The 144,179-nt window shown below is 38.1% G+C and overlaps 7 protein-coding genes and 2 long non-coding RNA genes across 21 annotated transcripts in view; 6 read left to right on the top strand and 3 right to left on the bottom strand.

The window, feature by feature from the left end:
• Nucleotides 1–1,140: 1,140 nt before the first annotated feature.
• Nucleotides 1,141–74,370, top strand: LOC122518033 (transcription factor collier). 5 transcript variants are annotated; one of them, XM_043636681.1, is made up of 14 exons: nt 1,141–2,525; nt 9,746–9,899; nt 14,228–14,291; nt 19,078–19,133; nt 25,956–26,029; nt 26,688–26,756; nt 66,106–66,187; nt 67,729–67,861; nt 70,966–71,120; nt 71,228–71,354; nt 71,434–71,736; nt 72,070–72,324; nt 72,706–72,942; nt 73,764–73,849. In XM_043636681.1, exons 1-13 carry the CDS (start codon nt 2,455–2,457, stop codon nt 72,834–72,836), a joined length of 1,674 nt encoding a protein of 557 aa, XP_043492616.1. In that variant the 5' UTR covers nt 1,141–2,454; the 3' UTR covers nt 72,837–72,942; nt 73,764–73,849. The 5 variants fall into 5 exon arrangements, with proteins under 5 accessions (XP_043492616.1, XP_043492618.1, XP_043492619.1 ...); XM_043636683.1 differs by having other exon boundaries at nt 73,750–73,793; XM_043636684.1 differs by lacking the exon at nt 72,706–72,942 and having other exon boundaries at nt 73,764–74,370.
• Nucleotides 74,371–77,416: 3,046 nt separating this feature from the next.
• Nucleotides 77,417–79,592, top strand: LOC122518034 (WD repeat-containing protein 61). Of its 2 annotated transcripts, none has more exons than XM_043636687.1 (8): nt 77,417–77,627; nt 77,731–77,840; nt 77,917–78,086; nt 78,190–78,428; nt 78,523–78,616; nt 78,779–78,872; nt 79,077–79,248; nt 79,444–79,592. In XM_043636687.1, exons 1-8 carry the CDS (start codon nt 77,625–77,627, stop codon nt 79,537–79,539), a joined length of 978 nt encoding a protein of 325 aa, XP_043492622.1. In that variant the 5' UTR covers nt 77,417–77,624; the 3' UTR covers nt 79,540–79,592. The 2 variants fall into 2 exon arrangements, with proteins under 2 accessions (XP_043492622.1, XP_043492623.1); XM_043636688.1 differs by having other exon boundaries at nt 79,447–79,592.
• A 1,271-nt stretch (nt 79,593–80,863) lies between these two features.
• Nucleotides 80,864–109,365, bottom strand: LOC122518035. Of its 5 annotated transcripts, XM_043636689.1 has the most exons (10): nt 108,995–109,365; nt 101,108–101,394; nt 98,611–98,695; nt 97,899–98,022; nt 90,530–91,234; nt 89,535–89,732; nt 86,657–89,447; nt 86,350–86,530; nt 85,948–86,224; nt 80,864–85,871 (listed from the first exon to the last, which is right to left on the bottom strand). In XM_043636689.1, exons 2-10 carry the CDS (start codon nt 101,292–101,294, stop codon nt 81,537–81,539), a joined length of 8,883 nt encoding a protein of 2,960 aa, XP_043492624.1. In that variant the 5' UTR covers nt 101,295–101,394; nt 108,995–109,365; the 3' UTR covers nt 80,864–81,536. The 5 variants fall into 5 exon arrangements, with proteins under 5 accessions (XP_043492624.1, XP_043492628.1, XP_043492626.1 ...); XM_043636693.1 differs by lacking the exons at nt 101,108–101,394; nt 108,995–109,365 and adding an exon at nt 99,425–99,594; XM_043636691.1 differs by lacking the exons at nt 97,899–98,022; nt 98,611–98,695; nt 101,108–101,394; nt 108,995–109,365 and adding exons at nt 93,370–94,443; nt 95,055–95,377.
• LOC122518038 lies at nt 91,799–92,735 on the top strand. The gene is made up of 2 exons (XR_006303966.1): nt 91,799–92,596; nt 92,689–92,735. It is a non-coding gene; the product is annotated as an uncharacterized LOC122518038 (long non-coding RNA).
• LOC122518037 lies at nt 97,900–98,242 on the top strand. Its single transcript, XR_006303965.1, has 2 exons — nt 97,900–98,025; nt 98,154–98,242. It is a non-coding gene; the product is annotated as an uncharacterized LOC122518037 (long non-coding RNA).
• A 2,112-nt stretch (nt 109,366–111,477) lies between the features above and the next one.
• Nucleotides 111,478–113,147, bottom strand: LOC122518036 (transmembrane emp24 domain-containing protein 7). Its single transcript, XM_043636695.1, has 3 exons — nt 112,760–113,147; nt 112,313–112,558; nt 111,478–112,232 (listed from the first exon to the last, which is right to left on the bottom strand). Exons 1-3 carry the CDS (start codon nt 112,928–112,930, stop codon nt 112,005–112,007), a joined length of 645 nt encoding a protein of 214 aa, XP_043492630.1. The 5' UTR covers nt 112,931–113,147; the 3' UTR covers nt 111,478–112,004.
• A 1,066-nt stretch (nt 113,148–114,213) lies between these two features.
• Nucleotides 114,214–115,793, top strand: LOC122517996. 4 transcript variants are annotated; one of them, XM_043636637.1, is made up of 6 exons: nt 114,214–114,341; nt 114,575–114,634; nt 114,831–115,026; nt 115,135–115,172; nt 115,262–115,338; nt 115,427–115,793. In XM_043636637.1, the coding sequence occupies exons 2-6, from the start codon at nt 114,580–114,582 to the stop codon at nt 115,589–115,591; spliced, it is 531 nt and encodes a 176-aa protein (XP_043492572.1). In that variant the 5' UTR covers nt 114,214–114,341; nt 114,575–114,579; the 3' UTR covers nt 115,592–115,793. The 4 variants fall into 4 exon arrangements, with proteins under 4 accessions (XP_043492572.1, XP_043492574.1, XP_043492573.1 ...); XM_043636639.1 differs by lacking the exon at nt 114,214–114,341 and having other exon boundaries at nt 114,386–114,634; nt 115,427–115,435; nt 115,527–115,793; XM_043636638.1 differs by lacking the exon at nt 114,214–114,341 and having other exon boundaries at nt 114,388–114,634; nt 114,936–115,026.
• Nucleotides 115,794–116,582: 789 nt separating this feature from the next.
• Nucleotides 116,583–119,540, top strand: LOC122517997 (probable glutamate--tRNA ligase, mitochondrial). Its single transcript, XM_043636640.1, has 9 exons — nt 116,583–116,878; nt 117,138–117,372; nt 117,458–117,653; nt 117,729–117,943; nt 118,023–118,245; nt 118,341–118,501; nt 118,603–118,763; nt 118,844–119,001; nt 119,084–119,540. Exons 1-9 carry the CDS (start codon nt 116,761–116,763, stop codon nt 119,162–119,164), a joined length of 1,548 nt encoding a protein of 515 aa, XP_043492575.1. The 5' UTR covers nt 116,583–116,760; the 3' UTR covers nt 119,165–119,540.
• An 18,148-nt stretch (nt 119,541–137,688) lies between these two features.
• Nucleotides 137,689–144,179, bottom strand: part of LOC122517973 (myb-like protein P) — a 35,993-nt gene continuing 29,502 nt past the window's right edge. Inside the window, exons 10-13 of the mRNA XM_043636607.1 lie at nt 142,162–142,291; nt 138,932–139,096; nt 138,469–138,726; nt 137,689–138,367 (exon numbers count right to left, since the gene is read on the bottom strand). Of these exons, the coding sequence (XP_043492542.1) occupies nt 138,179–138,367; nt 138,469–138,726; nt 138,932–139,096; nt 142,162–142,291 (742 nt within the window). The 3' untranslated portion in view covers nt 137,689–138,178. The remainder of the gene's footprint in view (nt 138,368–138,468; nt 138,727–138,931; nt 139,097–142,161; nt 142,292–144,179) is intronic.

Genomic DNA, 144,179 nt, shown 5'->3' on the forward strand with positions numbered 1-144,179 from the left:
CGGTACTTGATTGCCGAGTTCGATAAAAACTGGAGCGAGTTAGGTAGGTGCGACTCGCGAGGCGTAGCCGTCATTAAACACGTCTCGTGTGCTCCGACATGCTCACCATTGAAAAGGACACTGACACCCAGCTACCGATCCAGCCAAGTTAGTTGCGCACGTGCGTGCTCGCTTGCTTGCTTGCTTGCTTGCTTGCGAAGTAGCAGCTCGTCGTTGTGTTGTTGTTGTTGTGTTGTTGGCACCTTTAGGAATGCCGCAAATATAGTCGGTTCTTGTCGATTCGCGTAGATTCACGTCGTCCATCTTCGAATCCCTCGCGGCGATTTTCGAATCTCTTCTTGCTCGGATCCACCTCGAATACTTTCCCCTTATACTAGCAAGACTCAACAACACAAACGGCTAAACTATCCGAATGAGTTCTTTAAACGGTAGGATCGTAGATCGAATCACAAGAATTGCCGATGTCGTACTTTGCATACAGACTATAAGCTATTTTCGATCGTGTTTTCGCGGTAAACGGCAATCGTCTATCTCGTAAATACTAGTAAATGGAATTTAATCGTTTAAGGGATCCAAAGCTAAATACGTCTTAAATCGTGCATTACATTTTCTCTCCTACATGTCGGATTTCGACTAGTTGTGTTTCAAAAGGGGCCAAAAGAGAATGTCTACATTTTTCCCCCCTTTTATTATTTTAAAAGAATTAGACGAATAGATAATACGGACATGCGCTTCGATCTTGTTTTTTTTTTGGAGAATAACTCCGAGTAAAAAGAAAGAAAAGAAACCCTCAAAAATATCATGTGTGAAAAAAAAATGGTGCGATAGATCGAAGAAACGTCGAGAAATGAGAGCAAGTTGTAGAGAGAACCGACACAGCGAGGTCGCTCGGTTTGCGGCGCGTACCGCAATGAGAAACCTCAAGGAACTACCACAGCGGCGCCAGTGTCGCAATTGTCGGCGATGGGCGTTTCGAACGGTCGGCGCAGCGCCAGTTGATTGGTCGTCGGATGATGTCATCATTGGATGCCGACAAAGAATGGGCGGGCCGAACGGAGTCTCTCGCAATGCGCGCGGCGCTGCTCATAAGGCCTCGTACGGCCTCGCCCACCAACGGGAGAGCTTTCCCGTGGGCCGAGCCCGTTGGGACTCGCTGGCACGCCGCTCGTGCCGGCCCTGACACATTCGACAAGCGGCGCCGTAACGGGAAGCAACGCGCGGCTGGGGACCTCGCTTGGAAACGCACTCGAACTGTTCTGCAGCGTGCGACGACGACGACGACGACGACAACGACGACGACGACGTGCTCTCCTCTTCGACAACGATATTACACAGAAGAGAAAGAGAGAGAGAGAGAGAGTGAGAGATATAAAGGGAAGAGAACACAAAACCTACGCTCTACTTGGAAGATAGTTTACACTTATTATTCGACGCACACTTATACATATCTTATATTTATGTGTATATGTATACGCGTGAACACGGAACCCAAGATGACTCTATCATCGACTTGACTTCTCAGAACGATCATACGAGTTCTTCCTCCTCAGTCGTTCTCATACGTTCCGGAAACGACGAGGAAGACGACGAGGACGAGTAAGAAGAGTCTTGGGGAGCATTCAAGAAGATCGGAAGAAATTAATAAGACAAGGGACGACATATCGAGTGACAAGTAGTAGAAATAACAATAGTGGTGTTTTTAATAGAGACGAAAAAAGGACCGGAAGAAGAAGAAGAAGAATATCGAAGAGATAGAGAGATAGAGAGAGTGAGTTTTCGCGGTAATCGAGAGTGATTTTTTTTGGTGAAAGACACGTGAGGGAGTGCGCGATCGATCGTACTCGTGGGAGGTAGAGGAGAACGGGGGTGGTACGGAGGAGGAAGGTGCTAAGCGAATGATCGCGCGCAGCCACGCGGTTTTCGAACTCTTATATTTTCTTTTATCAAACGCAACGTGGAAAATTCCTACGATTAAATAACGTGTTATATCTAAGCAAGATAAAAAAGAAAAAGAAAAAAAGAGATAGTTAGATCTTCAGGTGGGGAAGAAATCGGTGAATTCAAAGAAAAGATCGATAAGAGAAATCGATTGGAATTGGGAATCGAATGCGAGGAGGAGTAGATATATCCTAAGTAGTTTTTGATTGTTATTTATCGGTGAAAGAGTGAGAATCGAAGGAAGGAAGGCTGTTGCCGCAGGAGAGTCCTTACGGCTTCACAACGCGGTCCGACGAGTGGAGCGGTCTCCTGCCCAGCTCCACGATCGTGGGTGCTGGGGGGTCGCCATGGCTCGGCTTAGGTGCCGCCGGTGGCACCGGGGCCACCACCGGTGGTGGAAGTCCCGTCGAACTCGATGGACACTGGGGACGAAAGCTTTACGGTGCGAGCGTGGCCCCTCCACCCCCGCCACCTCATCATCACCCACGCGCTCCTATCGTTTTCGCGCCTCAGGACATGAGACAGATACTCAAGGAAGAACCTGTACCACGTGCCTGGCCCCAACCCGCCATTGCCGATAACGGAACGTGAGTATTCTCTTTTTCAAACTTGTCTTCATCTTTTGTTTTGTTTCATTTTCCTAACGTATTCACTCACATCAGAGCATTTAAATTCGTTTGTTTCCCGTGCGACGGCAAACGAATAAAAATATTTGTTCTATTTCGTCGGTATATCGTTTAATTTGATCTTGTCGTTGTATAATATTTTCATCTGTATATCCGTAACGGGGATATTGATTAGTAGATTTTTTCTTGACATTCGAAATTCAAATAATTGATGTATAACGAGAATCGTAATTATTAAAAACATTTATAAAATTGTGTTATTTTGTTGTAAGTTATTATAGTTCGTGCCTTTTTGAGAAATCTCGCGTGCCGTCGGACGGTAGTAGACGCACTCCAACGAATTTATCTTTGTTTAAAGGAAAAAGGTTATTAGAGGAATATATTAAATTATCGGTTTAAATATATTTACATACAATTATAATTAAGATAGATTTATTGTTAATTCGCAGAGTCTAAAGAAAAAACATGTTTGCATATACATTAGTGTAACGTTACGTTGTTTATGAGTCTCAAGAACTCGAGAGTTTTCAAATTGAACGCTCTCGAATATTTTTGAATATTTTGAAACATTCGATACCTCGGACAAAGATACTCATCAAAAACTAATAGGAATAAAAAGAAATACGATGATTACTTTTGAAATACATAGTATTGTAACAGGTCGAAGTCTAACCGTCCAATTAAAGTTAATTTAATGATAAGACAAAAACAAAACAAATAGCAAAAGCTTAAATCCTCAAAATGAGAAAGAAAAGAATTTAATATAAAGATGTATACGGACGAATATTCTATCTCTCTTTCAAAGATTACATTAAATAAGATTACATATAAATAATTAGAAGAAAAAAAAAGAAAAAAGAACTAAATCATAAATTCAAATTATCAACCTGTTCATTATTTACCTGTTTATTATATACACGCGACACAAAAAGTTAACTGGTAAATTCATTTATAAAATGAATACTTGACTTATTTCATTAGTCATTTTTCTTATCAAAAAGACGGAGGAATAAGAAGAAGAAAAAATAACAAAATAAAAGAAGAATAAAAGAAAGAAAGAAAGAATGTGTGTTGGTAGCAGGTAGCTATATCTAGGTCGATCGTTTTCGTTTCGTTCGTCTTTATCTTCGACGTGTCGGTAGAAGCGAAGAGGAGTTTTCGCGTTTGGTACAGCACGTAGCTGCGTTTGGTGAACGATAAACCGCGCTTTATTGCGAGTTCGCTTAAGGGATTTGTACGACGTGCAAACGACGAAGGCACAGATACGAGGACTCGAGAAGGTAAACCGGCTGGGTTGGCGGCTTCGCTAATCCAATAGCGGTTCTCTCTTAACTAACTCCCCTCCTAGCATGCCGTGACACGGGGACCGACCGGAATCGAGTTAATGTAATTGAGAATTTTAGCGCCTTTCTCTCACTCTTTCCTTCTCTCTTTCTCTTTTACTCCTCCTCCTCCTCCTCCTCCTTCTTTTTCTTCTATTACCTTCTCTCTTTCCATCATCCCGCTTTAACACACTTTGCACTTCTCTCTCTCTCTTTCTCTTTTTATTTCTCTCTGTTTTATTTTCTATTTATTTCGCATTCTATTTCACTCGGCCCCCTTTTTTTCCAACCACTCTTTTCTCAAAGCCCACCAAATTAAAGCCACCCTTTTTACGAGTTTCTAAATTCTTGCGGTTAACTTCCTTCCTCTCTTTTCTTTCCTTTATTTCTTTCTTTCTTTATTTCAAGATTCTAAATTATAATTTCTGTAATATTTTGTCTCATCGTATGAAAGAATAAAGAAAGAATAACTCTGGCAAGTCTCGAGAAGGACTTCGACGACAACCACGACGACGACGACGACGACGACGACGACAACGACAAACAAGATTATTCTTTTTCGTTCTCATTGGATTTAAGAAAAGTGCCTCCTCTTCCACGAGATATTTCTATGCGCGAAACAACGGAAAGACCGGTTCTTCTCGAGACGCTCTTCTAAGTTGACTTTCCTGTCGTTGAGAGCCTCAGAGAAGCTCGTTCTCATTTCTAACGAAGGTATTCATGAAAAATCGTGGGATGTAAGAGAAAAAAATCAAATTATCTAGGTAGGCAGGTTGATATATAAATAGTATAACACCAATCTTATTAAGAACAAAAGAATAAACCGACGATAAAATCATGGAAAATATAATAGAAAGAAAATTCGTATATCATCGATGATTCATCTTCATTCGGAAAGTTAATTGGAACGATGTTGTTCAGCTAGTTTTCGTCAAGTGCTTTAGGAAAGTTTAGAAAAGGGTGGGAAAACGTTAAACGTCAGGCTCGTCTCGTAGAGGTATCTTCGTAATACAAAGTCGACGCGCTTTGGAAGAAAGTTTTCGCCTTGGTTCCTTGGTAACGTCGTTCCATTCTGCGGGGAAAGAGAGTCACCCTGTGTAGCAGAGAGGGTTCCAAAGGACGAGGATGAACAAAAAGAGAAAGAGAGAAAGAAAAAGAGAGGACTCGCGAAGCTGTTTTAAAACTCCCGGCAAACAGGCATAAACTCTCGCGCTTTTTAAAAAGCCCTAAAAAAGTTACCTGCCTAATGAAGCAGTAAACCACCGCGAACTCGACGAGGAAGGGGACCGGGGTGAGGTGTTGTCGTGTGTGCGATGGAGAAACTTACGTGGGAATGAAGGTGTACAAAAATATCTCGAAACGGACTCATAGAAGAAGAAGAAGAAGAAGAAGAAACTTTCTCCCTCCTTTTACTTCTTCTTCTTATTATTATTTTTTTTTCATATCCTCGGAGTTAATGATTTTAAGGTAGCCCCGAACGAGAGAGATTTATTTGTCATCCCCCCCCCCCAAAGTGTAGTTGATAAGAAACGATGAACAGAGAGATAGAGAGAGAGAGAGAAAAAGAGGGGGTTGTTGGTGGATTGGTCGTGGGTGAGACGCATTTTTGTAGTTGGTAGAAATATAGTCGAGGCCAAAACGCGATAATAAATTAAAGTAGGTGAGAGAAGGAGTAACGGTGCCTGGGCAGCGCTACCGGCGAATTACATTCGGATATATTACAAATTGCTCATTATCTCGGCGCGCATTATGAATCACGGTGGCGGTGGGCGCGTGAGCGTAAATAGACTGCGCTTCGGCTAACTCGTAATAACTAACGCCCCGGCGGTGTGTGCATTAACTGCGGATTTATTGTAATTCTCCGCGATTGCTTTATCCACGAATTCGTATCCATAACCGCGGGCTTGTATTATCCGCGTATTTCGTCCATAATGCACGCTCGTGCAAATAGCATAGGTCGCATTTCGCGATTCCCAGATACAACAATGCCATCGACTACAATGTATCGATCAATATCCGATTTCGTATGATGATCGTGTCTATTCGTGTATTTTTAAATATATATAACAAAATTCAATATAATTATAATAATTTTATCTCTTAGATTTAATTAATCGTATCTTATGTCTCTATTCTTTCTTTTCTTCTTTTTTTTTTATTTTATATTTTATTTCTTCCCTTTCATTATTTCTTTTTTTTTTGGTCAGGGAATCTCTTCTTTCGGAAAAAAGCGAGTCTCGAGTTTTAACCCAAATACTAACTATCCATGCGGTTGGTAAATGCTAGACATTTTAAAAGGTGATGGATGGCATCGCACCCCTGAGACTTAACCGAATAATAATTGTACGTTCAGGTGCAGGCGCGATAGAACTGCCAAGCTCGTTTCCACCCTTCCCTTCCTCTCCGATTGGTTATCCTTTGTTATGCTCTCCCATCGCATCTGCGTTTGTATATTGGCCTGTTGTAAAGCAACCAAGAGCAACGCATTTTCTGCTATCCTTTGTAAGAACGTTTTCACGGAATCGTGACACACAAACCCTGATTTTCTATTTTACCTACAAGAAAATGATACCTCGGATCATAAATCACTCGAAAAATTTGTCTAATCACGCTCATCAAATTGTTACCCATTTATTCGAAACACTTTTACAGGCTCGAATTTGCTGTAAACAATTTTAAAATTTTTCATTAGAAGATATTCAAATACTTTTTGCGAATAATAAACGAATAAGAAAATGAAAGGAAAAGAAAACAATAGAAACAAATTGTCCGTGTAAAAATAGTAATATGTAACTCGTGATAGGAATGTAGGAGGAAGAACGAAAACAGTGCCGTGGGGTAGGAAAGGCATCACAGGTGTGTATGGGGTGAAAGCGGCAACGAGACGCCCGTTATCTGGTTGTGCCGGAAAATGGGAAACGCGCGAGGCAAATTGTACGCGCGAATCGAGCCTGTAATTATCACCTTGGCGTCGATCGGCACACAAAACGGGACGCACAATATAAATGCACGCACGTATGCACGCAGACGCACGTGCTATTCGCACCACAGCCACGCGCGTAAAGCATAACCGACCATAAACGTGGCCACGCAGAATACCACCCCCTACGCGAGGAACGAAATGACGCGAAAAATAGCCGCTTAATAGAGGAATATTGGCGGAAAGTGCTCTCCCGCCGCGTGATTATAATTATTTCGGCCCGGCAAATTGCCTCTTGACCGCACGAATTTTCGGCCGCGCGAAATTTCGGCGATAGAATACCTATACGAATTTTCCTCGATTATCCATTTTCTCTTTTTAGTCGGAGAGAGAATCTTTGCGACTCTTTTCCTTCTTAGAAATATTTTGAACGAGTAATAATACGACGATCGATTAAAATTTCATAGATTTTCGATTAGTACGATTCGTATTTTCTTTTTTCGTATGACTTGAAACAACTGGTAAGGTTAAAAAAGTCGTTGTAATCGTGGTTTAGATTTTCATATAAGGTAGTAGTAGCCGTGAAAAAGTGTATTCGACGCAAGTAGATGATAAGGTCTATCGTGCGGAAGAGTCATCATTCGCTACGCAAAGTAGGGAAGGAAAGCCCCGGGTCGTGCACGGCCACGCATATTTGCGCACCCGGCTTATCGATGGTATGTCCCTGGTCATCCGACTACGAAACAACCACGCGAATCTTTGTTAGATAACCACGAGAAACAATGTAGTAAGTGATAAATTTGTTAAAATAGAAAGGACGACAAATAAAACAAAACAAACATAAAAATAAACCTGACAATGAAATATAAAATATTCGTGAAAAAGTAGCTGACACGAATAGAACGAGAGGTAATCCATTTAAAATAAACGTTGTCGAAACTCTTAACAGATTTAAAAAGTGACCAATTTTTTATCTACATAAATTTTCTTATCTCTACATAAATAATATAGAATGAAATCAGTATAATTAAGAATCTATTCTTTCGAACGTCTCTACCTATGGGAAGAGTTTAAGCGCGCACGATAGGTGATAATGCAACGGTGTGGCAGAGGACGTGGCCACACGTTATATAGGAATTGGTGCATGGCGAACGGGGCAAAATAATCGGACGTCGAGAGTTATGGGGCGCGAACCGGCGGCCGGTTAATCAGCCACCGATAATTATCGACACGGGCAGTACATCACTCCCCTACCCAGCCCTCCTCGCAACCCTACCGTCCTACTACGTAGCGTTGGTTGCAGCACAGTTCCACCCTTCCCGTGGCCCTCCTCTTCCTCCCGTTGTGCCAGCCCTCCCGAACCGTTCGCAAAACCCCTTGCAATTTTCCCGCTCCTACCTCCCAAACCTCCTCCCCCTCGTTCTCGCACTCTCGCGGCGCCGTGACAAACGCATCGCCGATACCATCATTTATTTCGCAAATGTGCTGCAAAACTGCCGCTATTCATTTTCGGTCCAGTCGATTCAGTTTTCCGCTCGGAGAGTCCGGTGCGGTACCGCGCGACCGCCTCTCCCTCCCTCCCTCCCTCCCTCCTACCAACCCCCCCGTCGATCGGTCTCTCGACGGTTTTATCGTTGAGCGATTTCTCCGTGGTGCATTTTCAACCTGAATACGTCTATCGTGTTACAGATCCAGGATCTTGTTCGATAGATAAGGAATCAAAGAGTTAAACAACATCTAACATTTTTGTTTCGAACAAAGCTTCGAATTTAAAACCTTTTAAAACCTTTCGTATGTTATAAACGCAAATATACGTTCAGCGAAAGCTATCCGTATGAACTAAGAACGCGTGTATGCGTTTGTTTGGTTTCTACTTTTTCATAGCTCGTTAGTTGCGATTAATCGATATAGTTCGTATTAGAAAATAAAAAGTATTCCGTCCCCAACAATCGCAACTGTTAGGCAGGCGCGTGCCGGTCCACGCGAATTGCTTCTACTTGGAGTATTCGGCCCTCGTAGGGTTCAAAAATGTTTCACATTTTCTTTCCTTTTTTTTTTTATTACGATCCGCAGTTTAATATTTACGTACAATGATTGAAAATGCATCGAGATTATAATTATCCCGAGATAATCTGATTGTTCTTGAGACGCGTTAAAGACCACGCGACACGTGAAAACCGAGCAAATGAGCGGGCATGAAAGAATAGAAAAGAGAAGAGAGGAGAGAAGAGAGGAGAAGGAAAGCGCATTAAATTGGAGAACGAGCCGCTTGTTAGCAGAGGTTTAAATATGCAAGTGGTTGACTTAATTGCGAGAGAAGGTGCTACGATCGAGCTTCGCTTCGTTCTCGTGAAAAAGAAATCGACCGAGCTCGGTTTTGTTTAGACACCGTTAAACGAGACACGAAAAGACGAAAGGGAGGGATCTCTCGTAAGAATTTTATACGTCAGATTTAATCGTCGGAAAGGAATGCAAATTTTATAAAACCTTTTCGCACCAAGATAAATGGATACGTTTCTTTTTCTTTTTCTTTTTCTTTTTCTTTTTCTGAACAATACATACTCAAAGTGTTTTTGAAGTTTCTCGATCAAAGGATGCACGATTAATCGATCGTTCGAAAATTGAAATTCTTTTTGGGTAAAAGTTCGTTTCCCTTTACCTGAGACGAAGGAACTCGGGAAAAGGGAAATTCTCGTGCCATTACTCAAAGATGGCATTGGAGTCCGGTGGTCTAATCTCGGCACATGAGACCTTAATGGGATTTTAAGGCGTCATAGCCACCTGCGTCGCAACCTTCAGTCTCGTTTGTCTTTCCTCTGCAACGTTTCGGCTGGCCATTTTCTTATTACGCGAAAACATTCGACGCGACGTTTAATCGTGTGCACTCATTCCTATAGAAATTTAATCACCGTTACATAATTGTTTTCGTTTTGTTACAGGGTATGCGTCGCTAAGGCGAATTTCGAGAAACAACCGCCGAGTAATTTGAGGAAGAGTAATTTCTTTCATTTCGTCATAGCCCTTTTCGATCGTCACGAACAACCAATCGAAATCGAGAGGACATCGTTCATGGGATTCGTCGAGAAGGATCAGGTAAAATTGTATTACGCTCGTTAGAGATTATTAAGCATTATTAAGTAGATATACGAGTCTCTCTCTCTCTCTTACGATAATAATCTAAACTAATGAACTTGTTCTTTACCGAGATAACTTTCTCTAGTTTCTCTTTCGCAAAGATTCAATGAATATTTCGAAAGAGAGATAGATTCGTATATTGAACGGACATATAGGTATATATGTCCGGTTATAATACAAGATATTATGAAACGAAGAGAAATAAGGAAAGAAAGAAAGAAAGAAAGGAGGAAAGTTCGCGAAAGCGAGAAAGTAGAGAATTCGAAGGACGACGAACGCTGGCGAAGGGGGTGGTTTTCCCGAAGGACAAGAGGAAAAAGGAGACGAGGCCCTTTATGACATCGGGGAATATCGTGCAAGCGTACGCTTATCTCGATAATTGCCGTTTCCATTGGACGGGGGTATAAGGGGAAAGGGTGACGTCAAATATTAAACGGATCCTCTTCTATGTGTATACATATCGATAGTCCGCACGCCGGCGGAAGCACACCTACCAGCTTTTCCAGCAATTAGTCGGACAGGCGAAAATCCATTGGCCGTTTGAGAAATGGCTGTGGAAGAACACGTTTCTCTACGCGTTCCTGGTCACGCGAGAGAGCACCGAACGAACGAACGAACGAACGAACGAACGACCGACGGAATAATAAAGAGTCCACGACGCCACCTTTTACTCTCTCCCCTTCCTTTTCCTTCCTTCCTTCGATCAAAGATTAGAAAACGCGTCGCGCGAGACCGATAGGGCTCGGAGGATTATATGCGTTCGTTATTAAGCGTCTCTCTCTCTCTCTCTCTCTCTCGTGCATTAAATGTCCGCAATCTACAAATTACTTCGAAGCTTCTCGCCTGCGTTCGTTTTTTCCTTTTTTTTTCTTTCTTTTACATTTTTTTTTTCCGTTACCCCCCGAGCGTTATAAAATTCGTCACACGTTTATACATCGTAGGAGTTTAAATCTATCCATCTTCTTCCTTTATTTGCTATATTATTATTCGTTCGTATATTTCCTATTAGTTTCGATAATAAATATAAAGTCGAACAAAATACTCTCTCGGTAATAATAGGTTATTTAGTTCGTTGAAAAAGATTGAACTAGTAGCGTATATATATGCCTATGTAGGTTGCGATAGAAGTGATCATCTTAGCTACTTCATTTCTTTGAAATAAATACTCGTAGATGTTAGAAAACGTATATCTCGTTATTACTAGCCTCGATCAGCGACATTTTTAATGGTCTCCCATTGAATCGCTTCTTTCTATTATTTCTACGCAGAGACATCCGGTCGACATGGAGTATATAAATAATGGCTATTTGATTGAGGACTGGTTTTATTCTCGCGATTTATCTCGCGGTGATCTCCGGTTCCCGAAAGAATCTCTCTTTCTCCGTTACACGCTGCCAACGCGTACGATTGTCAATCGCGATCGGTCATCGTTACGGGTCCACTTTCCGTTGATCAATTAGTATGGCTGTTTAAGGAAAATTCAATCGGTGGCGGCGTTGATTCCGATTGCGTAAAAGAAATCGTTACATGGCGGAATATAACGGCCGGACAAACGACTTTTCGGATTTGCCAGGGAGTATTTCGTTTGAGATTTTCCTCTCCTCGTCTGGTCAAAATGGAGAAGACACGGTCTATGCGCGTTGCTACATACGTGACTATCGAACGATAGAAGAAGAAGAAAGAAATGGATAGATAGATAGGTATACTATATACCCATACGTATGGATGTCGATACGTTTACCAGAACTCTCCTGTTTTTCTCCCTTTTCCAGTTTTTTCTCTTCTCTTGCACGATCGCCACGCCTGTCACGTTTGTGTAAGCTATCGGCGAATGTTGATTCTCGGATATGTTTATCCGTCATTTATCATAGACGCGGTAGGTGGCTCGAAAGAACGGGCATCGTTAACATTTTTACGAATAAACGTCAAGAGCTTGGATACACGTGTACGTTTAAGATGATATGTCGTAAGCGACCACGAGAAAGATATCAATCTTAGATACATACATACATACATACGTACGTACATATATGCGGTATCTGAAAGGAAATAGATAGAGAAAGATAAAACAAACAAACAAACGCAAAAAAGAAAGAGACGGACAAATATTCGCATTCGTTCCCGCATTTGACGTGTTAATCTTTCATGATCGCGGAATGCTTTCATTTCCAACGTCTTCCTTCTTCTCCCAGGATTTTATAAACGTTTTATACTTCACGAATTTTCGTGATCAAATTCGGAGACAATCTAATACAGAACTACGAGAAGAGTCGATATAAATTATCGATACGTATATGTAATCTCGATATATGACCTCCCAAATTTGAAGTCAGCCCTCCGGGGTATATCGTCGAGGTTACACTGTCTCTTTTTCTTTCCTTTAAACTCTCTTTCTCTCTCTCTTTTCGTCTGCTTCTATGCCTCGGGGTAACGAGGTGCACCCCCTAATAAATCTATCCACCATAAATCGTCGACTAATTCGACAGGACGGCGCGTGGAGAGTACTCGCTTTCGCTCGACTATGGAAGATCGTTGATTTAAGAAGATCGAAAATTGTTGGTCTCGTCTAACGCATATTAGCGATCGACGAATCTTTTACTTTATTTTTCTTTTTATTTTTATATATATGTAAGTGTAACAACGCGCGCGTTACCACCCACCCTACTACCAACGCGAGTCTCTCACACACGTGTATAATTCACGCGACAGGAATGCTCGTATCGCGTGGCCTCCCTATTAATTAGGGTCGTGAACCGTGACCATACATCAACCCCTCGTGGCCCGGTACACCTTGGCCTCCCTTCGACCACCCTATCTATCCTCCCCCTCGATGATAGAAACATTTGCATATTTTCAAAAGCCTCGCTCGCGTTAGAAATTTTTCCTCTTACCGGAATCATTTTGAACGTCATTAAATTAAATCACGCGGTTGGATAATGAATGAAATTAATTTATATATACGCGAATGTTGTTCCGTAGAATAATGGATGTTAAAGTCATTTGTTTAACGATCATTTTTCGTTTGATTCTCGAAGAATTGTGGTGAAACCTCGTATAAAGTACGCGTGCCGATTCCCGGAAACGGGCGGCCTAGGTAAATACAGTGGGTCTCGCGTTCAATCCACCTCCGATCCGCTTTTTCTTCGTGTTTAATTAAAAAGTAGTCGTCGAGGTAGAGTAGCAGAGAGAGAGTCGATCGGATAAACCGTGCGTATATACCTGATTAACGTCGCCAGCGAATTTCGAGATTAATGGTCACGAGACGACGTTGAGTTGTGACGTGAAACAAGCCTTAATACGTACTCGATCTTTACAAAGCAAAAACAAAAGAAATCAAGAAAAAGAGAATGGTTAAGTTTCATTATTATACGTCGAGTCTCTAATTTGTTAAACAATCTTTTTTCTTCCTTGTAATATTATCTCAAGAGTTTAGTTAAGTAATTATCGTTGAAAAGTATCGATCTTTATTATAAACGTAATCTCAAATTCTAAATATCTATTAATATTTTCATCGTAACTATGGACAAACGACGACGACGACGACGACGACGATGACTGATCGTCATTAATAAAATGAAGCTTTTAGAAGCACGATACCAACGTCGAAGGTCGTGGTAATTACGTTAATTCGACGTAAAATCGATCTCGACTCGATTATTCCAGCTCTCGGCGTCGTTTCTGTCCACGAGAAGTCATGGTTGTTTCTCAAAAAGTCATGCTCGTGCGCGTAGGCAAGGAACGAGATAGACAGAGAGAGAGAGAGAGCGAGATACAAGAGTGGGTGGATGATAAAATAATAGTAGTATTAGTAGTAACAGTAGTGGTGGTTGTTGTTGTTGTTGAAAATGCATTACCGCGAGCTCTCATGGCATATGGCAGGGTGCACGCATGACTCGTCAACGAAGCAGCACGATAATTATGCATCGCACGCCACGCGATACGTAATGGCACGGCTCTTACCGGCGCATCAAGAAATTAATAATTAGCGTGAGGCGGTAGACGGGGAGCCATCGTCACGGCGTTCCTCGTTCTAGTATCGTTACGTCACAATGCACTTAATTAAAAAAAGAGGCACGATGGAGAAGGGCTCTTCGAATCGAAGGATCGGACACCCTTTCTACCGTCTTATCTATTTTCTATTCCTTCTATTTCTTTTCGAATCATAATCTCTCCTACCAATGCATATATAATTTAATCACATTATCGAATATATTTTAATCACGAAATTGTTAAGGTACATAGTTAATTGTTTATTTATTGAAATGCATGTTATTTCTCTGTTCCAGGAATCTGAGGGCCAGAAGACGAACAATGGGATACAATACAGTCTACATCTGCTCTATTCGAACGGTTAGTTCCTTTCTTTCTCATCTTAGATTACTTATCTAACATTCTATATCGAGTTCTAATAATATAATTGTGGGTCGAGCGCCTCCATGGCAAATACTTAAATAGGCATTCGTGAAGAGATTGGACGGTGGGCCCTGGATAGCTCAATGGATAAAGAGCAGCAGTCGCCCGGAAAGTGAAAGATCCCTGGTTCGAGTCCCGGTGGTCCAGTCAGTTCAACGGCCCAATTTTTTCACGAATCCTATATAATATAACTAAATCAACCGTCAATCTGTAAATAATAAAATTGAGATCATTCGCAAAAGGAAAAGTATAATAACATAAGAGTAGGACAAAATTTGGCTATCTCGAGACGTCAGATCGATTCGTAAACCGTCAGCAACGTTATTGCCGATGTGATGAAACGGAAGAGGGAGGATTAAAGGAAGTAGGGGCAAATAGTAACAGCAGTAGGAGTAAAGGGGAGAGAGAATGAGGTTGAGGAGGAGAGAGGGTGGGTTTGGTTCGGTAGGAAAGGAGTAGTAGTACGTAATAGCCCCATTCGAAGCGACGATGACGGGCCATCAACATTCCACGCGGACACCCGGTCTCTTAGGGCCGCTAAAAAGCACAGGAACTTTGGTGGCTGCGGTCCGCAACAGAGACATATTTTACGTCACTGCCTCGGCCACCAGGGCAAAAAGGTTTCAGCTTCCGTTCTGAAGAAGTTGGATGCGTGCGTACACCGGAGTGGCTCTGCGCGCACGAACTTCGTAGGGCCGAAAATGGGAGGAAGGGAAAAAAGAGAGAGAGAGAGGGATAGGTCGAAGGAAGAGAAGAGAGAGCTAACAAAACGATGGGAAAAAAGAAAGAAACGGAGTGGATTGAAGAAGTGAGGAGAATGATTTGGAGGTGGTCCTGTTGAAGTAAGTATCTGGACAAAACAGTAAGACTGGGGATAGTAGCAGACCCTTAAAAACGAGCTCGCATTATGAACATATTAAAAAGGGGTCTGTAAGGCGCTATCCACGGGACTCCGTCAAGAGAGTTTTTCATCCCATATACGCCATCTCCGATCTACTCCAAGAGACTCCAACAGTAGATATCCGTTGGCCAACTTCACCGAAGCTCACTTTATCCTTCTTCCTGTAGTTTCGTTTCTTTCTGGTTTCTTCTCCTTCTTTTTCTTCTTCTTCTTCTTCTTCTTTCTCTTACTCTTTCTCTCTTTCTTTCCCTCTTTATTTTCTTCTTGCTCATCGAATGTCCTTTCTTTTCCTTCCCTCCATACCACGATTCCTTCTTGTCTCTCGACTTCGGGATCCGATCAATCAATGCGAGATTTTTGCGTTGGCAGGCCTGACTGAGGGGCCGCCCTGCCATCTATGGGCACTAAAACGTGTTGCCAACATCGCGAACAAGAAACAACTAACTGTTGCAAAGTAAGGAATATCAACGCTTGCCCCTTAAAGATCTCGCGGTTCATCCTCCGCCTCCTCCGCCTTCTTTCTTTTCCCTATTTGTTTTTTCCTTTCTTTTTTTGTCAAGTACAACGGTCTTTCCGTGAGATTTTGAGAAAGATCAAGAACAAAGTCGGCAATCAAAGGTTCCCCGGCATTCAACTGGATTGACAACTTTCGTATAGTTTTGAAAATGAATTGGAAGTATATCAAAGAAACGTAAGAGATTAGAAAATGTTAAATTTTAAGACAGACGAATGATGAATGGCCCCTTGGAATCCATTCTCGTTGATACGAATTTATATATGTGATTTATAGTATTCTCACGCATACGACAACACACAGAGAGACGTAGATAGACACAGATGAGAAAGAGAAATACATCGGACTCGTTTGTGATCCAACGTGCTGGTTTATAAAAGTTTCATGCACGAAATGCTTTCGACGTGCTTGCTTGCTTCCTCTCTTGGATGAAGAGGAAAAGAAGAAGGAGGAGGAGGAGGAGAAGGAAGAGGACAAATTGACTCGCGTCTTCGCGGCTGCCGACGATGAACGTTCGTCAGAAGTCAACAGACACCAGGAGGAGGTGTCTGCGTGTCATCACCGATTTCTCTCTGTCTCTCTTTGACTCTTCTCATCCGACCAATAAATCTATAATTAAATATTAAATAAGGAGCGCAAGCTGCCGTCACTCGTTGACGACAGATCCGCTCCATATCGGGCCCTTGCCCTTTTTGTCATCTCGATTCCCTTCTTCTTTCCACTCCTCCTCCTCTTCCCCATGCACCGTTCTTCTCGGTTCTGTTCGATCTAAGAGCAGGGGAAAGAGAGAGAGAGAAAAATAAAAACGGAAAGAGAGAAACAAGGATAGCTTTCGTCGGCGAGACACGGAGGAACGATCGGAACGAGATATCCACAGAGACTATGGTGTGTGTGTGTGTTTGTGTGTGTGAGAGAGAGAGAGAAGAGAAGGCTGCCCGTTTCGCGTTCTCCTCTGAACGTACCGAGGAATATGAACTCCGAGTAATAAGACAACGAAGGACTATTAAGGATATAGGATCGATCGAGAAGATATATAAAATTGCATGATACAACTTTGATGAGAAGGATGGAAAGAGATAGAAATAGTTGAACAAGCGCGCATTTTTTTTTCTCCTTGTTCATTCCCATTTTTACATCCTTCAAACTTGGTCGCCTAGTTATGCTAATGCATCCTGACGAAGACTTATCTGCCTCTGAGACAGCACAGCGGGATACGACACTCGATTCCTCTTCTTATCCAACTTCTTCGTCGTGCTACTTCACTTGCCGTGTAAGAGTGGTAACGCTCAGCTACGCACGATCGCGATTTGTACCTCGGTATGCCGAGAATGCAGAACTTAATACTATCCGAGATAACTCGTTAATTCTATTATATTCGATTATAGGACGTTGATAATGGTTTTGCATTCGTGGAATATCGAATCATTTCTGTTCAGCCAAATAAGATTTCATTTGCATTTCATTCGAAGAATCTTTACATTAATAGCAGGTTAGAGAAATGAAATTGAAATAAATTATAATTTAGAGAGTTCGTCTAACTGTTTTCGGAAAATAATAGAATTGTTCTTTTCGGAATTGCATCACGAAGGATTACAACTGCAAAGGATCGATCACTTTAGTTTCCTTTCGGCATTGGTAAATCCTGAGACGAAGCATAGTTTGGTATCTGTGCCCGTAAACCGGAGCACAGCTAGGAAGGTAACTTCCGGTAAAGCCGCGACGCTTTCTCGAGGTAATTTGTGAGCTAGTTTCGAACGGAGTATCGTAATCCGTAGTAACGTTATGCGGCGCGGATTCTCTAGTCCGTATCTCCCGGCGGGTCCTAGGAGTCTTATGTTGGGATTACTTGGCTTACCGGACACGCGAGGCCGGAAGCCACGCAGGGTGTCTGTCCGAAATACTCTCTGGGATTACTCCCTTGCTAGAGGAGGAGGAGGAGAAGGTAAGATAAAGCGAGAAAACGAGAGAAAGAGAGAGAGAATATAACGAAGGAAACGTTCCTCGAAGTTAGAAGAAAAGTATTCAATTGGATATGGTGTTTTTAACGATAAAATCGAAGAAAGAAAGAAAAAATAAATCAAGTCGAAAAGAAGAAATGTATAAGATCGGCACTTGGTCGAAAATATGTCTCTCATACTGTTAGAAATGGACAAACATCGGTAATCGTTAGAATCGTGCGGGAATCCCGCTAGCCTCGGCATCGTTTTGCCGTTTCAGGTACATCTTGATGGCATCGATACATCTAGTCAAACATGATACTCTCGCCGTTGTCATCTTCGTACGTTGCACAATCGCGAATAGATCATCGTATCGATAATTATTATATGGGAATGATTCTAGATATTGGATGATAAAAAAAGGGTACGAGAATAAAAATGACGAAAAGAAAAAAAGATATCGTATTTATACTTGATAAATTCAGAGAAGAGAATTTCCATGGGATATCGTAACGAATCGAGAAGAATTTAAACATCAGATTTCAAGTTGGAAGACAAGAAGATTCGTTTCGGTAAGCGGTCTCTCGTTAGAGGGAAGACAAGAAAATTCCGAGAAGCACGGCCGCAAAGGGAAACCCACCCAACTCGGACGAATTAACGCTTTACACGTGCACGAATTTTTCCTTCCTTTAGCCTACGGCCGCATGCATGGCGATCGTCGTCTACCTCTCTTCTTCCTCTCTTCTTCCTCTCTTCGCCGTTCTCTCGTTGCAGTTTGTTACTTTCGAAGGCTCGAAGTTGCGCGGGCAGGCAGGGTCGCGGGCAAAAAAGGTACGGGGAGATTGTGCATACTGCGCGGTGGTCCCATGGGGCGGCAACCGAGTCCTCCTTCGTTCCCTTGTCGTCGTTGTCCTCCTCCTCCTCCTCCTCCTCCTCCTTCTCCTCCTTCTCCTCCTCCTCTCATCTTTGTCGTCGCCGGCCTTAAATGCTCCTTAATATGCACTTTTTTCCCGGCACGCGCGGAAGGCCCTTTCGGCGGCGCCAAACTTGTCAGAATTTGAACACGTTTCCGTATTCGTCGCATTCGCCGCGTCGTATTCAACGCAAATTCCTGCACGCGGCCGATCTTAAGGTAATGGGGCCTTTCTTGCGCGTTCCCCAACTACGAAAAAAGCTTCCCTTGCAAGCCCGCGTTGGAATAAGCAATCGAGATACGCGAGCCTTTCGTTATTCATATGCCCGGCCCGAGCGGTCTTAAGATTCTTTTGTATCTTTTCAAATAGAACTTGTATATATATATATGTGTTTGTGTGTGTGTTGTGTGTGTCTACATATACGTATCTATATCTTTTGTTAATTTTATCATTTCAGGCGTGAGGCAGGTACAAAACATCTTCGTCAGGCTTATCGATTCTGCAACGAAACAGGTGAGCTTCAAATTTATCGCAATTTTGATAGATTTATCTCTATTCTAAAATATCAGGATAAAAGAAAAGGAAAAGAATATAAGGATATAAACGACAACATCGTCGTGTTTTTATCAGTAACGAACGTTCGGTCTTTGCAACAAGTCTCGGAAAGAGTAAGAAAGAAGAAAGTGTAGTGGGAAAAAAAAATAAAGAGAGAGAGAGTAGGTAAAAAAGAGTAGGATGATGGTAGTACCAGTTTGCTCGAGAAGGTTTCAGAGAAGCTCGTCGCGTTTCGTTAGGCAAACGCGTTGGCCTGCGGTGCGGTGCGGCGAGGTGCGGTGCTGCTCGAAGGGCGAGAAAACTTTCGGTTAGAAATCGTCGGGTGCCGTTATCATCTCGGCTACAAGCACTTAATTTTCCGGGGGGTTGGCTTCGCCACCCTCCAAGAAAGGAGGTACCCAGGCAGCAGCCAACAGCCACTGTCCCATCCCGTTATCTGCGCCACGTGGCCAAACCCTGCGCGCACGAGCCACGAACCACGTGTTGTGAGCGAGACAGAGAGAATCTACTCTACTCTACTCTACTCAACTATATACAGGGCCGTACCTAGATCCCTACATCGAAGATAACATCATACCCATCACGAGCGAACGCAAATACGCGTACGGATTTTCTATAGGAGGCGAGAAGGGTTCCTTTATGTTATTTTTCTTTCTATTTCGACCCTATAAGCCTTCGCCAACCTAGATTACAATTTGATACTTTGTGTATGTATCTTCTCAACGTTGTTTTCTAATACGATGTATAACACAACGGGTGAATTGCCGCTGTTCATTTTAGTTTCTATTATGCCTATTATTTTCTTTTCTTTTTTTTTATAAAACTCGGCGAGGAAAAGAAAAAGAGAGAGAAAAGATTTAGGAACCAGCGAATGATATTATTTCGTGCAGTATGATACTACCTAAGTACCCATAGACGAGAGTTCAACGTTTTAGTAGATTAAATCATTTCGGGGTCGGTCGGTTACGAAGTTAAGGAGAATAAGAAGGAGAAGGCACAGGACGAAAAGAGAAGTAGAAGGAAGAAAAGAAGGTGGGGGGAGGGAGAGTGGGAGGAAGGGTCGGGGAAACAGAGAGCCGATGTTAGTTTTAGCTGATTAAATTACTAAGCCACGGTGGCCTTGCGCCGGCAGAGACCGACCGAGTCCTCGATTCGCGATCCATTCCTTTTATTAATCGGATCCGAGCGGTCCCGGACCGCTGGTATCGGTCGTACAGAACGAGAATACGGAAGGAAGGAAAGGGTATAAGAAAGATAGGGAAGGGAAGAATAAAATATAAAGATAGTTAAGTACATATCGCGGCATGGTCGATTCGTTTTTCGAAGAACTGACACCGCGCTAATTATTAAATAGATTTACCTTGGCCGTAAAAAAAAAAAAGAAAAAAGAGAAAAGTAATTGAAATAATAAAATAGACAAATTATTCGTCCGGTTCATTTCGGCTCGTCGCGCAATCGAATTATCGATGTTTCGATAATGTATGATAAAACGAAAAGAAAAGGAGAAAGAAAGAAATAAAGAAAGTCGTTGGAAGAGAGAAACGGGTCCTTGGAGGAGGAGGAAGTAGAGGAAAAGGGAAAAGTGTTGCTCGTCGAAGGATATAAATGAAGAAAGAAAGAACAAAACTACGTATATATGTATATAGGATCGAAAAGGAGTAAAAGGTGCAATTTATACATCAAAGCTCCCCGATTGAACGCGTCTCTCCGTCCGGTCTCTGCGTCAAAGCAAGATGAAAACGTGTTGTATGCGCGAAAATCGATACGTAAACGTGTAGGTGAAAAGAAGAATAGGTAGGTGGTATACTCGTAGCATTCGTCGAGGGTCGGTCCATGGCGCAACAACTCGCGCGAAGTGTTTGGCAAATCCAGATCAACGTATATTTTTATTATTCCTCGTTCTATACTACTCTCGCGGATCTACTCTCTTTTCTTTTCTTTTCTTTTTCGTTATTTTTTCTTCCTTCCTTCCTTCCTTTTTTTTCCTCGTTTATCGAGCTTTACAATAGAATCTACAAGCTCCCCTTGACTCATACCAGATTAAAAAACAACGTTGAGATGAGGCAGACATTTCTAGTGTTTCCCGTGGATGATGATGATGATGATGATCATCATCATCGTGTTGTTTAGAGAATGTTTGCTCAACGATACTCGTATAGGAAAACTGGGAGGAAATAGAAACCGCACTTCAATGATCCCGCGACGAACGTTAAATTATTATTTATTCGTATTCGTGATTTTTATTCCTTCTTTTGCGAAGAGGAAAAAAAGAAGAAAGAAAAAAGACGTTCTCTCGTTCGACTTGGGAAAATTTGCGTTTCACAAATCACGTTTAGAAGGAGCGAACGAGAGAAAGAGAGAGAGAGAGAGGGAATTTCTTCTGCTTCAAGAAATCAAGTTTGCTCGGTTATAAATCCGCAATAATTGACTCTCCTTAAAAAGTTTCGGTTTCTCAACTTGAGAATATTTTAGTTGATTTTATTATAGAAAACTCCCATTTTCATGATTTCCACCATCTCTCCAATTCTCGTTGAAATTTCGTGGAAAAATACGAGCCGTTTTCGTGGCGAAAGACGAGAGCTTCGCGTCGGCCAAATAGCGCGCTAACAACGTACGTTTTTAAGCATTCGTGAACGCACTTCCGGGCACTCGAGGGTAAGAGTGTGAGAGAGAGAGAGGGAGGGAGGGAAAAAAGGGAGATAGAAAAAAAGGGAGAAAGAAAGAAAGAGCAAGAGAACGAAGCGAATGCGCTTTTTTCGCGGGATTAAAAATGCTAAATGGTAATTAGTTCCGGAGATAAAAAAGCATTTACAGGACGCGGCTATGGTGGAAGCAGAGTACCGTACGCATAGCCGTTACTTTAAATGAATGAACAACAGGAAATTGTAGCTAACCCCTTTAAGCTCCAACTTCCAGTAGAGCTGCTGCTACACGACGAGAGCTAGTAGCGCATCACTTTTCTTCTTTTCTTTCACCCTCTCCGTTATTCTTCTTCGATATTTTGTTTTTATTTTTCTTTTTCTTGATTTTCTCTACTTAATACAACAACGGTACGCACGGAGATTGGCAAAAATCGATTTCAATGATTCGTAGAAAAATCCAATAAGGCGAGTAGTCTTATTTCGAAAGAAAGAAAAACGAACGGAACGCGAATCTAGCCGGAGGATTGGTAAATTTTCTATGAGATCAATGCTCGTAGACGTAGATTTGGAGTATCGATAAATCGAGTACCATAAGATATAGAATCAGAGTGGAGGAAAAGTAGCCATAGAGGCTAATACTGAAATATGAGTATTTAAGCGTAGATTAAAGAAATAATAAGTTAGAGATAAGTTAATCCCGGTTAGATAAGGAAAGAAAGAAGAGAGGAGACTCCCGTCCATCGCGTACCACCGAAGGGTGGAGAGAAAGACGAGGGTGCGAGGGTAATATTGTATGCATGTTGTTCGTTGCCGTGTATAGTAGGGGGACTCGGGGCCAAGGGGGTCGCGTTCGTACGCTACGTCGATAGAGAAAGGGATTCCCAGGGGACTTTTGGAATCGATTCGGGATGGAAATCATTACGGCAGATTTGAATGACTATCTTCGAATTTATCTGCACGCTTCCACGTTGCTCTTCTTCTTACTACTATCTCTCCCTCCCACCCTCTCTTCCTTTTTCTTTTTCTCTTCCTCTTCGCCATCTCGTACTCGTCGTTTCGCATTCGAGAACTCTGTCAAAACGACATTTACGATTTTATTGCTACAGTGTCGGTTTCTTTCATTCTTTTTTCCTTCGTAAGACGTTATTTCGCTTAAAGTTTCCTCGCAAGAAGTAAGTAAATATATATATATATAAAAATTGGAATTAAAGAAAATATATATATTCTTTATATTTATCTAACACACGCGTATCATCGAAAATTATAATCTTTCATCTCTCGTGTTTGTTCAATTTACACGGCATTTCTAATTGACAATTATGAACTTTCTAATTTTATTTGTAAGATAATAATTATCAGTTATGGACTCGTTTAGTTTGATATTTAAATTGACCTTTTAAGAATTCGTCTGGCAAGAACACGTTCAGTTTGTAATAACTCGAGAACATTGACCTTTACTAGCAAATCACCTATAACTAGCTACATATATAATATTATATATATATATCTATATATTCTATAGAGAAGACATCCAATTTGAGCTGGCTTCGTAGCAAGATAGGATAACGATAATTACAACGTACAATGCGCGAACTTAGATGCACCCGTTTGCCAATAATCAGCTAGCTAGCTAGCTAGCTAGTTAGTTAGCTAGCAAGCTAGCTTAGATTCGTGAGAATAAGTTAAACGTTAAGCAAAGTTGTTGGATAAGTCAAATGTAAAAGTGCTCGAGACTTTGTTCTCGAGCACGATCGCTATTAGTCCTTGGCAAGTAATTCCCACGGGAATTGAATGGAAAGAGGGAGAGGACCCAGTCAGCAATGGGACCAGCAAAGTCTCGTAGGAAGAAAGGCCCCCGTGGGACTGACGCTGACTGGTCGCACCCCCAGGACGCGTCCTCGGCGATGTTGCAGACGACGAGGACGAGGACGAGGACAACTATGTTGCCTACGACGAGCTCTTATTCCTCTTTCGCCTACTTTACCCCTCGAGACTCTCGCAGACATAACCGCTGTGCCACGATATTCTACGCGAAAGAGAGGGAAAGAGAAATAGAGAAAGAAAGAGAGAGAGAGATAGCAAGTTTTCTTTCCTTCCGGGACCAACAAGTATAACCAACGTCGAGGAACGCTCTTTCGGGACCGATTTGCCGACACTTACAGCGTTACTCTTTTGATACAAAGAGAACAACAAAAAATGCCTAATAATAATTTTAAACGTCTCGATACATCGCTACCTGGAAAAGGTAAAAAAGGGATAAACGATTTTTCGATGAAGCTGTTAGTTACTTGGCAAGGTAATTCGAACGGTTTCGTGACTTTGCGATGATCGATCTTTTGATAAATATCTGTACGACCGGAGGATAAAATAAATAAGGAATTGGCGAGAGAAAGGGATAGGGAGAGGGAGAGGGTAAGAAAGAAATAGAGATAACTAGTAAGCGGTAAAAGTAATTGCTCGAAATTGTTGGCAAGTACGAGCAAGGGGGCACACGGAGTATACTAAATAAAACAGTTATAGCAGCTTGGTAATAGGTGTTAAGCAAATAATATCGCATGTCACCTGCGTGTGTTCGCGCGCACGAGCTTGCACGACCTGGCATAACGAATAATAACGTTACGTGTTTAACCGACGATTATTCGACGCGTTATTGCACTAACTCTTCTACGTATATGCGTACGAATAAAGAGAGAGAAAGAAATAGAAAGTATCGTGTAAAAAAAAAAAACTGGATGATCATAGCGAGCCACGCGATTTGCCTAGAATTTCTTCGAGAAAAGTGGGAGGGCAAAAAAGAAAATTCAAGACGAAAGAAAATAGAAGAAGAAACATTTTATCGTTAACGCATATGTATTCGTCGTTTGGAACGTTTTTCTATTAAATGCGATGACTTTTTTATTTGTCAAAATAAAAACATTACTCATACATATATATATATATATATATATATATATATATATATATAATTAATCCAACGCGAATAGGGTTAAAGAAATGGTAAGAAAAAAGTAAAATACAAATTAGCCGAACGCATTAGGTATCGTAAAAGAAGAGACTAGGAAAAAAAGCGAACGCGGCGAATCATCGGTATAGACCTGCAAGCGCGACTCTTATCTCCTAACAGGGGTTAATACGTATAAGGCGAACACTTATGTTAATTATTCGAAGTACAAATAAGTTCGCATGTCGTTCGACTATTAAGACTTGTTACGGGCAACCGACACGTGAAACTCTCTCGCGTCTACTCACGATAGGATATTTTCATTCTTCCTTCTTTCCATCTTCGTATAAACCCCTCTTCTTAACTTCGCCCTTCCTCCCTTCTCTCCCTCTCTCTCTCTCTCTCTCCCTCTTACTCTTTTCGTATTTGCTCTTCCTCCTCTATTTTCCGCCGGTTCTGGCCTTCCCTACTTTTGCCAAAGTGGCATCACCCCTCTCCGATTTGGTTAACGCCGTATACCCATCAAAAGCACGGAGTTTGCGTTGCAATTCGGTTATTTTGTTCGTATAAATATTTGATAATGTTTTCAAAGTCGCACCTAGTTGCCCGCGCGAACCGTGGATAAGCGTGTTCGACTCGTTCATCGAGTACCCTTTCCATTTGAATTTAACTTACGCGTTATTCTAATCATTCTATTTTATTTCATTCCAAGATTACTCTCCGCGACTCGAACGGAATCATTGTTTCGATAATACTTATTTTCTCTTACTCGTAAAAAAGAAAATCGAGAAGGGCAGAGATGACGGGAAAAAAAAAGGGAAGGGCGGAGAATTTGAATCCGTTATTCAACGTTTTCGGATCTCTCTCTCTTCTCTCTCTTTCAACGAGATCAAAGGAGGGCTATCTGTTCGCGCTATATTATTCTACGGCTAATCCGTGCTAGTCTCCCTCCTTCGTGAGTGCATGAATACAGGCAACAACGTGTTCTCATTAAATAAAAATCAATCAGAAGGTCGTGAAGGAGGCTTAACGGATTTGCTTGCACCGCCCACAGCTTAGTCGTCCTACGGGATGCGTTTGTCGGTGGTCCCTTTTTTGGCCGAGTAACGCCAACGCTCGAGTACCTTCGATGGATACTTGAGTTTTACCCAAATCTGCTAATATACATTAACGAACGATGTTATTTTTATTTTTCAGGCTATCATGTACGAAGGACAAGATAAGAATCCTGAAATGTGCAGAGTCTTGTTGACGCACGAGGTAATGTGCAGGTGAGTAGCGTCGTCGTCGAAGATACTTTTTCATTTTCCATCTTTTCGATACTTTATTTTGCTTACAAACGAAAATAGAATTTATTTTTTTCCTCCGAGTGTGTTGAATCGATTATGCAAAAGGAGAGAGAGAGAGAGAGAGAGGGAGGGAGAAATACTCGGTCGACCTTCGAAAGAGCAACTTTTTTACGAGAGGGCGGCTATCTTGCCGAGAACCGTCGTACACTCTCGCGTTACCTGCTTTACAAGGTCACACATACACTTAGGTATTCACGCGGATCCGAGTCTATTCGCTGTCTTTCTTTTTCTCTTACTCTCTCTCTCTCTCTCTCTACGGGCACCCTTCTTGCGGCGACGAGCCATAAACGTAACGAGGCATACGGGGTTGCAGTCGTTCTTCTGGGGGGTGGTGGCTGACTCATTGACCCATGGGATTTTGGCCTCACCATCTCCCTCTCTCCCTTCCTCTCATTCGATCCAAGTTTTCAAGAGGGTGCGAGTAGTTTTTAGCCAATCTCAAAACTTCTGACAACACGGAAACCTATTTGTCCTTTCGGTGTTCCTCCTCGACAATCGTCCAAAGATCACAAGAACAAATCCATCCATCTTACGAACCGACTAAACATACTCTAACAACGTTACTCGTTTTATTTTTCAGTCGGTGTTGCGACAAGAAGAGTTGCGGTAACAGAAACGAAACACCGAGCGATCCAGTGATCATCGATCGGTGAGTTCATTTACTTTTGTTTTACGTAGATGAATAATACATAAGTATCATCTTGCATTAGTTCATTTGGACAAAAGACAAAGTTTGGAGGAATGACTATTATCATCACCGAGAATGATGAGAATTATCTTATCCGTCGACTTGTCAAAGAAGAAAAGAGACGAGCTAGCTAGTCGCGATAACGCACTCGAGCTATTCCAGGATATTTAGGCTCGCAAAATACGTTTCGTACGAGGTGTTGCGAGTACTACTCGGAGGATGGAAGGAAGAGTAGTCGAATACTCTGGGTGTGCTCGTATCGGCGGTCTCCTTCCATTGCCTTGTGCCTTGCTGCCCGTTTTCGAGATCTCTCTCTCTCTCCCTTTCCTCTCTCCCTTTCTTCTCTCCCTCTCTCTTTCCTTCTCCGTATCTATCTCTATCTTTCTCTCAAAGCTCTTCCTCTCGTAGCTTGGCTAACATGAGAGTGGTAGTAGGGTGAGCTTGGTATCTGAATAGGCTATAGAGTGTCCTGAGATAGGAATGGTAGGAAGGAAGAGGTTTCCCGCGGGACTCGGGCCGAGATAGTCTTCAGGAGGACATCTTGCGCTCAGAGGTGCTCAACTCTCGACTTCGATACCTTCTTCTTAGCTTCTACCCTTCTCGAAAAGCTTCATCCACCACATCGGGAGGATATTTTGTAGGCGTTGTTGACAGGTAAAAGCCTTGGGTAGGCTCGATGTTGTAACTATTTTTCCCTACAACCAGCACCAAAATCCGGGATTTAATGTCATCGAAACTCCCTGAGCCTTTATTTACGATCGCCAAGTTAAAAGGGAGATTTCATCGAAACGAAATTAGACTTTGTCGCGTGTTTTCCCATGAAACCGGCGACCTGCTTTTTCGGGGCATTGCAAGAGAAAGAGAGAGAGAGAGAGACGAAAAAAGGAAAGATCATGTTACGTTAGTAAACGCGGTTGCTCGATTTTCGAAACGAGTTACAGACTTTTTTTCTTCTATAATCCCCCTCCCCATCCCGATCGAGCAGACCGATAGAAAAATTAATCTCGCAAAATGCTCTCTTGTGGGGGTGGGGCGGGGGGGGCATAGAAAACACGCACGCACCTAAGCACAAGCAAACACAAGCAGGCTCTTTCTCTCCAACGGAATAGTACGGTATGCAACGTAAGTGCAACCGCATTGTGGTCGCGTGTCGCGTCGACCACCGACCCTCTCGGTTGGCAGATAAATTTGCGGTGGATCGTACTAAGAGAAGAGCGAACGAGCGTTCGTGCGATCTCCGCGGAAATATTTCACGAGAACTCGGACTCCTCGTCGTTCGTTCGTTCGTTCAATCGTTTGTTCGTTCGTTCGATCCTTTCAAAGGTATCGACGTTCGTTTCTTTGGGATCCATTATTTTTACATGTTTTTTCTTTCTCTCCAATACTACAGATAATATATTTATTTTTATACATATATGTATATTCAAATATACGCGTATATACGGTATATATGTGTATATATTCGAAAGCTAATAGATTTTCGGTCTCGCACAAAACCACAATGGAGGGCCGAACGGAGGGAGTGGGCAAAGGGTATCAATGCCACTTTGATTGAGGCAGCCCTGCTCGATTGTGACATGCTCACTCAGCTGTGCGGAAAGTACAACGCGACCCCCGTTGATTGGGTATATCTCGCTCGTGAAAAAGAAAAAAAAAAGAACCGAGAGGAAGGAAAACAAAAGCACTCGCGGTGTGCCCAGAGCGTGGCCATTTTTTTTTTGTTACTCTCCAACCCTTTCCCGCATCGAAACTTTACGGGCAGAAGTTTCGCGCGAACAAACGATTACGTTCGAGAGCATAATCTCTTCGGATGACCGATCGATTTGTAAAAAGGCCGAATGGATTTGTCGGTGCGCGGAGAGTCAACGTTTAACGTACGCGTACGTAATGCATATATTATTATCGCTATTAATAATAAGCTTCGGTTGAAAATTGTCAATAATTGATCATTAAGAGTAAAATTAAGCGCGATAATCCTCTTTGTCAATCACCCTTGGCCCATCATTTCTGGTTGGGAATGATTTAACGTTACGGGTTGGAAGGGAAAGGGGTGTCGCATGGATGGGGACCACCAGCACCTTTAGATGGAATCTCGTCTTTGAGTATCGAACGGAGAGGTTTCTCGATCCGAGGGAAATCGTGGTTCGACGCCTCCTCCTGAATTCGATCGCCGAGGGACAGTCGCAGCAGCGGCAGCGGCAGCAACACGGAGGCGACGGCCGCTGAGAATAGTCCTAGAGAAGCCGGTATTACGCCGGACTCCGAAACCAATTAACATGCATAATTAAAATGGCATTGTCGTGGCAGGACGTTGCCAGCGGGCTTCGCTGTCGGCTGACGGGAGAATCCCGCGGGGCCGACGGCGTTTCATAATTACGAAAATCCTCTGGCACCCCGTCACTCCCACCAACTACGACGTCCTCTAGCTCCTATTTACTCTCGATTCCTCTTACTCGTCTATCTCTGTTTCAGCCTAGGTCTCCCTCTTTCGATGAAACAACAAGGGACGTAGGAAAAAATCGGGCAACGGGTCGCGAAGCATTGCCCCGTGTAACGGCGCGAGCCAATAACGGACTATTCGTCTGACGCGATTGGTTAACTTTATTTCGCTCGGTGGTCGAGCCCTTAATTTCGAGGCATCGATCATAGGGCCCTGCCGCTACCGCTACCGCTACTGCTACTGCTACTTGCTACCACTATTTCTCTGTAGATTCGAGCCACTAGCACATCGATTCGCCCTCTCGCAATATAGCACCCTCTTTCCCTCGCTCGTTCCACTCTTCGACGCTTGTTTCGACGATCCCTCAGCGCCGCGGGAGAACCGACCCGACCCGACCCGGCCCTCCCGTCCCTTCGTCCTTCTCTCTCCGCGTCAATTCGACGGATTCCATTTCGGGGTCCCGAAACGTTCCGAAATCTACGCTCTACGCGACGAGGACATTTTTCGTGAGGCTCGATTATACGAACTTCCCTGCTCGTTAATCCTTCTTTCTCTCTATTTTTTCTTTTTTTTTTTTTCGGTTTTCCGTTTCAACTCGACTAACGCGTTCTCCGATCGAACGAACGAACGATCGATCGATGGAGAAAAATCGGGGAGGAAAAAAAATAGAAAAGCCATGTGGGAGGAGAGGTTTGTCGAGCGACATTGTGCCTTTGAATGGTTCGTTCGGTAAAGCACATAAATATCTCCGCGATATTTCTGTCGTCGAGTCGAAACGCGTAACAATCAATCGTTACCTTAATTGATTGCGATTGGTAGAGGACGCTCGGCCGGCGGCTTGACTGACGTCACAATGACGTACGGATTGTCAATCAGTCGCGCTTGTGGCGTTAATGCATGCAAATCTCGACGATTCGCGGCACGTTGTCTCTCCTGCCCTTTGCTTCTAACGCTTCTCTCCGTCAATATAGATTTTGCATTAAGGACGTACCTACTAGGTAGGTACGATGGGTACGCCACCACCGATTCCTCTACGTTTTCCCATAGAACACGGTATAAACGAAATTGAAACGTTAGTCGAACCATTTCTTCTTCTTCTTCTTTACGTCGTCGTTGTTGTTGTTGCATTCCTCCTCTTTCCTCCGTTCTTCTTTCCCTTCCCCTTTCTTTCTCCCCCTATTTTTTCGTTCTTCTTTTTGTTATCCTAACATTCTCGACGTTATCTCTATGGAACAAAGTAATTTTCACGATCGTATCTTCCCCACGACGTGCAACGAGGACGACTCGGTGGCTGTCGTTTAATTATGTAAAAAGGCAAGAGGATAGGCGAGAACGCGATAGCAATCGTACGATTTTCAGGATATCGTCTCGTCGATGGTGCTCGCTTTACGACACCGTAATTTGATATAACTCGATCAAGCGATGAATAATACGCGTCGAGCTAGATAATACCTTAATGCTTTTCCGCGTAACGCCGAGCTACGCACCTCTCCACCGACACCAAAGAGAGAGAAAGAGAGAGAAAGAGAGTTAACGTTCTCCATGAAAATTATCGAAAACGATCGTGCGAGATAAGGTTGATAATGACTGGTCGCGGGTGCTCGGTCATACTAAAGCGATGACACATATCGATAAGGAAAACTTATTAACCGAACGACGTACTCGACATATGAGAGAATAGTTTGTTCGTCGTTTCGTGGCGATTGTATTAACACGTTGGATAACTCATTTAAGAAAAATCTTTTGACGTTTATTATTACAAACGACGTGATTGTTTATTTTAACGTCAAACATATTTCTCGCGATTAAGATCGCGAGAAATATCTTATCGATGAACAATACGATTGATATTACTTTTCTCTATTATTTATTTCTTCGTTCGATGCTCTCCTCGATTTTGGGTTTTCGGAATCGAATGGAAAAAGATTATAGTCCAAGTATTATAATAGTTTTGGGGTCGATTAGAAGAATATTCTTACGTTCGTCATTCGTCAAAAATGTCTCGATTGTTCGTTCGAAAGTTCTTTCTCTCTTTATTTTCTGTCGCGACTATTAGGGAAATCAAAACACACTCAGTAGAGGCACATAGGGCTCTCAGCTCGGCTAGCATATGGGACCCCATATATAGTATAGAGTTGGGGGCTATCGCGCCCTTCGTCCTCGACATACCCCTAAAATAAATGAACGAGAGAACCAGTGAGTTAGTGAACGTTCTCTCGTAAGCAAGCAAGCAAGCAAGCAAGTTTACGTTCCCCGTATAGAAAGGAGTTGGAACGATCGTTCGAGCGGGAAATCGCGGGATAAATAAAAGCCGGTATTTGTGCTAGTAATTATTTTTCTTTCTTTCGTTAATAGGCGGCAACCGGCAAGTTTTCTGATCGATACAAGCAAGAAGAACGTTCATAAACCAAGAGAAAAATTCTTCTTTCGCGTTTAACGAGATATTAAGACAGGCTAAAAAAAGGCTTCGTTAAATTCCACGTTATCCCGTAAAAATCGATTAATTTATTCGGAAAGATACGACAAATTCGTCGTATTACTCGGGCCGCGCTCGATCCAAACAAACGAATCGACTCTTCTTGCTCGGCCAATCGATTAATCGCGATTCTTTGCACGCTTCCCTCTGGCTTCCTCCTACCGCAAAGTATCCCTCATCTCGTTCTTTCCGTCGAAAAATTTAGAAATTCTGAACAGTCTCGGGTAAAATCATTATCCAGCTTGTAGGTAGGTCCCTCTCCGATCGGACGGGAGGATATTTTTGGGCCTAACATGGACGGGACTACCTCGTAAATTCGGCCAATTAGTTCCGATCGGGAAAAAATTCACTCGCATCTTCGCGGTGGACTAGCGCGCGTGGACTACTACCGGCCGGTCGGTGAAAACAACAAGAAGAAGATGTAGAAAAAGAATTCGAGAAAATAAGGAAAAGAAGGGGCCTCCTGGGGGAAGAGGAGAACAGGAGGGAGGAGGACGAGTTTAAGGGCGACTAAAACACTCATCGGTTCATTCGCGAAATGCGTTGGGAATGTATATTGGATATTATCGATATCTCGATCTATTCGTCCCGCTAATGGAAAACTTATGCTAAAGTCTAACCCAGCGTTGATCCATAATGTATCAGCGGAATCGGACTGAGAATTGCTGCTGCTGCTGCTGCTTCGACATACCATTCGTTGCGTTTCTTTCATTTATTTTGTCTGCTTTTTGGATAGTACCCCAAACAGGAAGGTACATTTGCACCCCCTATCGAAACATACGTTTCAACACCTCTATCACGTTCTACCGTAACGATCGACCTGAATAAAATTGACGTTTCCAACTTTAGTTTGATAAATCGTGCTAAGATAGAAAGAAAGAAGACAGTTATCGAAAAGGGACTTTTCGTTATGTGTGTTAAAGGTAGGCAAACTAAGAGAAAGAGAGAGAATAAAAGAAAGAAAGAAAGAAAGACGTGCTCACGGAGAAAAGTTCTTGGAAGTTTGGGGAAATGGACGGGAAAGGTAGTCCCTGATTGGCCGAGCGTCGCTCCCAAAAAGTGGCGTTGCTCGCGAAGTAACGCGACTATAGAAGGGCCAGCCAGATACCGAAATGTACCCTTGAGAATCGTTGAGTAACGAAATCTTAGTCGTACTCGAGAGTTCGGCACGATTCTCTTACGGTTATATCACCCACCGAGAATTACTCCGATACGGTATCCTTATTTTCAAAGAATATCTTAACAGCTTGCCGTACCTTGCGATACCTGCGCTTTCTATTCTCTTCTTACACCCCCGAGAATGTATATAGAAAGAAGGAGAAAAAAAGAAATGGGGGGAGGGGAGGAAAAAAGGAAGAAGAGGAAAAAAAGTAAGCGAAGAAAGATGGAAAGAGTTGAACGTTCCTTCCTTTTCTGGAAGATCCTCTTTCCGTCTGTCTCCCTCCCACCCTCCCTCCTTCCCTCTCGCAACCCTCAGCCCTCTTCTCCTTTCTCTGTCTCCTCCTTGCGCCATTTCTTTCATCGAGGAGGAGAAACCAATAGGGAGAACCGATCAGCTTAATGCATATTGATGCGCACCGAACTAAGTGAGTGAAAAATCGCCATCGATCTACCTTCCACGATGGTGCAGACATCTTTCTTTACTCTCTCTCTCTCTCTCTCCCCCTTTCCCTCTTTTCTCTTTCTTTCTCTCTCTCTCTCTTTCTTATTTCACAGCGACACCGTAAGAATTTTACCTTTTGTTTCAACATTTTCTATAATTCGTAAATAATTCTAAAATCAACGTAGAAATAATTTGACACGAAATCTCTCGTACCCAACTATTTTATCGAATGTTACCAAAAATATCTGTCATTACAAAATAGAATACAAATTTAAATGTCAATTGACCGAGGAATCACTTAACACCGATGTCCAAACGATCTTTGAGTGAAATCGGTTGGAAATAATGTTTGTATGGTTGATAGGAAGAGTCATTTTCAACGTCGTAGAGAATAGTAGGAGTGTAGGGCTTGGTACCAGGACCCTTGGCATTTTGTAGCGGCAGCGAGATAGCATATAGAGAGAGAGAGAGAGAACGTACGATAGAATATAGAACCAAAGTTGGCGTTTGCTCGAAGCAGTCTCCTCTCGCGTTGGGGTCCCGGCCCGCAGAACAGATGCCAACCGTCACGGCTCGCCGATGGCTGGAAGGGTGCCTCTAGATTGAGACACGGTGGATGACTCTAAATGGCATTCGGTCCTCCTCCATGTTTCCTCCCTCTTTTCCACCTCCTACGCTACCTCTCTCTCTCTCTCTCATCTTTTTTTTGTTTCTTTTTTACGTTACTCTAGCCAGCTTTAATGAAATTGATCCACTCGAGATTATCCTATTTTGGATTATAAGCACGATCATTACTTCGAGATAAAACAATTGAATCCCTCTGTAAAAATCGAAAGAGGAATAATTCCTTTCGACGAGGTCTCATTTACATTTGCAAATAAATAAAAATGAAAAAGGAAAAAAGGATCGCGCACGAGCGTACTGAAGGACTTTGGTCAATATCGTTATTATCGGTGGTGGTTCATCCTTTAGTATTCGAATGACAAGGCGCTAATGCGCTCGAGTAATTCGTAAATGGTGGCGCCCATAGTCCGTATGTCAAATCTTTCCTGGACAATGGTTGCCACTCGAAATCGCACGCACCGCTTTTGAAAAGTACAAAGGGTGCGGATAGGAAAACGCGCTAACGCTGAAAACAGGTGGTTAGCAGTAGGAAGAAAGAAAGCACCGAGGGAGCATACCGTGGCGCGCGTTGTTGCTACGAAAGGGAGGAGCAGAAGGGGGCTGCTTGGTTGGTAGTTCCCTTAGATCACTCGAAGAGTCGCGTGACCAATTTCATTATTTTCTACGATCGCCAAACATCGAACGTACGTTAGGAATGTTTTATTTTTTGCAATAGATCGCTTTTATTTATCTCGTTATATTAATTTGAAAAATCTTTAATCCAATTTCTTTTCAACGTTATACGATTAATTGTGAAATATTTTGTAAATATCGTCGGATAGTATAGTAGGATATCCTAAGGTAGATCGTCGAGAGAAACGTGGTGGTTCGTAAAAGAAAAGCTCAGGATCAATCGACCAGAGTCGAGCTTTCTCGTTTCTCGAGGGTCGACGATTACAAAACACTTCGGTCCTCGAGACGCGCTTTATCTGGCGATTCGTACGTGCCACCTTTCCCTTCTTCTTCTCTCTCTCTCTCTCTCTCCCTCCCTCGATGTCGCGCGACAAGGTCGATAAACAGAGACGGATGGGTGATCTCGATGGTCCGTCTCGCAGAACTTTTATAAGAATAAAAGTACAAAAAAAGATAAAAAGAGTAAATGAAAAGAAGAAAAAACGGGGGGGGGGGAGAGGAAACAAGCAAGTTTAGCGCGAAATACATCGAAGAAAAGTTTTCTCCGAGTTCTCCGTCGACACATCGAGGTCGTCAATTGACATCTTGGAATCCGTCCGCGGTAGGTTTGTCGTTAGCACGCGTGCATCTACGTGCGTCTATGTTCTTTGCTCGATCGGTTGACGGCCAAGCAAGCACACCACGCACCCGCAACGACTCCGGGTGTCCGTCCCCTCCGTCCCTCCGTCCATCCATCCGTCCGTCCGTTTGGATAAAATAAGAGCCGAATAGTTCGCATAGCTTGGCGCCTCTTGGCTGTCCATCAGCACGCTCGAAAGAAGTTTTACCATCCTCCTGGCAACCTCTTTCTCTTCCTCCTCTTCTTCCTACATCTCCACAACTACCACCACCACCACCACCAGCATCTTTCCCCTTTTCTCGTTCTCCTTACTCTTTCAGCCTTTCGTCCTTCGAATGACGACGACCACAAACGAAGACGAAGACGAAGACGAAGACGACGTATATAGTTCTTCAGCTCCGCGGAAGGGTCCAGCCGTACCGAGAACTAAAAGGCGGGTTTAGGAAAAACGGGAAGTCTTTGCGAGCCTGTCAATCAGCCGTCCGCGGTTTTGCGACCATCCAGTTAATGATGATCCACTGCTCTATCTCGCGAGGATCGAGATGCGGCCGGCCCGAGGTAGGAACGAGAAACCGAGTTTCATCGTGGAAGAATAATATATATATAGATATATACACTTATATATATACGTCTACCTATATTTCGTCTGTCGATTTCATTCGATCGTCAGTCGCGAAACGTTCTTGTTCGCTTAGGTTTCTCTATCATAATCTCGAAAATTCACTAAGAGAGAGAGAGAGAGAGAAAGAGAGAGAAAGAGAGTACATTGTAACGTTGATGGTCGTGTTCAGGAAAACAGTCGACAATCGAAAGATAAAAAGAAAAAAGATATTTAAGGGGGTGATGGAAAATTTTTCCTCGCGGCCGTTAGCCGAAAAGGGACGATCGATGCGTCGGGATTTATGCGATTGATTTGAACGGAGCGGAGTGACAGTACAAGGAAGCGCTCTTAGTCCTGGTGTCTCTGTTCCCTCGGGAGTATATCCCCTTCGGAAACGCCGCTGTCCGAAGGATCTCTATAAATTTGCATGTAGAATGCTCGCGAAGGTTCTCACGCAACTATGGATATTGCAATGGAAGATACCCGCCATCCTCCCCCCCGCTGTCGGTGGCCATTTCTGTTTCCTTTTAGTTCCTTTTTTTTCTCGTTTTTCTAAAACGTTTCGTTAATTAAGGTATGATTCGTATAGAAAAGTAATAGCTAATTAATGGGAAGGATTTAACTCGCAAGATATTCTCGTATTATAGTCTTTGTTCGAGATGAAAATCAGGGATGCGAAACGGCGGGGGGAAAGATGTGTGTCGTTGGAAATCTTAGGGAGCATCGGCCATAGGTTTCGCAGCCCCGGGTCGATTTGTCCATTCGTTGGGCCGGCCGGCCGGCCGGCCGACCGGCTTTACCGACTTCGGCTGTTCGGGGGTGGACAAGCCAGGCTGACCGGTTGCCATGGCAACCATATGGATTGATCCGAGCAAATATCATCTCCGAAGACGCCCGAAAGAATCGCCGGATTTCAGAGAATAGCTTTCGGCCGGTCGTTGGGTTCCAAATCCTGCCTCCTCCTCCTCCTCATGCACTCGACTGCTTTTGCTTCCCCGCTTGTTCAGGGGGAGGGGAGAGGAGAAGAGGAGAAGGAAGAGAAGGAAGAGGGGAGGGTGGGGAGGGGGGGGGGGGGGGGGGGGGGGGGGGTGGGGGGGGGGGGGGGGGGGGGGGGGGGGGGGGGGGGGGGGGGGGGTCGCCCCAGCAGCCCCTCACGACTCGCTCGCTTTTTTCCTTGCCGTTGTTACTGATTCCATACTCTCTCTCTCTCTTTCTGCTCTTTCTTCATGCTTTCCCTCGGCATCCTTCTCTTGTTCTTGGTGGTAGGGAGTAAAAGAAAATAGGGACAGAAAAAGACTTCTCCCGAGCCATGGTCGTCGTTTTCGAGCGCAACGAGAATCTACGCGCGCTATAGGTGGTGAACGAAAAAGATGTGCCGTATGTGCCGGCGGGTTGGTAATCGATCGATTTAAACAATGAATGACGATCCTTGAAAACGTGACTGACAAAAATGATTTTGTCCTATCGCATTTTAGATTAATATATAACGCGCATTATCATATTTTATAACTCTCGAAAGAATTTGATTTTCAATTAGATCGTTTAGCCTCGATCGGCCGATGTATATAATTCGTATATCGATTACTAAGATTCGTGCCGAGCATCGTCCCCTACTATGGGAAATAGAATGCATCAATCGCTAGCCAGGACGCGACGTTTGGTTTAAACGCGGAGACAGCCGGTGGGGTAGTAAATAATGTATCCTTGTAGAAGGCTTGCTATAAGGTACCAATGCACGCGAGTTAATAGCTCGCCTCTGGAGAACTCGATGTACGACGAACGACTAGCTCGTAGACGACGTCAACGACGTAGACGCTGAGGAGAAACAGAAGCACGAGTTTACTAGCAAAACCAAACCGTTCTATACGCGAGACTATCGAAGAGAAGAGATAAAGATAGAAAGAGAGGAAAAGGACTAGACACAATGAGTGATTCAGTGCGCGTCGCAACTCGATCTCACTCTCCGCTTGCCTTCTGGCTTTATAGACTACGACGACGACGACGACGACGACGATGACGATGACGATGACGAAGAGGGAAGACTAACATCAACGTGGGTTCTCCACGTGAATTCGCAATCTTATCTCACAAATATACCGAAGAAGATGACGCCTGGGTGAGACGTCCTGCATGGGACCACCCACGGATACGACGCTCCATATAAAGCGTCGACGATCCTCGTCGTCGTCGTCGTCGTCGTTGCATTGTCGAATCGTTTCCATAGGCATCAAAGCATCAGAGACCTAATACATGTCGTTCCCCTTTTACTTTCTGTTCCATCGGCTTCTCTACTACTTCTCTTCTCTTCTCTTCTCTTTCTCCTTTTTCTTTTTCTTATTCTCCTTCTGCTAAACTTAAGCATTAACTATAGGTATTTCCTCCTTCTATTCCATCTCTCCCTCTCTGTCTCTCGCTTTCCTCCTCCATCGCCTTCGTCGTTCTTACCGCGAGAATTATAAATTAAGCTATTAAACGTGCGTCGACTGTTTCTTGTTAGCAAACAACGGGGGGATACTTCGGAGCAAAAGGGAAATACTTTCAGGGACGCGAATCCGGATAAGGAAGGTTTTAGGTCGCCCTTAAAGGTAGAACGCACACCGGGCCGTCTTGCAGGTCAGAAACTCTTCCTCTTGATCCTTTTTCTTTCTTTACCCGTTACCGTCTTTCTCTTACTTGCACCACCGTTGCTCGCTCGCGCAGGATTCGACACCTCGATTCCCTGGAAGGACTTTTTGTCGCGGTGGCGTGGCTCCGAGAAAAGAAAGAGAGAGAGAGAGGGAAAGAGGGAGAAAGCTGGATCGACGTCTCGAGTTCTCTTGGCGGCTTCTTCTTCGCGCCTGTCCAAAGGAGTCCTGTTCGGAGACGCCTCGAGGTTGCTAAGGTCCAAGCTGAGAGTGTCGACGTTCGTTGCTCCTCTTCTCCTTCGTTGGTGGCCCCATACTTTCTTTATCTCACTCTCTCTCTCTTTCTCTTCCCGATCCGTCGTTGGAAATTCAAGTGACGCTTTAATTAATTGCCCGACGAGAAGGGCTCGCGCGTTTCTTGTCGAGAGAGCAGCCCTCTCCGCGGGTCATCCCACAGCGTAACGCCGGCGCAATGAATCAACAAGATGACGCGACTCTTTTTACCATCCATCTTAACGATGAAAAAGCTTTTCGGAAAGCGAATTCGAAAAAGTATCGGTTGCCGAGACACGTCGTAAAATCGAATAACTTTATCTTCGATCCCCCGAACCCTTTCTTCCGATATTTTATTGTTTCTTTCTTCTTCCTTTCTCTCTCTATCTTTTTATTCCCCCTATTTCATCACTCGGGAATGAACATGCGAGCACTTATCTTATCTTAACAACAAGAAGTATCCGTCTCGAAAGGAGAAAACTCTTCTTCGACTCCTCGGAGACGTTTAAACCGCCTACGAGTAGGTAACTCTTAGATTCCAGTTTCCGTAGGGCAGAATCGTGCGGTGGTAACTTCCGGTTAAGTCAAACACGGAGCAAAGTCGCGCCAACTTCGGACTTGGCAAGTCCCAATGAGGCGTGTAATGCCATTAAAGGGAATCTTATTACGCGACGCTACCCTAACGCGTCTACTTCGCGATGTTTCTACGTATAAAGGAAGGAAGCACTCCTAGCCCTCGCCAACAGTCTGCAACAAGTATCCAACTAACCTGGTAATTAAGTCTCGATTAATTCTACGCTTACTTTGTCAAGCAAATGATCTTTAACGAGAAACAGGGATTGCTCGATGTTCATGAATGTTTTATGAACTCGTCAAAAAATATCTTATTTTAATCATTTGCAAAATGTTCTTCGCCAATTTTATCAAAACTGTAATCGAAAAGAACATATATTTCATATATGTAATTGGATTAATTCCATTTCCTCGCGAACGAACTTGATCGCAAGATTTTTGACCTTACTTGGGCGGAAAATTCTGACGAACCCTTTCAACCCTGGCATCGCAAAACCTGTTTACCGTGGCATAACGACGATAAAACGGGCCAGCGATGCCCCGAAAACCCGCTCGTAAATCAACGCGAACTCGAAAATAACTTGGCAATAATTCACTCCACTATGGGAAATCTCTAGCACCCACCTCTGCCTTTCTCTTCTTCTCTCTTCGTTCGCGTTGCCGGTGAGAAATTAAAATAAATCAAACTTATCTGTTGCTCGGGCCACCACTTGCCGGTGATCTGGCGTGCGAATATGGGCTCGCGCGTGTGCGTGTGCGTGTGCGCGTGTGTGTGTGTGAGTTTAGAAATGGAAAGAGAAAAAGAAGATGAAAATCTCTAACGATAGATAACTAACGCGGTACGTATTTTGGTAGGCATCCATCAAAGATAAGGATCATTTAAAAATACATTATTCTATTTCGTTAAATCATTGATTAGATTTATTCGCATAAGATCGTAGAAATGTTAAGACGATCTATAGCAATAGGAACTTATCCTCTCGCGTTAGTTCGGTAAATTCAGCCACCCCCGTGAATAAATATGGTTAGTGGGCAGCCAAGACCCCTCGGATCGCATTGACCGGAGGGGGGTTGCGCGTACAGGGTGGTAACTGGTAAATGCCTGGGGCGACCATCTGTGCCCTTCTGTTCGTACGCGTAGGCCACGTGGATCTTCCTATCGTTTATGCGCCATTTTCTCGAGTTGCACGCATACATTATCCGTAATGCGCAGGGTGAATATTCTCTTTTTCTATCTTTATCTTTCTCTTTACTCGAACTACCTTCCGCAAAGTCGGATGATCCATACGAGAAAGAAAACTAGATCGAAGTTGAGTAAGGAAGGATAAGCAGATTCACCGTTCTCATTTTCGTTCCCTTTCGTGCACGCACACGGAAAGTAGCATTCGTGACTCGTTATGCTAATCACTGATCTATCTTTTCTATATATAACAAATTAGTTGTTCCACTCCAGTCGACCTACGAGAAAATAATAACAGATTATAGTAATTACGATCGTTTCAATTACGTTAAGGTGATCCTCATGTTTCAACGTTTTTTTTAATATAAAACATGTACGAAGTTAATAACCATGCTTTTAGATGATTATAAATAAGATAGAAAGATAAAGAAGAGGAGAAGAGAGGGAGAAGAAAGGAAGGGATCATTTATAGATGCGGTAAAAAGAAGAAAAATTATTCTCTGCGATCATCTATCCGGTCGATAAATACGAATCGAAGTCGAATCGTTACTATAATTTTGTGTCGCTCGTTAACCGCGATAATCGGTTACGCGTCTGTCACATTTTATTATCCGTAATGGGCGTCCATGACTAATTCGTATACCGTGATACGATTGTGTAGGTGTATATATATGTATAGATGTAAAAAGAGAAAAAGAGAAAGAGGAAACATTATATAGGACTGGTCGCGATAGCGCCGTGTACGTCGAGTAACGTGTGCAAGAGGGGCGTATACCCTGAGTGTCAAGTTACACCACTACAGACTGCTGACACTACGATCGTCCTGTCACCCCCCGCTGCTCGTACACTCGCGCACCATACAACTGCCACGGCCGTCGTTTATAAACCTCGAAGCCCTGTTCTCGAAACAACCTAAAAGATTCATCAGACTAGAATAATAGAAAAAGAGAGAAAGGAGAAACAAATGAAATTATCTAAATATTTCTAAGTTCAGAGAAGATCAAAGGATCCGTAATACGAAACAAACGGCACGTGTATGTATATGTCTCTCTCTCTCTCTCTCTATCTATCTATCTCCTTAAATTGGTAATTTTATCGATAATACTGATCTGGTAATACGATCTTGAGGTCCGATGCAAATGCGTTTAATTGTTCCTTCCGGAAGGGAAAGAGAAAGGAATAGGGTGCACGGGACAAAAGGGAACGAACCACTGCCATAGTTTTGCCTTTTTGTCGGCTACTCGCCAAAGGGAGAGGAAGATGGTTGTACATCCTAGTCGGTGTTGAATGTCTCACAAGCGAGATTGAGTTTCCTCTCTTTCTCTTTCCATGTGTTACCGATTCACCGGCCAACAACTCCAACAAAGATGCTAACGTATTTAGAACAGATGGCCCTGAATTTCTATCACGTTTTATCGACAGTCTACTACGATCTTCTTCCTCGAGAATATTTATCGTGCAAATTATCTCTAATATCACTTTTTTTTTTTTAAGATTTATTATCGTAGAACGATTAGTGGTGGTCGACGAAGTTTTAACATCGGAAAATAATCGTTGACGAAAAATACAACTATCGATATAGACGTTCTAATTCTTCTACTTCTTCTTCTTCTTCTTCTTCTTCTTCTTCGTACGTATAGGAAAAAAAAAAGTACTCGCAAACCTAATACTTTCGAGCGTGCACGTCAAGATAGATAAGAAGCTAATTGCGTTCAAGCACTCGTTCGTTCTCTCGCCACACCCGTGTAAACGAACGAACGAACGCGTTGCTCGCGTGACACGCACGCTTTCACGCACCTATTCACCACCTCCGCCTACTTTTCCACCTAACCGCATACAGAACGAACGACGGACGGGATACTTAACTCCATTTCCATATAAACTCGCGTTGTTCTACGTACGCGTTTTAACGAAGCATAGAATTTATTAAGTTTATCAAATTCATTTCTTCCGTGCTTTACTTCTCGACAAAATTTCCCATCAATTGGATTTATTTTAAACGAAACTGGATCTCGTTTCCAAGCGGCCTTTCGTTTTTCCTTTTTTCCTTTTTCTTTTTTTTTTCGAATCTGCTCCCAGCGCGCGACGAAATTTTCGGGTTCTTTTTGAGTTAAAAGGAAAAAAATAAAAGTAGAAGAGAAAAAAACAGCAGTGTAGCGGCATCGGTGGTGCAGGGGCCGTCCGTCGATCATTTCGACAGTGCACGGATCATTCGATTCCGTATCGCGTTAGCGACGGCGCAAATCTAATAGAAGGCCTGCAGCATCAAATGTCACTGCTAGTTGCGGAGGGGTCGTAGTATTGTAGTTTTTGATTGGCTAATCCACCCTAATCTAATCGACCGCTCGATGTCCCTCTCTCCAGCGGCGTTGAAACGCTACTACTGCTTCGTCATTCGGAGCAGCACCGAGATTCGATTACGATTGCTACGATCTTATGATCGTCCTGTCATAAACTTTTCTCGCCAAGAAAATGATGCTTCTGTGCATTAACGGCGCATTCTCCCCCCCCCTCCCCCGTTTTTCGTAATCAAGATTTCGAAAAGAACGGATTTATTCGAGCCGTTGTCCCATCCAAAACATTCTCAGCGACGAACAGAATTCGTAGAGATCCGCGCGCCAGGAGCAATCAGTCAATGGTAGTGACAAGAGAAGCACACTCGCGATTCACTGCACGACGAAAAAATAGCATGCTACTCGAAACCGGTTTCCCGAGAAGCGCATCTGTACTTTCGATCACTCGGTGGTACGTACGCGAACCGCGACAATCCAAAGCCGGACAATATTAAATCTCCGCGCGGACGTACCGCGATAAATTATCGTCGATTCCGTTCTCTTGACAAGCGACCGACTAGCCGCGGATCCACGTTCAACTTCTCATTAACATCGAAGTTCTTCGGAATCGAAAATCATTTTCTCTTTCTCTTTCTTACTTTAGTAAGTCAAGAGTACGAGTACTTTTAGATTTGTTCAACCTCGAGTATAATTGCGGACGATTTGTATTAAAAATACGGAAGCTGGTCGAGAGAGCGGGTGGTGGTCGAGTTTATCGAACCGAGATGCTGTACCAGCGTGAATATAGACATCCGACACACCCTAAGACCGAGATATCCGAGAGCAGTGGTGCACGCGAGGGGTGCATACATTGTGTCGAACCGCCCCTCTCTCTATCTGCCAACAACGAGCGAGTAACACCCCCCAAGAGCCAATAATACCGCGTACTACCAGAGGCTTCTACTACGACGGCTTATTATTTTCCTACGGCTCATCGAGTCCACTGTGTTGCCTCTGCTTCGCTATCAATTACAGAACATTCCGCGTGTTGGAAAGGCACCCCAACCATCTCAGCGGACTTAGAAGGATCAACCTAACCGGAATCCCATCTGCTAAACTTTCGCGTTTACGTCCATTTAGCAGGCGCCGCCGGTCTGCGTGCTACGATCTTCGATAAGGTGCTTCCTAACGAGACCCTCGATTATTTTCCTAACATTCGTCGAGAAATACCAGTGGAATGATTACGTTGAAATAACAAATTTATCGTATAATATTAAATCTACGTTAATTTGTAGAAAATAAACGTAATCTATCTCGACGATAATAGTTCGAATCGATGTAGAGATGGATAAAGAACGTAATTCGATCTTCCGTCGACAATATCTTATCATCCATATTCGATCCTTCGTTCGCATCCATTCCACTTCCTACTTACAAATACGAACGTCTGTAGGAAGAAACGTTCGAGGAGAGCAAATACATAGATACGTCGAATCGACGAGGAGATCGGAGTACGATTGACCTACTGAATAAACATGAACCGGAAAGAAAAATCTGTAAAGCGATGCCAAAACGTCGTCCTAGTATCGGTTGGCTTGGTGCACCATCGCGGATAGATATATCGTGAGAGAGAATGGTAGAAAAGGAAAGGTGGAACACGGACGGGCGCATATATGTAAATCGAAATAACATTATCCGTTGCTCTTGCGGCTGCAAGGGGGTGAAGGAGGAGAAGAGGCACGTGGATTGGAGATAGAGAGAGAGAGAGAGGGAGAGGGTTGGAAGGTAGGTGGTAGATGAACGGAATTCAGGGCCGGGGATAAAGCGTATTTCGGGCGCCACCGTTGTCGCCGGGGGCGACTACGCGTCGGAGGAAAACGCGAAACGTTTCTCCGCGTTCTCGACATATGGCCGTGTTAGTTCCTCTTACGTATATTTTTCTACCGCGCCATATGACCAAAAGAATACAACTCGTATCGATCCACCGATCGATTCTCAATCGCGAAATTTGCCGCGAGGCGTGACGGAAATAACGAAGTGTAAGATGGAAGCACTGGAAGCTGCTGCTACTGCTTCTGCTGTTGCTGCTGAGTAAGGCGAGAAAATTTCGTTTATTTCTGAATCGAAGCTGGAAAGACGCTTGTCCGTTTGTCCCTTTAGCAGTTGGTCGCGCGGTTTGGTTCAACAACCGCATTCCATCGGGTCCGAGCGTTCGAGATATTCGCGATCGTGTTCGAATAATGCCCCCCAAGTCTTTCGTCGACCACAACACCTTATCCACATAGCGCGAGAGCAAGCAACTTCGCGGAAGGATTCCTCGCGAAGAGGAGGACGTGTCATAACGCGAGGACGGTCTGTGTGTGGCCAAGGGACTTGGAACGAGACGAGGTGAGCTCTGGCTCGCTAAGTTGTCACTCCCAGAGCACCGACTCCTTTTTGCGAGACGAGTCTCCACCGAGTCGTTCCCCCCGACGTAGGGGGGCGGGGGGACGACGCCAAGAGGACCGAACGACCAGCACCCCACAACTCCTCCCCCTTCTTTTCTTTCTCTTTCTCTTTCTCCTCTCGTCCACCTCTTCTTCTTCTTCTTCTTCTTCTTCTTCTGGGATTCCCTCGGCTGTCAAGAGCCGCGGATTTCCAGTTTTTCTCCGAACAACCCGCACGCAACAACCAGCTCTCGATCTAATAGCTCGCCTCCCTCTTCCCCGCCCCCTGCCCCTGCCCCTGCCTCCTCCACCACCACCACCACCACTTCTCTCGTCTTTCTCGTCGTCTTCTCCCTGCTCGACGAATACTCCCAGACTCCGCTCGGAGAGAAAGAGAGAAGGATTCTCTCTCTCTCTCTCTCTTGGAGAAACTGAACCGCTGATCGACCTAATGAGGGTAATTCCTGCATTGATTGCCGAGGCACATCTTCGACGTGGAACCGTGCCGCCGGCCGATGGGAGACGAACCTAGAAAGACGGAAAAGATTGAGAGAAAGAAGCACTGAATGACTGACTGACTTGCTGTCGGTAAATCATTCTTAATTAAACGATAGATATTTAATTAGGGAGCTCCGGATAGAGTTAGTTATGAGACGCGTTTAACCATCGCCCGTTATCGCGGTGGGCGATTCCGATGGCATCTGGTGAAAAGATCTGGTCTCGTCGCGTCTGCTACGAAGAGACAGGGGCAGAGAGAGAGAGAGAGAGGTAGGAAAAAATGAGAGAGAAAGAGAGCGAACATCCAGCTTGCACAAGGAACGAAAAGTAACTGAGAGAAAGAGGGAAAGAAAAAAAAAGGGAAAAAACAAGGAAAGACTACGTGGAACGAATCGAAAGCAGCAACTGGAAGAGCGCGCGCGTTCACCAACTCGAAGCAACGCGATTTCAATGACTTTTTTCCATCCCGATAAACCCTCTTCCGCTGAAGTACTCTACGAGCGTTGATTGATACCGGCCGCTCGGTGGACGATAGTGCTACGCCGAGACTATTTTTCCTTTCTTCTTCCTTTTCTTTTCCCTACTTTTTTGTTTTTTTTTCTTTATTATTGTTTGTTGCTTTCCTAAAGAACATCGATATTTATTTCAATTGCGTGCGCGCCTCCTGAACGGACGTGATTTCTGTCCTATAGGATACCCGTTCGTGAAATATTGCGGACACACACTCGCGCCCATATGCAACTCGAATGTTTCTAAATCAAGACAGTGGAAGAGAAAACGATGAGAGAGAAATAGAGGAGACAGTTTATCTCTCCGTTTATTAGCCGTTGGTCAGACATTCGTCATCGGATCGGAAACGTGTTGCACGTTGCACGTTGGCGATGATCAAGAGCGCCACGTGACTCTTTGCATTCGTTCGTGTATCATCTCTCGCCGGATACATAAAACACTTAACGACTAATTTCCCCACCGGTAGCTCTATCTCCTTCGTTTCTTTTTATATTTCTCTCTCTCTTTCTCTCTCTCCCCCTCCTTTTTTTTAGCAGTTCGTCACCCTAGTTTTGACGCCTTCTGACAAATGCGCGTCCTTCGAGAATGAGAGGAGTCAAATAATCCTGAGGCAGGTCATCGGGTCGGGAAACAAACGCCAGGCGCCTGCTGCTGCTGCTGCTGCTACTGCCGGAGGATCCCTTCGTCGTGATCTCCTCTCTCAAAAGACATTTCCTTTAGGAGGGTAGACGAATGAACATGAATTCTCGTTTCCTTTTGGTAAAAGACGAAAAGAAAACGATCTTCGTTTCTATCTATCTATCTATCTATCTAGCTAGCTATCCCTCTTCCTCTTTCTCCGATTTTCTCCGTAACTACCTCCCTCCCACCCTCTGTCGTCCTCTTTCTATCCGTCCCTTTTCTCTTCGTTCTTTCTCTTCTCTACTGTTTCTCGAATTACAAATTATACCAGCAATTAACGAGGAGCCCAAGGCATGTACGGTCCTTCCTCGGAAATACATATACGCGGTTAATGTCGAGCATACTCGTCGACGGTCCTTGTATTTACAAGGAAACTTAGCCTCGCTATATATTATCTATATATACAGGGTGTCCCACATAACTCTAGTCACGATTTTTCAAGTACTTGCGATAACCCGACAAAAAATACTTTAAACAAATGTTGATCTGTTTTATATATATATATATATTTGTCTCTTATTCTCTTTCAGTAGATACAAGACGTTTGCTCACATTTTCAAGGAGGGGTGGGGAGGACATGATTTTTTCTCTGTCTTTTACTACCGCTATGGCAAGCAAGTACGTGTCCTTAAAGCAAGCTTCTTTTCCTTCTCTTATCTCCTTTCTTTATTTTCTCTATTCTATCGTTCTGGTGGGTAACATCGTGGCGCGTAATTCTCTCTGCGCAAGGACCGCCGCCGATCCGCGTATCCTTCGTGAACGTGATTATGTTCCTATACTTATGGAAACTTCGCATACACGCGAAACCATGGAAGAATTCTCATGGAAAATTGAGGCTAACGTTTCTCGTGTCTGAGGAAAATCCTAACCAACTTACATACTCTTGTACTCTATTGTAGTCTCGAAAAGGATGACGCAAAGCTTCAAGAGGAAGGACAACGACGAAAGAAAAAAACTAAAAGAGATAGGGAGAGGGAGAGGGAGAGGTTTTTTTGGTTTTTTGGGCTTTCGGGACGATTAAAGTACGACATACTCGATATGATATTATATATTAGGATATATGACGACAGACCGAGTCTCGATCGATCGTGTCTTACTACCTATAAATAATGGATCTGTATTGGCATTCGTTCGTCCTTCCCGTCCGGCTCAACCGTATCGAGAAAGAGAGAGCTCGCTCGAACATTCAATTAAGCGGCGAGTTTTACGACGGCTGTAAATACGTCGACGCTTCGTGTTTCTACTCGTTCCTACGCTCGAATCTTCCTACGTTTTCGAATCAAAGATTACTCGAGGACAAAAATTGTTCTACGTTTTGTATTCTTTTTTTCTTTTTCCTTCTTTCTTTCTTTCCACAACGAAAAGATATTTTTTTGTTCATAATTTGTTGTTCGAGTAAAATATACAAATCGATGATACGAAAAAGAAATCGGTGTCGAAGATCAAAGAAAGAAAATGAGAACGCGCGCGTGAGATAGATAGATAGAGACGACGATTACGAAAAAATAGGAAAAGGGAAAGAAAGATACAGGTAAGCGCCGTTTTACCGGGCGCGTATTACATTTATTTAATATTATTTATGGCAAGTTTTACGACGCCAATGATACGTATACGGGAGTCTATCCAATATCAAATATAACGTCGTAACCCCAGGAAAAGGACGGCAGGGGCTGAGGCGAGGTGAGGATCGAAGAGGGAAACGGCAATGGCAATAAATGTACGGCGAACGGCGGCACTCCGATAGAGAAAGAGAAAGACACACACGCACACGCTTTATCTATATACATACATTTATACATATAACGTGTTCGTTCGCGTTCGTTCGAATATGGATACCTACCTACCTACCAATCGAAAGGCAAGTCACTACCAAGTCGTTGTACTTGGTCGTTGGCTAAAAAAGATCCCGGCCCGTCGACATCCTCTCCTTCGACTCTGTCTCTCTCTCTCTCTCTCTCTCTTTCTGTCTTTTTTTTCCTTCCGTCGTACCTTCTTCGCCCCTCTCCGTTGAATTTTCATGTACCAACGGAGCTCCTCTCCTATGCTCTCATCCAAGAGCAGCTGCGGGGAAACGGAGGTGGGGTTTTATTAAATTTTAATGTCTGAAAAATGGCTCTCCGACCTCCCCCTTCGGATTCATACGCCACTGTCGCCGTTACTGTTGCTCTTCCTAGTGCCATTCTAAGTCTGCTAGGAAGTACCTTCAAAATCGTGACTACCTCTTATCCGTGTATCAATCGATTCCTCGATAACGTACTCCTACAGCTATCTCTCTCCCTTCCTTTCCTTTTTTCTTTCTTTCTTTCTTACTTTCGTGTTACGATAGAAAGAAAGTCCGACATTCAGAGATCTAGGTTCTCTTCTAGTAGTCGAATCGCTACGAAATTCAATTCTAGTCTCTCTTTCGTTCTTCTCTGTCTCACCTGCCGACCTATAGTTGGTTGGACCTACCGAGAAGATAGAAACACGCGAGAGAAAGAAAGAGGAAAACACGATAGTGGTGGAACTGAAATGGCTAAATAGAAAACGCAAACGACACCCGAGTTTATGGCCACTCACTCGCGTCCCCCTCCTGTCTCCCCCTCTCTCTCACTTGTCCTCTTACGATTCATCGGACCGTTTCAGTTATACACTACCTCGTGAGATCCAATAAGCTTGACGCTTTAAAGTTTCAAATCATGAAAGATGTCGAACTCGCGAAATTCGGTTAAACCAAAAAGAAATTTATTCGACGATAGAGGATTTTTCATTACGAACATTCCAATAACGATCTTTGCGAGAGATTACTCGTATCTGCATCGTCTACTACTGTGTTTTCCTTTTACTTTGTTATTCTTTTTATTTTTGTTTTCCTAAGAGATAGGAGTAGAAAAATTTGGTCTTAGAAAAATATACGCTTAAAAAACGTACACATCTCGGCGAGTATCGTACGGCTCCCCCTCTCGTTGAATATTTTATTCAGTCAGACAATTCGCCGTTGCAGTTATTTCACGCCGGTGTTCCTCTTACAAGAGAACGAGATTCCACATTCGCGGCACGATCGGCGGATAGGCCCTTTCGCGTAACTTTCAGCTACCTTTCGATCGTTCCATCGCTAGCGATTCTACGCTCCAAGAACTTCGATAAAATCTCTCGTTGATGGTAGTTAACGAGCCATTGGGAAAATGCGAGCTTAGCGAAGTGTATCGATCACTCGATACACTCCGTCGTTATTACATTACCATTCGTTTTATCGAACGTTTCCAACATGAACGAGTACACCCGGTATATTCGTGTGGTGATAACGGTAGATACTAAAGACGTAGTAAAACGTTAAGTGACTCCGCAAAGCTTACTCGTTGTCGCGAGACAACGCGTTGCTATGTATATATCTATGTATACACGTGTATGTGTAAATGTATGCGTATTACATATACATATCTCTATGTATATACAGGTATATTTCCATGGTACGTACTCATTCGCAACTCGGTACATGTGTCTCCGTGATATATAGAACAAAGCATGAAAGCACAATGTGTATTACGTGCACTACTCTTTCGGTCGGTCTAATATAACGAAAAAGTATTTTCTTAAGTGTCGCATCGTTTAAAAGGACTCGATAACGATAACATGCTAATACATGGCACGATGCAAATAATAAAAAAAAGAGGACTTTGTTGAATCACGATTAGCACGTTAATAAAAAAAAGTATTCGAGTCGAATCTTTCGCGACTAATGGAGATGGGATCATTTGACGATCCATAACGCAGCATTTTCACTTATTCCAGCATATTGTCAAAAGTTAAGCGACGAATTTATCCACGTCGAGCGCGTTTAAGCGGGACGCCAGTCAGGCGTTGTCTACCAACCGCGTATAATTCCGAGCAACTCTCTGTGTGTACTCGTACAAGTGTGGTGGACGTTCGTACGTGTCGTTATCGCTGTACAAACGGTCATACCAACACATTCCTACGAAAATACAGAGAAACACGAACGCAAATACGAACACCCGCGCGCGCATATACGTGTATACACAGAGACGGATAGACATTGGTAGTACATATCGCGAGCCACGGTGTAGTCAAGCGGCATTTGCATGAATTTGTTGGTCCAATATACCTCGGCCCAGGATCCTGCTTTAAACTGGATATGCTCGATGCCGAGGGGATGAAGAGGGTAGTGTAGCGGGTAGAAGGTAGCGTACTGGCGGACAACGAAGCAAGTTGAGAAGGGCTCCTTTAAGAACGCGACCACCTTCCAGCTAGTTCCCGGAGACCTGACTTTTTTCAATTTGTTAATTCAGGGTAATCTCGAGGGTGGCTAATTTTAGACCTTCCTTCGACTTCCGTGCATCTCCTTCGCCAAAATTGTCTTTCTCTGCCTTTATCTTTCGATCTCCATCTCTCTTTCCTTACTCCTCCTCCTCCTCCTCCTCTTTATTCACCACCCCCTTTTCAGACTATCCTGGATTCTTCTCTCGTGACATTTAATCTTCGCCGTATTTTTCTTTTCCGACTTCTTTTCTCTTTTCTTGTTCTCTATACAGCGCGCATGAATTCGTATTCATTCGTTTGAACGTTATTCTATTAAGGGAAAATAAGTAGAAGTGTCGAGGATTTGGTCGAACGCGCGAACAAAGTGGACGTTTCGGTTTGGAACCGGTGTCTCTGTCTTTGAACGTTCTTGGAGAACCGAGAGAAAGTGATAGAGACGAAGAGAGGGAGAGAGAGAGAAAGAGAGAGGGGTGACCGAGGTCTAATGTACACATAGGGTTGCTGGTAGAATGACGGGCGTCGGCCATGTTGTCTTGACATTCTCCCTCAGGGGTTGTCGGGGGTAGATATATTTAGCCTGCTGCCTCCAGGGATTCTCGCCACCCTGCAACTCCACCCAAACCCCAAAGCACTTCCGACTTATGATGCCGTTGTCCGACCGACCCTTCCCACCAGTACCGTCGTCGTCGTCGTCTTGTACGAGGTTTACAGACAAAGCTCTCTTGAATAAAGAAAACACACATTCCTAACCACGTTCAATCGAATCCAACGGAATTTTGGACGGCGGACATTTCCAAAATGACTTGTAAAAGACTTATCAAATGCAATTGGGATCGTTAAGTATTTTAAATAAATCTTTCGTCGTTATAGAAACGCAATTATAAAATATAACTATAAGAAGAAGAGAAATAATTGCGAAGAGAGAAAAACATTTTGGAGTATTATTTCAATTAGAATAACGCAGAGTTTATAAAGTCGACTAAGACTGTACAGGGTGTATCGGTTCACCGAACCACCGGAATTTGTATAAAGAATATACCGTGTACACGCTCAATCCCAATCTTTATTACGGAAAACGAACAGCGAGCAATATCAATTAGGATGGTAGTGGTGGTGGTGCCGGTGGTAGGGGTGGTGGGCGGTGCATCGTGCACTTCAAGATCAGCGATTCTGGGTAATGACGGCGGGCCTCCACAATAACCGTGCGTCGCACTGCGAGCACATCTCCGAGAGCATTAGAGGGGCCGATGTATAGTCAGGAGGGGTTGCGCACCGTGTTTTCTCGGGCATCCAGCATCCTCTCGTTCCCTCTCCATCTCTTCGTTCTCTTTTCCTTTCGCGCACGTACACGCGTATATAAACTCTCCCCTCTTGCTCTCCCTTAATACACGTAGATTCGACGTACACGAACGCACACCTAGCCAGCCAGCACACTTACACAATTTCCCTTGGCAATCCCTCTTTTTCCCTCTCGCTCGCGAACCGCTGAAAGAAGTCATCAATATCGCGTGGCTTTTCGCTTCTGGCCATCCGCAAAGGGACAAAACTATTGCCGCGGATGGGCGGAGTCACGCCTAATCCCCAGAGTCAAAATGGAAGTCTCCGGAGACACCCCTCCGTGTCCCCCTTAGAACACTCTCGGGAAAGTTTTGTCCGATCTCGAGAACGTTAGGCCGGACCGGAGGGTGACTCGGGACGATACTTGTACGGCCGCGTAACGTATTACCGAACCGGGAGGACATTTTGCGAATTTCCGTCCTCTCTTTCTCTCTTTATCTGTCTCTTTTTCTCATTCTCTCTCTCTCTCTCTCTCTCTCTTGGCTGTGTGTACAACGGAGGGACGTCCGCGCTGCCCTAGGAACTTCGAAGGAGAAGACGAGGGCGGCGAGCTTACGGAGGAGCAAAAGGGAAAGAGAAGATAGCGATGGAAAAGGATACGACGACGACGACGACCCCGTTCCGCGCACCCTTCGCTCGCTTCTCTTCCCTTCTTCGAAAAAAAAGAAAAGAAAAAAAAATAGGGGAAAAGGTATATACGTGGACTTTCGTTTCTTCCCTCCCTTCGGTTTTCTTCTCTTATTTCTTTCCATCCTCCGCAGCCGCTTCGCCCTTTTTCTCTCCCGGCCCTTACGCGTGCGTACGTGCCAATACCTCTCCACGACTAGAACCACGCACGTGGAGACCATTCGAGAATGGCTTTCGATTTCTGTCCTCCTTGCCAAAAGGATCCAATAGGATGTGTACGCTATACACATATATCTTCTAAGGGATGTTAAGGGAGAAGGAATACGCTATGCAATTTCATATGTTTCAAGGATGTGCCCGAGAATGAAATAAAGTATTAATATTATTATTAATTTAGTATTATCAAGAATAATACTAAATATCCAAATTTTCTTCGAATAATTTTGATGTTTTGATACATCAGAAATGTCAGAGAAAATAAAAAAGAAGACAAAATAAGAAAAGAAACAATGATGTCGTGAGATAGTACCGCCGAGCTTCCTCGACCTTTCAAGATTCACTTTCATTTTCCGCTTGGCTACGCGAGCCTCGAAATCCTCGTGGCACGAGAAGAAGGCAGGCAGGCGAAATCTCGCGAAAGGGAAAAGAAAAAATGGGGTTTGTAAGTTGTGCGGATAATTCTCCGGAGCCGGGGATGGCGGAGTTCGTATAAGGGCGGCCTTCGCATACGATAGCTGCTAGGCAAGGAAGGTAAGGAAGAGGAAAGAGGGTTGTCGAGGGTATTTTGCGAGGGAGGGCAAGAGGGGAAAGTTGACTACGATACAAGGAGTAGAATTTCGTACAATCTTGAGCAAACTTGCTCCCTCCTCGGAAAATGTTCATCCTTTCTCGTACTCTTCTTCTCCTTTTCTATCCTTTTTTTACCTTTTCCTAACTTCATTTATTTATCGTCTTCACCGAGATCTCGAATTTCATTTCGACGACGTAGAGTCGACAAGTTTATTATTATATATTTTCACTCGAAATTTCTATAACCGATGGATAATTATTACAACGATATATCGAACCGTAAAAATGTTTATTATCGTTTTTATCGATAATACTCGATATTTTCTCTCATCGGTTTATTTCCCGTAGAACAAAATCTTTATCTTATTCGCGAGACGCAATGGTTGGTCGTAAGAGAACAGTGTTGCGAGGTAAAATGGGAAAGGTAAAGAAAGAGAGGGATAGGGCGAGTCGGAGGGAGTCGAAGGATAGAAAGAAAGAGAGAGACAGCGAATCCCACGGGACTATCGACTGCCGAGTCCCGTGGGGCAAGTCGATACTCTAGGGACACCCCGTCTTTCGCCTTCTCCTTCTCCTTGGATGGTGGTACTCCCGCTTTCTCCTCACCTCCTCGTCACCTCTTTCTACTAGCATTCAAGTTCTAAACACTCGACGCAAGCGCAAGAAAGCTCTCTGTACTTCGACGTTAGCTCGACTCTTGATATTATATCGTCTCGAAACGACCATCTCGGCCAGGCAACAGTAACTTTTCTTGCTTGCTAAGATAGATATAGTTAAGAGAAAGAACAGATGATCTCTTTTTGCCTCATCGATCAGCACCAACGTATATATATATATATATATAAGTATCGATAATCGTCGTTAATTTGGATCAAACACTACCAAAGATAGAGGGAATACTTTTCTTATTTCCAAATGAAGATAAAACTCATTATACCTTTTCTTATTTGGACTTTGAAGAGCAAGGTCGTCTCTCTTTCTCTCTCTCTTTTCACCTAAGCTCGCGTTTATTTCTCTTTAATCGATCCACTCGAACTATTTATTCTCTTGTTAGAGAACTTTTTAGAGAATAGGGAATAGATTCGTACCGGGACATTTGTTGTAAGACTAAGGAAACGAAATATCATACCACTTATTCTTAACCAATATTAATTTACAATTAATTGACTACGGTGATTCGCGAAAGTATCAGTTGCTTTTTCTTGCTATTCGAACAGATTGCTGAAGCCGTAAAAGTATTTGGACACATAGAAATAATTGAAAATAAAAGTTTTTGGAAAATATTATTAATACTAATAATTAAGAGAAAAAAGACTCGTTGCTTTTCTTCGGTGCGAGATCACATGAAGTTAACGACGACGTAGTATTACGTAGGACGGCAACAAGCGGTAACAGTGTGCGGTCGGGTTGTCAGCACCGGTAAGTTATTTAGCGGTTGAGGCTGTAGCAGTTGGCAGCGCTGTCTAATTGTAACGGCACCTTTGGGACTAGTATCACTCCCCGCATCCGTCGAGCCACCCACTTTCCACCCTCGTGATCGTCCAACTCTCTCTCTCTCTTCCCTCTACCCTTCTATACCCTTCTATACCCTTCTCCTAGTCGAAAACGCTCAGACGCCGTAAACCAAAAATACGACGACACTTTGTCGAAGCATCCGCCGCCTCCCAGTGCGTCTTAGTTTCCTACAAAAAAAAAAAAGTCACTCGTCTTTGCGAGGGTGAAAACGCAGTCGAGGAAAGGAAATAACTGGAAAGAAAAAGAAAAAGAGAAACAAGATAAACTATATGATATTAATAAATGTCTGTAGGGTGTCTTTTTGTATTTTGTAGCGTTAGGTATAATGCGTCGAGTATACACGCGAGAGGTCAGTTTCTCGCTGCGGATCGCGTTAAATACATCAGCTGAACGTTCGCTGATACAGAACGGAATATCTCCGAGGAAATTCCGCAATCGTCGTAGGACAAAGTATCGGACTCGGTTGTCGCCTCATAATCGTCGGGTGTCCTAGAGAAAAGCGGCTCTACGTTTCTCTCGTAAACCGGGGTGGAAGCACGAACGTTTGCTTTATTGCCAGAGCTTCTGATATCACGGCGGTTGGTAGCAACATTGGTAGAAAGTGAGGCAAGCGAGAGAGCGAGCGAACAGGCTGCCAAGCAGGAAGGCAAGCAGGGAGGCAGCATTATCTTCTCTCGCTGAGGGTGAGAGAGGGCGAATGCCCTCCCCATGAGATCACCATGGCAACCCCTGCACGGCCCGCTACGGCGTCCTGTCCTGCGTGCTTCCATGTCCTGCCAACATGGCGACTGCTAACCTCCCAAACTCCGACCAACGACGATAACTTGAAAGCCTCTTGCTCTCATTCCGTCTTTCTCTCTTCTTATTCTTATTCTTCTCTATCTCTTATTTTTCTTTCTTTCTTCTACGACGCAAGAATTCGTCGACCCGCTTTGCATTCGATCCGAAAAAGAACCGCTCGTCTTCGTCGAGGGAGTATGGAATAAGAAAGAAAGAGAGAGAGAGAGAGAGTAAGACCCGTGCCATCCTACTAAAGGAGAAAAAGAAGGATAAAGAAGCTTGAAAAATCATCTTCGAGGAACGAAATCTTATCTCGGTCCGCGCGAGTTTATGACCCTCGACGTGCTCCCGTAGATTTGTTCGTAGGCTGAGACGCGACTTGGTTATATCGTTCGTGCGAGCGCGTTTTAGTACAATCGCTTGGGTAAACAGTTCGGATTATAAGAACGAGATCTGGCTATGGGAAAATAACAGCTAACTCCAAATCGTATTATCGAATTCTCTATAGATACGATGTATATATGTATATGTGTGTATGTATTTAAGATTAGAATATTTTCTGTTTTTTTTTCCTTTTTTTTTATCGTAATACGTAAATATGTGCTTAATGTATTTATGCATATTAGGAGAAATGATAATGTTGGGGGAAATGGGCGAGATTTTCATTTAACCAGAACACGACGACGAGTTCTCTACACCGTAGGAGAGATATTAATTACACGCACGTTGAGTCCATTCGTTCGGCGATTCTTCACACCCCTCCCCTTGTGTTCGTTCATCGGCGTACGAAAGAACGTCCATAGGGAGAAATTAAAAACGTGGCCCGCGGCAAAATTAAGACATATTTTTTAATAAAGCCCGATAGCGATCCCATTTGCCATTGCGACTTGCATTTTGAGGGGGTTTTGCGGTTTCCGCCGGAATAATCACGAAAATCAGACCGTTACATCCATACATATACACATACTTACATCCACGTATATGGTTTTAAACGAAAAACCGTGGAACGGCACGTATATCTAAAGGAAATGAATGCATAATTCATGCGTTACGATTACTATCGCCTTTTTACCGAGTTTTCTGAAATGATTACAAGCTCGACATCGGAAATTTATTCTCAATTAAAATTACGATTCATCGATTTTTATTCCTTAACGCAATCCGTACAAAAAAAAAAGAATATCGTATTAACCGACTACTTTCGATTTTCCTTATTTCATATCAATGATCGAGATAAAAAGAAAAATAAACGAAATAGGAAATAAAACGATTGAAAGTAACGAAGACAGGATAGAAGAAGAAAGATGGATAGATAAGGAAAAGTATAGAAAGAAGAGTCGAAGAGAAAGTTCCGAAACACGCTAGTCGTGGATTTTACCGAGTTTCGAACTAGGTAGGGTTCTTCAAAGCGGGTTGCCTATCCGGTGGGAAAGGGCTGGGAGAAGATACTCAGGGATAGGAGGATGGTTTCCCTCGCTAAGTCTGTTAAGGAAGACTCACGAGTTTCCTCTCAAAGGAGCCGCGAATATTAAAATCACATTTTAACCTTACCTCTTCGAGGACAAACTCGAAGCTCAAACAACAAAGTTAATAGGAATTAAACGAACTCTTGTTCCCGAACTTACGCCCCCGTTATTTTCTACATATATATACATGTGTGTGTGTGTATGCGTATGTGTGCATGCTTGACGTATTTATATGCGTATTTTATATTAACATTTTCCGTACGCGTGTTGTACATTTAAATTATCGAAAATAGGAGAGAAAAGGACTCATTTCTAAAAAAATCATTCGTCATTTTCAAGAACAGTAGTTTAGTTACAGATTCGCTGATGTAGATATTACGCGTGGAACGAGTTTGTTTCGATAAATGGATTCGCATTCGATAGATCGAAACGAAACGGATATCGAGAGCTTCGGGAGGATTTACAGACACAATGGATTGACGCGAGCGTCAGTTTTCGCGAGACGTGTATGCGTATATCTATGTATATGTACGCAATATAATACATGTATACGTTTATGAATGTACACATACACGAATAGAAGTCGTTCATCGTACGATAGTCGAGTTTAACGCGGTTACGTCGATCCGCTTGTTGCAACTTCAGATTTATCATACGCGAAATAATCTTATGCATCACATTTTCTCTTCGAATACGAATGTTGTATATCCTGATATGTATATATATACATACGTGTATTTATTTATATAATATATTATACATACACATATACATATGTATTAATATATAGAGTACTCTTCCTTTTTCTCCCTCGGGCAAAGGAACGTGTATGCGTGCGTGCGTGTCTGCGCGAGCATGCGCGACTTACGAGCGTTTTTGTCGATATTTGACAGCGGCAACTTTAGAGGGTCCTAACCGCCCTTTCCGTCGCCCCAGGGGGCTCCGTATCTAAATGCAGGCATTAATAAATCGCGCGTACACGCGTACACCTAGCGGGCTTTCTCTCTTTCTCACTCGTTCATTCGGCATATCGATATTCGATTATGATTTCTTCTAATTTAGTTGGGCAAAAAAAAAAGAAAAAAAAAGCAGCAAACGCACGTGCTACTGCTGATGTGGTATTAGTATTAGTATCAGTAGGTATATACCTAGAAGTATAACGTGGCTCTCATTCTTAGAGCAGAAATCATGCATCTTTCATCAGTCCCCCGAGCAAGGAGAGCGGTACCGAGTATAGTCTCGTCGAATCGGTGCAAGGCGCGGTGCAGGGCGCGGTGCACCGGCTTTAACGTTAGTTAATAGTTACAGCCAACTACGCGATACGTGGTAAATCGTCGGTTGATGCGTCGTCGTCGTCGTACGTGCAACGCGAGGCAAATCTAGTTATGGCAGCCGGCCTCTCGAGCCGTCTTGTTGCTTAATGTGATAGACTGCCATTAGGGGCATCTCGCTGTCGGGACGAGGGGCAAGAGGGAGGGAATGGGGAGTATAGAATATAGTTAGGATAGGAGCGAGAGAAGTAAGAGAGGGTGGCAACGGGGTGCTGCTGGATACGACGTAATAGTGGTTGTAAGCTCGTAGAACGCGAGGAGCCCACGACAGGGTGCGTTAGTTCGATCCACGTTCTAACTACTAAGACGTATTACTTGGGCTATGAATTATGCAGCGTCTCTCTAGTACCTTAGCGAATAGCCTTAGCTCTCGTAACATCTTAGGACTTAGGCAAACGGTACCCCCCTCTCCTATCTGGAATTTCGTTAACTTGCCCTCTCGTTGCGTGCACACGCGAGAGCACCTGATTTCCTCCTCCTTTCGTAAACACAAAGACGTGCCCGCCAGCAGCTCTGTCCTCGGTCCTAATTTCTCTACAAAGTGGGCCTTTTGAATGTTTCATTCGTAACTTGAGATTTATCGAGAAGACATCATCTCGCAAAGAGAGCTTCCCTCTCTTTCTCTCTCTCTTGTTACTTCTTTTTACCTAGCTAACGCGCGTACGCATATAAACTCTTACGCTGTTTGTGTCGTCAGCTCGGTGAGAGGAGGTCAAACAAGCGTTATCACGAGTAGAGTTCTCTCTCCGTTCTCACGAGTCTTACGAACGAACGAACCCGCCGTTAGGTACCCCTAGTATTTTCTCAGCTCGTTCGTTTCGTCCGGTTTTCCGTTGGCTTTCCTTGTAAATTAAATTCACCTTCGTTTAATTCCTATGGACAACATGAAAATGTTACCGACGTAGAATAAGTAGTGGAACTACTTACTCGACAAGATTAGCCGACCGATATTAATTATTTAGCATCGTTCCTTGCACCACGTCAAACCAAGAATACTCAGTATTCTTACCTTTCACTCTCGAGCGTTGGTACTTTGCCACGATAAATAAAAAGGTGAATGAGAGCGAGAGAGAGAGAGAGAGAGAGAGAGAGGGAAGAAATCAGATTATTTTTATCGAGGAGATAACATTATTCGAGGGAAAATAATTTTCCGAATTATTCGATGACTGCGTATGAGATCCTTCTTAGCCGCTTCCTATCTTTAATACTTCCTGCGAGTAAGTGAAATAAGAGGAGGAGGAGGAGGAGGAAAAGGCAAAGGCAGAGAATCCAAAGAGCTGCTGGATGCTGGATGACGTTGGTGCAGGAGTAGAAAACGAAGGGGGTGTGGAGGAGAGGGTGGATGAAGGTGGCGGTACAGGGGGCGTAATGGAGGTTAGTTAAACATTAAGCATCCCTTGATACCTTGCTAACCCCTTACTAACCCCAGTTAAGGTGTATGCAAGGTATACAGCTCTAGGTGGTTTCCTATACCTTACGGACCTCCGTACACATTCTTACTAATTGACGTCCTGCGCCTCTGCATTATGCACTCGCGATTACTCTCAGGCGTTTTCCTACTAAAATATATCAGATCGCTGGTAGACTACTGAGTTCTTAGGTATCGCTTTGATGGAAGGATCGACCTTGATCCGAGTGGGAGAGAGAGACCCTTGGCAGCAGAGGGCTTCTATAGCTAGTTTCGTTTCCTTGACCTCGATGCTGCATTGACCCTCTCTTCCGTCCAATGGTGGAAAGAGGTCTCGCGGAACGCGCGTCTCCCGGAACCTTTACTCGACGTATTCTTATAAGATTGACAATAATTAACCGGTAAAACTACTAATTGTAAGTTGAAAAGAAAATTCGACTGTGAAGAATCGTAATGAGGTTTCTACTAAAAGGAATGACTTTTCGTGGTCGATAAAATCGCTGAGTAAGGATCGATCGTATTAATAGGTCATTAGTATACCATCGGACACGCCCTTCGTTTCCTTTCTCTCTCTCTCTCTCTCTCTCACTCTCTCTCCATGAAGTAAGCCGGAATCTTCTAATTCCATGGGGACCGTATCCGCTAAGAGCGAGCTTTCCTTAGAGCGGGTATCATGCAATGAATTCTGAACGGCGGCGTTCTGCAAATGGCTCGATCGTTCGGGTAAGACGATAAAATATCTTTATTTAAAAAGAAAGAAAAAGACAAAAAAAATCCAGAGGGTAGTTACGTACGGTGCTCGCTTGCTCGCTCGCTCGTTCGCTCGATCGATCGATCGATCGATCGATCGGAAATCTTTCTCTTGAATTTACACCGCGTTATATCCGTTCTTTTTTATGGTGACGACGACGAGGACAAGGACAATAGAGGAGAGGGAGGGGGAGGAGGACGGGAGACGCTGAAAACATGATTAAAGATTCTCCGACGTGGGAGAAAATGGATTTCTGATACGCGTAATGCCACCCTATTTGGAACTATTACGCGTAAGTCCCCTAGTAAGCTCCCTATATCCATTCGCTCTCTGGTGGAAATATATTTACTAGATCAGAAGGTACTTCCGACGTGGGAAAAATGGATTTCTGTATACGCGTAATGCCACCTATTTGGAACTATTACGCGTAAGTCCCCTAGTAAGCTCCCTATATCCATTCGCTCTCTGGTGGAAATATATTTACTAGATCAGAAGGTACTTACTCTTGACTTGGCCCTCGAGCGTAGTCTAACGGGTGATTCCTAAGCATCCTGTCGATACGATGGGTACTCTAAAAAGATTTTCATGTTCTTCGCTTAGTTAAAAGATTTCTTTCGATGGGGAGGGTGGGGGTAATATATTGTAAAAAGAGAATAAGAGATTCGCGATAGGAAGAAAAATAAAAATCGGAAGGAAAGAAAACAAAAGGGAAAAAGCGATCGATAGATTTTTTAATCGGACGAAGAAAAAGCGTTCGGAGCAGCGGCGTGGAAAGTAAAAACCTCTAATTGGTACACGGAAAATATAAACAAGCAAACCGGCATGCGAATGGCGATGATTTATTGCAAGGTTTGATTGAATTCATTTGACTCTGTTTACACGATAGCCGCTCGCACATTTCTCGCCCGTATTCCACCATCCCCGTCTGCTCGAGCTTTCACTCTCCCTCTCTCTTTCGATATTTAGACTTTTCCCATTCGCGCGTGTTATTTTTTTCGTCGATTCCGTTCATCCGTTCGTTCGTTCGCTCGTTCGTTCGTTCGTTCGTTGCCACCGTGAAGTTGTTCCCTGTAAAAGTTGAAACAGCGGACGATGCATGTTTTTTTCTACGCGCATACTACCGGCCGCGACGCCTGAACCGTAGGAGGAGGAGGAGGAGGAGGCGCTTCAACCCTTTCCACCGGCACCCCTTATCGTTCGAAAGCGTACAACTTGGTTTTATTTGATTTTTGTTCGGTTCGGTGGAAGGGCCGCCGCCGTGCCTAGTCTCGAGAGCCGACACAGGGATGATTTCGTCGATCGCCCTGCGCATGTATCTTTTATTCGACGTTGATTCGTCGTTAGCAGTCGAACAATAACCACTCGATATATACTACCTCTACACCGTATTCCCGTATTAGGTGGGAAAGAAAATCAAAGCTTTGTTTCCTTCCCAGTACCGTTCCAACGTAATTTAATCCTATACGAGAGAGGAGTTGGAACGATATTTCACGAAATTCGTCGCGTTTATCTCGTAACACCTGAAACGTTATTCCGTCTAAAAGGAAGGTAAGAGGCCTTAAGTTTAACGCGTCGAACTTAATATGCGACTCGCAGCGAGAGTTAGCTTCCGGTGCTTAGAGAACCCTCGACAAAAAAGTAGATGATGGGTAGGAAAAGGTGGGGGTAAAGCGAAACGTATCTCTACCGGGTGTTCTTCTCGCCTCAATCCAGAATAGATTTTTCCTTGTCGAAGCTTGCAAAAGGTATAGGAAAAAGAGAAGACCGAAGAAGAGAAAGAAAGCGACTATAGCGAAGGAGAAAAATCTAATAGACTATCGAAATTGAGTTTGAACCCCCGTAAGAAACTACCCCCGTCTCCAACGACACCTCTCCCTCCCATTTTCTTTCTCGCTATCTCTCTTCTTCATTTTTTTTCTTACTTTACGAGCTGTATTCGCGATACAACACCATCACTGTCTCTCTCTCTCTCTCTCTCTGCTTTATCTTTCTCCGAGCCGAGAGGGGTGCCTGAAATGAAATCCAGTTCGCATTTGAATCAGTCGGTAACGTAATCCATTAGCATCTAACAGCCAATGCTTGGAAGATGATACCATAGAAGACGGAAGAAGAGGCGTCGTAATATGCGACATAGAAGTGTCGTTAACGGTTAGCCCCCCTCTCGTCTATCTCGAGAAAAAAAATTCTATTCTATTTCCGATGGACCTTGAAATACAAGGAAACGCGTATCGAAAAGTTAAGTATCCTTATTGAAGTTCGATATAATCTAAAAAGGTTCGGAATTGAGGGTAAAGCATCGAGAGTATAGGTAGATAGATACGTAGGTGTATTGGGATGTCGTCTGTCATAATATTCTCTTTTAGTTCTGTTCGGCAACGAATCTCTTTCATCTCCCATGGCGATACTCTTCTAATACCGATAAATGCTGCTATCGGCATCGAATCGATCACGACAGGTCGAGATAAGACAAAGATCCACGAATAACGTCGACGATATTTCGCGGTGATTCGTCAGTGATTCTCAAACTCTTTGCGTTGAAAGGATAAAAGAAAAACAAGGTAGACAAAAAAGTAGCTGATACACACGCGCACACGCATCGTGCGTTATTTTGCATCGAATTTTTGCGCGATTTGCGTTAAAACTGAATAGAAATAAATTGTAAAATTAGTTGGATAGGGGATATTTGGAGAAGCGTTATCGAGTCGTTGGCTGTTGTCTTCGTGCTCGTCGTCGCACCCGTTAAAGGGCCACTTTACGTCGGTAGTATCGTAGATGCAGGTAGGACGACGCTCTATGGCGTTCCTATCTAGGAACGACTAGAAGGCGTCGTAGTCGTAGTCGTAGTCATGTAGTCTCTTCGTGTTACACGACGCCTCGAGCGCGACGGAGACATCGTGTTTAGAGCAAGATCCACGATAGCGATAAGCCGAGGTACAATGCTTTGAATACCCATCCAGCATTCGCGATACCATCTTAACGTTCTCTAAGAGTAAACGAAATTAAATTCGCTCGACGCCTTTAAGTAGCAAAAGGGACGGAGAGAGAGGAGAGAGAGAGAGAGAGAGAGAGAGAGAGAGAGAGAGAGAGAGATAGAAAGATAGAGTGCATTCACACCGAAACTACGAGTCCTTCGAAACGGATACGAAACGCGTGCTACGCAAGATCGATACCTTTCTTCCCCTTTTCTTTCTCGCCAGGAAGAATCACCTTTTTCTTCATAGATGGTGTTACACGTTAGACTCGATCAAATATTTAACAAATTCAATAGATGTATATAATGGTACTTTATTATTCCTATAGATCGGTATATTTCTTAAACATTTTTTCGGTATAATAAAAAGGATCGAATCTAATATCGCAGATCGTACAAAGTATATAACATTAACCCCCTCCTGGTTTCTCTCTCTCGTCTCGAAGATATTTTAAAAGATGTCTTTCGATTAAGCTTTCTTCCTAACGCGTGAAAGAATATAAAAAAAAAAGAAAAAGAAAAAAGAAAAGAAAAGAAACGGTGCGCGGGCTGTGATAGAGAATAAAAGGGAGGCTCGAAATCGCAGTTTTGTTACCCTTCGGTATTCGATGTTCGTTCGCGATGATTTGCGCGCGCGCGCGTGTGTCGGAGTAAGCGAAAAAAGTTGGAAAAAGAAAAAATAAAGAAAAGCTAACACGCTAGTCGAAGGTAGGAAGGTAGGTAGGTAGGTAGGTAGGTAGGTAGGTATGCGTTTGATTTTTCCATGAAGTCCCGGATCGCGGGAACGCACTCCGCGGGGGGATGACAATGTACTCCCACGGGAATGGAGGCCTACCAGCCACCCAGTAAACCACCCTTCCTCCTTCTATCTCTCTCCGCGTCTCGGCCCTCCTGATTGTTTCCTACGTGTCTCCTACGCTTTTTCCGATCTTCCTCCGACTCTCTCGCCTATACACATACATATATCCGGGAGTTTTCGGCTCGCTCGCTCATTCGTTCATTCCCTTTTCTCCTCTCTCCTTTCCCAACATTCGCCAACCTTCCGATCCACCTTTTCTCTTTCTCTCTTTTTCCATCTCTGTTCTCTCTCTCTCTCTCCCTCTTGCTTTCGTTCAGAAACGGCCGCGGCTTCCAGCACGGCACAGTCGAAAAATTTCCTCGAATTCAATATCCCTCGATATTCTACATAATTCATGAAAATTGAGCCGCCGGCTTTTTTGCCTGAACCCTACTCCTCTTTTTCTTCTCCCTTTTCTTTCTCTCTTTCTCTTCCTTTTACTCTCTCACACATCCTCGCGTTCGACGTACAGAAACGGTTCCTCGCAGACGAAAGCCAGCAGTGCTGCACCAGTTCTACTTCGATCTCGTCTGCGCGCGTCTAACTTTCTATCGTCTTTTTCTTTTTCTCTTTTATGCTCGCTCTCTTTCGTCGGTTTTTCACGAACACCCCACCCCCTCCTCTCCCTCCCTCCCTCCCTCTCATCGTTCACCCTTTTCTATCGACGTCAAGCTTCGAGGACAACTCTCGCGATGCTCCTCCGTCTAAAAAAATCCTCACGTTTTTCTATCGTTTCGCGTATTTTATTTTATTTTTTCTCCATACCGTACCACCACATTCGTTGCCCTCTTTTTCTTTCGATAATAATATTAATAGGCCATTTATATATATACGATTTTGATAAAGATTCGTTTGAAAATAAAACGTCCGACATTTTCATTATGACGGACAAGCATATTTTCCTATACCCGTATATAGGACTTGTGCATCGTAGATACCTTAAAGGTCGAGTAACGCGTGGTCAGGGAGATGGAGCTAAGGGGCCGACGTTTAATCTAAAGAAATACTGAATAATAGAAGCGAGTGGGACGAGCCTCGCGATTGGCTTATGCAGTATTCAAGCTTGCTTTCCAACCAAATTCGCCTTCTAATTAAGTTCCCGGTGTTGAAGAGCGTTAAGCAAGTTGTCAACCATTTAACCGGCTTCCCTGTTTCTCTGCTTTCAGGTTCTTCCTTAAGTTCTTTCTCAAATGCAACCAGAACTGCCTTAAGAATGCCGGCAATCCACGCGACATGAGACGATTTCAGGTAAGATCGCGAAACTTTTTTTTTTCTCTCTAATCCTCCACAGTAAAAATTGAATTAATTATCCTCCTAAAACGTATGAAATTGAAATTACGAATTTGAACGCAAACAGCTTTGGCGAGTCGAAAGTAGAAAACTCTCGTAAGAAACAATTCTTTTTTAATTTCCAAAAAGGAACGTCCTCGAGGAAAAGACAAGAATTTCTCGATGGGCGGCCATCGTCGAAAGTTGAGAGCCCCATCCAGAAGACTTGTAATCCAAGGGGTTGGCAATTAGCTCGGCACGGCATCAGCCGACCCGTCCCTCCCCCGTTTCATCCCTTATCCTCCCTAACGACCCCTCCTACGATCCTTCTACGGACCGACGCCCGTATCTCGCCATCCAGCTAGCTGGCTTTTCCTCCTTTCGTTGAGACAAAAGACAGAATTAAAAAATAAATTAGCAAAAACCACGTCGCGCGTTTTCCTCTACCCTCCCCCTCCCTCTTTACTCCTCCCTACGTTCCACTTTCTTCTTCTCCTTTACGTTTACTTCCAACGAACGTTTTCTTACCGTACCCTTCTCCTTCTCTCGGTAAGGTATACGTATACGTATATATCTATATCCGGTAAGGTTGGGCTGAACCAAAATTAAAATACTTATCGCAGTTTCGAATTTGTTTTGGGATTGCTTACCGTCCAAAGTTACGAATTAAAATTTCAGCCCTTCAAAAGCCACGAAAATTTCGCTTACCTAAAGGGAGAACACCCTTAACCCGCTCTTATTCTTAGCAACTTGCCACCGCGTTATTCGCCCGGCTAATACCACCACCACCGCCGACTTATGCGAGCAAACTTGCCGGCAAAACTTTGACCGGACAAAAGTTCTCGGCGCCGATTTTACGAATGTTTCGACTCCTCCCGCGTACGCGAGAAATTCTTCCCTTCGATTAAATTTTCCTTACAAAACTGAAAATAAACTTCCGCGCGATAGATTCCCTCGACTCGATTAGCATTAATCGTATCATCGTCGTTACTTTAACGCATTTCAACGCGAATTTATCTGTATTTATCTATTATAATATTTGCACGGAGAGATACGTTTTTTTTTTCTTTACATCCATGTTCAAAGTAAAAAACCGCGAGAGTCACGAATCGCATGCCTACCTGTACGAGCATACGTAAAACATAAGCGTTATCACGTCCAACGAATTCGATCGTGTTTGCTTTCTCGCAAAAAAATGCAAACTCCGAGTTTGTATATCATGCAGAGAGAACGGTTCAACGCTTCGATTGCTTCGTTTATACATACGTTTTAGCATATTTCACCTGCCCCATCGGAGTTAAATCGGGACAGGAAATTTGTTAGATTACGAGAAACGTGTCTCGCGAGTTTATTTCATCGACAACGAACGATCGTGTTCGTACGTTTATATCATTACACCAGCGGACACGTATAATTACATATCGCATATGCATATACTCATAGGTATACCATATTATATATCAAACACGCTAACTAATTACTCTATTCGATTTCTACCTAATCTTTAAATTATGTTCCAGGTGATCATATCGACGCAAGTCGGAGTGGAAGGTCCATGGTTAGCGGTCTCCGATAATATGTTTGTACACAACAATAGTAAACACGGACGTAGAGCGAAACGATTGGACCCCAGTGATCCCGGCGAGTACAACAGTGAGTACAAACAAAAAAGATAGTGATGCGATATAATGCGATTTATTCATTTGGAATAAAACTCGCTTCGAAATCGTTCGCGATCGCAATGCGTCACGATCGATGATCGAGTATTCTATCTTCGTTCCTCTCTCTCTCTCTCTCTCTCTCGATATATATTTCGATACTCGAGTTTAGTCTACTTCGAACGGGACGATACTTTACGGAAGAGATTACGATCATAATACGCGATTAAAGCGGCGTAACTTGGGTAATCGAGTTTAAGCGTTCGTCTCTCGGATCCCTGCATAGCCAGTATATCTATCTCACTCGGTCTCTTTCTCTCTAAAGCAACTCAGTGGCGTATAATCGATCCCATTAAGTCCGTTATACGTTCTCGTTTAAAGGTAACGTCGTTAAGTAATACGCTCTCCCTCCCTCCCTCCGCACAGTTATTTCGCGACAAATTGAACGATGCAAATTGATCCTTGCGATTGGTAGAAGAAAAGGAAACGTATCCGTAATCTTGACATTTATTCCAAACTCATCCTGATGGAGTTTAACGTGCAATTTGATCGGAGACTCCTCCCTTCCTCCTACATCTTCCACCATCCTTACGAGCGGAAAGATCAAAGCTGATTTCCCAAACGATTCACGGTTGTCACTCGCAATTGGAACGAGACCGAGTGTTGCTCCACGTGCGCGGCGTATCCGAACGATGCGAAAGAGGGACGGAGAGAGAACAGAGAGAAGAATGCCGCTTGCTTTTCTTCGGGATCGGTATAACGACTCGGAAGGGACGATGAAGAGGCGGAATTGTAAGGAGGGCCGAAGGAGGGCCGAAGGAGACTGGGATATAAGGAGTCATAGGGCAATTCAGCAAAGTTTGGCGTCAGCCGCGCATACAAACGGCTGATATCGCGCGGATACTCCCCCCCCTGCCCCTCGCTACGCTCACTCTCTCACCTGCACTCCGCTTTCCCTCTCTCCTTTCTTCCTTCCTTCCTTCCTTCATTCTTTCTTTTCCTTTACTTCTCTTATGCTTTTCTTTTTCTTATTTCTCTTCCGAGGAGTCTTCTTCTCTCCCGCTCGTCGTTCCAACAGCGCCAAGACAAGATGTAAATCAATGGGATGCGGAAAAACGAAGGATCCTTCTTCCCCTTCCCATTGCTTTCCTTTCCTTTCCCTCTTTCTCTTTTATTCCCTTCCTCTTTTCCTTTATTTCTTTTTCCCTTTGTCTGGTTGGCTGCCACACCAAGAGCAAAGACGCGAAGAGAGAACGGAATTGGCCCTCTCTTCTCCTCTTCGCTCCTTTCCCTCTTGCTCGCTCTTTTATTCTTTCTATCTTTCATTCTCTCTCTTTGTCTATCTTTTTGACTTTCTCGTCTCCTTCTTTCGCACGCCGACCATGCCGTGGCGCGTTGGTTTGTGAATGCTAAGTTTAAGCTATCTCGTGGCACCACCCCCGTTCGCTCACCCTCGCAAGCCCAGTGACGCCATACCGCCACCACCGACACATCCACTCTTTCCAAATCCCCTCGTGAGCTACCCCCGAAACGCTGGAACGAGCATACCAATGAGAAAGGACCGAGAGGAAGCTTGCCGCGACGTTTCTCCTTCTTTTTCCTACCGGAGTATCATTCGATTTCTACTTCTTATTCTTATTCTTATTCTTATTCTTACTCATCTTCGTTTTTTTTTCTATTATTTCTAATTCATTTGTACGAAGAGAAGAAAGATATTCCCTCAACCCTATCCTATTCGTTAACGAAACGCGATCACAAAAAGAACCCTTAATATTCGTGTAAACAATCCGGGTGTCGGAATAACAACGCGACTCTTCGAATTCGTACAGTGCTACGACGGTGGTAAAAGAAGAGCTTGCGGAGGATCGCGGAGGGTTGAGAGAGCAGCACACCCCTTACCATTCAATGGCACCGAGGATTTTATTTATTCCGAGTTGGTACGCTTGTTCCGGTCTTCTCTACCGAATCCCTCTTTTCAACTCTCCTCCATTTGCTCGTTCCATTCTACCACCACTACAACCGCCACCCCCCACGTTTCTCTTCTTCTTTCTCCCCCCACCCTATCGCTCGACAATTCCCTACCTAGGATGGTTGCCAAAACGGCTGCTTCCGTTTAACGACTTTCTTGTATATCGAATGCAATAAATACCCTCTCGCGTCCCATTCGAGAATCTCAGTTTTCAGACCAAAGTCGAAACTCTCGAAAGCTTTCGCGTTACCACTTAAACTTATCGTCCTTTATTTCGTTCTTCCTTCTTTACCGTAATCGTTGTTAATCGTCGCGTTCAACTCGATTTGATTTAAACAACAACTAAAATACAAAACGAATCGATGGAATCAGACTAATGGATTTAAAAGAGAGAAGTTTCAACGTAGAACGTCCTGAATGGGGGGAGGGGGAGGGGGAGGGGGAGGGGGGCGCGCATAGTTATAGGTGATCTCTCTTAAGCTCGGGAGATTTATCTTCGCGGAATGGATCCGCAGTGGAAAGTGTTTGAGCGTCACTGGGAGCAATATACCATGATGTCAGCCACTCTGCCGTGGCTCCGCTTTGCCAGGGTCGGTGCCGGGGGTGGTTTGGCTTCGCTGGGGTACAAAATGATATCATTGGGTTATAAATTCCAAGCAGAGACACCGGCGGCCCGATCGTCCTCCCCCACCCCTTCTTCCTTCTTGTTACAACCCTTCTCTGAATTCTCCGACCCTCGTCCTCTCTTCTTCCCTCGCATTCTCCCTCTCCCTCTTTCTATATATATATATATATTTCTCTTCCTCTCTACCTTTCTCCGTTTCTCCTCCTTGTAGTACGTCCTTTCCGTTTCCACGTCCGGAACCAACCACCCACCCCCGTGACTCTGAGAAATATATCTGCCACTTGGCCTCGAACGAATAAACAGAATATCCAGATAATTTTCCATATCCCATTCCTCGATGCAGCCACGATTTTCTCTAGACACTTTTATCCCCATTCTTTTTCTTCCTTTCCTTCTTTTTTTTTTCTTTTCTTTTCTTTCCGCAACCGATCATTATGCTCTTTTACTCGAAGATTGTAACCTCGTACAAATGACACTCTTGAACGTTTGAAATCGTTTGTCACAGGTTTGTATCAACCCCTACCTCTTCAGACACCCTGTATAAAGGCGATATCGCCTAACGAGGGTTGGACGACGGGTGGATCTACCGTGATAATCATCGGCGAAAACTTTTTCGACGGGCTTCAAGTTGTCTTCGGATCTATGCTGGTTTGGAGTGAGGTCAAGGTCTTTTCATTCTTAAAACAACGAGCACGCCTTTAGACGAGCGATGCAACGTTTAAGATAGACAGACGGAACGATCTTATTCGTAAATTTGTTTCTTACAGATAATCACTCCGAGCGCGATCAAGGTGCAAACGCCGCATAGAGAAATACCGGGTGTCGTCGAAGTTACGCTATCTTACAAAAGTAAACAATTCTGTAAAGGAGCACCTGGCCGATTCGTCTACGTGTGTAAGTGTGTTGTTGCTTAGTCGTGAAAATGGAAAGATTGAAACAAACAAATTACAACGTTTTTATCGATAAATTGCAGCATTGAACGAGCCAACGATCGACTACGGTTTCCAAAGGTTACAAAAATTAATTCCACGACATCCGGGCGATCCGGAAAAATTGCCGAAAGAAATCATTTTGAAGCGAGCCGCCGATTTGGCGGAAGCACTGTACAGTATGCCAAGGACCGGAAACGCGGGTATCGCGGGGGCGTCGAGGAGTCCAGGAGCGGGACACCCACCGGCGCCCCCGACTTCGAGTTCGGCGACAGCGTTCAACTCGTACACGGGACAACTCGCGGTGACGGTGCAAGAGAATGGTAGTGCTGGCAAGTGGTCCGACGGTGAGTACCGACAACCTTAAATGATTTTTCATCGTGTGTATAACTCGTCGCTCGATAGAAAGGACGAAAAGACAAGCGACAGACGTCTTTATCAATTTTGCCAAAATTTCATTTCGATACGTTTGACGTTAACGTTTGATATCGCTCGAATGAATTAACGAACGAGAAAATAAATATAATGTTCGCAAGATTTGACTATCGTACCAAGACGATTTGATCGAACGTAAAAATAGATATAACGATATAAACCGTGTCAAGGAAAAATAGTCGGCCGCGGAGCGATGAGATATATGTACTTACGAGTTCCTCTGACGGGCAGGTTTCTGTTTCTAGACGGTAGTTCCGTGACGACGGGAGCCACGGCAGGTGGCGGAGGGGGCGGCGGGAGCGTGGGGGGCAGCGTAGGTGGTAGCGTCGGGGGGACGAACGACGCTTACAGACAAAGCAGCAGCGCCAGTCCGCGAGGGGTTGTAACCGGTGGTGGTGGTTACTGCGGAAGTTCGGCTAGCACGCCGCACAGCCACAGTACCAACGGCAGTTATTCCGTTGCAAATCCCTACACTGGAAGCCCGACTTTATACACGTCGAGTAAGTTACCACTTCGCTTATAATTTTTCCTTTCTTTTCTCGACTTTTTCTCTCTTTCTATTTATCTTCCTTTTTTTCTCGATTTCGCTTAAACCCCGTTTACAAATGAAAAACTCGAGTTCTCGATTTGCTTGCTCGTTGAATCGTGCGATGATCTCGTGCATGTTGCGCGCTTATTCATCTTACTTTACACGATTAGCGACCACCACCCACCCACCCATGCACGCACTCGTATACATATACACATACGTACATGCGCACAGAAACATAGACACATCGAGCACATTCATTCATTCATTCATTCATTCATTCATTCATTCATTCATACGCTCGCTCAGTCTCTCTTTATGGTTTTTTCCTTATGTGGAATTTTCGTTTTAGCGCACGAACAATACGGCATATTCTATACATCCGGGGACGGGAGTGCGTTCGCCCCTGTAGTACGACCACCGACCACCTCAGTCCCACCGCACTGGTCCACACAGCACCACCTCGCTACAGCCGCCCAGTAACCGCTAACCGTCCACCATCACCACCACCATCACCATCACAACTACCCTACGCGCTGAGATTAAAGAGTTATCAGAGAGACATGCACGAACGACGAGACTCGAGAATGTAGGTACATTCATTTACCATCTTTCATTTCGACTTGAATTTACACTTTTTCGATGATCCATTTGATTTCATCGTCCGAATGACGCTCCGATCGAAATAAGATAGAATCTCAAACATATGCACCGCTTTTTCCGCCCAATTTCATTCCTCCTTTCTCGCTTACGTACCTCTCTATCTTAGAAAAACGATATCGAGCTAGAGATAACGAGCCTTTTTCGTACATCGCCGAGTAGAATATCGAACGTTCGGCGACATCGAGGAGGACGTCATCGAAGTCGTTAGAATGATCGTTTCGTTGGCACGTGTCTGCATATGGAATCGTGCCCTAAGTACGATGGAACTTCGCGTCGAGACTAGAACGACCATGAACTCGATGCGTGGCAAAAGAAAAGAAAAAAAATGTAAGAGAGAGAGAGAAGAAAAATAAAAACAAATGGTAAAAGAAATAAAAAGAAAATATAGTCGTAGAGAAAACGTATAGCTGAAAATAGTAAAATGAAAGGGAAGCATCGGGTTCGGTTCAAGGATAAAACCCCATTTACGTTGGCTTTCCCATAAATGGTCATATAAAATGATGCTCGAGTCTAAATCTATTTATCTATCCGTCGTAATCTATCTTTTTAATACCTTTCGTGAATGTATCCCACGTTCTTCCTAGTATTTTTGGGGTCCCTACCGTTTACTTATTTCATTTCTTAGTTGTTTCTTTTGTCGAATCGTTAAACACCCCCCTCCCCCCACCGTATTAATTTGCGTAAAATGAAATATATGACGGAAGAGGCGATTATACTAACGTATAACCGACAGTGGCCCTGTTGTAGGATTAGGAGAGGTGGTTGGCTCACCGTTCAACATGAATCCATTCGTGTTGCCGACGTGCAGCCAAGGCTATTCGACCGCCGGCAGTCCGCTACTCTCGTCAAATGGCAAATAATGTTACGAGATGTAAGACACCGATGGACGAAGAGAGGCTGCTGCTGGTATCTCATCGTGGGAAGAGGACTTTGCGTGCCGAGAGATAAGGGCGGATCAACCGCGATGTCCCCTTTCCTGTTAACCTTTCTATTTCTATCTCCTTTCTTCTTTATTTTCCACTCGCTATCTTTCTCTCTTTCTCTCCATTTCTTTCTTTCTTTCTTTCCTTCCATTTTCCTTCTTCCATTTTTCACTCTTCCATTCTTTCTCTATCTCGCAAATTATTTCCTTTCCTCGAGTGGACGAATAAAATTGTTGTCGTAAGATTTAACAAATCTCTCTCGACAACGCAAACAATTCTACGATCGGAAAGATTCTCCAATCGTTATGCTCGAGTTTAATTAAGGAATCATACATATCGTACAACGAGAGATGGTGTCACATCGATCTGATACTTATATACAAGATTTTTATCATTTATTATTAAAAAATAACTTGAAAAACTTGAAAAAAGAAAAAAAAAAGAAAGAAGATGCAATTATTCGACTATTCAAATTGCATGTTTATTTTCTCAATACTAAGGATGACAAAATGCGTCGTGTTAACTATAATTTCAATTATTGTAACATTTGTTCTGATTGCGTTAGAGATATATTAGATATATTAGATATATATATATATACATATAATATATATTATATATACACATAATATATTGTACATCTATATAATATATATAAATATATAAATATATATATATATATCTATATCTAAGAATGAAAGCATTGAAAAATGTGACACCATTAAAAGGACATATCGCTTAGCGGTGAGCAAGCAAGCAGACTCGATAGTTTTTAATAAGCATTTTTCGAATTCCAAATTTTATCTTCCCAATCCTTTTCCCCAACCTTCCCGAATCATCTCTCCTTATGTTCCGAACATCCAGACCTACCTACCTACCTACCTACCTACCTACGTTTTAAGAGACTAATCTCGCCTAGATAGAATAATATTTAACATATTGTAATTTGTAAATTATCTGTAAATATTGTTGCGATGTACAAAATGATAAAACTATATGCGAAACGATTATTCAACAAAAAAAGAAAAAAAAGTGCGATCGTAGAGCTAAAGTTACATAGGATTGTAAATATAGTATCGTAGAGACGAAAAAAAATGAAAAGATAACAAAAGAACAAAAAAAAAGAAAAGACAAAAATAAGGCCCGTAGCTTATCCGTATAATTGTAACAACGCCATCCAATTTTTTAACGAACCTTTCGTCGATCGAACGCGAACATTCCATTCGCGTTTCCTTCCTCGATCCTTCACACTCGAGATAACCGACTAATTTCTTACGATCATCTTTGATTTCTTCCAGTCGTTCTTTCCACCTAATCAATGATGATCTATACACACCATATTCTAATTGGAGAAGAAACAAAATGTCGTTGACCGAGACGCGAGAGAAAGTTGGACCGAGCGCGATCTGTAATCGGAGGAACGCACAATCGATATCGAAATTCGTTTGATAAGCCAACCCTTATACCTTATACCGGGAATACTCCTCACGCGAATCACGAAGAAAGTATACGAAGCAATTATACATCAACGAGAAACGAAACTTTCGATTAGTCCCAAAATGTTTTCAGCACACTTCTACGAGCATACAGGAACGTCGTATCGTTTTCCATTAACAAGTTTGTATAAACGTGCTCGTACGAACGAGCCGTTGTTGGGATTATTATTGTAAAAGGTTCCTTTCTTTATTCCATATCGAATATTTCGGTACTCGCTATTTCCTACGAAATATCGCTCGAAATATTCTCCTTTGAGAATAAAACGGAACTCCTCGATCCTTTTTGTGATCTTAATTCAATAAAAATAATCATAATTCATTCGGTTATATTATTATATACAGTTTTTAATTGGATCACACGCACACAATCACATCTTTCGTAGGGCGCGTCGTTCTTGTACGCGTGCGTTTAAATAACGCGTGTAGACATTCGAGCGTACAAGCACTCTCGTCGTTGTATATTCAAATAAATTAAACTTACATTTTTGAGAATTAAAACAAGATGGACCATATTGTGTTAGCTGACGTCATCAACCTATCTTTCTCACTCTTTCTCTTTCTATCTCTCTATATCTTTCTCTCTCTCTCACTCTCTCTCTCTCTCTCTCTTTCTCTCTTTCTACAATTATACGTGTATACGATACGTATAGATTAAATTTATCAATTATCGATTAACAATTCAATATCTCACTTACAGTCGAGGATCTACCCTATTCTACGCAAGATTGCTAGTAAGTATGCGTTTAAGAATTTACGAACTTTGTTATTCGTACGTCACCCTTGTTTGATTTGCGTTACACCTGCAGAACACGAATTAACTAATGAAATAGTTAGTTTGCCGATCATAACATTGTTAAGTATATTATTCAATAAAATGATAGAAAAAAACATTATAGCTGGCTTTTTTCTTACACTTTTTGTCTTACTATGTTACTTTTTAAATAAATAAATAACTTTTATCTCTGGAATTACGAATTTCTACAACGATAAAAGCAATAAACAACGATTGTAAGCGTTCGCATTTAGTCTAGTTAACGTGATAATAATCGATATCGTGAAAAGGCAATAAGGATGGTAGTTGGTTGATCGTTGAAAGCGCATGGTGGACGACCAATTCAGTCCCGAGAGAACGCGCATTCGATTTAACAAATAGCGAAACAGGATCTCTAAGACCACTTCGAAACGATTAGTTCACATGGTGTCCTGTTACCTCCGGCCACCAAACGATGCCGTGTATGATGTACGTTATTGTAAGGCTGTTTGCGTTATTAGATTTAGATCGGCTGGAGCACGGCACGTGGCAAGGGCTGCACGTGTCACACTACAAACGTTACAACGTGAGTATAATACAAAATCGTTTCTCTCTCATGTCAGTGAATTGCTTCCTTTTACCCTCCTGCCCAGAGCTAACACTTCCCATACATATACTCCATTGTTTTTCTCAAAAAGATTACATTGATTTTTCTTTTTTACAACAATATCTTCATCGATAAATTAATATAATATACTCTTATAAAATATTAATAGTTAATGTCCTATACAAAATTATGTATAATAAGATAAATAAATAAAGATTTAAAGAAAAGTGTCCTTCTCTATTATATATATATATATATATAAACAAATAAATTTAAATATAAATATAAAAAATAAAATATATATCTATTGTTCTTTATCGTATCGAAAGATAAGCGGGTTTGGAACAAAATGTTTTATACCTGCATTCTATTCAAAATATTATGTTCAATACTTAGGAAAAGTCTGTAAGAAGTCTTATTGTAAAAGTTTTTCTACTTTTAAAACACCGACCGTCGGTAATAGTAGATTTCTAAGTTACCTTACTCAACGTCGGTAATACTTTATACTAAGGTTACCGATGGTCGGTATATTTAAAAGTAGGTACCTGCAATTACCGACGGTAGATAAGATAAAGGTAGAGCACTATTATTACCGATATGGTGCTTAGTCGGCCTGCCACTAAAGTGACATTAGCGAATATTTTTTCCAGATCGATTTTTTTTTTCACCTGTTCGGATTTTTCGTTTTTGTTCGGCTAACCCTTTACTACTTTCGACTACCCTCGGCTACCTTCGGCTACCTTCGACCGAAGAGGATATATCTACAAAAAATAATCAAACATAACCACGAAAAAGATTTTAACAACATATACAAACAAAAGTTGAAAGAATATGGTAAGAATATTTTTGTGTGTGATTAATTTAAGTATGTTTGAATTATTAACGATCATGAAATATAAACTGTGTATATGTATTTAAATATTATTCATTATTTCAGTATTCTTTAGTTCATAAAACTGAAAATGCACACGAAGATAGTATTTGGACATGTGCTTGGGCATGCCCCAAAAAAAAAAAAGATATGAATCTTGATTTGGAAGATTCTAGGTAATATTCTTTAAATAATACCATTAACGTTGAACCTTATGATGCAGTCAAAATTCTATTAATTTTATTTTGACAGAGATTCTATGCAATCGAATGACGATGAAATACCCGAGTATATAGTAACTGGATCGGTGGATGATTCCGTTAAAGTTTGGGAGCATAAAAATGAATCTTTATATTTGAAACATAAATTAACTGGACATTCCCTCGGAGTGGTTTCAGTAGCTGTGAGTTCGGATGGTTTAAGTACGTTATAGCTAAGTGAGAGAAAAAAGAACCTTTTATTTTTTCTAATACAATGTCTATAGGCAGTAATAAATAATTTATTATATTTTCCTTTTGTTTTCAGAGTGCGCATCGAGTTCGCTTGATTCTAGTTTGAAGATATGGGATTTGGAGTCGGGTGAAAAGATGTCTAACATTGAAGTGGGACCCGTAGATATTTGGACAGTGGTATTTTCTCCTGACGATAAATTTGTTGTATCCGGTAGTCATTCTGGTAAGATACATTTGTATGGAACGGAAAGTGGGAAACAAGAGCAAACATTGGATACAAGAGGTGGAAAATTTACACTTAGTGTTGCCTTTGTAATTACCCTTTTTTTAAAATAAATTATTTTCTGTGTATATAGGAACTATTACATCGATTACAGAGCGAGTTAATATCCATACTTATTTCTAGAGTCCTGATGGTAAATATATTGCTAGCGGTGCGATAGATGGTATCATTAATATCTTCGATGTTACTTATGGTAAAGTTCTCCGTACATTGGAAGGTACATTTAAGAAAGTATAAACTAACATTTGTTATATATTAATCCTATGCACACGCTCTCTTTCTTTCTTTCTCTCTCTTTCTCTCCCTCTCTTTCTCTCTCTCTCTATCTCTCTATCTCTCCTGCTTCTTATAGAAAGATATATTAAAAAGTTTTTTTTAGGTCACGCAATGCCTATCAGATCTTTATGTTTCTCTCCTGATTCTCTATTACTCTTGACCGCATCGGATGATGGACACATGAAAATATATGACGTGTCAGTTTCTAAACATATCTAAGAAAGTTTAACTAACAATATTACTATTACTATTGTTATTATTATTATTATTATTATTATTATTATTATTACTATTATTATTATTACTATAAAGTTTTGTGCTATTATTATTTATACTTATTACGTGCTTCTTCTCTAAAAGAAAAAAAAGAAATTACATTTTGATCTTATATTTTATTATAGAAAAGATGCGAATTTAGCAGGAACCATGTCAGGCCATGCCTCTTGGGTACTCGGGGTTGCTTTTGCACCTAATGGAAAAAGATTTGTTTCCAGCAGTTCGGATCATACGGTCAAAGTTTGGGATTTGGCGCGTCGCAACTGTTTGCATACATTTAAAGAGCATAATGATCAGGTATATAATCATTAAGATAAATAATTTATAATATTCGTTTATCTAAAAACATATTTCTACGCTTAACTAATCACCAATATATAAATGATTTCACATACGTTCGCGTACCATCATAGCATTTTTTTTTTTTCAATTATTACAAGTATAGATTTAATCGAACGATAATCAATGATAATAACAATTATTCTTTGTTAGCAGGTATGGGCAGTAAAATATCATCCACGAAAGAACAATACAATTGCGTCGGTATCCGAAGACAAATCAATTAATCTTTATGATTGTCCTTTATAATGCATAATAATTATAAAAGTAAATATATAAAAATAAAGAAATAATTTTCATTACTACGTTTTCTTCTTCTTTTTACGAGTCGTTGATTCCTTTTCATGAGAAAACTTCGAAATATTTTTATACGCAGTATTATTATTATTATTAAAATCTTAAATATTAAATATTTATATAATGAAAAACATGAATTATAGTAGCTAGAAATTTTATTATTCAGCACTTATTAGTATACAAATTATACTTAAATACCTGCCAAATGTAAAGTATAATATAATAATAATAGAGAAATAAATGTTACACTTATATCCTAAGAAGAATAAGGGGAGACTTATTACGCAATGATTATGAAAAAATATGCATGGATGAATGCGAAGAAAAAATTCGTTTAAGAAAAAAAAAGAAATAAATGAAAAGGCGACCCCTTTTATATCCGAGTTGGGACGGTTAAATTTAATTAACCCGAACTGGAATGGGGTTCGATACTTATAAATGCCATTTAATAAATAGTGAAACAATAATAAAGAAAAAAATAAAAAGAAAAATAAAATATTTCTGTACTCCATAATACGCCAAACATTTTTCTTCTAATGGAACCTGCGATTCGCAAAAGAAGGAACGATGACACAATATGGAATGCAACATATTTGAAATGAGATAACAGGAACAAAAAAAAAGAAAATCAATGAATAATAAAGAAAAAAGAAAGAAAAAAGAAATACAGTAGTTGATCTGTTAACGAACAATTCGGGTAGCGAACGTCACATTTGAATGAATGAAATTCTTTAAATGAATCATCCACCGTAAAGAAACATAATAAATTAAATTGAAATAGAACGAATCCGTACGCGATAGATCTCTGTGCATATTTTAATATATACTAATATATAATTTATATATATATATATATATATATATACCTCTTTCAAAAAGTATGATATATATAACTCGATTTGGTAGACATAATTTAAATACGAATGAATTTATCTATAATAAGATGTACGACGACGAAAATATATGTATATATAAGCATGTATCGACTAAAAAATTGATCGAAGTAGACTAGAAACTTAGAGTTGTATTATTTATAAAATTGTTTTCTTCTCACAAATAATTTCATCGCCTTAAATAGTATTACTTTATGTAGACCACTAAATTGATATATTCATATTATATAAACTGTTACCACTAATTTACTAAATAATTTTCTTTGCAGGTTGTTTGAAAAAACACATATTCAAATTTGACCAAATGTATCTCACACATCGTCGTTATCAGTCTTCAAAAGTAATTAGACGATGCTCTTTCTTTCTTTCTTTCTCTCTCTCTCTCTCTCTACCTCTCATTGAAAACGAATATGTACTATTAACTACAACGAAAACAAAATACAGATCTAACTTTTTCCTCATTCGATTTTCACTAATTAAAGATGTACAGCAGCGAGCGTATCACCTGTGTATTGTAATAACAGACAGTTTGCTAACTTTTTCTTTTCTACACTTCTTAATCACATTTAATATATATACAAAATGGAATAAATAATCCCGCGTATAATTAATTACTAATATAGACGCTAGAGAATTTTATACTGACTCGTATCGATGGAATTATGTCATATTATTATATTATATACAACACGCAAACAGACAAAACGTTTAAACAGGAATGAATTATGGAAATTTCCTGCTATTTCTCCACTCTCATCGTTTTTCTTTCTTTACATATATAAACAAAAAAAAATAAAAGAGAAACATGATCTTGAAAATAATAAAATAAAATATAAGATAAATTCTATATATATAGAATTCAAGAAACGTATCAAAAGATAAATATATCGGATAAAACTACGCGAATTATCCATCGAAAAAGAAGAAAGAAAAAAAAAATACTAAAGCAACGCGATTGCAAAATAAATGGATGAATTTCTGTTCTTTTCCATTTTTTATAATGACTAGGTTTGCAACAATAAAAAATTACTGCTACAAAACTTGTAAGATGTTACTCTATACCGTCGTTACTCTCGAAGAGGCCGTAACTATTTCCGTTTGACTTTCAGTAACTTCGAACTTTCCTTCCCCATCGTCATCTGATCTGGCTTTAACTATGTGCGAAGGAATGTCTGCCGGTTTAGGATTGTAATTAAAGGGAGGTACGACAGCTGACGCCGGTGGTGTACGTCCATTGCCCATGGACACGACTGGTATTTGTGCAGCATCCGAATTTGGTGGGTCTACTGTTATAAAAGAACCAAGCCGTGACATGCGTTTAACGCTGTCAATTTCATTTCCAGCATCGTTTCCCTGTTGACGCCGTAAAACAACGGTATTATCTCCTTGTACGATTTCTTTTTTTGACGTGGTAGGATTGGATGATTTAACGGGAATCTTACATGGCGCCTCGCTCGCGTTCATACCGCTCAAGTCGCACGAATTTCTATATTTTATTCCGTTGGCTTGAACGTTCGTTATAGATGGCTGTTTGGATCGAGATTTTTGTATAGACAACTTATGACTGTCGTCTTGAGGAACTCCTTCGAACGTAGAACTGCGGAACAATCTAAACGCGGGTGGTTTGCTTGAAATTATTTGCCCGTCTACTACCTCCGTCGCACCGCTGACAGGTGTTATCCATTTTCTCGCGTCCGATTTATCAGAAAATTGTTTGGTCTTATTTTCTTCTACCTTCTTCCAAAGACTAGCGATTTTACTCGTAGCTTCCTTTGCTAGTCTACGACTTTGTACGCCGTTCGACGTGTCGGATATAATGCTGGAATTACTGTTGGATCTCTGACCTAATGGTCCTACCTTTCTATAAACCTTTCCACTATCATTTTGCAATGCACTCTGATTACTTGTCAAACCTTTACCTGTTCCCGTTAATTTAGCACCGCTCTTAGGAATTCCTAACGTTGGCATGACTTTTGATACCTGTGTTTTTTCAATACCATTTGCTTTCACACCTTTCGTCTGATATGTTTGATGAGCTCTCACTGAAATTTTCGATTTGCCAACTGCCGGATGAATCTTTGACGTTCCTTTTATCGGTTTAGCAATTTTAGTTTTAACCGGCGAGGCTGGTGAAAATACCGTTGGTGCATTTTCTACTTCTGGCTCATCCTTAGTGAATGTTCCTTGACGTTCTAATGGTTTTGTCGGTGGTACTTCAACTTTACATTCGTTTTGGCTATTTGAAGAGCATGCAGGTGGTGTACTGTGACGTTTGTTGGGTCTGGTAAATGTTAACGAAGATCCCTTGCTGGGGACCGATGTTCTTTTACTCCCAGCATTTATATTTTTAATTTTATTTTCGTAATTGGCAATAGCAGACGATATCTTTGGACTGGTATTTGTCTTCAAAGGTTCTTTTGTAGCAGCAGTTACACCTGAACCGTTGCTTTGCCTAAGAGTAGTAGCCCTGGTAGTTCTAACAATAGGAGAGGTATTACTACGTCCAATAGGAATAGCACTAATTGGAGTTGGATGTTTCAAGGGCGACGACTGTGGAGTTGGTTTTCTAGTAATTGGATTAGAATACAATGCTTTTCTCCTTCCACGAATTGCTTTTGGACTTCCTGGTTCCGACTTGTCCGTATTATTCGAATCCGCGCTAACGTCTCTGCTGCTACTCATTCCTGGCTTAATTATACGTGGACGCTTCATTACCTGACATTGTTCTTCGGTGCAATTAGAACCATTGTCGCTCCCCGATTCCACAGGATCAATTTCTTCTTGAACATGTTCTACGTCAGATTTATCCTTTTCTTCCTGGACATTGTGATTGAATCTTTGGGAAATGTCTTGTGCTTGATGCGTATACGTGTCCATTAATTTTTTAGATACCCCATTGACAAAACATAATCTTAGACTTTGTTCGGACCCAGATTCGTTCGATACTAGGCTTAAAGTTTCTTGATCCAATAAAACATCGTCACCAAGAGAAATGGCATGATTCTTGCTAGATTCGTTCAAGGTATTTAATACTATAGTAGCATTATGCTCCAACATGTTATTGATTTCTTCCAATGCAACGTTGTGCACGTTATCAGTGTTTTCCTTTTCTAAAGCATTTACCGTTGCTTCTAAATCGCAGTCATCAGTCTTTTGCAAACACTCCGAATCATTTAACGTTCTTGTGCGATATCTTTCTTTATTTTCTTGATTTTCGGCACGCTTCTTTCTCAGTGCCTTAGGCATAGGCAATTTCGTGAGCGTAGGAATGGAAGATTTGCTAGCAGATGCTGGATCATCGACTTCTGGATCCTTTTGTTGACAGGACTGTTCTATTTCTTCTTTGTTACTTGCGAGCGCATTGATACTTGGAAATGGATTTTCAAGTACTTGAGTTTGAAAGCGTGCCCTATCTTCTTGTCTACGTTGTTTGGGTGTTAATTTGGAGATAGGGGAACACTTGCCTTGGATTATTTTATTTGGCGTCTCTCCTGGTTTACCTTCTTGCTTACGCCTCTCTTCTTCTTTCTTAACAAATTCAGCAGCGATCGTATACGTTTTGTATCTCTCTTTTGCCAAGTTTCTCTTTTGTTTCGGCGTCAAATGACTTTTATTCGATCTTTTCTTTGGGGTCGACTCTGCAGAACTGCTGACACAATATTCCGAAGAAATTGTAGTAACTCCTTCGTCGGTATCGTTCTCACCTTCGTCAATAGCTTCTACCAAAGTAGGTGGTACTTCTTCTGTGCGTAATTCTGCATCTATGCATAAAGTATCGTTGCACAAAGTATCCGTGTTTCCTTCCATCGTCGACTGATCCATTTCACTCACTTCGTTGAAGAGAGATGGAGGATTAATATTTTCTAAATATTCACTTAGGCTATTGTTACCGCTCGATTGCATGCCTTCGGCATATCGCATACACGTAATGGACAATACATTAGCGACAGGCTTAAGAAGATCAAATACTGGATCACTTCCTGATAACGAATGTGAATCGTGATCCTTATTATCAGCTACTTCCGAGGTAATACTCGCAACACTCAGCATACTGTTTTCCATGTCTCCAACATCTAACAGTTCGTCCATTACCGAAGGAGGCTTAACGTTTTCCAAATGAGAGTGTACACAATCGTTGAGCAAATTCTCTAAACTACCGGTATGACTTTGTCCCTGATTCAATGCTCTTTTAGCAACAACGCCAAGAGGCAAAGATTTCTTTCGACAATTTCGCGTATCGGTAGCCGATTGATTCTTAGTTTGAACGGGTGGTAGAGAAGTAGAGTAACATCTGTCTCTGTTCACGTAACTTTCTGTATTGTCCGTAGGTCCAGCGTAACTGGCGGTCAAAGACAATAAACTTCCCATAGACGATGGTGGTTTAATGGCATCGAGATCGATAGATGTCATACTTGTTGTTTCCATTTCATTTTGTTTATTAACTTCGGCATCGACTGCTTCTGCTAATTTAATAGCTTCCTGCTGAATGATCTTGGAATCAGTCATATTTACATGTTCATCGTCTTCGCCTTCCGCGATGTCAGACATGGTTGTCGTTTGACCATCTGGAACATCGCTTTTGAAGGAAGGAATCATAGGAGCACTGATGCTTATACTTGGAAAAGACATTTCATTGGGGGAATCTTCGTTCCACGTATCACTCAATATACTTTGTTTCATCGTATTTGAAGAATCTCTTTCTCGTATCGCTTCGGTTTGTTGTACCAAAGTAGCTGTCAACCGATCCAACGATGCGATCATTGCATCGGGATCGCGTTGACGTCTATAAACATCTTCTTCCACACGTTTAATCGTCTTATCAACAACGTACGTTTCTTTTCCATCGATATCATCCTTTATACTTTCAATACTATTCTCATCTTTCAAGGAATTTTTTAAATGAGCGTAAGATTCATCGTTCAATAATTTCTTCTGTTGGTTGATCATTGAAATATGCTTTCCTTTAATATTTTCAGCCGCGTTAGGAAGTCCACTTTGTATGCACAGTTCTAACAATGCGTGTTCCGATTGTTCAACCGAATCAATGGAATTACTACTCTCGGAATCTGTACTCTTCATTCTTGTTTCGTTTACATTTTCTACAATTTCTCTCTCTGTAAATGATTCATCTTTCTTCAGGATTTGAAGCTCTTTGTTGATGCAAACATCGTTAGAAGTTTCAGAAGAAGGCTCTGATTTCTCTTGTACGGAGTAGTTGATATTTGATGTAATTGTTTTCTTACTACTACTACTAAGAGTTACATCTATTGTTGAAGATGCAGTATGAGCAGAGAAATTATTATGATCTGTTACACTAGTTACGCTAATGTTACCGTTCAATGAATCTTTCTGCATATTTTGAGAAAGCATCGTTTTTTCTTTACTTAATTCCTAAAAATAATAAACAATAAATAAATTTACATCAAAAAATAATAATTATTTATGTATAGAAAATAAGACGATGTACCTTCGATTTCGTTTGATCTTCTTTGGTTGTCAAAAATTCATTCTTGGAAGATTGAATAATATTTAACAAAACTGACGACGAATGCTCTCTCAAATTATTTATAGGCAGTGCTTTTCCAGCAGTTTCTGGTTGTATTAGATTGAAAGAATCAGTTGCAGAGCCAATAGAATCGTTAGATTCTACTTGATCTAAAGCAATGCTGGTTTGATACCTCATTAAATTACTCTCTGCTCTTGGAAGTTTTTCGAAACTATTTCCTATGAAGGAATGCCTATGTCTGTAAAAAGAAAAATTCATGAAAACCGTATAAAAATATATTCGTTAATTTATAAAAAAAATAACAATGAACTGCAATCACATGCAAAAAATAAAAAACACACACAAATCATGTATTTTCATTACCTATTGTTTTGCATTCCAATGTTGATACAAGCAGCAAGTAAATCTTCATCATCCTCGTCAACATCGCTAGCTTGATCTAAATTACCAACGTAAGAAGTACCTTTGTTTAGAAATAACTCTTTCGAGGTTCTAGACTCGCTATCAAATGCTATGCTTTGATTAGTTATTATCTCATGCTTATCTGGAATAAGTTCATATATATTATAAAGATAACATAGATAAAGTTTACACAAGGTGTATAAATATAAAGTCTGATGCATGCACGCAAAATGTATGGTCGTCAAACAAAGTTCACATTCTCGCTTACCTATTTTAATATCGGATGAATTCATTTTTGTAGAATTATCTTGATTATATTGACGACTACTCGATACCGATGATGATGACTCTTGCCACGTAGTTTTCTCCACGAATTCTTTCGTAGAATTGAAATCTTGCTTTTTATCATCTTGACCGGTAGTAAAACGATTGATTTTTTCTACATCCAACAAAGACGACGCTTTATCGTTCTGCTCGGTATCATGCAATTTATTCGGTTCCAATAATTTTCTCGACAAGCTTTTCATTTTACTGTCTTCCTGTAAGTCGGAAGACGAAGCTGCTCGAGAAGAATTTAAGGAAATTCCACGCGGTGTACCTTCGGTACAATACATTTTAACAGTGTCATCCTCTTGAGACGAGACTTCATTCGGTAACGAGGATGCGATGAGACCTTGTTCGGTAGTGACAAAATATACGGCGTGTTGTTTCTCGTCATCCTCGATAGTTTGTTCGGCATATCGTATGCTATAATCCGTGGGCTGATCTAGATCAGTTTCGGCATAATTTCGAAACAATGATTCCTCCGAATTATGACTCAAAGTAGGTGATATTACATTTTGAATCGAATTCAGAGGATCGCGTTGATGCAGCAACGATGTGTCGGAGTACATGCGATCGTAATCCTCGCATTGCTTAGTCGAAAAATTATCAGGTACGTAAGATAGTTGCGACGATATTTCTGATTTAGATTTAGGAATATCGCTGCGATATTCAGAATTTGGACAAACAGTTACTTCGGTATTTTCCGAGACGCTGGATTGACTGGTGAATTTAGACGTGGATGACATACTTTGATTGAGTAACAAAGCGTTGTCTTCGACGGATGAATGTAATAAGGTTTGGGAGCAAACAGCTTCTTGATCGGGAACAGATGACCATGATATAGTTGAAGTAGTTGAACGTAATTCAGTGCCATTACCGAATCCAATGTCGGTAGGTCTGAGATTTTCGGGTATTGCATTTTTGTAACGCAAGGTATATTTCTTCTCGGATGAAGTTGTTTTTGAATTATCCAATTGTATTCCATTATCAAATCCTGTTGCCGCGTGTAAAGATAAAGATTGTTTTCCTTGCGCCTCGGTTGGCGACATTCCGTTCATAACATGTCGGTGAATTCTTTCAAACATCGTGTCGGAATGTGTACTAGTTACCGACCTCATGGATTCTCTACTTTCGCTTCTGGAAACTCCGTTGCATTTACTGCCGCCGGATGTACTAGATTGATTATACAATTGATAAGATCGTAATCCACGCGTATTAACAGCGAGAAAGCTGTGATCAGCTTTAAACGTGAATTTGTCTTCCTTGTTAGTTGGCGACGTACTCGGTTCAATATTATCACAAGTTTCAGCTAGATTTTGATCAATTTCTTGTTCGAGGGCGCGTTGTCTTCGAGCTGCGAGAGATGGCAAGGTCGATAATCCAAGTCCGCGCGCAGTTGAATCCAATTGTACGAAATTGCTGCAGCCAGGTTTGGCACTGAGTAAATTTTTTAACGCTGCACTAGAACCCATGGATATCATTTTATGTTTCGAGTGTACGAGACTTCGTAACATGGGTACAGCACCCAGGGACCAAAGAAGACGTTGATCTTGCGGACACCTCGCTGAAAGATTCCAAAGTGCTCCACAGGCGTTACTGACGACTGTCAGACTGGGTGATCGTAATTGTTGTAAAAGTACTTGCAAGCAACCCCTTTCTCGTACAATAGCTCTGTAATCTTCTCTAACGGCAACGTGACAGGAAACGTTTCGCAATATACCACCGGCATTTTCAACAATGGCCAAAGTTTTAGACGGAGCGTTGTAACTGAGCATGTCGACGAGAAAAGCGAGAGCTCCGTCGACCGCGCATATGTCTACTTTGTTCGTACTACAATGAGCAGATAGATTCCAAAGTGCCGATAATATAGATTTCAGGGTTGACTCTTTTCGACCCTCCATAGCAGCTTTCATCAATCCCGTAACTGCTCCAACTTCCCTCAACGTTTGTTTGCTGCTGCTATCGGCTCGCCATGATAAATTTCTCAATACGCTTGCGGTTACTTGTCTGAGATCGTCGCTGGGGCTTCGCAATTGAGAGACCAATGCTTTCATAAATTCACGGAAGGAACATAAAAGAGCCTTGTTGTTACCATCGCCAAACGTTAAATTGGTCAACGCCATGCCTGCGTATCTTCTTAAAGTGATACAATTTTGATCGTCGCATTCGCTGCCATGAGCTAGGTGATCCATCTCTATTAATTCGGCGACGGCATGAAGACCACCAAGTTGACACATCGCGTGACGATGTGCCTCGTCAAACGATAATTTCATGAGGGCTGCTATCGTTGGTCCTGGATGTTTGTCAAGATCCGCTGGCTGTCCCGATTCCAACAGCGTTCTCAATGATTGACAATAATCTCGTAATTGTTCGAGGAACCTGAGAACTCGTGCCTCGCGACGTCCTGCTCTCTCGTCGCTTTTAGCATGAACGACATTGTGCAACGCACGGGACGCTCTTTCTCTCGTTTCTGGATCTTGTCCAGGAGCATGAATCAATTGAACGAGCAAAGGTAGACAGCCGGATTGTCTCATGACGAGGCAACTGTCGATAGAAGTACTCATTGATAACAAGGTTGAGCTCATATCTTCTCGACCTTCGGAACTTCCTAGCATGCTCAACAAATTATAGACAACGTCCACTTTAGCTCCCAATCTACGATGTCCTTGCATCTCCGTCGAATTACCAAGCATCGTACCAGAATTTGATGAAAAACTCATGACACTTGCCATGTCCTGTAATACAACGCGTCATTTGACATACCTCAAAGTTTACGTAGAAATATCTTAATGGATATTAAGATTATGATAGTTCGAACTTACGTTATGGGTAGACATACTCGATGTACTCTGTTGATTGGAAAATCCCATTTGTTGATTTGCCCATAAATCTCTTCTGATGGGCCAAGTTCCGCTATAGGATGATGGTAATCCTCCATGGCATTGAAGGGAACTGCCTGGCTTATTTTCTTCCTCGCTACTGGCATCCTCGTTGTAACATTTATTTCTTCTCACATAAAACTGTAATGCACAGATATATGTACACACGCATAAGATGGCATTTCAAAAATACATGATTAAACAACTTTTTTCAATATCGAGACAATTTTCTGACGTCACGAGGATACATCGATCAATCTCACAAACACCAATTGTTTATATATCTTTTTTTTTTTATTCCGAATGCATACCGTATGACTCACTGTATTCATTTCTCCAAAGTGCATCCGCAGAAGAGTGATGAGCCGAATGTAAGAGCGAAGAAGAATAACTTAAAGGCAGTCCATGTACGAAAAAAAAAGAGGAAGGAAGAGAAATACGCCGAAGGGAAATGCATGTTTCTGTATTCGTGAGGGAGAGCCAAAGGGGAAAGGGAAAAGAGAGTAGACAAGGAGGAAGACAGACCGAGAGAACAGGAGCGAGAGAGCGAGAAATAGCGAGAGAGCTCGAGTAAAATCAATACGTGCTACGTTAGTGGACGTGTATATGTGGAATATACGTGCGCCACGAGGCGCAGCTCGACAGCACCCTCTCTTTCTTTCTTTCTTCCTTCCTTTCTTGCTTTCTCTCTCCGTCTCTCATATTTTCCAGACTCCATCAGACGACCATGAAAATGAATTTCCACAAAACGACGACGACGCGTCTCGATACTCGGAAGAAAATTCATATCGAACCGAATAGCAAACCAAAGAAACAATCACGTTTAGGTAATAAAAGTGATGATAATAATGGATCTCTTGGATAAGACGACACTTTTATCGCACGATTAATTGTCTCGATAAAATAAGAAGAAAATAAAATATGAGACAAATATTTACCTCAGGACTGGAGGTGGACGATCTCCGTTCGTCTTCTTCTTTGATCTCGGGTTCCATGGCATCCTCTTTCTTGGTATCCTTGATGAAACAACCGGCCGATGATAATAGATAATTTGATTGACGTAAATCGGTATTCGTAGCATCGGTGAGCAAATTGTTGGCAGCGGCAGATGATCTGACAGCCGCTGCCGCACTAGTGGCCGTCGTGGCAGCCGTGTTGTTGACGATGGTGGTGTTGGTGGTGGTGATGATCGTCGTGGGTGCCACCACCACCGGCACTGCCGGCACCGCTAAAGCGGCTGGACGTCTCGACGAGCAGCTTGTCTCCGGCTCGTGCGCCGCGACGACCACGGGGTAAACCAGGGCCGTACTACTATCGCCTTCCAAAATCCGGATCGGTCGCCTAACGCTTACAGGATTATTATACCTGCTACTTCGGCTAACGCTGCTGTTGTTACTTTGAATCAAATTGTTGCTGCTACTGCTGCTACTACTGCTGCTGGTACCCAAACCGCTGCTACTACCAACGCACTCTTCCACTTCGAATCTCTCGTACGAGTGATGAGCTTCTCCTACCAATCCTCCTCCTCCTCCTCCTCCTCTTTCTCCTACTCTTACCGCTCCTCCTATTACTACTCCTCTTTCTGTATTCTCCTCCGGGAACAAACCCCAAGTTTTCTTCGATGCCACCACCTCCACGTCCTCCTATGAGCAAGCGAATATTCGTTTTACATTATTAAATATTATTCATTTTTCAAATAGGATTGGAATGATGATTTTTTTAATCCGTTTACTAGTATAGATTGTTTTAGTCCTTTGTTAGTATATTTCGGTTATAAATGATCAATACTTTCTTCAAATTGAAAACAAAATAGTCTGGTATCTGATGAAAGCCATCATTCACTCTGGATGTCATTCTAATGGATACAAATGCAGTCCAAGAACGACTAGTCAGAGCAATTAGAAAGAAATGTTCTAACAGTGAAAATCAATTGAAACTATCAACTAGAGATGATGATGATGATCAAACGTAAATCACGTTGATCGTCTAACTCGTAAGACAAATTACAATTTCGTTCTACATTTCTTTCTTTCATTTCTTGTTTTATTTTCATCTTTCTTTTTTCCTTCCACTTCACAGTAATAGAAGCTTTCTAAATATAGGAGAAAATAACGTGAAACAGAGCGATTTACTTTCTTTTTAATTTAACGTTCTAAAGAAGAAACGAGAAGAAGAAGAAGAAGAAGAAGAAGAAAAAAGTCCAATTTCCGCGAATGGCGATCAACGCGTGGTTTGTTAAGTGGTCAATTGGAGTAGCGGCGGGAGATTGAAATGAGAGTTTAAATGCCGCGTTTGACCTTGGATTTACAATCTCTACTACAGGTGTTACGGCTGTGTAAATCTCAGCCACGTATTATATATTATAAATGCAAATCTATAAATATATCGCATAAAAAGATATTTCAACATTTGAACGTTGATTTATACGCCATTGTTATCGTCATCATGGAATTACGGTGGTGATAATTACGAAACTACACCCTACGTCATAAGCATTCGTTACGACATAACATCACGTACAAATATAGTTTCCTACTTAAAAGAAAAATAAAATATTCTAACGACTCTAACAAGTTGAAACTAGGCCAAAAAGGAGTGGAAATATTTGAATTAATAAATATTTTAAAAAAATACGACTACCACATCACACGTAAGATACATTTAAGTTGGCAAAATTTTGATCATTCAATTGTTCCTTCTCTCAACTGCAATAAATAATATTAATATATTACCGAGAGATACTAAAGAAAATAGAATTGAGAAAATGAAATGACTTTACGAACAACTTCAAATATCATCGGGAGGAATTTACTTTTCTTCTTCGAACGTTACGTGAAAATAGAAAAGGTAGCTATTAAAAATAGTATCCCAGTACTCGTTTAACGTTCGAACGAAGATTCGAGGGAGGGAAACTTTCCTCAAAATAAAAAGAAGAGAAGAAAAAAATAAAAAACATAAACGAGACAAATTAGAGCATACCAATCAGTGACGCGATCAAAACGAAAGTAAGCTTGAAATTGTTGCTTCAGTGTTACGGCCAATGTACTCAAATTAATAAGCATTGACCCAGGGTATACTACATAGAAATCTCTTTTAGTTTCTTCGGACCGTATAATTGATTGGAAATTATTCTTCGCGCCAAGAGAAAAAGAATAAGAAGAAGGAACTAACATCCATCATATAAATTTAAAAATCATTCAAATGTAGACTCAAAAATAAATCAATCGTGTTTTTAAAAGAGTAATGGAACCAAATTACGCAGAAAGCTATCTCGATTCAATTCTCAATGGTCTAAAGATTCAAGATTTTAAATTAAGTTTGAAGGTATTAATTAAAAAAGTAAAAGAAAAGAAAAAGAAAAAGAAAACAAGAAAGAAAGAAAGAAAGTAAGTAAGTTAACTTCTATTGAATAAAGGCATGATCTTATTTCTTATTGTTAATGACTTATTTATTAATAAGTAGCATAATTGATAAAATATCTTGAAATTTTTCTACGATATAATGGGAATGTAATATTTTATATATAAAATATCATCAAATATAATGGAATTTGTTTAATTGCACGTTAACTAAATTTCCTGTTATTTTAAAGATTCCTACAATTCCTGGATAATTTTGTAACGAATCGATCGATCTAATAGATCGTTTTTTTGAAATCTAAACGAGTAAGAAACACACACGATAGTCTGACACTAAAGACACGCCTTCTGCAATCGAAGAAGGATATTACGTAAACAACAACAACTACGACACGTTCTTTCATTATAAGGACAATCACCTTGCAATCTCTAGTCCGATAATTATCCCGTGCGAATTTAGAATATCGTAAGATCGTCGAAGTTGCGTTAAAACGATCGTTGTAAGATCTATCGTCGTATTGATCTTCTTTCTCGACACCATCCAAAGCTTCCTTCTTTTCCATGATTAATCTCAAACGATTTTTCTTAGTCTTAACAGTTTTTGGATTCACCGTTGTAATCTTCGTTGCGAACAATTTCGTAGAACATGGCAAGGGAATCATCGTGTTGCTCGATCGTTGACGCATCGAACGATTAAATGATCCTTGACGAGGATCATCTGACGGATGTCTTATCGAGGAACGATTCATCCGATCCCCAGGATTCTCTCTGGGCATCTTTTATCAACTTAATCCAAAATTGACGATCGATCTCAAAGACAAATATTTGAGCGTAAATATAACAAATTTGTCCGACGAACTAGAATGAAGTGTCTCTTTTAAACGTCACGATGATAGATCAAACGTTGTCCTGGTTTGATGGGACGTAGTAACATCATCGATGTGTCTCTTGAATAGTACAATGCTTTCTCTAGAACCTCCAACTCCTCTTCCCCTCCTCTTACTCCTTCAATCTCATCGTGTTCCATCAGATGTCGGACAGGAGTTCGACGCATGCGTCGAAGCAAAGATTTTCAAAATGTCCCCCTCAATGCCATTTCAGTAACCCCTTTCTTTTATAGCAACTAACCTTCTTCACACCTTCTTTATTCTGGTCTCATGGATATGTGTGTGTGTATATATATATATGTTTAAACGAACGATACGCGAATATCTTTCCGTTTGTCTTTGTTTTATTTATTCATTGAGAAGAATAATCGATAAGATTATAAAATATCTTCGAGGATCTTACTCGCGGATGAGTTTTTTTCGTTTGATGAAGAACACGCATCGATGTCCCTTCTCGACGTTCCATTTATAGTCATACGCAGGCACGGCACAGCACAGCAGAGCAGCTGCTGCGGACTTGGGCTACGTTTTTACGATGTTCTTTGTATGCCGAGCGTGCAACTTGCGGGCCACGTGCTTCGACGCAACATCCTCCATAAGATCATCCTATAGGAAATAACTCGAGGAGTTGACAAGAAAAAAAAAACTTGATCGTAGGGTTCAGCAAACTAAACTGTCAAAAAGACGTGTCTGTATTTCTAAAATTAACATTTCTTTTTCCGTTCATTCTATACACTTGCACATTGAAAATAATCTACGAAACAATTTGATTTAACTGATAATCGTCGCAATAATCATCGTGCATTTCAATTCGAACGCGCAGCAAACATTCGATCGTAAAACGCGTTTCAACTGCAACGACTGGACTCAGTGCAGAGGAAAACGAACGAGAACTAAATTCAAAGGAATGGAAAAACCGGCGTCATTGTGGTATGTATGTATAGCAGGCAGACTTAAAAGAACCGTCACACTGAGTCGTCCATAACGGAAAGAATCGAGAGCGTGGAAGGTCGAATGATAACGAGCTTGACCGCAAAGAAACGAAACGCGACTAAAACGTCTTTGCTAAGTCTTTTTCAGAACTTTCAAAAAATAACTTCGAAAGTACTTTCACAATATCGATCTCAACGAATTCGATTGATTATCAAATGTACATTTTCTCGAAATTGTAGCAACAACAACGACAAAACAATTCCAACGAATGATTCATCTCTTACTGTTTTTTTATAACTGTTGAATTTGGAAAATGAAATGTCTTTCCTTTAACAATTAAATACTTTTTGCCCCCTTGTAATTTTTAATTTTTTTCTTTTTTTTCTTTCTTCTCAACACCAAACGTAGATAATATTTAACGAGGAAAATGAGGAATCTCGAATGCACGTAGCCTAAGTGGCTGATATAAACTGACGTAGGATAGGGGATCGAAGAACAGCTGGGCTCGGCCTGGCTGCTGTGCGCCATCACTGACTCACTCTCACTCTCTCTCTTTCTCTCTCTCTCTCTCTTACTCCTCTCAACAACTCCCACTCTATCATTCTCTCTTTCTCACTCACTCATACTCTACTTTTCTCTCTTTCTCTCACACTCGATCTCCTTTCTCTTTCTATTTCTCGCTGTGTACATAATCTTCCTTCCTGCTCCATGATCTATCTGCAGCCTCTTCAACCCTTTCACTGTATCCCTTTAAGGTACATTCAAATCTTATCTACGTTCGACCTTTTGAAAATAAAGAAACTACAATTTTCTTATAATAAAAAGAACATTCTACAGATCAAGATTAGACGATCTTATTTATGTTCCATCTAATTTTTCTTTTTCTTTTTTTTTATATACTGAAAAGAACATTTCATAGAAAATAAAATGTTTACAAAATTGACTAAGTAATCGGATTATCAAATTTTTGTTAATTAAATCTTCTTAAATAAATAATTAAACATTTGGGATTACAATTGAACAATTATAATGAAAAGAAAAGAAACAAAAAGAAAGTAAGGAAGAAAAAAAAAAATGCAGGTACTTACGAATGGCAGTATTCTTTTCTATGGGGGTTAGTTAAACAGTTTCAGGCTATTTGTTGGATTGAAAGAAGGGACACACAAAAAGAGAGAGAGAGAAAGCCTGATCAATAACATCCCCTGCAAGTAGAGTAGAGTGGTGGTAAAACCCTCGCAATCCCCCCTAGCTTCCCGGTCCCCCTCAATCTTTCCCCCATGAGTAAGGCGCATGCTCGCCAATGAAATTTCTCTTTCTCCTATTTCACTTCTTCTTCTTCTTCTTCTTGTTCTCTCTCACTCTCTCACGATTACCCCATAATTTTCTACCACCCCTGCTGATATATACGCTTTATATATAGATAGATCTGTGTGTGTACGTGTGTGCGCATGTATGTGAAGGGCACGCGGAAGGACAAGCATATACATTGGGTGTTTTCGAGAGAACGCACTTGATTCGCAGCATTGAACTTGAAATATTTTGATAACGTTTACGATAACTTTCGTAAAACTCATTAAATTGATGATAATTATAATAATTAATATTTCTCACAAATATTGTGTGTATTAATAAATCAGACAAACAAACAAACAAACAAACAAAAAATAGTCAAATAAAAGTCCTCACATTTACACGGCACACCCCATAACGCACCATTAGATGCACCCTACACAAATAAATTATATACGGTAGAATTACGTAACCTTTACAACAATACGGGTTGAGTCGTGGGTTAAGATTAAAGTATCGCACTATTAAGTATTCTTCTAAACGGATACACCATCGTGTGAATATGAAAAACTTGGCGCGTGAAAAGAAAATAAATCTCGTAAATACTTTTACAGATTATATATCAGCTTGAAAAATCCCCTCTATCTCTCTCCCTCTCTCTCTCTCTCAAAAAAAAAAAAAAAGAAAATATTCATATTGATTCCCATATCTAATCTAATGCTGTAATAAGTACGTTTCGTTGCATTAATATCGACTGCACTGCGGTTGAAAATACAGCGTGCTAGCTAGGCAAGCTAGCAAAGCAAGCAAGCAAACTACGGATGCAACGTATTAACTCGCTCGTTGCTGATAGTTTCATAGATACTAACACATGTGTTCCCTAGAATGCGACCTTTTACTGACCTTTAAAAAATAATTCATAAAAAAAGAAGCAACAAAAAATCTGAGAAGAGATACGATAAAGCAACTGTTAGAAGGAAATAATCTAACAATGAGAAAATATTAATAACTGGCTCTGATAAAAAACGATTATTAACACAATTCCAGAAATAAGTGATATCTCTTTTTACATAGATCACATCTGTCGCGTCAAGCTGAATGAGATAATGACAGGCATGATTCATAAGTGTATATATATATGTACTTTTAGATGTCTTATACGTACGAGAAATGTTGCGTTTTAAGTATACTTTGCATATGTAACTTTTTGATGGTGATGACTAGGATGATGATCGTAAGGTTTAAGAGATAAATAAGGGTTAATCTCTGTTATCCAATGGACGTTATAAATGTCTCTTTGATGAGGTAACAGAAGAATAATTAGTAATTAGACTACTTGCATTTGGAAAGTGGCCAATTTCTAAAGACAAACTTTCACCAAGTGGACACCAATTTTCGAATTTCAATTAGTAATTTATTTTCTATTGTAAGGAAAAAAAGAACCATAAATGGCAAGATTACTTTCTAATTGGACAATTGGATAGAAAAATAAAGAAATGGTTGGTATACATTTCTACAAACGTAAGTGAATGCTCGTTAATTGGCTTACACTTGGTCCAACAGTGTCGTCCAACATTAAATTACTAAGCTCCGTTGTAGGATGATGATGATGGTGATGGTGATGGTGATAATGATGATGATGACGATGGTGCGTGTGGACAAAGGAGAGGGTTCGTTAACGAAGCTCTTACACGTTCACACTTACTGCTGCTTGCTTGATTGCTTGCTTGCTAGCTTGCTAGTTTGCTTGCTTGCTTGCTTACTTGCTTGCACGAGACGACGTAGTTCAAAGGAATCAAACGCTTACTAACACCAGCAGCCAATGTGTTACAGCTTACCTGCGAGATCAATCGATCGTGCTCGTAGTTTCTCTGGGCCAAAAGTCGACTGGTGAGGTCGCTCGATCGAAAATAGTCGACACTCTCCAAATTCGATAGGAACCGTGGACGAAGTCGGAGATTGCTGGTAAAAATCACACAATTTTTTCTTATTCGTTGTATCAATTTTTAATTATTTAATATTTCAATGAATTATTTAAATGGAAACGCATATATAAATATTTGAAGATAAAATTTTATTTTTTAAAAAAATAGATGGAATAATAGAAAATGAAAAGGTGTTTCCATTAAAATACCTCGGTGTAAAATACTAGACAATTTTAGAAACAACCACCAACGGCAAAGGAAAGAATGAAAAGTGAAGCGTTGAAACGTGAAATAAATGTGTGGTGGTATTAGTAGTAGTGGTGGTAAATGCGCGACAGAGAAGAACCTGCTTACAGGCATGCACAGAAGATGAAAGCTAACGATCACAAAAGTTTTTCAGAACGTTGCAGAAGAGGAAAGACGCGTCCGGCACAATATTTGGTGCCATCAACCCAGAACTAAGTAAAAGCTGCTGTATACAACTTGCGTAGTGTGTTGTATATGCCTCTGACGAAGAAGCAAAAAGAAAAAGAAAGAAAGAAAGAGAGGGAGGGAGGGTTGTGGGTTCTTTTGAGAGTTTTATCTTTTAAAGTACATATTTTTTGTCGAAATATTATTAACTCACTTGCACTCGACGAAAGGACCTTGCCCATCCTCGGTCCTACGTCTTTTTTCGTCTTTTCTCAATATATTGTCTCCCAGTATCCTCCCTCAAAAAAAAATACATGTATTATTATTAGAAATAATATTTATTTAAATATAGTTTATATACTATACTAATATAATATTTTTTGTATCGTTTATTATATTATTAATAATATTACAACATATAGTCATTAGTATGGTAAAAGTGTAATATAATTTATACTATTATCGTTAATATTACAAAACACTAATTTCGATTTGGTATCTACAATGAAAAAAAATGTGGAGTAACACGGAAGATTGAAAATTAGAATTTCCAAAAAAAAACCTTACTTCAATTTAATTAATCATTTATACATTCACACGCAAACTCGTTAGAGGCGATTGATAAAACCGTACTGTATGTAAAATCGTAACAGAAAGATGCAAAAGTAATGAGAAGAGTGCTCGAACAAACTGATAGACGGTTCTCCTTCGCGCGTGTTTATGTAATTGAACGGTGTTACGTATGTGCATGAATATATACGTAAATAAAAATACAGTTACCAGAAGAAGCAGAAGAAGAAGAAGAAGCGAAAAAGAAGAAAAAGAAGAAAAAGAGGATCAAGTACCAACCCTCTTGAGTTCTTGAAATAAAACATTGCTCGCGTTTGATAAATACGAGTACAGGGAGGAAGAAAGAAAGAAATAAATAAAGAAAGAAAGAAGTTTCTTTAGCAGAAAAATTGTTCAAATCCTTAGGGCCAATTACATGGCGGCAACATAACACGTTGATCATAATGAGTACTACTCACTGAGAAAATCCATATGAGAATTGCCCTCGAACTTGAGTCACTCGAGCCTAACCAAAATTATTTCGATGCCTGGTAGCACACGTTTCTCTTCATCATCCTCTTTTACATACACACATGCATACATTAAATACACACATCTTTACGTGGTTTGTGCCTTTGAATCGAGACGAGGTTAGTTCTCGTTAACTACTCCTTCAATTTATTTTACCTCTTCGCGATAATTAGTCATCGCTAAAATTGTACTCGAATTGAGAGAGAACAAAATTGAAGAACACAAAATTGATGAAAACGAAAAAGAGAAAAATAAGGTAAAACGATGAAGAGGAAAAGTGAGAGAGAGAGAGTGAGAGAATGAGCGAGTGAGAGAAAAAAAGAGAAAAAAAAAGGATAAATAATTGAATTATTTAGAAAGGAAAAAAATAATCAAAATTTTGTATTTATATCCTTAACGTTCGAACGATTTTTCTTTTCTGTCATCTAAAAAGTCTAATCTGTAAGGACATTGAGCAAATTTCATTTCTATCTTTCTCTCTCTCTCTTTTTTTATGCATGTCCTATCTGTCTGTCTCGCTTACTCGCGCATACAACTGTTTCGTACACGTGAATTGCACCGAAGATCTCGTTTACTCGCTCGAAATACGTTTTCTCTTTCTTTTTCTCTCTCCCTCTCTCTTTTTATTCCCTGTTCACCCCACCTATTGTATCACACACCTAAATTTCCTGTTATAGGTACGTGCCAAATAAAATAGGAATAGTAATGGTCTTTTCCCTATGCGTATTCGCGTGCGCGTATGTGCGCGAATTGTGCAGATGTAGGTTCAAAGAAGAAAGATTAGAGAGCAAAATTCGTAGAAACATTTTATCCTCCCTTTTTATCTTGCTCACTGTCACCGAGCCAAAAGACTGCACTACTGTCAAACCTCTATCTACTTTTATTTACTAATATGTAACAATTAATGCATCTATGCGATAGTCCATTGATTTACAAAATGGTCCAAGTTTTTGTTATCATGAAAATAATTAGTTTATCGTAGACTTTTTTTTTTCTGAAACTTTAAATACGATTTCAAATACATTCTTTACGCGTACGAGACAAACGGACAGAGAGAAAAAGAGAGAAAGGGAAATTCATCCAATATTTTAGTATTTTCTTTTGTTTTTTTTTGCCCCCAGGTCGGTTTGGTTCTCGTGGAAAGCTGCGTAGTTTTGGTGGCACCGATCCAAAGCCATCGTCGTCTCTTCAACGTCCAGACGCCATGCGCTAGACATAGCACGTGTCACGATCCTCTTCGTGATAGTTTAAATCGAGTTTCACGCGTCTTTCTCTTTCTCTCTGTCTTTCTCTCCGTCTCTCATGGCACCGATAACGCGACGTAATCTTGGATGCACGGCAAATTCTTTGGAAACGGTATGCGTAACCCGTGTTCTATCTAACGTAAATAAGATACTTTCAAGAATAATAAGAAAAATATCTCAATCTAGATTTTTTCGTACAAATTTCCAATAGATTTCTATTAAAAATTGCAAACAAAATGATTTGGCATTGCATACGTAGCATTGTATACTCGTTGTATACAAAATGAAAGGAAAAAATTCGAAAAATCTGATCTCATCGTTTACGGTCGAATTTTTGGCTTCGTTCCTTTTTTTCCGACAACAAAAGGGAGAGACAATTCGACTTACCTTTTTTACAATCGCGTCTCTCGTAAGTAAAATTGTGATTCACGTCCTGGGGGATGTTCGCGTTGTAGAGAGCAGAATGCAAGTCTCGTTGCAACAGTCTCGTCTCGTGAGTAAGCTCTCGAACCTGGTCGAGAAGCTTCTCATAGCTCGATATTGGAAGCGTCATTCCTCTCTCATTTGGCTTCATTTACGTATCGTTCCTTGAGTTAGCCGCGCCTTCGCTGGACGCCTTATTTTACCCTCCACCGACATTTTTTTCGACGATTACTTTTGTTTTTTTTTCTTTTCTAAAACAATATAATCACGTTAAGACGATAAATTTAATTCTACGAAGGGAACAACCGAACATTCTACTAAATTATCTCTAAACAAACCCCCTCTTCTTCTTTTTCTTTCATACCACCACCCACCCCCGAACAAAATTGTTTTTTTAAGTAAAATATATATTTCTTTTTTAATAAATAACAAGTTATTATTTTAAAGTTAAATAAAAAGCTTCGTTAAAAATGATGCCGAAAGTAAATAAGAGAGAAATTTCTCCCAAAGTAAAAACAAACAATAATTCTACTGGTCACTATTGCGTTTAGAACAAAAATTACAATAATCGTTGTAGACAATACTTTCAATTAAACATTGGACTTAAATTGAAATGTTTGACATTATAATAAAATCGTGCGATCCCTTTCGGACAATTTAAAAATTTTTTTTTTATCAACGCTTTCGAGTAAAATGGGAACGAAGACATTTGAAGAGATTAAAATACTTTTTGCGTTCTAAGCGGAAGAATTCTATGTGTGTGTGTGTGTCAGACGATCATCATCCTTGACGTCAAGTATGATCTTTTATCTCTTTTCAATCAATTCGAAAAGATCGCATATGAAAAAATGAAAATTCGTCGTGCGTATAAGATTCTTACGACAGAAAAAGAATGATGATTTTTTTTTCATTGAGAACAACTCATGCATCGATCTTTTATTATTATCGCTTTTACGAACATTCGAGTATCAAACTGAAGAGGAAACTTTTCTCTTTTCCACGTCTTCTTTTCTATACTAACAATAATTATAATTATAATAATGACGGTCGGAACAATGAGAGAGAATTCGGAGATGGGAAAAGAAAAGAAAATAGGAAGGAAAGAAAAATTAAAAATCAAATATTTTCATTAATGAAGGACGAAAGGCGTAAGATAAAAATGATACGCGTGTGCTAAAATAAAATAAAATAAAATAAAATAAAATAATGTATAAAGACAAAAGTTAAAAATCGAGAAACAAGAGGAAGGAGTAGAAGAGGAAGAAGAAAAAGTAGAAAATAACAAAGAAAACCACAAAGAATAAGCCGACGCGCACGGATTCATTATTAGCGGGTGTACGCGAATGAAACGTTGAAGCGTTTCGCGTTTCTATCCCTCGCGTGTTTTCTCCTCCTGATGGAGCTTTTGTTGGAGATGAAAACGACAAAAAAAAGGGGAGGAATTGAGAGAGAGAGAGAGAGAGAGAAAAAGAAAAAAAAGGGAGGAGGAGGGGGGGTTTACTGCGCCCTCACCGCCGTTGCATTTGCACTTTCTGCACGCGGCCACTTGTGCTCGTATGATAGCTCCGAGCGATAGCCGTGCAACTACTTCCTAAAGGGAAAAAGAAAGAGATAGAAAGAGAGTGAGAGAGAGAGAGAGAGAATGAGAGGGAGAGAAGAGAGAATTGTCTCACTCTCCTACAACTTCCGATCGATTGTCCAAGGGAAACAGCTACGTGTCGAGTGCTATGTCCGCTGTTATACTTGACAATCCTTATCGAGTTTAATTATAATAACTTAATAGTATTTAAGAAAATGAAAAAAAAAAAAAATTACAAACAAAATTGATAAGTATAACTATACGAATAATATATAAGAGATACATTGTTTTTTATTACGCCACAACCCCATAAACGTTAAATGTGAACGCGATTCTTACTTTTTTCTTCTTCTTATTTCAATCATATAATTTATTATTGTTGAAGATAATCGCATTACTATTTAATATTGTAATTGTATAATTATTCACGCACGTACGCGCGCATACTCATATAGACGTTATAATATTACAGTAGAGCGATATTGTAACGATGATCCATCTAGATCAAGTGAGATCGATGAAACCGTACAAAAAGGAATAAATCTTCGTGAGACTTTGAGTCAGCTTACAATGAATTATCGAAATACCATATCGAACTATCGAAACTTAAAATACACGCTTGTCGTAGGGAGACCTTATTTTTACTTTTCTTTTCTTTTTTTCAACTTCCAACCAAAAATGGGAAAATCCTTGGCGAGAATGCCGACCGGTTTGACGAGATCTCTATAAAAGTAGACATATGTAGCTGGAATGTTGACCTGCATCATCGTACACGTTTTAATCCATGTATAAATAAATCGAAATACCTTTCTCCAGATTTAACATACAAATATAATCAAAATACAAAATAAAGGATATCAAAATCGAATGCAGAATGTAACGAATTATGCGAAATTCTTCTCTTTCTCTCTCTCTCTCTCTCTCTCTCTCTCTCTATGAATTCCGATTCAGAACGATCGATTTATCGAAACGAACGAAATAAAAATTAAAAACAAATAATAGAAGAAAAAATATAAAGTTCTTCTGGTTTTTCTTTTTTTTTCTTTTTTAAAGAATATACGTACATTCATCAGAGTGATCTGAATAATTTCCACGTGAATTTGAAAAATCGAGAATCGAGCGAACGAGCACGCACGCACGCACGCCCGTATGCACGCATGCACGCATGCACGCACGCACGCTTGCGGAAATAGAAATCTAATACGTTCACGGTAATTCCAACCGAGAGAGAAAGAGAGACTGTGCTTCTTTGCTGCATCCTGGGAATCGAAAGCCACGAGAGAGGAGATACATATACCACTTTGCATTAGATACTTTGTTGGATACTATAAGAGAGATTTAAGAGATTTAAAAGTTTATAAATCCTGAACGCAAAAGAAATAAAATAAAAAGAGAAACAGAGAGAGAGAGAGAGAGCCGGAAATAGAAAAATATGAAAACCAAGTATTTAAATTTGTTTCAGTTCGATTCGTATATATTAGATTGTCCCATATTATAAGTTCTTTCCTGAGAGATGTAAAAAGGTAATAGAGCAGAACGCGGTTCATATATAACACGATAAATTAACCTTAAACGACAAATATCGTCTATTGAAGTCGCATCAAAAAAAGGAAGGAACTTATACAACTCGTAAAAATATATCCGAGTTTAGAAATTAAAAACGCAAAGAAAAAAAATAATATGCAAATATATATTCTTGAATGTTTGTTTAAATAAAAATAGAAAGATTTATATGTACTACTACTATATGAAAATATAGTACAATGTAAGGTTTTTTAAATACGTGGTAAATTAAAAAAAAAATCAATCAGGAAAGAAGAACGCAAAATTAATTCTCGACCTAGATAAAACTTAACTTCTATATACTACATCAGAATTTATTCATCTTTTTCGTTCTTTTTCTATTTTTATTTATTTTTTTCTTTCCCTATTTTTTCTCTACTCGTACGTTGAATCACCCTTCTATGATTTCTCTCTCTCTCTCTCTGTTTTTGATTTCTTTTTTATTTTGCATTGAAACACGTCCAACTCGTTCGATGTTTGTTTTCTCCATCTCATCGTTATCGGAAATTCTCGACGAATTTTTTTTTATCCCCCGAATACATACATAGACACGTATATGTGAACATGTGTCAAACATCAAACTATTTTACATAAGTATGAAAAAAATGTCTAACGTTCGTACAGAGTCTCCCATTGAAAATCGAACCATGAACGAATGAATGAAATTAGTATTTTTTTTATCTCAACGATCATTTCGATAACTCTTCTTGTATCTATATGTGTGAATTATGAATGAAACGAAGAAAAGAATAATTTGGGTCGTAAGTTAATTTCATATCATTTTCTCTCTCTCTTTCTTTTTCTTCTTCATTTTCTTGTATTCCTTTCAAAAACGCCATAAGGGATCTCTCGTTCGTTACGAAATCCTCCCACCATAATAAATACAAACGTGCTTATTTCTTTAACTTGTCTACTCTCTTTCTCTCTCTTTATTCCTTTCTCTTAACTGCAACAGTAATTAGGATTGCACGCCTGGCGAACTAATTTATCGCGAAGTACATCGGGATTAATTCGTTTTTCATGCTTCAAGGTACGCGTGTACCTTCACGATCGATAATAAAGATTCTATTCGTCTTTTATTATTCTTCAAATAATTTTAGTTAAATTCGAGAGATATTTCAATTTCGACGTATTTCACAATCACGTTAATTCATTCATTGTTATAAGTAAATTTCTAAACAAAAATTGCTACCAATATATAGCCTTAATTAACGAAAAATAATTCGAGTAACTGTTTAATCGATTAAAAAGAAAATTAACAAGAAAAAATACCTCTTCGTTAGTGAGAAATAAATAATTATAACCGCGATTGAGTGTAATATTTCTCGTTAAAGTCGATTTAAATGATCCTCTTGCCGTGAAATTTCGCTTCTATCGAAGAAATCAAAATAATAATGATAATAACAATAATAATAAGACGAATAAGAAGAAAAAATAAAAAAATTTTAAACAACAACAACAACAATAATAATAATAATAATAATAATTTATCGATGAATTTCGCTTTAATTAAATGAGAAAATGGTAGCTTTCTCTTTCTCTTTTTCTCTTACATACATAATTAGGAATAAATGAAAGAAAGAAAAGGAGAGAAAATCTCTGATCGAATTTAACAGAGGAATCACCCGTTCTTCTATGATAATTTCCTTGAAAGAAGGTAAGTAAGAAATAAAGATAGAAAGGGATAAAAAGAAACAGAGAGAGAGAGAGAGAGGGAGATCAAACGCTTGTAGCTGCTTTAGCAAGCACATCTACGGTGTGCGTTCCGTGCTCCATAACTGGAACCAGTCTTGATTGTAAGAAGAAAAAGGTGTAGGTAGGGTAGCTCTAACATAGGTTATACTTATACCTAGGTTATTTCAATAAAGATAGAAAGAAGATCTTAAAACTACTCCTTTCTATCTCTTATTCTCTCTCTTTCTCTATCTTTCTTCAATGTGAAACTAACTAAACGAAAACGAGTTAATCTTATTTTAGATAAAAAACATAAATTAACTTGAAAATTGCTCAAGAGAAACGTATAAATATATACAAAGATAAAAATATAAAAAGAAAGAAAGAAAGAGAGAGAGAGAGAGAAAGAAAGAATTACAATTACAAAATATCCTTTTCTATGCATTAACACGTTTCCTGCAACGTATACCGTTTTCTGTTATCAGTCAAGATGTTTTTGTCATTTCAAATAGCAACATATTACTGTCTGCAATTTCCATTTGAAAATGAATAATTCAAATTGTAAAATTGAAAAATATCAAATTAATACAATTGAAAAAATCCCTAATCATTTCTATGATCTATCATACAAATATACATACACACCCACATGTATAAATATGATAAAAAGTATGAGAGAGATAGAACAATCAATTATTTTGTTATTAAAATTAAATACAAATTATATCAAAGTTTCTAATTATTTCTATGATCTATAATACAAACATACATATTCAAGTTATTGACTTATTGTATTCGTCATTGGCGTGTGTGGTGTACATATAATTATATTTCCACGGGCCATCGACCCGTCCTCGTCGTCGTCGTCGTCGTCGTCGTCGTCGTCGTCGTCGTCGTCGTAGTCGTCCGATGTCGACACAACGATGAAACCGAGTTGTTTCTTGGACGTTAAGATCGATCGTAAGAGCGTTGCGTTTCACGTGCAATAGGAAGAAGCCAAACTACAATTTGCCTGTACTCGAACATTGCGAATTTATGCCAGAAACGTGTTCTAAGAATATATATTTAAATGTATAAGAACTTATATTTTACATTTGCATGTACGTATATATGTATGTATGTATGTATGTATGTATGTATGTATGTATGACGAATATAATCATTCGAATGAATTATATTATTTCTATTTTTATTTATCCAATTTTATTCTATTTATAAATAACTTAAGATAAATTTTTCATTCTACAATCATTTATATAACAATGTTAAAATTGCATAAATAATCTCTAACAATTTCTATAATAACAATACCATCAACAATTACATTTGCAATGTAAATTGGCTTGAATTTGTTACATCATATTGTTAATTATTTTATCTGAATTAATCAAAATGTGTATGCAATAAACATCATCGCTACGTACATCATTCCAGAAATCTATTTGCTAACAATATTATTTTCGAAATTAAAGTAAGGTAATAAATGAATGCTGGTATGTATATATGTACAAATATGCAGATATCAACTAAAATTATATTGAAAAAATAAAAAAAATAAAAATAAAGGATATTTAATTCGATATGCGAAGTTATTCTTGCGAATGATAATGCGTATTGAAAGACAATCTAAGGTATCGATATCTATCTATCTATCGAAGAAGGAACAATAAAGTTCAATAATCGCACTTGAATAAAACTTTCCTACAAAAAAATTAACATATAAATACATAGAAAAATGCAATGATAATGTTTCCTTACTTGTCCGTTCTTTAAATGTTATTTTTAACGTATGTTTTATTTAAAAAAGATACCAATGCTAGTCGTGTAAATAAAAAAAAAAACGAAAATTCTAAATAAAAACAAATCCTAAAAAGTAAAAATAAAAAAACGTTATAATTATCATTCCAACTAATATCTTAATTCAGATTTCACGTTAAGGACTGTTCTGTATTCATATTTATAGTAACTCCTTGGAAATTGCATTTAGCTAGAATAAATCACACAAAAAAATAAATAATAAAAACTATGCTATATAATTTAATCTAAAAAAATCGGAAATTTTATTAGACGTAAGTATTGGCTAGATTTAAATAATCGAAAGTATAAACTCTGTGTCACGGAGAGAATTAGAGACCTTAGAACGTCTGATAAATAGCTTTGATAAAATGGAAATCTTCAAATCTTCATTAGAATATCTGCTAGTTCAAGAAGGGACTGCAAAAGCAATAAAAGGTTTAAGAAATATAGTTTACAAAAAAAATAGAAGAAAATAGGAACGTTTAACGGAAGTGACAGCGATGAAAAAAAAAAGAAGATTTTAAGCGAAATTTTAAAACTCTAAAGTCCACCTTGGTTAAGTTTTACTATTTATATTTTAACAAGTAATAATATAGTTTTTATAAACTAGTATTATAATTTAGTTTTATATAATATATATACAATGTATATATATTATACAAATATATATACAAATGTATTTATCCATCTAATTTAATTCCAATCTAAAAACAATATTTATTTATGTTTGTGTGTGTACATTGGTTTAAAATTAAATAATCGCATATAGTCGATCAATTATTCGATCGACTGATATAAATGGATTTCCTATAATACAAGTATAAATTTAAATTAGACGAGTCCAAAGGTCAACGAACGTAAACCTTCCTTACTAATAGTATGACATTTTTTAAGCAAGTATACGAAGAAGAAACTCGTATTAATTAATATTTAATATTATACCTACAAGTGAATGTATCGAAGAAAGGGTCGACCATCTTTGTTTCGTAACGTGCGATCTTCTTTTGTTTTCTTATACGCATTCATTGTGTGCATATAATATTTGGCGCGTTTTTAATTCGCTACGATACATTTTTCAAATAATTGAAAACTATCGAAATATCCATTCTTCTTCATTGGTATTAATTTACGCGTACAATACAAAAACTAAATCAATTAATCAAAACGAACAAAACAATCAGGACGATACAATTTTATTTAAAAATTACTCGAATAATAATATAAAAATTAAATCTTACTTTTATCGAAATCTGCACTCTCGAACGATGTCCACCTGAAGATGACAACGAATGACGATAACCAATAAAAATCACTCTTTTTGATTTTTATTTTTCTAATCTCACTAAAGTCCTCACTCCACGATGCACATTAGTCATCGATCAAAAGACTTGTGTTAATCGATAGTCTAAAATAGAATACAAACAAATAAAATGAAATGAGAATGGATAAATAATAAAATAACACGTAAACTGGATAGCAACGAAAAGGAGACAAGGAAGAGTAGTCAATAGCAGTCTTCTTCCTAACGTTGCCGTTTGAAAACTCGTGCGAACTCGCGATACCCCTCTCCCCACCAATCCCTCTAACTCTCTCCCACTTACGACAGCTATTCCCGCGCGCGACCTTCTCCCCACCTCACGACAAAGCTGCGCACGCATAACACGATCTCTTCTCCCCTTCCAATTTCACCCCCACTGCAACCACCGCCACCCACCATCGTCCATATCACGATTTACACCCTACCCCTGCTACTTTCGTGTAACTAGTGCACTTTAATGCACTTGTATTTTGTTTTCTTTTTTTTAAAGATAGAAAAAATTAAATTAAATTAAAAAAAAAAAGATACAGTAAAATTTACGAACTTTCCCTTTCCGTCCATAAAACATACACATTTTTGAATGACAATAACGATATATATCGACGTTTATTATGATTTAAATGTAATAAATCAAAGTTCCTTAATCTCTTCAGGAACGTAGATATATATGTTTAATTTTGGAGATAAAATTAAATTTTGGTTTTTTGTTATTCATTCGACATACTTTTTTAAACTTGTTTCTCTTTTTAGTTATCATTAATTTCTAATTTAAATATACAATATATTTATGAATTCAATTTTTACTTTTTTAACTCTGAAGATAAATCGTTCATAAAGAGATTAATATCCTTCGATGATATAGAAAACAAAAAGTAAAACGTATTTTCGTAGAATTTAAAAACACGAAGTAATGAAAACATTGAAGAAACCCATTGAAAACTTGGCGTGTACGGAGCTCAAAATAAATGGCCCATTTCCAAACTCCATGTACATGAATACATACGTTATACTTACATAGAAAGAAGTCCGGCTTCTTTCGAATTTCAAGCGCATTCTTTCCTACAAAGTTACGAAAGAGTATACATGTACCATATATATGTATATACATACACAGGGCCGTTCAAGACTTTTATGCACCCCTATCAATGCGGATCAAGACTAGATTAACAGTCTAACCTACCTACCCATACCAACCCTGTTCACACACATTTAAATCTTATCGACCAGTGGCGTATTATGCTATGAACAAAAAGAGCAATTGCCTAGGATACCCATCTACAAAGGGCCCTAAAGTTCCTAAATCAATATTCTATTAACCTAAATTTATTTTTGTAGTAAAAAAAAAAAAATCTGAATCTAAAGAAAAATTCAATGCTATACATAGAGCCACCAAATTCAACTTTCGAGGGGCCCCGCGAAGCCATAACACGTCGCTGGTATCGACGTACAGAAAATTTCATGAAATATATTCTATTTAAACGTAAATAAAATAAAGAATTTTATAATATAAATGAGAAATGAAATATTTACAAAATTATGTACATAAATAAAAATTTGTACATCAATTACTTTAAGCTCGTTGCTTTTATTAACAATCTTCAAATAGTATCTCCTTAAGTTACTCGTTTTGTAGAGAAATTTTTATAATCGTTTTTAAAAAAGAAATTTCTTGTCTTACTCTCTTTATAAATAATACTTATGTGAATTTGTAAAATAAATAAATAAAATTGTCAATACCGTGTCAAGGCAACGACAATTGGTATGTTCTGCAACAGGAATCTATTCGTTTTTTATTAAAATTTGTCTTTTTTTCTTTATGTATATAGTTCAACATGCATGCCATGCACTCCATGTTCCCATGCTCCCCGTGTACCATCTGACGACAAAATTTTCCATGGATTCAATGCCTGGCAAAATTTAATACGCCTAGTAAGGTAAAAATCAAAATTACTAGCTCTGCCAGATTTGGTGGATTACAATATGAAGCACGCAATGTTTTACCAACTCTGTCTATTCTATACAGTCCACCACCATCCTATCCTGTTCTCATTGGTTAATTGTGTTATGCTGTCTTTTAATTATATGGTGTTCTACATTTAAATCTTATTTTTTAATTCTTAGGCACTTATCCTTTTTGTAGTTAGCCAAATCCATGCGCTGAATCATCTACTTTAATTGCACAGTTGATACCTTGACACACTTACTTTATCTTATTAGTATTATTCGTTTATAAGTATTTTATTAGAAAGAAAAAACAAAAAAATAAGTCTTGTACGAATTACAGGATAGATATCAATAAATTAATAACTAAATTTGTATTCTCTGTTATCTTTTTATGTACGCGTATATATCTATCATAATGAACCTCACAAAGGTAAAAGGTTTATATTTGTACAAGAAAGATTCACGCCCAAACATTGTAATTTATTATTTTACACATTCACAGTAAGAAAAACTTGACGTAGTGCGTCAGTGTCTCTTGTACCGCTTATGTTAGTATAACTACAACTTAGGAGTTTAAAGTGCTTAAATGTATGGCATCGCAAACACTTGCACCTTTTTCTTTGATAGCTCATAGTTCTAACAACACTCGCGAGAAAATGTTCCATATTTCATAAATTAATATGCAGAGAGGATACCCAAATCTCTCATAGCGTAAACCTCTTTAAAAATATACAAAAAACAAAAAAAAAGAAACATATATCTTTAGTGCGCTGCATTCTTTTCTTAATCTTGCCTCAAGTTTTTAACTCAAGCATAGACATAGAAAAGACACACATAACGCAATATCTGTATTCCACTAATGACCATGAGACAACATCCAAAAGTTCTCGAGTGCGCATGTGTATCACCACTGACCAGATTATTTAGATGGATATGTTGCCTTTTTTTTATTTCAGCCACAAGTAACCAAAATTTCTTACATTATGCTAAAGCCTTTGGTAAGGTCTCCTTTCCGTGAAGAAGTTCTTGAGAATGAACACTTGTCCTACAGAGATAACAACAATTGCGATAGTCTCCATCACAGACCACCATAAGACCCGTTCATTCAAATCTTCTGCTCGCTTGCGACCCTGAGCTTCTCTCAACCGATGATGCGTTTGATAATCAAGAATACTATTTAAATTTTCGTGCACAACTTGCGCTGATGATTCCATCTAGAGTAAACGATAACAAAATCAATTAATATCTTACATCATATTTATCTAAATAATCCAAACACCATTGTTCTATTTACTTGTGTCATAACAGTGACTTGTTCTCCAAGACCAGGAAGTGGTAATTCATTACCGACTTGAAAATCCATATATACAAGCTTGTGAGAGAACGTAGAAAACTCATTGCTAAAGCATACTTTATATACTCCTGACATAGTCGGTACAAAAGGATGAGAGTCAAACTGCGTTTTAACTTGCTTATAAATAATTTCTTTGTTCGGAGCTTCCAATGTAACATCTACATCATATTGACCTCCAGTTACAACCTGATTCAGCAGAAAACGCACATAAATCAATATTATGTCAGAATAGAACTTATAACTATGAATACTGTATCAAGTAAATAAATGAATTGACATATTATTAGATGTTGACTTAACTTATGTAATTTTAGATGCATGTATTTACATATATATGACAATGTTAATAAAACAAAACTTTGTTTATAAAAATTACAAAAAAAATACCTGAAATTCAAGGGTAGACGAAACATTCTTTTCGATTTCCTGATAAAAGCATTCCTTAGCATTATCAGGCAATTCGAAGCTTAATTCGACGCCACCCGTAAGTAAAATAGTGTGAAATAGCATTGAAACAATAAGCATCCATGTTGACCAGTAATCCATTCTCCGTTTCATTTAATAAATCCAATTAATATTAAACGCACATTTACACACACAATCTTAACTTAGAACTATAATTGTTTTACTTAATTATATTAATTTTTAGGTAAAGTCAAGCCACCGATCAAAATTTACTTCAAATAATCTATTTTAACGTGGCCGGATATTAGTCGACGCTCGAATTCGGAAGTGGTTGAAGACACGTCCATTTTCTCTGACGTCATTTTGACACACGTGACCCACAACCATCTTCGATTCACCTGTTTTATATCTACATATTTTACCCAATTCATATTTAAAAATTTAATAAAATATATCAGAATATAATTTGTTTACTTTTACAAAAATATTTCGAAAATTCCGATAATTGCAGTATAAATAAGTTAAAATATTTGAAAAAATACAATTCATTTTACTTGTCTCTCTCTCTCTCTCTTTCTCTCTCATAACAAAATAAGAGAAATTGGATTTAAGTGAAATAATATTTTAATAAAATGTAATTTAATTTATTCGAAATACTATCGTTAAGTTTTATTTTTATTATTCATTGTATTTATCATCCTAATTTTCTTTAAATTTTGAATACAACCACTACGATGATAAGAGATAAAAGTAAATCAAATATGGCGCGCAATTAGCGAAAGATTTAAATGGCTCGCTTTGATCATTCAAATAACAATACAAATTATTTTCAAAAAAAATTAATAATAAAGGTCTATATAATAATGAATATAGTTATATATTCTAAGAACATTACGATACTTTAAATATTTTAATAGAAATCAATAAATAGAAATAATTTCTTTTTAAATTCTAAAATGAATTACATAGAATATGGCTTCATCATAATTGATCGAACAAATTTTAAGAAAATGCGATTCTAATCCATTACTATTGCATTGAAGAATTTGCGTGAGACGCCTAAGGGTTTATTTCGTCGTTATCTAATACATATGGAAGAGTTTATAGAAAGGATGCAAAGGGTTTTTTCTGTTAATGAGAACGAATCAGTTAAATTAGATACTAGAAATAAGGTCAAATGAAGAAAAAATCATGAATTAACGCACGAACTTTCATGATAATATTCAAGATTTGACTTTAAAGAGAATTTTTTAATTAAGAATTATTGAAGAAAAAGTACATTTTAATCATCACTTTTATGACACACAAAATATTTTACTGAAGTTAATATTACTAACAAGAAACGACAATATAAGTATAAAGAATCAACCCTTAATTAATCACTTTCATAATTAATCTAATCTGATGGCGACTTATTGAATTCTTTTTATCCAAATCCAATCTCTTTTTTCCAATTTTGTATGCAAAATTTTTGCTTAACGAAAATGATTTTTGTTTATTTCTCGTATACGCGATGCGGCACAAAAGAAAATTATTTCCCATGTGGATTAGATAAAAGCTAGAAGTTAGTTTCCATTCTTGAAACTTTTGCTACATGTTGTTATTAGTTCAAAGTAGTTTTAAAGATAATTATTATATACAAGTATTTTTCTATATATTACAACAAACTTATATTAAGTATTGTAAATATTTTCAATTACAAATCTGTTAATTAATGGATTGAACTATTTGATAAATTCAATTAGTTGATGTAACATATTTTCAACATTGCATTATTTTATTATTATATTTTTCAAGATAAAATGGGTGTAAGTGAAATAAATATGTGGATATTGATACGTAGATACGATCAAATTGGTAAGTTTTAAGATTATATATGTGTTATTGTATGTGTGTGTAATAGACAACAGTACAAACATATGTTTTCTAAACAAGAAAGGTTAAGAGACATTGAACAATTAATATTTCTTATATCTAATAAATTATCTGCATTTTTTAATTAATTGTTTATATTTATTGAATCAAATATTTATCTTTATGCTAATCAATATAGAATCAGAAAATGATACGTTACAAACAACATTGAACTGTTTTACTGTTGTACCTGGAATAACATTAGACGAATTAAGAATATCTATTTATTACTGGGCCGGTATAGAAAAGGACAATAGCAAAGTATTAAAAATTAGAAGACATGATAATCATTTAATACCATTGTCTTCGTTGCTCAAAGGATCCCAAAAAGACAAGTATAATAAATTGATGGTTTATCAAAAATTAGATTAATCATATAACGTTAAGTAAATCAGAAATGTACAATATGTTCATTTTCTGAGAGAACAATTTACGGTTTACAGGCCTTTTATCATTGACGTTGTTGGCGTACATCAATTTTGTAAGTTATAGTATTATCCTGGTGTACTTAACGAATACAAGAATAAGCAGGCAACTGTATTAATTTTTAACTTCCTTCTGTAAATTCAGGTCCTGTAGAAGAACGAAGCCTACCACCCGGTTATTTAGATGCTTTCAAGTCTAAACTCACCAATTTAGAGAAACGGGTAATGATGAGTTAACATTTGATCGCTTTAAATTATAAGTTTTTTAAGCATTGTTAATAGATATATAAATAATAGTATATACTTGCAGGTGATGATGGTAGAATCATTTTTACCTAATATGACTTCTTCTCATATGCGTGCAGTAGAAACAATGATAACTCAGTTAACAAATTGTGTTAACTTCTTAGATCGTAGACTGGATGAATTAACACCTAAATGTTTGAAAAGTCAAATTCAATCGGAAGCCTCTTGAAAATGGGATGCTAATAATAATAATAATAATATCTGACTGAGAATGCATGCTTCAATCTATTTATCGAAGATTCAGAATTTTAACAAAGGATACAAATAACTACGTTAAGAAATGGCAATGGTATTGAATGTTCACAAATTCTAAATCGAAACGATCTTATAATTTATATTTATATGTACATATGATCAAAACATGACAAAAACAAATAAAATAATTTTGAGTGTCAATAAATCTTTTTCTTGTTTTCAAATTAATGTTTATTATTTAATTAAATGACATTTTAATAAAACAAAAATATAGCCAATTCGCCCAACAGTACTTCCGTTATTTACAATTAAATTTTATTACAACGAAAATAATATTGACCTAGGTCTCACAAAGTGGAGGTTACTGTATACAGAGACACAATTAAAAAAAACCGTTTATTATTTATATTATTATATTTATTTATTAAAAACATTTAATAATTATCTCTTAAAAGTTCGAAGATATACTAATTCGCAATAATTACCTAATAAAATCAACGTGAATAACGTCAAAACTTGAAAATGGCCGCGTTGAAACACGAAATATTTGAAAAATACGAAAAAGACGCGCGAACAAAGTCAACGCTTATTGGCTGATTTTAACGCAACTAAGTGCAATGTATTAGCCAATCACATCCTCTTGTAAATGCATTTGTACATTTCAAATAAACATATCGATTAATTTTTATTAATAATTAAAATAATAATTATTTCTTAATTTTATTCGATATACGGAAAGAAACCATATTTTCATTAAAGCTATTTATTATTTTTTCACTTAGAGCTTGTGCGATTTTAACAATAAAACAAAATATGAAATAAAAGCGCCACTGTAGTCTAAACACTTATTATTTTTTTTTAAATGATGCACGAAGATGCACTGATAGTTCATATTTCGTCCTTAATATGTTACATTTGTTACTTAACCTTTTCGTTACTAACAATTCATATATGAATCGTCCATTTAAAGATCCCGTACAAACTGCTGACCCATATAGGGGCCGTATTATGCAAAGGCCCGTATGTACAAGCGAATTTATATGAAACGATACTTGTGCAAGCCCTCCTGTACTACACGCAACGATATTCAACCCAAAGCATGCTGTAATAAAAGGGTTAAGTTACATATGTTATGAAAGACAGATGATGAACAGCCTTAAGAAAATGCGCGGCGGTACACTTCGAATTGTTAACTTTTTGTTTTTACAAAAACGTTATTGTTCCGAACAAGTGAGGGTGAGATTTGCACCGAGTCCTACTGGTACATATATTTTTTTTATACTTCTTGCAAATAATTAATAAGAAAATAACAGAGATAATTTAATTATTGTTATTAGGTTAGCTTATTTTTTTTTTATATGGGAATTTTTTTACAGTTATAACACGGCTAAATATATTTATTTTAGGATATATTTTATTTATATATGATATTTGATTAAATAAATTGTTTGTATTATAATCATTCATATAGATAAATGTAATTATAAGTATAATCTAATGATGTATTATATTCCTAATAGGTTATTTACATTTGGGAGGTTTACGTACTGCGCTGTATAATTATTTATTTGCTCGTGCTAAAAATGGTACATTCATTCTACGGATTGAGGATACTGATCAATCTAGAACAATACCTGGTGCAATGGAAAAATTACAAGATGACTTGATATGGGTTGGAATTATATCAGATGAAGATCCTATGAGAGGTGGCCCCTATGGGCCTTACCTTCAATCTAAACGTCTTGAAATATACAAGTGCGACGTTTTGTGATCAAAGAATATTAACAAATATTGTAATTCTTATCAATATCAAAATTATTTCTGATCATATTAATTTCAGAGAAAATATACAAAAACTTCTTCACAATAAGACCGCTTACTATTGTTTTTGCACAGAGAATAGATTGAATTTGTTAAAACGAGAAGCTATTAAAAATGGTCATGTGCCTAAATATGATAATAAATGTAGACATTCTACTGAAGAAGAGGTCAACGAGAAATTGAGAAATGGTGTACCATACTGTATTAGATTTAGGGTGATTATTTAAAATGATTGTATAATTTTTTATCATTTAATGAAATTTTATTTATCTTCTGTTAATATTATTCAGCTGTCTCCAGACATAGAAGCATTCGATGATCTGATTTATGGTCCTATAGCTCACGATATTTCAAAGATTGAAGGTGATCCTATAATTATGAAATCTGATGGTTTTCCTACTTATCATTTTGCAAACGTCGTCGATGATCATTACATGAAAATTTCTCACGTTTTGAGAGGTGTTGAGTGGCAAATATCAACACCTAAACATTTAATGCTTTATAAGTAAGATGATACTTTTATATAAGATATTAAATATACAATAAGATGATCAATTAATTAAATGATTTTTTGTTTGTTTCAGAGCATTTGGTTGGGTACCACCTGTTTACGGTCATTTACCTTTAATACTAAATAGTGATGGTTCAAAGTTATCCAAACGGCAAGATGGAATAAGAGTTGATTCATTCCGGAATTCAAATATTTTTCCATTGGCGTTATTAAATTATGTTACTCATGCCGGCGGTGGTTTTGCGAAAAATCCAGATATTCCAGAAATATACACTTACGAACATTTGATTAAAAAAGTGAGTATATCAGAATTTTTTTATTAATCTTACTAAAATATCTTATATTTTAATGTTCATGTATATCATGCAGTATTTTTTTGTATTTTTTTTAGTTCGATATTAAAAGGATAAATTCAAATTCAACAAAGTTAGCACCCGAGATATTGTTAGAACTTAATAGATTGGAAATATCACGATTGTTGAGCAATCCAAACAATCATAAATTTTTAATCGAAAGAGTAAGGAGAATTGTAAAGGAAGCGTTTCCAAATTGGTACGTTTCCTTTTTATCAATTATAAAAATTTATTGTTTGGAAAAATATCTGTGTTATCTTGTTGACAATTAATTAATCATTTCAATATCTATTATTTCAGCGAAAATAAGACATTCAAATTAGACGAAGATCATATTATTTCAACATTGAATTGGGCGCAAAATAGGATTAGCAAGTTAAGTGATCTTGTAACAACTGATTTAGCATTTATATGGGTCATGCCAACTTCTCTTCCCGATATTACTTCACCTGAATGCATAGGTACAACGTTACAATGAAAATTGAATAAACAAAATATGTAAAGTTACTTAATCATTAACTATCGTTATTAATAATTGCAGATGCTATTAAAAATTTAAATGAGAAGTTGATGGAGACTGATGAGAATGATTTATTGATGGATGTATTGAAACCGTATTTAAAAGAACTTGCTAAAAAGAATGGTATCCCGTTTTCTAGCTTGATGAAAACTTTGCGTAAAATTCTAAGTGGTTTAGAGGTATTCCTACAATAATACTATCTTTGTAACGATATAACATATTTTAATTACATATAAATAACAAAATGATTTCTTATTTTAGAGCGGACCAAGTGTAATAGAAATGATTGAAATTTTGGGAAAGAATGAGACTCAACTACGTTTAAAACGTTGCCTTCAATGAAAAGAAAATACGATAATGTATTGGATGGACGGAAACTATACATTGTTTAAAGGCTTGTGCTATAATTATTAAAACACATTCTATTAGTAGAAGATACACTAAACAATTTTGATGATTCTTTTAACCGCTCGAGTACCACACAGCGTGATTGCATTTCTTCTGTTCGGTGTCTAAAAATGCCAGCGCATCAGATTGTGGTAGTTAAAAGTAGCTGGATGTTTGGTGTATTTTCCTATAGTATAACATAATGCTATCACACTGCTCGTCATTTTTTAACAGAATTTTTGTAAGAGCTCATGGCACTTTATCAGTTGATATAAATATCACTTTTAAGATAAACCATTGGTATAAGCAAAGAATACAGAAGTACATAGAAGCTCACAAGTCCCCTTTTTTATCTACCCAGTTTCATTTTTGTTACTACCGGGACCACCAGTAGGCGATAGTAATTACTTAAAGCGATAACGGTACAATACTATTAAAGAATACAATATTCTTTGATAGTATATGATAGTATATGATATTTTCTTTGTTAGCATACATAAGTATATTTATGTTGTAATAAAATTTGAAATTATTTTTAATTTTTAGTGTATAAATGTGTGTGCGCCTTCAGAAATGCATTTATATGTATATTTTAAAATGAAGCAATTTAAGACACTCAAATAGAAAAGAATCCAGAAGGTTTGATGATATATCCAATGATGATCACCTGTAACAAAAAGAAAAATATATTAATCATACAATCAAGTAATACAATAGCCTGACATATAAATCGTCCAATTGGCAGATGCACTTTTCAAATGAATTCTTTATTTATTTTTATTAATCTTTATTTACTATTGCAATAAAATTAAATTTAAACGCGTGATTTTACATTTACATAAAATAAATAAAAATAAAGAAATAGAAAAAGTAAAAATACTAAGTTACTAAAAAAAAAATATCTATTAATTATTGTGAAATACTATTAAACTGCATTATATAAAAAGAAAAATTGCAAATTTAATGAAATAAAATCACAGTAAAAATCTGAAAGACGAAACAAGAAAAAAGAAATGTCTGCAATTTTACTGAACGTTAATCAAACTTCAAAATTTAATAATACAAAAATTTTAATATTTTTGACTCTAACTAATTAAAAACTTATGCATCTTTTGACAATTTTGATGGACACAAATTTGGTGTCCCAAGGAGATGGAATGGTCCATGATCTCCAATTACAATTACAAATTAATGACGAGCAAGAAATTAATATAATAAAATATAAAATATGACTAGAAAGCTATTTTCGAAAAGTTCAAACTTGCTGTTTGAACCCTTGAAAATAACTCAATAGTCTACGTAGTTGCCCTCTTCAGCCACAATTAAGTGGGGGCCTCTTCGGCATTAGCCTCTTCGACATTTAGCCTCTTCTTTCTTCATTTCCTGAAAACTGCATTGGACATTTTCTACGTGCAAGCAAGATTAAATATATCATACTACTTTTGCAAATGAGCTCGTATTCTTTTATGATTTTAATTGTTAATTATTAAAACTATTAATTTGCATTCTCTATTCATTATTAAAGCTCGTGAACCATCAATGAACTTAGAATTCATTGCAATATACACGAGCACAATTAATTGAATGTCCAAGCAGATAATTATCGATGACCTAATAACACTTCGCACTTTTAATATACAGTAATAAGAACGAATTGAAATAAAAATAGTACTATAAATGCAATGCATTTACTTGCAATATTTCTATTCAATTTATTTTTTATACTGAATTATATCAAATATAAAAGACTAAATCGCGATAGTGCGAGGTGTTAATTATAATACTTAAAACTAAGTATCAAATTCATCAAAGTATTTGCGAATTTGTTCGACTCTTTCTCGTTCGAGATAGAATCAAAATAGAAATGAATCTTTCAAATTGATGCAAATCCCTTTGAATCATGATACATAATGAAGATTACAGAACAGTCACAAAATAAATTTACAAAGCAAGCATATTAGAATAAATAAATAAAAAAATTTTTGTAACAGTTCTGTATAAACCAGGAGGCGAAATTTCCACTCCGGAGTGGAAGCAAACCTCGTGCCTTTCCTGGATCCTACCTACTTAAAATTAAAATTATCACATTCGCTCAAAGAAGTATGCTACCTGCCTGCCAATTACCCATATTTAAAAAGAGCAAATACACATACGTACCCACCCACCCACTCCACGATTCTCTCACATACCACCAGGGTGCAAAAGCCTAAACTAGAGAGCATGCCCCGGGGCACCTCCGACACCCTAGTTCAAACGCGTGTTTTCTAAACTTATGGGAGTACGTACCAATGCTGTAATCGACTGCCAAGGCTAATGATTATTGCAATAATGACTAAAGCAAAAATACAAGTATACACTAGTATATATGCATACTAGTAATATACGAGTATATCAAAGTTTCCACAAATAAATGCAGTAACTTTACTATGCAAAACGATTGTTAAAAAAAAAAAAGTTCGTATCGTACGCGTGACTCTACAAGTTATTTTTATTCAATAATTTTAAAAAATAATAATCGCGGTATTACGTGTCGCGAAACGATGTACAATGCACACACCTAAACGCACACACAGGTGCAACGTACACCGTGCAATCACTAGCACAATGTCAGCCGCCAATAGGGGAGAAACTTAAAACTAAACCTATTCTAACTGTTTCTCACCTATACGAGTAGCACCTGGGCACAGGCATAGATGAGAACGCAGAAAGTATAGGGGGGAGAAACGGGAGATTAGTATATTAGAAGCTGAAAATCCTGATCTAAAAAATATGATTAAAGACACATATATACATAAAACATAAATACATTTTAATAAAAATTTATCTAAGCGGCTAAGGACTCTACAATTTATTTGATAAATATTAACTTTTAATATATTTTAATATATTTAAAAACCTCGGACGACTCCTTTCATTAAGTTGGCTGTTCTAATAAAAGAACTGGGCTTTGAGCCACCACTTAACTGCTAGAATCTATCCGTCGCGAATGAGTTTGTCTTCTTGCTCATTTATTTATAATATCGAAGTATCGATATATTAAAATTAATCGCGATTAGATAAACTAAGTACGAAGCAATGCATGTAAGACATATTACATGCTTTTCTGGACAAAAACGAGTAAATAAATGCTCGATTTCACCACTACTAACACAAAAACGGTGAATTCCAAGAAAAACTGAACTGAACTAATAAAAATATACAATAAAATATACAATTTTCATGAATAACTCCTAGAAAGGAATTATTCATGTGCTCGTCACTAATTTATTTAAATAATTACAACCAGTAACTCGTGCCGATTAGGACCTTTTATCCTCGACATGATTGAGCACTGGAGGGACTTTAAATTTTTTGACTCACTGCGTAAGAAGTTCTACGATGGCTCCAAAACACTCCTACTTCGCAGCAAATATTGTAGCCTGACAATCCAAGAGTTCCTCGGTTTTGCTATTGAAGAGGATCCACTGAAGATCCATCGAAGATCCACCGCAAATCCATCAAAGATCCATCGAAGATCCATCGAAGATCCATCGAAGATCCATCGAAGATCCATCGAAGATCCATCGAAGCTCTATCGAAGAATTCATTCCACATTTTTGATAAGGTAGAAAGTCCGTTGTCATATCTGTAAAATAAAATAGAATAGAACAATAAGTTATCTGCAATATAATTCAAGATCATATAAAATAAATCGAATAAAATTTAAATACAAATAGACACTTACAATGCATTCCAATGGGATGAAACTCAATTGCATCATGGCGATGCACCTCGCGTGAATCTAAAAACACGGTATAAACGAAAATAAGAAACTATAGATGAGTTTCTTATCGCGAAACCGAAATTTTATTATACGGCGAACAACACTGATTCTAATTCGCGTTTGATTTTAATTTACTATACGCCCGATCACTGATTCTACACAACTAATTCAAAGACTGCTTTGCACACAGTCAATGCAAGTAGAAATATCTTCATTGATGCACTGATTCTAATACGCGAACAGTCTGTGCGACTGTTTAAAGATAAAAATACAACTTTACTCGAACAAACTCTAATGCAATTACTGCCTTGGTCGCAGTTAATTTAATATATAAATTGCAAAAATAGTTCACGAACGCGACGGAATTGAAATTAACGAACGAACGTGCTTCTAATCCGTGATTTTAATTATATTTAATCGATTGCAACACTCCCGTATATTGCTTCGCGCACGATTGCAATCTGAAACAGAAATAAAAAACAATACTATTAATATCATTACTATTACTGAAAATAATTAAAATGTTTGTGGAATTATTGAATAGAAAAATATACTCACTTCGAATATTCTTTGATGAATGCACGATGGGTCTCCTACCCTTAGGATGACGATGACGATGACAATGCACCAACACTGATTCTACAACTGCATTACATGCAGTTAATTCAATTAACACTAGATAAATGAACTAACAATAAACCAATTTGACTCATATCAAATTTCTTTGCTACATATGCTACATATATATAAAATTTTAATATTATTTTTTTAAAATATACGTTGATTTTTAATACCATAATGAAATATATGTAAATATTAATTCCTCCCCTCTACCCATTTCTTCATGCAAACAATTTTTGTAAGTTTTTAAAAAATAGTAAATGAAATAATAATGAAAAAATCTAGTGTTAAACGAATTTCCAAATGAATTTAATTAATAAATTGTAATACTATTCCAACGATGATCTGAAACAAAAATAAAAACAAGATTATATAGACCATTGATATAAAAACATTATTATAATTATTGAGAAAATGTTTTATATAAAAATTGACTTACATTTATTCTTCAGTGATGAATGCACGATGGGTATCCTACCCTTAGGATGACGATGAGCACACGTTTAAACCGAATAAAAGAAACTTACGGAGTTTCTTAACCGAGCAAACGAAACTTTTACATACGGCGTACAACACTGACTTTACTTTCCGATTCTTTTATATTTTATTTTATCGATGCAACACACGAGTACTTCATTGCCTACGCGCTCGATTGCAATGATGTTCTGAAATAGAAAAAGAAAAAGAACAATTAATGTCATCGTTATAATAAAAATCCATTAAAGTTATCATAGAAATAATTGATAGAAAATTATACTTACTTTTAGTCTTCATTGATGACTGCAGGATGGGTATCCTATCCTTAGGATGACGATGAATAAAATAAAATTAAATAAAACTCTGAAAAGCTGAAACATACTAAAAATTATATTACATACAATTAAATATTACAATATTTCCTGAAATCATTCCTGAAGGCATTGCACACTTTCAAAGATATTTTATCATAAAGAATCAATATAAATTCAAGCAATATTAATTGCCTTAATCTCACTACTTGTATAATATTACATACAAAGTATGTAATGTTATTTAAAATATTAATTGAAAATTTTTTAAGTTATAATGTATAACTCAATAAAGAGTAATCTAAAAAAAAAAACTTTTTTATACTATTCTATCTAATGAGAAACTTATTAAAGTATTTAATGTTAGAATGTAGAAGTATTAAACGTTAGATAACGTTAGAAATAAAATTAATAAATAGTTTAATACGTCACGTTCGTTAGATCTTTACTCGTTGAGGGACGGAAGGGGAATGGAGATCTCTCTGCGTATATCTCGTAGAGGTGTCGAATGCTCGGTTCTCGGCTGTTTACATTTTCTTTTCGGCTGTCTTTCTTTTGTTTTCACCTCGAGTATTTCCTACAAATATACATACACATTCATAATTGTAGGTGAATGTTTTGTTTTCTTTCTCTCTCTCTCTCTCTCTCTCTCTCACTCTCGTTCTCACTCTTTCTATACATTTCTATATGGCTTAAAAAAAGAATAACGCTTACCTCGATGAATATGAAGATAAAAAAGAGTAAACACAATTGTTAGACTGGATATATGTATTCCTGCTGGACTCTTCTAATGCTAGGTACCTAAAAAAGGAAAAAAAAGATTACACATTAGTACAATATAAAGTAAATCAAATACATGAGTGTATGTGTACGAGTGGTTAACCTAACTTATGTATATATGCCTGTTGTGTGTGTATGTGATAAAAATCAAATTTAACACGAAATACGATCTTTGAATGCATAATTATAAAAAATAATTAATTAGAGCATCATTAGAGATGGTAGTAATTATCGATACCATGAAAAAAGCTGGAAATTATAAGAAATATTGTTAAGTAACATTGGTGAAATTGGCGGGACGCCGAGATATATCGATGTTATATTCTCACATATATCTATCGAACTTTTTAATATTTCGTTTTGAAGACACTCATGTATGAAAACCTTGTGTGTAGCTATCGTTTGATATATAATAGGAAGGTGTAAAATAATTTTCAATTACCTGAGCTAAACGAGATGACAGGTATACAAAATGGTGGTCATCGCTGTGACGTAGCCGCAAAGAAACGAAGCGACATCTGAGACGACATCATGGCTGCTTCAGAATTTTGTTTTTTCCATCTATCATAGAAAAATATCGAATAGTTAAAAATAGGATATAGGAACATAAAAATTGTCGAAATATATACTTTATTAATCCAAACAATGAAAATTGAACATTATAAGTCGATATCCATAGAAATGATGCTGTAAAACAAGATATATATATATATGATTGCGTAGAAAAATGCATACCAATGTACACGGAATTTTTTTCTACGCAAATATTCTTTATCCTCGAAATTATCGTAATCTTTCGATTATATCATTTGGAAGTCATTTGCTAGGAGAATCTATTAGTATATAGGAAGATTATTTACGTTAGAAAATACTTTTTAATTACCTGAGATTAACGGGACGACGTAGCATCCGTCCGATCTCCAGCACCGACGCCGCGAAAAGAAAGAGGAATGATCAGCAAAGAGCTTTGATTGGCTGATAATTATTGCAAAAGAAAAAGATGACCAATCAGAAATTCCAAATTACCATATAGGAATGTATTTTACGCACACGTACGTAACTCGCCTTTCTTCATGACCACTCTAGTCAAGCTTGATATGATAATTTATTTATTAAATAAATAAAAAATTTATTCTATTTTACTATTTAAGGTACACGTATCTTGTTAATATTTAAAAAATAACGAAAAGAATAAAGACAATATGCACTATAATCCTTATCACACGGAACAGAAAAACATACATAATTTATTTATTACAATAATTAAATATCAATTTTATGAATTATTATAATTATCTAATTTCTAATCTTATTAATAATTATTGTTATCTAATTTATTTTTCTATTAGGTTTATACGTTCCTTGGTAATATTAAAAAAATAACGAGTAAAATAAAGACAATATACACTAAAAACTTTATCACATGGCAACGTTCTGATTTAAACATTCTTTCAATTTTTATGTACTTGTTTAAACTAATATACATTTGTTTTAACGTCCCTGTGCAATGATGACTTTGGATAATAAAATTTTTCTTCAGAAAAATATCACATTAAAATTATTTTATATTCAAAGTATGTTAATAAGTAATGTTTGAATCAGTGCATATGTGTTTAAACAATCTGAAATATAAGTAGAGTGTATTAGAATATTTAAAAAATTGTTAAATAATCGATAGGAATGTCTATTGTTGTCTAAAAGATCGGAATATATGACGTATGTACCGTCCCCTTCGAAATCCACCGTTGAAATGAGACGTTGTCCTCTATGAAAGTACTTTTATTAAATGTTGTTTATCTGACTTTCCTAACGTTGCGCATGTGTATAAAGGGTGTCATACATCTAATACATAATATTTAAGATTGTAACGTTCTTATTTTAGTATTCTTTTAATTTTTGTGTAATTATTTTAGTGCTCCTGCGCATTGTGGACTTCGAGGGTCAAATTTGGCTGCAATATAAGAAAAGTGCATTAGTGCATTATAATAATTGTTAATTAATCGATGCTAGTGTCTATGCAATTTTTATGCAATACTTTAAATAAAATACACTATAAAGATGTAATTATTACAATACATAAATTACAGTTATATAATTGTAAATATTGAATGAATACTAACTAATAAAGTAACATGTAAGAATTGAATTCCTTTTTCTCACATTTATTAACGTATATGGAAATGAAAAAAGAAAGTACATTTTTCTAAACAGTTATACAACCAATATATTAAAACAATTAATAAACAATATACTAATGGAAAATGTGAATTATTGAAGTTTACCGTTATGATAGAAGAAAGCTGAGGTGTTCGCTCGTTTAAGTATCATAAAAAAATTGCTTGGATTCATTTTAAAATCTTCCAAATTCTTCTTTTATATATGTACTTGATACACAAAACAATATGAAAGCCTAATAGATGCTGTGCTTTTCCAAATCTTCAAATACTTGCAAACCTGAAAATCATAAGATTGTATTAGTAAAGAAAATATAAAGTATAAAGTATAAATATAAAATACGAAATACAAAATATAAATATAAAGTATAAAGTATAAATATAAAATACGAAATACAAAAATATCATACTTTTTATATTACTTTTCTTTGAATTATAAAAGAAAAGAGAATAATTTCTCACAAATGATATCAATATAAAAAAGTAAAAACAATTAGATTGACAAGGAGTATACGTATTCATGTTGTATTCTTCCAAATGTTTGGAAACCTAAAAAAAAGTATAAAATAATTTAGCATTGGTATAATATAAAGAAAATTAAATATATAAGTGTTTATTATACGTGTAACACATTCCTTGTTAATATTTAAAAAAATAATGTATAGAATAAAGACAATATACACTAAAAACTTTCTCACACTTCACAGAAAAACACAATCGTATAGATAAGAAACCACGTTATAGAAATCTTTAAAACAAATGACATAAAGCACTTTAGCCATCCTTAAAGAATTAAAATAAATTGAAACAAAACAATTGACATCTCTCATGCCAACCATGAAAGTATAAATTCCCATACTCTGTTTTGATATGGAAAAACTCTTGTTATTTTAATTCTTGAAGGATGGCTATAATGCTTTATGTCAATTGTTTTTAAAATATCTGCAACGAGGTTTCTTTTCTATACGATTGTTTTTCTGTGCGGTTTTTAGTGTATAACCTCTTTATTTTATTCCTTATTTTTTAAATATAATAAAAGAACGTGTACATTTAATAGGAAAATAAAATTATTTTTGATTTATTAAATAAATAAATTTTGTGTGTTTTTCTGTGTAGTGTGATAAGTTTTTAGTGCATATTGTCTTTATTGCACACATTTGTTTTTAAATATTTACAAGGATAACTTGATACTTTATTAAAAAATCTTATGATTTTCAGATTTGCAAATTTGAAGATTCGGAAAAGCACAGCATCTATTAGGCTTCTTATCGTTTTATGTATCGAGTAAAACATGAACGAAGACTTTGGAAGATTTTGAAATGAATCCAGGCAATTTTGTTGGTATTTAAATGAGCAAACACCTCAGCTTTTCTATCATAATGGTAAACTTCAATAATTCACATTTTCCATTAGTTTATGGTTTATTAATTGTTTGAATATATTGGTTGTATAATTGTTTAGAAAAATGTACTTTCTTTTTTCATTTATATAAACGTGTATATTACGTATACATTAACAATTATTTTGATGCACTAATGCTCTTTTCTTATATTGCAGCTAAATTTTACCCTCGAAGTCATCACTGCGCAGGAGCATTAAAATAATTACATAGAATAGATAAAAATAGGAAAATCATAATGTTTTAATCTTAAATTTTATTAAAAAGGTTTATTATTCTTTTTATACACATGCTCAACGTTCGGAAGGTCCTGTAAACAACTTTCATCAAAAGAACTTGTATAGAGAACAATGACTTAGATCAACGGTGGATTTCGAGGAGGAGGGATAACAGAACGTATACTTTGAGCTTTTAGGCAACAATAGACGCTTGCATCGATTATTTAACAATTCTTTTAATATTCTAATACACTCTACTTATATTTCAGATTGTTTAACCACATATGCACTGATTCAAACATTACTTATTAACATACTTTGAATATAAAATAATTTAAATAGGATATTTTTCTAGATGAAAATTTTATTATCTACAGTCATCATTGCACAGGGACGTTAAAACAAATGTATATTAGTTTAAACAATTACATACAAATTGAAGGAATGTTTAAATCAGAACGTTGTCATGTGATAAAGTTTATAGTATATATTGTCTTTATTTTACTCGTTATTTTTTAAATATTACCAAGGAACGTATACACCTACTAGAAAAATAAATTAGATAACAAGAATTATTAATTGGATTAATAATTAGATAATTATAATTAATAATAAAATAGATATTTAATTATTGTAATAAATAAATTATGTATGTTTTTTTGTTCTGTGTGATGAGGATTATAGTGCATATTGTCTTTATTCTTTCGTTATTTTTTTAAATATTAACAAGATACGTGTACCTTAAATAGTAAAATAGAATAAATTTTTTATTTATTTAATAAATAAATTATCATATCAAGCTTGACTAGAGTGGTCATGAAGAAAGGCGAGTTACGTACGTGTGCGTAAAATACATTCCTATATGGTAATTTGGAATTTCTGATTGGTCATCTTTTTCTTTTGCAATAATTATCAGCCAATCAAAGCTCTTTGCTGATCATTCCTCTTTCTTTTCGCGGCGTCGGTGCTGGAGATCGGACGGATGCTACGTCGTCCCGTTAATCTCAGGTAATTAAAAAGTATTTTCTAACGTAAATAATCTTCCTATACTAATAGATTCTTCTAGCAATGACTTTTAAATGATATAATCGAAAGATTACTATAATGTCGAGGATAAAAAGTATTTGCGTAGAAAAAAATTCCATGTACATTAGTATGCATTTTTCTAGGTAATTATATATATGTCTTGTTTTACGGCATCATTTCTATAGATATCAACTTATAATGATCGATTTTTATTGTTTGGCTTAATAAAGTATATATTTCGACAATTGTTATGTTCCTATATCCTATTTTTAACTATTTGATATTTTTCTATAATAGATGAAAAAAAATATCAAGCAGCCATGATGCCATCAGATGTCGCTACGTTTCATTGCGGGTGGACCCCTTTCGTAATACGTCACTGCCACCATATTGGAATCCTGTCAAGTGTATATGTTCCAGCGTATTGGATCATCCCTTTTTAATTCAGGTAATTGAAAAGTATTTTACACCTTCCTATTATATATCAAACGATAGCTACACACAAAGTTTTCATACATGAGTGTCTTCAAAACGAAATATTAAAAAGTTCGATAGATATATGTGAGAATATAACATCGATATATCTCGGCGTCCCGCCAATTTCACCAATGTTACTTAACAATATTTCTTATAATTTCCAGCTTTTTTCATGGTATCGATAATTACTACCATCTCTAATGATGCTCTAATTAATTATTTTTTATAATTATGCATTCAAAGATCGTATTTCGTGTTAAATTTGATTTTTATCACATACACACACATACAGGCATATATACATAAGTTAGGTTAACCACTCGTACACATACACTCATGTATTTGATTTACTTTATATTGTACTAATGTGTAATCTTTTTTTTCCTTTTTTAGGTACCGAGCATTAGGAGAGTCCAGCAGGAATACATATACTCAGTCTAACAATTGTGTTTACTCTTTTTTATCTTCATATTCATCGAGGTAAGCGTTATTCTTTTTTTAAGCTATACATATAGAAATGTATAGAAAGAGTGAGAACGAGAGTAAGAAAGAGAGAGAGAAAGAAAACAAAACATTCATCATCCACAAGCAACTATGAATGTGTATGTATATTCCAGGAATTTCTCGATGAGAAAACAGAAGAAAGACAGCCGAAAACAAAACGTAAACAGCTGAGCACTAAGCATTCGACACCTCTACGAAATATACACAGAGAGATCTCCATTCCGTCCTTCAACGAGTAAAGATCTAACGAACGTGACGTATTAAACTATTTATTGATTTTATTTCTAACGTTTTCTAACGTTAAATACTTCTACATTCTAACATTAAATATTTTAATAAGTTTCTTAATAGATAGAATAGTATAAAAAAGTTTTATTTTTTAGATTACTCTTTATTGAGTTATACATTATAACATAAAAAATTTTTAATTAATATTTTCAATAACATTACATACTTTGTATGTAATATTATACAAGTAGAGAGATTAAGGCAATTAATATTGCTTGAATTTATATTGATTCTTTATGATAAAATATCTTTGAATGTGTGCAATGCCTTCAGGAATGATTTCAGGAAATATTGTAATATTTAATTGTATGTAATATAATTTTTAGTATGTTTCAGCTTTTCAGACTTTTATTTAATTTTGTTTTATTCATCGTCATCCTAAGGGTAGGATACCCATCCTGCAGTCATCAATGAAGACTAAAAGTAAGTATATTTTCCTATGAAACATTTTTATGATAATTTCAATGGTTTTTTATTGGGAAGATGATATTAATTGTTCTTTTTCTTTTTCTGTTTCAGAACATCATTGCAATCGAGCGCGTAGGCAATGAGGTACTCGTGTGTTGCATCGTAAAAATAAAATACAAAAGAATCGGAAAGTAAAGTCAGTGTTGATCGTCGCATGTTAAAGTTTCGTTTGCTCGGTTAAGAAACTCGCAAGTTTCTAGTTTTCTGTTTAAAAAGTGTTATTCACATCGTCATCCTAAGGGTAGGAGACCCATCATGCATTCATCACTGATGAATAAACGTAAGTCAATGTTTATATTAAACACTTACTTAATAATTATAATAATTTTTTCTTACAACAATGATATTCATAATTTTGTTTTTATTTCTGTTTCAGATCATTATTGGAATATTGCAGTGTTGGAAGTGTTTGTGAATTGTGTTTGTGAAGTGTTGCAAGTGTCGTACATTGCAATCGTGCGCGAAGCAATATACGGAAGTGTTGTATCGTTTAAATAAAATTAAAATCACGGATTAGAAGCACGTTCGTTCGTTAATTTCAATTCCGTCGCGTTGCGAACTATTTTTGAAATATATATATTAAATTAACTGCGACCAAGGCAGTAATTGCATTAGACTTTGTTCGAGTAAACTTGTATTTTTATCTTTAAACAGTCGCACAGACTGTTCGCGTATTAGAATCAGTGCATCAATGAAGATATTTCTACTTGCATTGACTGTGTGCAAAGCAGTCTTTGAATTAGTTGTGTAGAATCAGTGATCGGGCGTATAGTAAATTAAAATCAAACGCGAATTAGAATCAGTGTTGTTCGCCGTATAATAAAATTTCGGTTTCGCGATAAGAAACTCATCTATAGTTTCTTATTTTCGTTTATACCGCGTTTTTAGATTCACGCGAGGTGCATCGCCATGGTGCAATTGAGTTTCATCCCATTGGAATGCATTGTAAGTATCTATTTGTATTTAAATTTTATTCGATTTTATTTTATATGATCTTGAATTATATTGCAGATAACTTATTGTTCTGTTCTATTTTATTTTACAGATATGACGACGGACTTTCTACCTTATCAAAGATGTGGGATGAATTCTTCGATGGATCATCGATGGATTATCGATGGATCTTCGATGGATCTTCGGTGGATCTTCGGTGGATCTTCGATGGATCTTCGATGGATCTTCGATACTTGCATTCTACAATACTTGCCGCGAAGTACGAGTGTTTTGGAGCCATCGTAGAACTTCTTATGCCGTGAGTTAAAATTTAAAGTCCCTCCGGTGCTCAATCATGTCGAGGATGAAAGGTCCTAATCGGCACGAGTTACTGGTTGTAATTATTTAAATAAATTAGTGACGAGCACATGAGTAATTCCTTTCTAGGAGTTATTCATGAAAATTGTATATTTTATTGTATATTGTATTGTATATTTTATATTAGTTCAGGATAGGTTTTCTTGTCTCACCGGTTAAATTCATTTAATTAATAATGCAATTAATTAATGCACTTTCTTTTTTATTACGTGTTTTGTTCGTGGTTAGTAGTGGTGAAATCGAGCTTTTATTTACTCGTTTTCGTCCAGAGAAGCATGTAATAAATGTCTTACATGCATTGCTTCGTACTTAGTTTATCTAATCGCGATTAATTTTGATATATCGATACTTCGATATTATAAATAAGTGAGCAAGAAGACAAACTCATTCGCGACGGATAGATTCTAGCAGTTAAGTGGTGGCTCAAAGCCCAGTTCTTTTATTAGAACAGCCAACTTAATGAAAGGAGTCGTCCGAGGTTTTTAAATATATTAAAATATATTAAAAGTTAATATTTATCAAATAAATTGTAGAGTCTTTAGCCGCTTAGATAAATTTCTATAAAAATGTATTTATGTTTTATGTATATACGTGTTTTTAATCATATTCTTTAGATCAGGATTTTCAGCTTCTAATATACTAATTTCCCGTTTCTCCCCCCTATACTTTCTGCGTTCTCATCTATGCCTGTGCCCAGGTGCTACTCGTATAGGTGAGAAACAGTTAGAATAGGTTTAGTTTTAAGTTTTTCCCCTATTGGCGGCTGACATTGTGCTAGTGATTGCACGGTGTACGTTGCACCTGTGTGTGCGTTTAGGTGTGTGCATTGTACATCGTTTCGCGACACGTAATACCGCGATTATTATTTTTTAAAATTATTGAATAAAAATAACTTGTAGAGTCACGCGTACGATACGAACTTTTTTTTTTTTAACAATCGTTTTGCATAGTAAAGTTACTGCATTTATTTGTGGAAACTTTGATATACTCGTATATTACTAGTATGCATATATACTAGTGTATACTTGTATTTTTGCTTTAGTCATTATTGCAATAATCATTAGCCTTGGCAGTCGATTACAGCATTGGTACGTACTCCCATAAGTTTAGAAAACACGCGTTTGAACTAGGGTGTCGGAGGTGCCCCGGGGCATGCTCTCTAGTTTAGGCTTTTGCACCCTGGTGGTATGTGAGAGAATCGTGGAGTGGGTGGGTGGGTACGTATGTGTATTTGCTCTTTTAAATATGGGTAATTGGCAGGCAGGTAGCATACTTCTTTGAGCGAATGTGATAATTTTAATTTTAAGTAGGTAGGATCCAGGAAAGGCACGAGGTTTGCTTCCACTCCGGAGTGGAAATTTCGCCTCCTGGTTTATACAGAACTGTTACAAAAATTTTTTTTTTTATTTATTCTAATATGCTTGCTTTGTAAATTTATTTTGTGACTGTTCTGTAATCTTCATTATGTATCATGATTCAAAGGGATTTGCATCAATTTGAAAGATTCATTTCTATTTCGATTCTATCTCGAACGAAATAAACTCGAACAAATTCGCAAATACTTTGATGAATTTGATACTTAGTTTTAAGTATTATAATTAACACTTCGCACTATCGCGATTTAGTCTTTTATATTTGATATAATTCAGTATAAAAAATAAATTGAATAGAAATATTGCAAGTAAATGCATTGCATTTATAGTACTATTTTTATTTCAATTCGTTCTTATTACTGTATATTAAAAGTGCGAAGTGTTATTAGGTCATCGATAATTATCTGCTTGGACATTCAATTAATTGTGCTCGTGTATATTGCAATGAATTCTAAGTTCATTGATGGTTCACGAGCTTTAATAATGAATAGAGAATGCAAATTAATAGTTTTAATAATTAACAATTAAAATCATAAAAGAATACGAGCTCATTTGCAAAAGTAGTATGATATATTTAATCTTGCTTGCACGTAGAAAATGTCCAATGCAGTTTTCAGGAAATGAAGAAAGAAGAGGCTAAATGTCGAAGAGGCTAATGCCGAAGAGGCCCCCACTTAATTGTGGCTGAAGAGGGCAACTACGTAGACTATTGAGTTATTTTCAAGGATTCAAACAGCAAGTTTGAACTTTTCGAAAATAGCTCTCTAGTCATATTTTATATTTTATTATATTAATTTCTTGCTCGTCATTAATTTGTAATTGTAATTGGAGATCATGGACCATTCCATCTCCTTGGGACACCAAATTTGTGTCCATCAAAATTGTTAAAAGATGCATAAGTTTTTAATTAGTTAGAGTCAAAAATATTAAAATTCTTATATTATTAAATTTTGAAGTTTGATTAACGTTCAGTAAAATTGCAGACATTTCTTTTTTCTTGTTTCGTCTTTCAGATTTTTACTGTGATTTTATTTCATTAAATTTGCAATTATTCTTTTGTATATAACGTAGTTTAAAAGTATTTTATAATAATTTATAGATATTATTTTTATTATTTAGTAACTTATTATAATATTTGTACTTTTCCTGTTTCTTAATTATTTATATTTTTTATGTAAAATCACGCGTTTAAATGTAATTTTATTTTACAAACGGTAAATAGCGATTGGATAAAAATAAATAGGGTATTCAAATGAAAAGTGCATCTGGGAATTGGACCACTTACATGTTAGGCTATTGTATGACTCGATTCTATGATTAATATAGTTTTCTTCTTGTTGCAGGTGATCATCGTTGGATTTATCATCAAACCTTCTGGATTCTTTTCTATTTGAGTGCTTAAATTGCTTCATTTTAAAATATACATATTAATGCATTTCTGAAGGCACACACACGTTTATATATTAAAAATTAAAAATAATTTCAAATTTTATTACAACATAAATATACTTATGTATGCTAACAAAGAAAATATCATATACTATCATATACTATCAAAGAATATTGTATTCTTTAATATAAATTCAATAAAATTGAAGATTATAACGTTCTGATTTCAGCATTTTTATCATTTTTAGGTAATTATTTTAATGCTCCTGCGCAGTGATGACTTCGAAGGTAAAATTTAGCTGTAATATAAGAAAAGTGCATTAGAGTATTAAAATAATAGTTAATTAATCGAAGGAAATGTGTATTGTTGTTCAGAAGTTCGTTGAATAAGAAAAGAAAAATTTAAAATATTATTTTTTGTTAGATTTGTAATTATTAGATTGTTATTTTGTTATACCTAAAAATTTATATTATTCTGTCGAAGATTTTTATGTTAAAAGTATTTACTTAATTAGAATCAGTAGCCACTTATTATTAAATTGTATTTCAATTTTTTTAGATTTATATTACAAGTAGGTTTTTTGAGTACAGAAAAGAATTCGTATATACTTTTTTAAATTTTCTTTTCTTTAAAAAGATCGAATACTTACATATTGTTTGGATAATATTGAACACAATCGCATATTCTTAAATATATCCAAAAATACAAATATGAAATATTTAATAATACAGTATCGATAAATTACGTTAATTTACTTAATAATGTATAGATATATTTATTTATATATAAGGGCACTATTAACCATGTATAAAATTCTTATGTGCAGCTTGCCTGATGGCAAATGAAAATGGGGAAAAAAACCAAACGAATAAAGAAAAAAAAGGGCAAAATTTTTCATAACAAACTAAGAATAAAATTCTTTTCACGACAAAACTTATACATAATTTTTATCTATTATATTTAAATCTAATATTTAAAGGAAAGATCTCAACCAGATTAAAATAAAAATATATGTTTGCATTTATACTTCGATAAAGAGAGAGAGAGAGAGAAGAGAGAGAATGAGAGAGAGGATACATGTTAATTATATATAATAACAAGTATTCGTGTATTCGTGATTTTAATATTTAAAATGATATGAAAGATATTTTTGATTAATGGGTAATAATGACTGATATATCAAAGTATCTCACAAGCGATACTTTAAGTTATATACAACGTTTCTCAAAAGTGCATGCATTTTCCTTATTCTGAATATTTATTTAAAAAACAAAAAAGAAAATAATAATTAAAAAAAAGGTCAGTACAGGCGTGTATCCTCATATATATTTATTCTACCCTGGAAGACTAGATTAAAAATGCCTACAAAAAACTACGAAGACCCTAATGAACGCTTATTTTTTTTTTTTTTTCGTTTAAATAATACGAACTTATACTACTATTATAACTTGCATAATCATTCATTTTTAATGAGTAATACTTGCGCGTTAAACAGACTAATTTATAGTGGCTTAAATCTTATTCTTATTATTATTATTTTTATTATTATTATTATTAATATTATTTTTTTATTAAATACATTGGCATTAATGGCAAAGTAATTTACTCTCTCATTTTCGTCTTTTTTTTTGTTTTTACATCTTACTTCAATAATAAAGATAACAATTTTAATATTAATTTAGATAAATATACAAAATGTACGCGATTATGCAAATTTGAGAGAGAGATTTTTTTCATTCGTATAAGTTGCAGCACCGAGATTTATATGTAAAAAATGTTTTTTTCTTTCGAAAGTGTAGTCAATTATTATAAACGAATATAAAAGATGGGGAAAGAAATGGAATAAAAGATCAACTTATTGGACGACATAAAAACTAATAATCCTTAAATTCATGCTAATTATGGCAATAGCGAAGTAACTTTATAATAATCGAATCGGTTAGAAAGTACATGTACACCATGAGCTGCTACAGACTCGGTCTTGGCAGCTGCCTCATAAATTACAAATCATCTCCAAATATTCTTATTCGTTCTTTTTTATTTTATATTAAAATTCTTTTTCTTCAATTTTCAATATACTCGAGTTAGTATAATTCTTTCGATAAGTCTTATTCTCTAATTCCAACAATTTTCATAATCGATTAAATAACAAATTGACACGCGACTGCTAATAATTTAGTTTCTTTTTTATTCGAATTTTCTCAATTTCGTCGCGTAGGATCTTCAACAGGCATATCTTCTGCTTTTTTTTTTCTCTTCTTAGTTTCTTTTTATTCCAAATCGAAGGACCGAGATTTTTACCAAGAGATCTTTTTCTTTCTTTTGTTTTTCTTCAAAAATACAAATTAATTATTAATAAGCGTTTCGTCTTTTGTTTTTCTGTCTTTTCTCAAACGCCATGATCAAATTCGTGATATCCTTCTGCTCCTGTGAAAACTACGTCGACCCAAACTCTCATAGCTTCTGGACTAGGTGCCATCAGGTGATACAATCTTGATGAAGTTTTTATGATGAAGGTTAACGATGGTTGTGGTGATTTAACTGTGTTCATGTGATCCACGTAAACCTCTTCTATCGACTGTATAAAATAAATGAAATAACAACACAAATTATCCCTATTTATTATATTATCCATTTGATTATTTTGAAGAAAAAAATATTTGTTATTTTCTTTTATACCTGAAAGTAAATAACTCCTCGTGCCTTTTTCGAATTACTATCGCTGTAATACGTTAAGGTTTTCCTCTTTCGATCGAAAACGAACCATCGTTTGTTCCAGTGATGAAACTTTTTACTCATCTTTGATAAATAGCCACTGCAACTGGTAGTATTAACTGTGACATCATCTATCAGCTGCAACTGATGTCCGGCAGTTTCAATGTGATGCCTCAGATCCAAGGATTCGGATTTTATAGGTAGATATCTTGTTAGCGGCCTCTGAAAATAGATTTAGAAATCATCGTTTAATGCGTCAAACTTATCGCTGATAAAGATAACGAGGATTGCAAAATTATTGGTCACTATTGATATGACATTTATTAGTTCGTAAATTGATAATACTTTTTCTTCAGCCTTAAATGTAAATTTTAAATGATTTTCATGATAAAGAACAAAAAAACGTCTTAAAAATTCATTAATTTACCTGGAGTTTAGCCTTTTCTCGATGTTTGACAGGTTGAAGTGGACCGATAGTATCCATTTCACTGGAGATCTGTGAAAGAGGTCGGCTTCCGTTTCCGTCAACGATACCACCACTGTTGTTACTCAGCCTTTCCCCTTCCATTGACGTTCTCCTATCATCTCTCATCTATTTAAAAAAAATGTAATCGTATTTATATTGCTTTAACGTGTTGGTTCTATGTGTGTGATAGGTCAGGAGAGGTTCCCTCATAATCCTTTAGCGATTAAATCCTACGACATATTCTAAATTTAAACAGTTGATAACAATGACGATCTATGAGGAGACAAAAATAAAAATATGACGATAATACATTTATTTAATCAAATTTGAAATTTTAATCAAGTAAAAAGTCACGTTCACAATGTTCGTAGAAGTATTTCATGCGTTTCAAGCGTACTCGAGTGAGAATGAAAGAGAAAGAAAGAATGAGAGAGAGAGAGAGAGCATGACTTCGCATAAGGGCAGTCAATGAGGAAAAATTGCTTAATGAGGTAGCCCTGAGTGATTCATACAAAGGAAAATGCTCCTATTATTCCGTCATTTCTCACACTTTATACAGAAACTCGTTTAATAAACTCCGACGATACTCGAGACTTCATTGACTACGTATTATTATACTTAATAATATTTTTTTTATATATATATTTTTCATGTCATTAAAAAATAAAGAAACCTAAAATAATTCTATATATATATAGAATTGATCGTTAATATAATTTCATAATTTAAATCCTTTGGATGATTTAACTTACGCGTTTTTTTCTAATACATTTCTTCTTTTTAACTTCTCTTTTAATATAATTCATCCACATGAGAGACATTTGATACGATTTTTTTTTGGATGATTGAAATTTTACAAAAAAAAAAAAGAAAAAAATGTATAGCAATTTTTAGAACAGATTCGAACAGTTGTCGATTCTCGAGGAGACAAAACGAAACTGACGTTTCTGTGAGAGACAGAAAATATCTCGACAATTTCCGTTTCAAAGATTTGTCCTCCTCCCTCCTCCCTCTTTTTCTGTTTTTGTATGTATGTATGTATGTATATATGTATGTGTGTGTGTGTTTTCTTCGTCTCTCTCTCTCTTTATCTCTTTCTTACTCATCTTTCTGTATATTACAAATATCATCATCCTTGCAAAATTTAACCAGAGCTTCTTTATGTGGTCGTTCAAATAGAGGAAGCATTTCCTATCTAAAACAAACGTTTTCTAGATTTTATTTACTCGTTGCTTTATTACGTAACATCCAATAGAGAGAAAGAGAGGGGTTGGGAAGAGTAATGCATTCCACGAATAGTACAACTAAGCCAGTCATTCGAATAAAACTCTGAGAAAATTCCTTTCAAATTCGAAATTCCATTTAAATTTAGAAAATTGAATCTTTTCTGTTATAAACCCACCACCATTTTGATATCCTATATTTTTTTTTTATATACCGTATATTCAGTATGTTTTTTCTTTTTGATTAAAACTTATCTGCACAAATTTGTAGTAAAATATACAATAAGATATTTAAAAATGTTTAGTAAAAGATGTTACAAATATTAATACGTTTAAATCTAATTTGCAAGAAGAATTTCATTTTGTAAAACGTTTTTCTCGAAACAAGATTATTGCTTTTACGTTGAACTTTTGTAAAAAGTTATGAAATAGTACATTACAGTACAGTACAGCAGGGCAGAGCATAGCATACACTCAGACATTTTTAATTCTTCTTTTTCCAAAACTCCTTCCTTTTCTCTCTTTTGTTTAAGCCTTTTCTCATTACATTTCACTGAAAGTTTTAATCTTTAATGCTACCCTTGCCTTGGTTGGCTCAGGCTCGAAAAGCACCCCGTTATTACAACCCTGGCCTAGTTAAAATTTGCTTAAAGGAAACACGTGTAATGCAGCAACGTTTCTTCTCATGAATCGACCAAAACGTTTTGCTCTAGAATGTCTACTACTTGCGAAATTTTTGTTTCTCTCTACCTTCTCTCATTTAGATAATAATTGCAAATGTTTGTTATTTGCTTAAACTATTAAATCCAATTTGTTTTCTTTTAAAAAATTACTAACAATTATGATAACAAAATTTACCAAATTTTTGGAAGCCCCCAACGATAGGCAAACTTTTTTAAAAAAGAAGTACGCGAAATAATTTTGCGTGCATGCACTCAAATAATTGATAAATTCCTATCGATATTGATTTTTTGAATTTCAATTTGAATGTTCGCACAATTAAAAATATGTCAAATTAATGAAAATGACGAACAAATATTAGTGCAAGGAATTAGAAGAAAAACAGAAAACGTTTTATCGCGTTATTATCTTTATCGAAACTTCGTCGATTTAAGCCTGGTATGATTAAAATTTATCTTTCACCAATAACATCTCGATTTAGCAATTTATCATGAATTTAGTAAAAGTTTAGCAATTGTACGAAGGATCATTTAATGAAATTTGAAATCACTAATGAAAAATAACGATTAATTTTCATTTCAAACTAAACGCAAATTATTCAGTCGAATCGGATAAACAAAGAAGATACGGTATGATGATTACAAAGTAAAAAACGTAATGTTTGACGTAAATGTTTTCTTATATTAGAAGACGTATTAGAAACGATCGAAAAAGCTCTTACGCAATGAAGCAAATGTGGCAGAGCAACAGCTATTAATTAGGTCATGATGTAGTTTTCCAAGCTGCATCTAATGTACGTCTCGATCCTTATAAAAACGTTTGCGATATATATATATCATCGTATTCGATGAATTTTCCAAAATATTTGTTAAACTCATCGTTAGACTTTTTCTAAACGATAATTAATTCCGATCGTATCCTAACGAATCGACGATTTCATTAAAATGTGTGATTTCGAGAAAACTAAAAATAAAATTTTAAATAATTTTAAAACTTGTAGTCTACGAAAAATGATGTCAACGATATCTCATTGACTCGCGACATCGTAGATATAAATATAGATTCGAAGTAGTTTATCGTTACGAAATTTTTCAACGATTCTAATCGTAACATAGAAAATAGATCTATTTAATCCTTCAAATACAATCCAATAACCCTTTATTTGAAACTTATTCGATCGAATGCGACGACGTGCAGCAAGTAAATCGAACTGTTGAGTTTAGATTGAAGATTAGAACGAAAAAGAAAGAAAGAGAGAGAAAGAGAGATAGAGAGAGATTTACTCACGTTATCATTTTGAAGCAGACTGTAGGAGTTGTTAGATGGTCCTGGACTTGGCGAGGTGAGTTCCGAAAGTTTACTCGGTGATAATTTCTCTCCGGTTCCTCCGTCAGCTCCGTCGCTACTCCCGCTACCACTACAAAAAAAAAAAAAGAAAAAATAAAGAAAAATGACAAATTTATAAACAAACAAATAGACCGTGGAATAAATAAAATCATCGCGACGATGTTCTTCTTCCTTTGCTGGTTTATTTTTCCAAGCCAACAAACCATTACTCATTTTTTCATCTTAAAAAATATCTTAAATAATTGGAAATGTTTTTTTGGATCATACCGGATGTACGGTGATGTTAATAGGTTTGTCGTATTGGATGAAAAAAAATTGTTAAATCCTTTCGCGTGTTAGGAAGAACGAGACTGGGTTTACCTTCGAAGTTACGTGTACGAATAGACGAGAGAGTATCTCGATTCTCTCTGCTAGCGTGAACTTTAGCCGGTTTGCATAGGAAAAAACGTACTGGGACGACTCTTCTACTCGTGACCGACGAGACTACTGACGAGGCCTATAGTCGCGGCAGGTATTATTAAAACCTAACAAGCACAAAGTGACTTGGTCGACCGGTTCGACAGAGTGCCACCGGCATAGCGTTTGATTCTCTTCTACCACGTACAATGTGTTAGTGGTGAACGAGTAAACGGCACTCCTTCGCATCTCCTTCTATGCAGTCATCCTTAATTTTCCCTCGTTTCTGCGCTTTCTTTCAAGGTCGCTCTACCACTCTCTCCCCTCCCTCTTTAAATATTATGTCCTTCTATTTCTTTCGAAATATTTCAAGTATGCGACACAACATGACTTCTTTACACACATACAAATCCTATGTGCGCACGTAATGGGGGATATATATGTAAATTATAATTAAATAATTTACGTGGAAATTATAAAAAATAATTTTAAAAAGTAAATAAAACTGGAGAACAAAAATTTGATCTGTGCTCGGTACTAATTTGATTTTTTTTTTTTTTAATTTTATATATCGCGTATTCAGTATTTTTTAAATCAAAGTTATTCGTATAAATTTATAGTAGTTCAGTAAAAAAAATATCACAAATACACTAACACGTTATGCAATCACCAAACGATTACAGGTAAAAATTCAAATAAAAATAAAATAAAATTAATTTCAGATGAAATAGTACCTATTCGATAAATTAATAAAACTAAGTAAATAAATATGTATTTTAGTGGAGGTATTTCAATTATTTTTTGTATATTTTATTTCTGAGCGAATAATAAGAAATGAAAAATACCGTGAAACTTACAGACAACGTTGACGAATATCGCGAGTACGAGTTTCCAAAGGATTATAACAATTTTCACAAATCCAATCCTTAGTAGCAAGATAATAACGATTGCTCGTGAGAAAAGTAATTAGATTGCACCCTCTCAGTCTGGCCTCGTTCATAATCGTTTCACCCACGTTTCTTCCGTTCATTTTTGAACATCATCCACAAACTTTTTCTTCTTTTTTTTAATAACATACACTTTATCATCAAAGTTTATCTCTCCAAATCCACTGGTAATAATCCATCGTTAATGAAACTCTTAATCTTACTTGCCAAGATCCAATCATTTCACTTATCTTCACTTATACTTGTTTATTTTTTAAATTAATTTTGTAAACTTCTTTACGAACAAAAAATTAGTCAGAAACCAAGCGATAAAAAACATATTTTTATGATAGATTAATAAAAAAAAAAAACATAATTTAAACACTATCTTCGTACGTTACACTTGGATCAATATTGAATTTTACGAACAGAATTTTATCTCTCTCTCCCTCTCTCGCTTTCTTTATTTTATTATTGATTTTAGTTTTCGTGTACTAGATTGGATAGAGAAGGAGGACGACGACGACGACGACGTATCAAAAAACGTTGATGTTAACGTCGACGAGCCGTGAAAAGACAGCGAGTTAGGAGAGATATCGTATCGCATGATAACGCCCCACTTCGAATAGCAATACT

This window comes from Polistes fuscatus, unplaced genomic scaffold (assembly GCF_010416935.1).
Source record: "Polistes fuscatus isolate 324 unplaced genomic scaffold, CU_Pfus_HIC Scaffold22, whole genome shotgun sequence".
NCBI lineage: Eukaryota > Metazoa > Arthropoda > Insecta > Hymenoptera > Vespidae > Polistes > Polistes fuscatus.

Bases quoted from the DNA above. Each gene is read 5' to 3' on its own strand.
- LOC122518033 (XM_043636681.1), top strand. From the start codon at position 2,455: ATGAGACAGATACTCAAGGAAGAACCTGTACCACGTGCCTGGCCCCAA. The intron at 14,292-19,077 runs GTTAGTTCCTTT...TTATCATTTCAG, and splicing joins ACATCTGCTCTATTCGAACG to GCGTGAGGCAGGTACAAAAC. The intron at 71,121-71,227 runs GTCAAGGTCTTT...TGTTTCTTACAG, and splicing joins CTATGCTGGTTTGGAGTGAG to ATAATCACTCCGAGCGCGAT.
- LOC122518034 (XM_043636687.1), top strand. The intron at 77,841-77,916 runs GTAATATTCTTT...TTATTTTGACAG, and splicing joins CTTGATTTGGAAGATTCTAG to AGATTCTATGCAATCGAATG. The intron at 78,429-78,522 runs GTAATTACCCTT...ACTTATTTCTAG, and splicing joins TTACACTTAGTGTTGCCTTT to AGTCCTGATGGTAAATATAT.
- LOC122518035 (XM_043636689.1), bottom strand. From the start codon at position 101,294: ATGAAGCCAAATGAGAGAGGAATGACGCTTCCAATATCGAGCTATGAG. The intron at 89,733-90,529 runs GTAAATATTTGT...TGTGCATTACAG, and splicing joins CGTCCACCTCCAGTCCTGAG to TTTTATGTGAGAAGAAATAA. The intron at 89,448-89,534 runs GTAAGTTCGAAC...GTTGTATTACAG, and splicing joins CGAGTATGTCTACCCATAAC to GACATGGCAAGTGTCATGAG.
- LOC122518036 (XM_043636695.1), bottom strand. From the start codon at position 112,930: ATGAAACGGAGAATGGATTACTGGTCAACATGGATGCTTATTGTTTCA. The intron at 112,559-112,759 runs GTATTTTTTTTG...CTGCTGAATCAG, and splicing joins CGTCTACCCTTGAATTTCAG to GTTGTAACTGGAGGTCAATA. The intron at 112,233-112,312 runs GTAAATAGAACA...CGTTTACTCTAG, and splicing joins AAGTCACTGTTATGACACAA to ATGGAATCATCAGCGCAAGT.
- LOC122517996 (XM_043636637.1), top strand. From the start codon at position 114,580: ATGGGTGTAAGTGAAATAAATATGTGGATATTGATACGTAGATACGAT. The intron at 114,635-114,830 runs GTAAGTTTTAAG...TAATCAATATAG, and splicing joins ACGTAGATACGATCAAATTG to AATCAGAAAATGATACGTTA. The intron at 115,027-115,134 runs GTATAATAAATT...TACGGTTTACAG, and splicing joins AAAGGATCCCAAAAAGACAA to GCCTTTTATCATTGACGTTG.
- LOC122517997 (XM_043636640.1), top strand. From the start codon at position 116,761: ATGATGAACAGCCTTAAGAAAATGCGCGGCGGTACACTTCGAATTGTT. The intron at 118,246-118,340 runs GTGAGTATATCA...TATTTTTTTTAG, and splicing joins ACGAACATTTGATTAAAAAA to TTCGATATTAAAAGGATAAA. The intron at 118,502-118,602 runs GTACGTTTCCTT...CTATTATTTCAG, and splicing joins AAGGAAGCGTTTCCAAATTG to CGAAAATAAGACATTCAAAT.